Genomic DNA, 144,179 nt, shown 5'->3' on the forward strand with positions numbered 1-144,179 from the left:
ACTGGTTAAAAGACAGGAAACAGAGAATAGGATTAGTCAATTTTCTCAGTGGAAAAGGGTAAACAGTGGAGTGCCTCAGGGATCTGTACTTGGATCGGTGCTTTTCAATATATTTATAAATGATCTGGAAAGGAATATGACGAGTGAGGTTACCAAATTTGCAGATGATACAAAATTATTCAGAGTAGTTAAATCATAAGCGAATTATGATAAATTGCAGGAGGACCTTGCAAGACTGGAAAATGGGGCATCCAAATGGCAGATGAAATTTAATGTGGACAAATGCAAGGTATTGCATATAGGAAAAATTAACCCATACAGAAGTTACACGATGTTAGGTTCTATATTAGCAGCTGCCATCCAGGAAAAAGATCTAGGCATCATAGTGGATAATACATTGAAATAGTCAGTTCAGTGTGTTGCAGCAGTCAAAAAAGCAAACAGAATGCTAAGAATTATTAGGAAGGGAAAGGTGAATAAAACAGAAAATGTCATAATGCCTCTGTATCGCTCCATGAGTACTGTGTACAGTTCTGGTCACCACATCTCAAAAAAGATATAGTTGCCCTAGAGAAGGTACAGAGAAGGGCAACCAAAATAATAAAGGTGATGGAACAGCTCCCCTATAAGGAAAGACTAAAGAGGTTAGGACTAGTCAGCTTGGAGATGGCTGAGGGGGGATATGATAGAGGTCTTTAAAATCATGAGAGGTCTAGAATGGACAGATGTAAATCGATTATTTACACTTTTGGATAATAGAAGGAATAGGGGGCACTCCATGAAGTTAGCATGGGGCACATTTAAAACTAATAGGAGAAAATTCTTTTTCACTCAATTATTTTGTCTTTTTTATACTTTGAAGTTGTGAACCGTTTTGGTCGGATGTCCTCCGTGAAAATCGGTATATAAAACGTTTTAAATAAATAAAATAAATAAATGCACAATTAAACACTGGAATTTGTTGCCAGAGGATGTGGTTAGTGCAGTTAGTGTAGCTGGGTTCAAAAAAGGTTTGGATAAGTTCTTGGAGGAGAAGTCCATTAACTGCTATTAATCAAACTGACTTATAGAATGGCCTCTGCTACTACTAGCATCAGTACCATGGGATCTTCTTAGTGTTTGGGTACTTGCCAGGTTCTTGTAGCCTGGCTTGGCCACTGTTGGAAACAGGATGCTGGGCTTAATGGACCCTTGGTCTGACCCAGTATGGCAATTTCTTATGTTCTTAAAATTCTGCACTTTTAAGTAATAACATTTTTCTGTATTAAAGTGTAATTCCTTAAAGACTGTCATGTAAATTGTATTATTTTGACCAATATAAAGTTTGCAGAATTTTAAGTTTTTGTGTGCCAAATTTTAAATTTTTTGCACAGAATTCCCCCAGGAGTAATATATATCATATTGCACAGTGTGATATGATTTCATACATACTGTTGACTATCTTTTGATACCAGTTGCTGTACTCAGGCTGGTTGAAATGAATGAAATTAGCACTTTTGAAAAAGCAAACTTCTGCTCCGTGGCACTCTGAAGTTGTAGGAGACTTCCACAAGCAACACTTTTATTTATTATCTATTCATAAAGTACCTCCAATGTTTTAATAATTTCCTCGGAAAACATTTCCTCACAGTAAGCAGGTAAGGGGCTTCTCAGCCAACTGTGCTATTTGATTGGCCGATCACCTTGTTTCTTCCTTGTATGCCCAACAGTGAGTTCTCCGGTGACATCAATTGAGACAATGAAAGCTTTGGGATGGTCACAATTTGTTTCTAAAGCTACTCATAAAGCAGAACATATGCTAGACCTAATATTTGCCAATACCAATAACTCTCTAATCAATACTTCTCACACTATATTGCCCCGGTCCGATCACCAATTAATAAAGGTGGAAATAATCTTCATCAACCCAACTCATAAAAGTATAGATAATAATCATACGTTTACCTTCAGGAAAAAGACAGAGACGGAAGTACTTGCAGAATCAATAAAAAATAAAGAGCCTTGCACTAAATCAAGCCAATGCCTCCTTAACATTTGACTCCTGGGATCAGATTGTCAATGACATAGCTGAAAACCCCAGTCACACCTCTAAACATAAGAAGCCCTGGTACAATGATGACTTAAGATGCACTAAACAGAACCTTAGAAAATTAGAAAAACAGCAGTCATCTGAATCCCTAGGAAAATATAAATACCGCGTACTAACCAATAAAGCAGAAAAAAATTACTATGCTAAACAGATTCATGTGGTAATATTTAATTCTAAATTGCTCTTTGATGTTGTTAAACATTTATTTAAGTACCCGTCATCTTCCATCTCAAGAAACTATAACTTCTCAAAGGCTGCTTGCAATGAATATGCCACATCCTTCTTAGACAAAATCAAGAGGTTGAAAACTCAATTCCCTATCTGTTCTCCCACAAAAGCACCTGAAGATTCACATGGCCTGGTGAAGTGATCCACATTCAACAGAGTAACAAATTTTGAAATTAGTCAAATCATTGCTAAAATGAATCCTGCTACTCACCTACATGACTCAATTCCAGCCGGTTCCTTGAAACAAGTACACTGGGTTATCACTCTGACAATCAAATTCTTAATCAACCATTCTCTCTCAGAAGGAATTGTTCCTCATAGGTTAAAACAAGCTGTGATAAAGCAGATTCTAAAAAAAATAAGCTGGAAGAATAGACGATTGGGATAACTACTGCTCTATATCCAATCTGTTTTTTCTCTCAAAAGTACTTTAAAAAGCAGTGTTAGCCCAACTTGTAAATCATTTGGAGGAACATGACATACTCTTCCCAAATCAATTTGGATTTAGGAAACATCGCTCAACTGAGACATTACTCCTTTCATTAATGGACTCTGTTCTATGAGGGTTTGACGCTAATGGATCATATTTTATTGTGCTGATCAACTTAACAGCCACCTTTGACACTTTGGACCATACCCTGTTGTGCCATCAGCTGAGAAACATTGGGATCGATGGTAGTGTGCTCAGATGGTTCTCTTCCTTCCTATATAATAGAACATTCCAAGTCAAATTGGGCAATCACATACCTGATACCTTCCATAATTACACAGGGGTATCTCAAGGCTCAGCCCTCTCAGCAACACTATTCAATATTTATATGCTCCCACTGTGTAAATTACTGGCGGATCTAGTTTTACATTCCATTCTCCAAATCATTTGAAAATACAGTATCGACACTGTCAACCTATATGAAAGCAATACAGCTAGAACTATCGCAACTTAAACTAGCATTAAACCCTAAAAAGACTGAAATCATTTGGTTAAGTATAAAAACTCTTCGATGATTAAACCACCAGCGCTAGACCTGGGTAACTTTCAAATTACCCCTTCAAATCAAGTACAGGATTTAGGTATCCAGCTAGATGTGAACTTTACTATGAAAAAGCACATCAATTAACACAGGTTACACCAAGTTGCATATACTACATCCTTTGAAACCTTTATTAACCTTCAAGGACTTCCATACTGTATTGCAAACTCTAATTTTCTCAAACCTTGACTACTTTAACAGCATTTATCTTAAAACTATTTCAACTACTACAAAATGCCTCAGCAAGTCTTTTGTTAGGAACTAGGAAATTTGATCACATTACACCTTCACTGCACTGACTGCCAGTACAATCCCGAATATACTATAAAGTATTAACATTAATATTCAAAATCATTCATTCCAGTAACACAAGTATGATAGGCATGATATTACAATCATACACACCTCAGTGAAGACGAAGATCTCATACTGACTGTTCAGACATTATGGAGCACACATCTTATGCAAGTAAGAGATTGTGGGGTAGATTTTATAAATTTGCGCGAGGGCGTACTTTTGTTCGCGCACCAGGCGCGAACAAAAGTACGCTGGATTTTATAAGATACGCGCGTAGCCACGCGTATCTTATAAAATCCGGGGTCGGCGCGCGCTGCCTGTTCCCTCCGAGGCCGCTCCAAAATCGGAGCGGCCTCAGAGGGCACTTTCCTTTGCCCTCCCCCCACCTTTCCCTCCCTTCCCCTACCTAACCCACCCCCCTGGCCCTATCTAAAACCCCCCTACCTTTGTTGCCAGATTTACGCCTGCTGAAAGCAGGCGTAAATCTGCGCGCGCCAGCAGGCTGCTGGCGCGCCATCACCCGATCCGGGGGCTGGTCCGGAGGCCTCGACCATGCTCCCGGGCCGGCGCCACGCCCCCTGACCCCGGTTCTGCCCTGGACACGCCCCCTCCCCGTCCCTTTTACGCAGCCCCGGGACTTGCGCACGCAGGGCATTTAAAATCCGGCCCTGTGTGCTTTCCATGGCAGGTCCAAAGCTTTGGAATTCTCTAGCTGAGATATGATGTTTGATACCAGATAGAGATTTAATGCATTCTAAAAACATGGCTATTCAAAAATGCTAATAACCTAACTTTAAAAATATCATGAAATAGAAAACTACAATAACAAGGACAAGAGATACAAATTGAAGCATGAGGAATAAAATTAACGTAAGAATCCAAAAACAACGAAGAAGTGAAATTTGTTAAGACTATTTTATATTATGTCCTGAATCTTTAGTTAAAATGTTCTGGAACATGTAATTAGATAGAGGCTAATGCATGAAACGACAGAAGATAAAATGTCTTAATAATCCACGTTTTTGCTTCTGATTCTGTTGTTTCTGATGTTCCTGGATTTGCCATGAATGTTTGGGTAATTCTTCTGTATCACGGTGGCCTCATTTTGTACAAAGCACAGATTTATTTTATCCAAGACGAGAGGACGACTGTATAACGGGAAACCGCTTTTCAATGCATTGTAACAGGTATGCAAAAAAACCCAAAACTTCCAGACAAATTAGCACATTTACAGAAACTAGTGGAAAAAAAAGCCTCATATATAATGATGGACAGCCAATCTTGATGGTTTTCTAAGGCCAACTTCTCCATATAAATACATAGCAAAAAACATGTGCAAAACACATTATTTTATTTATTTATTTAAGGTTTTTATATACCGGCATTCATGATAAAATCACATCATGCTGGTTTACATTAAAACAGTGGTGCATAGAAAGAAAAAACAAACTGGAACTGTAGTGCGGAAGAAAGCAGTTACAAAAAACAGGGATGCTTAAACTGGGAGAGGAAGGAAAAAGAAAAGGTTAATAGCATTTTAAATATTTACAACGAACAGTTAAATGAGCTGGTTGTGTTATAGAACTTGAAGTTGAATTATGAAACTCCGACCTAATTCTTATATTTTGCACTTTTTCAGCAAAAGTCCCATAACATAACGTGTGACTGCAACCGTTGCTTCCTTTTCCCTTGCCTTTCAGAATCTGAACCTATCCTGCCTCACCGGCCCTTCCCTTTCCAATGTAATTTGTTGCACTCTCTCTTGCAGTTACCTTCCGGCCAAGTTTGAGCCACGCCGGCGCCTGTAGACGTGTCGTTTGCGGAGGGCTAGCTGCCTCCTGGAGGAACTACGAGGTCTGCGGAAGGTGGTAAGACCTTTGAGGAGGGGAGAATCGCTCTACCGCCCGAACCATAGTTTTTGCCAACTTCAAAATGGCAGTCACCGTGGCGCTGGGCCAGACTTTGCCCCTTCTGGGCGCTCGTGTCTGTGCAAGCTGCAGCACCAGTCGCCTTCTGCTGCTCCTGCAACTTCTTCTGATTGGCTGCTGCCGGTGAGTCATCGCACTGCGACTACTGGCAAGGCTGCCGGCTGTCTGCGATAAAGAAGAAAAGATGCCAGCAACAAAGAGGGTTGCAAGCACCCGGTCGCCCATTTACATCGCCCAAAACTAACCCACTCTACATTAAAAACAATTGCCGTGGGAAATAGCCCAACCTGGTAACCTTGCCTGAAAGGTGGCGCCGTTATTCTCTCTCTCTTCCCTAGGTCTGTGCGTGAGATTGGAGCTTTGGCGCTGTAATTGGACTCGGTGCAGTCTGCAGCTTTTCTCCTGCGGTCCACGACCTCCGTCTCTGGTCATGAGTAAACGCAAGGCCCCGCAGGAAAGCCTGAACGAGGGGATTACAGACTTCCTGACAGGTGGGTATTGGCTGGACTTGTTTATTCGAGGAACATGCAAAGAGTTTCTTTCAAATTTGCAGCAAACCGAAGAGTATTTAGTGTAGGCAGGAGCCATTGCAGACCCCATTGCAGCAAAGGTTGCTGCTTAGGGTTGCCACCTCACCGTAAATCAGCTAAATAACATGATCGAGCCAGGCTTTTGTCACACTTCGTGCATTCATTGCATACGTTTGTAGTTCTGATTTTCTTAGGGAGCTCAATAGAAAAGTCAGAGCTACAAGTCCATGTATGTAGTGGGGCAAAACCAAGACTGGCTCAGCCTGTTCAGTTGACTTGGGATGATGTGGCATTTTTAATCATGATAGTTATAATAAATGTTTTAAAAATCTTGTTTGTGTGTCTTGAATAAATGATAAGCTCCATAAAGTAGGGACTGTCTCTTATGCATATCTCTACAGGATTGCATATATCTAGTAGTAATATAGAAATGTTAAGTAGTAGTAACCTTTTGGTTATGTTTTCATTTGATGGCCCACATAGGTTGGTGAGTTAATGTTTATATTGGCTATCTACAAAGCAGAGGATATGTAAGGCTATTGTGACTGTCATTTCGGGGGGGGGGGCCAAGTCCTGTGTTCACAGACACAGGAGAGGCAAACTACCAGTGAGAGGAGGGTCTGTCAAAGCAGGAAAAGCTGAAGCTCTGTAGGTGTGTGACTGGACTCTCTAGAATAGAGGTCTTTGTATCTAGGTAGGGAAACCCATGCTGGGGGAGGGAAGGAAAATTCCCTAGAGACAGGGCCGATGCAAGGGTATTAGCCACCCTAGGCAAAACTTCAGCAATGCCGAATGCTGCCTCCCCCCCCTTATGCGCACATACAGTTAACTTACAGTTCTGGGTGTAGACATTTTAAAACAGCAATATCATAGCACAGTGTTTCCTGTCTTCATCAGACCCGGCTACCGGCTCAAGTCAAAGTTTGACTGATTGACATGCCATGCGGAGAGAAGAGACAGCCAGGTCGGGTGAGGACTGACTGGTCGCTCATCAGTCATCGCTGAAATATCCTGCTGGCAGCTGCTGAGCTGGCAGTACCGCCGCTGTGACAGTGGCTGTCTCTTCTTTCTGCACAGCATGTCAGTCAGCTGCCCATTTGCCCCGATACAATTTATTTGCACTGCCGTCACTATGCTGGCCCTTGCTGCCATGATTGGTGACCTAGGCCGCTGCCTAGTTCGCCTAGTGCTTCCGCTGGCCCAGCCTAGAGAAGAAACTGGGAAGGGAAGGCCAGTAATGGGACCAGGAAGGGCCTGTGCCTGAGAACCAGGACAAATGAATTAGTGTGATGTGGAGCAATTACTATCAGCTATGAGAGAGACAATTACTATCTGCCTGAGAGAGAGCTCAGATTATGGGTAGCAGGCTCTACCTGTAGCATTCCTGCTTGTTGTAAATTGTGTATATGAAATAAAGTTGTTTGGACCTTTCCTGCATGAACTTTCCTTTGTTACACACCACCAAAGAATCCATGGCCTCTGGAGCAGGAGTAGGAGAGGAGCCCAAACATGTAATATGGTATCCTAAAGTCATATCTTCATATTTCTATAAAGATTTGTATATATACACTTTCCCTTTAGCTGTTCACAAGTATACTGCACATCTGTTTTCCCATTTGAAGCAATAATCATGCTTGCTTTTTCAGAGTTGGCCAATTATGAAAGGAATGTAAATCGAGCCATCCACAAGTACAATGCATACAGGTGGGTTTATTCACTGCAGTGAAGAATAGGGTACCCAGGCTACTGTTATGAGAAATAGAGAGATGGAGGGTGTGTGTGTGTGTGTGTGTGTGTGTGAAAGCTAATGTTCTTATCTACATGGAATTTGCATGCGTCGGGTGCTCTCAGGTTCACGTTTTGGACGCGCTAATTTCTTTACTGCATCGGGTGCTAGTCTTGAATGCCCATCCACATGTAAATCCATGTGCTAGGCTGGGCACACCTTATTGCTTCGACCCCCTCAGTATTTTAGGAACCCTTCAGCTCCCATAGCATTGTCTGCTTTGAGTTGTGTCAGTACCTCCTCAGCAGATGTTAATGTGTTCATACCACAGTGCTTTTTTTCTGTTTTGTCTCCTGCCTTACCAGTCAGCAGACTGACCAAGGCAGCTTATGTGCTTGCCTTCTGCCTTTAATTCATCACCCCCCTCCTTCTAATGTGAATACTGCAAAAAGTATTTGAGATGTCTGCTTTCTTTTGGTCCTCTTCATGTAATGCATTCCCCACTTAATTCATGGAACTATCTACTTTCTAATAATTAAATATATTTACTTAAATACAATTTAGTAACCACCTTTTAGGAAAGAAAGATTCACACATGGCAATGTACACATAAGGCAATGTACAACGAGATTAAATCAGAAGCAGGAGAAGACAATCATAACAGATCTTAGTATGTCACGGTGACAAGTCATGCAGTTAGCACCCACAAGTGATAGTTTGCTGTCTAGTAATGGGGAGGGAAGTTTTATAACTCTGTAGGTACACACGGACATCACTTCACATTTTCAAAGTGAACTTATAAACATAAGTTTGCTTTGCACGTACTGACCCTAGTACATGCACCTGCTCTGTCGAGGGTTAACTTGCGTGCAGTACTTTTTAAAAAATAAAGTACTCGTGTGAGTTCCACCCTGCACCCCGATTCTGACCTGGGAATGCCTCTCCCCAGTGCGTGGAAAAGTGTGTGCGGAATCGGGTGAAGCCTGGACTTTTTTTTTTTATTTTGATCTTTATTATGATTTTTCATATATTTAAGTAAGATAAAACTTACAACTGAAAAGGGATACAGCCAATGAAACTTATACAATATCATTCTTCAATATTCAATAATCAATATAATTGACTGAATCCTTAAAAAGAAAATTGAGGAGATTAATTTTAAAGGTAATTTACACAGATAATCTATATCATCTTAATATGGAATTGGCTGGCATTTACAGTGCCTGATATTTATATAGATCCCACTTAGTGCTCACTAGGGGATATAACAGCCTGGACTTTTAAGCACACAGTGCCCTAGGTTATTTTAGAGCATCTGTTTATGCTCCAGAAATCAAGTTCTATGTGCTTAAATAGTTTTGGAAATCCACACCTAAATGTTTAGCTAATTTGCTCCATAAAATATAACTTTACTTACTTCCAGTGTAAAAAAATGCATTTTTTTAAAATGGTAATGCAGTCAAATGCAATTTTTGTATAAAAAAATTAGCTTTACTTTTTTAAAATGCTTTCTGAAAAGTTGTTTGTGAATGAATGAGTTTTGTTAAGTTTTTGTTTATCTCTATTTTGTAGCATATGTAAAGCAATTTAGAGGAGAAGTTTTGGTTTATTGGGCTTAATATAACCCCTTCATATAAACAAAGTGGTTAACACATAATCAAAAGTCCTAATAACTAACCAAGCCTTGAAATAAGTATAACTAAAAATAACAATATACAAGATTCATGTGATGAAAAGAAAGGAAATTAACAGGTTAATTAAAATTTCACCTTATAAAAAATGAAACTGAGCACCCATAACTCTTAAGTTATAATAAGATATAACTCAGCAAGTCAGTCATTAAAGGTTTGTTTGAATAGCCATGTTTTTATGGCTTTTATAAATTTGGGATAATTTAGCTCCAACCAAATAACTATCTAGCAGAAGGGTGTTGCACAAAAGAGGTGCTTGATGGGAAAAAGCCAATTGCCTTGCTGACTCTCAGTAGATCTCAGCCGGTGGAAGTATCTTAAGAAAACCTTGCTGAGACGAGTGGCATGTCGGTGAATGAAGACAGGTGAATGAAGACAGGGAACCAACAAGTTTTGACAAATATTCAAATTGAGTCCTATGCCTGGATTTGAAAGTTAAACATGGTAATTTTAAATTTCAATCTACAAAGGATTGGAAGCCAGTGTAGTTTCTTTAACATCAGATTCGCATGAAAATTATGTTTCAGGCCAGAAACCAACTTGGCTGCCGTATTTTTGTAAAATTTGTAGTTCTCTTAATGCGAATATAGAGGAAGGCCCAAATACAAAACATTTCAATAATCCAGCCTAGAAGTCACTAATGCATGGGCTAAAGGTTTTAAATCAAATCAGTTTAAAAAAGGTTTTAGCCAATGGATGTAACAAAATAAAGAGGCTTTCCCTGTATGAATCCGGATCAGTCCAGACGCCTGGGCTCGTACATCTCCACCAGCAGGTGGAGACAGAAAAAACTTGCCTGACCCTGCTACCTGCACCTGCAGTTCCTCAGTATTTTCTGTCTCTAGCAGATGGCACAGGGTGCTCTACCTGCAGTTCTGCGGGTTTTTTGTCTTTAACGCTTTTCTTTTGAGCCTTCCTCCCGGGGATTTTTGTTTTTTCCTTTGAATGCCTGGTGGGTCCTAACCCCGTCCGGTAGAGGCAGACGGGCCGGGGGTTGTTCTCTTCTGTGAGCCCGTCTGTGCGCCTGTGGGGTGTACATCTGGTTGTCCAGATCCCTCCCTCATGAGGCCGCCCAGGCGGCTGCAGGCTCTCCAGGGATTTTGTCGTTCCCTTATGGCTGAGACTACCTGTTTCTTTTAGTTAGGTTTTTAGCTCTCAGTGTATTTTTCCATAAAGTAAAAAAAAAAAAAAAAATCAAAGGGTGGGTTTTTTTTCTGGCAGATGGAAGCACAGCTCTGATGGCGACTCCCCCCCCCCCCCCCCCTTGTAAGATCAACTCCGGCTTGAGGGAGGCTTTCTTTTTCCCTTGGGGGGTTTTTCTCCTAACTTTTTCTTTTTTCCTCTCGACGGTATTTTTATTTCCCTTCCTCAGCATAACCCGAGGTACCGCGTGTTGAACCTGTGGCTCGGCACGATCGCGTCTAAACAGGGCCGATCTTTGTGCTTCATGTTCAGGGGGGGGGGGGAGGGCTCCTCCGGAGCTCCTCCACCGGCGTCGTTATTCCAGTGATTCGGGGTCTATTTTCAGCCCCAGCGCTGTCCGGTGTACTGATTCTTCCTCCGAGGGCACGGGAACGGCGGCCATTTGGATTTTTCGGCAGCAGTTCCCGTGCCATCGGGGAGAGTGGGGGAGGGTCCGCCTCATTTGTCTCTGGCCCATTCCGACTTCGGGTCGGCCGGGAGGGGGGGCCTTAAGGGGGTGGAAATTGTGAGTGGGCCTGGTGTTGCCGCTAGCTCTGAGGGTACTGGGGCTGTAAAGTGTTTTCCCCAGAATTTGTTTTATTACTGCACGAGGCCTTTTTGGCCAGCAAACAGCCTGGATACGGAGTTGGCCTTAATGCTGAGCAGACTCTGGGAAGTTTGTTGCTAGGCTTGGGGCCATCATTGGGGGTCAGGCCATCATTGCCCTCCGCTCAGAGGTTTCAGTCGGTCTGGCAGAGGGGGCCTTGGTGACTCTGGTGGTGCTCCTGAGGACCCGGACCCGGGGGTACCGGCAGGTCAGGGGGCGTCGGAGTCTGAGCATACTTTGCTGGGAGGTGATCCAGGGGTCCCTAGTCTCGGGACCGAGGATACTAAGGAGGGTCCGCCTGTTCCGAAGGGAGGAATTGGAGGTGTTGCTGCACTTAGCCTTTCAGGTGTTGGGTGTTAAAGGAAGAGGATCCCATCCTGGACAGGGTAAGAGGTTCCCCGGCTTCCTTTCCGTACTGTAAGGCGGTTAAAAAGTTGGTGGATGCAGAGTGGGGGACACCTGATGCTTCGCTGAAGGTGGAGAGGACCTTGGGTTAGCTCTATCGCCTTCCAGTGGAGGTCTTGGAGTGTTTTGCCCTTCCTAAGGTCGATGCGGCAGTGTCCGCAGTAACCAAGCGGACCATCGTTCCCATGATGGGTTCTGCGGCATTGAAAGATATGCAAGACCACAAATTGGAGGTTTACCTCAAACGGATCTTTGAGGTCTCTGTGCTGGGTTTGCATGTGGCGATTTGCTCAAGCTTTATGCAGCGGGCTTGTCTCCATTGGGTGCAGCAGCTGCAGGACCTGCTCCCGAAGTCAGGGGAGCAAGCGCATAGTGTCGAACGAATAGAGGCAGCAGTTGCGTTTGGGGCAGATGCCCTCTATGATTTGGTGCATACGTCCTCCAGAGCCATGGCTTCGGCTGTTGCGGCCAGACGGTTGTTGTGGTTGCATAATTGGTCAGCGGAAGTCTCCTCTAAGATGCAGTTAGGCTCTTTGCTGTTCAAGGGGCAAATGTTGTTTGGGGACGACCTTGAGCATCTGAATCAGTCGCTTGGGGAGAATGCCGCTACGGTTACTGGAGGACAGACCTAAGGCGAAGAGCTTTTTTTCAAACCTGTTCGTGTCTCCATACCGACAGGAGATCTCGGCCGATGCAGGCTCCCTCTGCTCCTCCAAGGTCGTTTTCCCTTAGGGGGCATACTTGGGGGCAGTCCTTTCGGGGTGGCCCATAGGCCATTTCGGGGTGCTGCAGGAGGAAATGCAGCCAGTGTCAAGTCCTCGCAATGAAGTGAGGCCAGTCCTCTCCGTCGTTCCTATTATAGGCGGTCACTTGACGCAGTTTTATGATGAGTGGGCCAACATCACGCAGGATCAGTGGGTTCTCAGTATAATAAGAGACGGTTACGTGTTAGGATTTGCTCAATCTGTTTGAGATCTTTTTGATTTCACCTTGCGGTCCGGGATACAAGCAAAAGGTGGTACAGGAGACCTTAGGCCACCTCCAGGAATTGGGGGCGATCATTCCAGTGCCCTCGGCGGAGCTCCGAATGGGACGCTACTCCATTTATTTTGTGGTTCCAAAGAAGGAGGGCATGTTTCAGCCCATCCTTGATTTGAAGAGAGTGAATACCGCCCTCAAAGTCCCCTGCTTCCGGATGGAAACCTTGCGTTCGGTGATAATGGCGGTGTGCAAGGGGGAGTTCTGGCTTCTCTGGATCTTAAGCCCATCTGCACATTCAGATTCACTCGGGGTCCCAGCGTTTTCTTTGCTTCATGATCCTGGGACAACATTTTCAGTTCAGGGCACTTCCTTTAGGTCTGGCCACAGTGGTAGCGGCAGCACTTCGGAAGGAAGATCTCCTGGTGCATCCTTATCTAGATGACTGGCTGATCAGAGCAAAGTCGACAGATCTATGTCGTCAGTCGATTTGCAGGGTTTGCAATGTTCTCCACTCTCTCGGCTGGGTTGTGAATGTGGCCAAGAGTCATTTGACCCTGACACAGTCCCTAATCTACCTGGGAGCGAGATTCGACACCTGGTTAGACAAAGTGTTTCTGTCGGAAGAAAGGGTGCTATCTCTTCAGAACCAAGTTCGACAGTTGTTGCAATTACGAATTCACAGAGTATGGGATTATTTGCAGGTCTTAGGGTCCATGACTTCAACCTTGGAGTTGGTTCCCTGGGCTTTTCTCCATTTGAGGCCATTGCAGAGGGCGCTTTTGGTGTGTTGGAAGCCGAGCTCAGAGGAGTTTTTCCTGCCCCTGCCCCTGGAGGGGGAGGCCAGAGAGAGTCTACCTTGGTGGCTTCAGTCAGTCAGTCTTCTCTGCGGAATGGACCTCAAGGTCCCGGAATGGGTGGTGGTGACAACTGATGCCAGCCTTTCCAGCTGGGGGGTGGTTTGTCAGTGCCATTCCGTCCAGGGCATTCGGTCTATGAAAGTTTGTATGGTCTATCAACCAGTTGGAGACCAGGGCAGTACGGCTTGCGTTGAGGGAGCTCTTGCTGCTAGTGAAAGGTCGCTCAGTCCGGATTCTGTCGGACAATGCGACGGCAGTAGCATATATCAATCGGAGGGCGGTACCAGGAGTCAGGCGGTAGATCAGGAGGCTCAGCTCTTGATGCGTTGGGCAGAGGACTATCTAGAGCAGATAGCGGCGTCACATAGCCAGCGTCAAAAATGTCCAAGCGGATTTTCTCATTCGCACTCTCCTAGCTCCAGGAGAGTGGGAGTTGGCGGAGACCGCGATGCAGCTCATCCGGAGATGGGGGTCTCCTCGTGTAGATTTGATGGTGATTCGTCACAATGCCAAAGCGGTACGCTTCTTCAGTCGAAGGAGACAGCCCGGGGCCGAAGGCATTGACGCGATAGTTCTGCTTTACGTGTTCCCTCCTTGGCCTCTGGTGGGCAGGGTGTTGCGTCGCATCGAGAGACATCACTGGGAAGTGATTCTGGTTGCGCCGGAGTGGCCTCTGCGTCCATGGTTTGCGGATCTCATCAACATGGTAGTGGACGGTTCGCTTCGTTTGGGACATCGCAAGGGCCTTCTTCGGCAGGGTCCCATATTTTCCAACAAGGTCGATCACTATTGTCTAGCGGCTTGGCTTTTGAAAGGCTGAGGCTAAGGAGTAAAGGTTATCCGGAGTCGGTCGTCACCACTTTGTTGCAGGCCAGGAGGCAATCTACTAATCTGGTTTACATTAGAGTCTGGCAGGTGTTCAAGTCCTGGTGTATTGCTCATGGGATTCATCCCTTCGGTCCTCCATCCCTGAGATTTTGTCTTTTCTGCAGGCAGGTTTTGCTAAGGGTCTATCTCAGAGTTCCCTTAGAGGTCAAGTGGCAGCCTTGGGCTATCTGTGGGGTAAAGTTTGTGATTCTGCTATTTCAGCTCATCCAGATGTGATAAGGTTTCTCGGAGGAACGAAGAATTTGAGGCCTCCAGTTTGGAAAGTATGTCCATCCTGGAACTGAATCTAGTTCTACGGGGTCTTTGTTTAGCACCGTTCGAGCCTTTGCGGAGGGCGACGCTGAAGGACTTGACTCTCAAAGTGGTTTTTCTGATAACAATTTGTTCCGCTAGGCGGATTTCGGAATTACAAGCTTTGTCCTGTCGGGATCCATTCCTCCAGATTTCAGACTCAGGGATCTCGTTGAGGACGGTGCCTTCCTTTTTACCGAAGGTTGTTTCCGCGTTTCATGTGAACCAGATGGTAGAGCTTCCCGCTTTTCCGGAGGGGGAGGCGTCTGCTTCCAATGCGAGAGAATTCAAGAGATTAGATGTTCGCCGAGCTCTTTTGCGCTATCTTGAAGTGACTAATGATTTCAGGAGGTCCAATCATCTTTTTGTCTTGTGGAGCGGGGCGAGCTGAGGTTCTAAAGCTTCCAAGGCTACTATAGCGCGCTGGTTGAAGGAAGCTATTGGTTCCACTTAACATTACTGCTGGGTGGCAGGTTCCGGAGGGCTTACGCGCTAATTCTACACGTCTCAGGTGACCTCCTGGGCGGAGGCACAATTGGTATCTCCTCAGGAGATTTGCAGAGCTGCAACTTGGAAATCCTTACATACTTTTGTGCAACACTATCGTCTGGATTTGGGGGCTTCTGGGTCTCCTCCTTTTGGCAAAAGTGTTCTGCGAGTGGGTCTCTCCTGGTCCCACCCCATTTAGGGAGCTTTGGTACATCCCAGGCATCTGGACTGATTTGGGTACGTACAGGGAAAGGAAAATTGGCTCTTACTCTGCTAATTTTCGTTCCTGTAGTATCACGGATCAGTCCAGAACCCGCCTGTTTTTCCTGGAGGTGGAGAGTCACTCGTTCAGCTGTAGCTTTGCTTTATGCGTACAGATTCATAGCAGCCTGTTTATAGTTTTTCAAGTTGACAAGAAGTTTCAGGTTTTACTTTTTTTCTATTGATTCATTGGATTGAGAGTTGCAATTTTTTGCTTGGGTACAGATCTATACTGAGGAACTGCAGGTGGCACTAGGCTTTATGTAGCAGGGTCAGGCAAGTTTTTTTTTCTCTGTCTCCACCTGCTGGCAGAGATGTAGGAACCCAGGCATCTGGACTGATCCGTGGTACTACAGGAACGAAAATTAGCAGGTAAGAACCAATTTTCCTTTAACTACAAAAGAAATCAGATTAGTCACACTGGATGCCATGTTGAATGCTATTATAGTAGTATTGCAAGGGATAGGTGGACCCGCCATTTATGGAATGATATTACATCTACTGATCCACAAAGCCTCAGATTTCATATGATCAACTTTCAACTTGTGATGTGAAAGCCATGCAGCAATTTGATCGAAACATAAATTGAATTTTTGAGCTTGTTAATCTCAACTGTGGTCAGTATAGGCCACTGCATGGATATCATTGGCAAAGAAAAAAGGGCTTTAGCCTAGGCCTTGAATCAAAGGCCGTATTTCTAAATGTACTTTTAGGATAAGACTCGGGCTGAAGTGAATTATCTTGAGAGGGTTAGAAGTAACTAAAAACTATTTGCTACTTAATTTGCCTTTTTGTTTTCTTGACATGTCAGTTACCTCCTGCTTATTTGGGGTAATTGTTATTGTCTCTGTTGGGCTACAATGCCATAAGCCCTTTATTCATAACCTTTGGGAGGGAGGATTCCCCCTATTTTATATCCCTTCTCAGCTGACTTAATCCAGTCCTCTCCTTGACAGTCTTCAGCAAGGGGCTGTGCACTATGGCTCCTTCTGGAACCTGGCTAACATGAGCCCTCTTCCAGCTGTTTCATGATGACTGTGAATGCTGCCTGTATGGCATCCTTAACCCCAGCAGCCTGGAGAATAGAAGACCTGATCCAAGAATCAAACCAAAGGCCTTTTCATGGCTGGTTTCCTTTGCTTTTAAGTGACCAGTAACTGAAACTAGATCCTTATAAATAATATCTTTTAGAGCTTCAGTACAGATAGCACATATTCAGGTATTTTATTCTTTTTCATACAGAAAAGCAGCGTCTGTAATTGCCAAGTACCCAACCAAGATTAAGAATGGAGCAGAAGCAAAGAAACTGGTAAATGTTGCTAAATGCATCAATATTATGTCCTGTTCTAAGCCCAGTGCTTCAGAATGCATGAATAGAAGCACTGATCACGTTGAAACATTTGCATTCTTGTTCATACCCGGATCAGTCTAGACTCCTGGGTTTTGCTTTCCTTGCGGCAGATGGAGACAAAGCTTCACTGACACTTCCATATAACCTGATGTGCCACCTACAGTCCCTCAGTATTTCTCTGTCTCCAACGGATGGTAGAGGTGCCAATCCTGCAGTCAAAAAAAAAAAGAGAGAGTTTTAGAATTCCTCCTAGGAGATTGGTAAGTGCTGGTGGGGCTATCCTTCCTGATACTGAGGTGGATGAGCAGGGGGTTGGGGACCCTTGCCCGGCTCATTCCTTTTGCCGCCAGGAGTGGATATCTGTTGGTGCCAGTTCCCTCCCTCCCAGGAGAACTCGTGCCATCCTGCAGCCCTTCTGCTGCTCAGGGAAGTACCCTTCTTTTTGATTCTGCTTTGATTAAAGGTAAAAAAAAAAAAAGTAAAAGCAAGCAGAGTGGCAGTTTGCAGCAGCTGAGAAGGCTGCAGGTGGTGCCGGCTTAGTTTTTGCCTTGCTGGGGCAGGAGTCCTCGGGCAGCAGGGCTTGTTAGCCATGCAGTCGGGCCTTTTTGTCTAGTGCATCTTAGGCTGATGGCACACTGCAGTGCCTATCACCCATGCAATGATGCGTAACTCTCGCACACTGGGCTCTGCTCACGATGCCTCTCTGGTGGAGAGGGTGGATCGAGACAGGTGGATGCTGCATCAGAACGGCAGGGAAAGCAGAAGACAGGCACGGGAGCACCTCTGAAGGCCGCAAGTACCCTCCCGCCAGGTACAGGCACGGTGGCCATGTTGTCCTCAGCTGAAGGAGCTTGAGTACCTTTCAGGGGGTCAGAGGATCTTCCTCCTCCATTGTCGCCGGCGGTGCAAAACTCGGCAAACAGGAAGGAGCCTAATTCTGGATGAAGACTCCGGGGGAATCCAAGGAAAGAGTTCCGCCGACAACTGCCTCTCCGCATATTAGCCCAGATAAGATGGAGCCAGATGAGAGACTGGGTCAGGTACCTGTTGCTGAAGGGGGACGATCTAAAGTGGTGTATCTCTTCAGTAAGGAGGAGCTGTGGCCTTGATTCCCCATGTTCTTGAAGAGTTGGGGATCAAGGTTCCCCAGGAGGAGTCTGATCAAGAAGGAGTGGACCCAGTCATGGTTGGCCTAAGGGGTCCAGCAAAAGCCTTCCCTTTTCACAAATTGATGAAGAGGTTGGTGGTCCGGGACAGGCCTGAAGGTAGGCCGACTGATGGCAAAGTTGTATCCATTGCCTGAAGACACGCTTGAGCTTTAAGCGCTCCTGAAAGTAGATGTCAGCAGTCACTGAGAAGACCACCATTCCTGTGGCTAGTTCAGTGGCACTGAAGGATATACAGGACAGGAAATTGGAAATTCACTTCAAAAAGATTTTTGAAGTGTCTGCTTTAGGCATACGGGGTATCAATTACAGTAGCTTCATGCAGAGGGCTAGCCTGCGCTGGGTACAGCAGTTACAGGCTAGCCATCTGAATCTGAGGCTAAACAGGCGGACTGTCTGGAAGTGACAATGGCTTATGTTACGGATGTCTTGTATGGCCTCATAAGAGTGTCTTGAAGAATCATGATGTTGGTCTCGGCCAGGCGTCTCCTTTGGTTAAGGAACTGGTTTGCAGATGTTTGGTCCAAGTTGCACATTGTCTTTCAAAGGAAAGGTTTGAAGAGATCTTGGAGGAGCTTGCCCCTACAGGGCATAGGCTGCCAGAGGATAAGCCAACAGGAAGCAAGGGTTCTTTTACAGGGTGTTCTTGTTTCCAGCTGAATAGAAGGTTTCATCAGAGTAGGCCCTTGGCGGGAGCCCAGAGACAAGAAGCTGGGAGGCAACAATCATGGAGCCAGTCCTTTCGAGGGGACAGAAAGCCAAACAGGGATAGTCTTGGCCAGGGATCTGGTGGAGCTAAGTCCTCACAATGAAGCGAGGCCAGTCCACTCCTCTAATCCTCCTGTTGGGGGCAACTGACTCGGTTTTACGAGGAGTGGGCCAAAATCACGACAGACCAGTGGTTCTAGGCATGATAAGAGGCGGTTACACATTATAATTCTCTCGACCATTTCGAGACTTGTTCATGGTCTCCCCCTGCGCGCCATTCAGCATAAGGAAGGTGGTCCAAGAAACCGTGGATCATTTACAGAGGTTGGGAACTATCTTTCCCGTACCTACAGGGGAACAAAGAACAGGAAGGTATTCCATATATTTTGTCCAATCATTCCAATCTTGGATTTAAAAAAAGGTGAATGTGGCTCTGAGTTCCTTGTTTTTGCATGGAAACCCAGCATTGTTCGGTCATTGCAGCAGTGCGCAAAGGAGAGTTTCTGGCTTCTCTAGATTTGACTGAAGCATACCTGCACATAGCAATTTGCCCAGATCACCAACGATTCCTGAGGTTCATGATCCTTGGGAGGCATTTTCAATTTTATGCCCTTCCATTCAGTTTGGCAATGGCTCCATGTACATTTGTCAAGGTGATGGTGGTTGTGGCAGCGGTACTCAGAAAGAACCGTGTTCTGGTTCACCTGTATCTGGACGACTGGCTCATTCGGGCGAAGTCAGCCATCCTCTGCAGTCAAACAGTGTCTTAAGTCTTGCAGCAGTTGAGGTCTCTAGGCTGGTGAATCTGGTGAAAAGTCAGCTCACTCTGTCTCAAGTTCTGGAGTTCTTAGGAGCACGCTTTGACACCATGTTAGGAAAGGTTTTTCTTACCCAGGGTCGCATTCTCAAGCTGCAGACCCAGGTTTGCAGGCTATTGAATGCTGCGGTGCCCAGGGTCTGGGACTGCGTTTAGGTTCTAGGGTCTGTGGCATTGATGTTGGAGCTAGTTCCTTGGGCTTTTGCGGTCATGCGGCCTCTGCAAGTCTCTTCTTTCCTGCTAGGATCCTTTGTTGGAACAGTTTCATCTTCCATTGTTGCTCGAGGAGGCTGCAAGGTCAAGTCTTTCATGGTGGCTTGGTTGAGCCCATCTGAGTCACGGAGTGGACTTGGATGTTCTGGAATAGGTGGTAGTTACCACTGATGCCAGTCTCTCTGGTTGAGGTATGGTGTGCCAGTCATTTGGCCTAGGGGCTGTGGTCCAAGGACGAGGCATCCTGGTCTATCAATCGATTGGAAACAAGGGCGGTGAGTGTCGTGTTGCTTGCCTTTCTGCCTCTATTACACGGCCGCCCAGTGCGCATCTTGTCGGACATCGCAACCACCATAGTTTATATCAGTCAGCAAGGAGGAACCAAGAGTTGGGTGGTGGCCCAGGAGTTGTTTCTCTGGGTGGAGCAGCATCTGGCGTTGCTAGTGGTGTCCCACATAGCCAGAGTGGACAGTGTTCAAGCGGATTTTCTCAGTCATCAGAAGCTGGACCCCAGGGAATGGGAGTTGTCAGAAGAGGTGATGGCTCTGCTATGTCGCAGGTGGGGTACACCCTGCCTGGACTTGATGACGTCTCAACGGAATGCCAAGATACCCCCAGTTCAGTCACAGAAGAGAACATGGGGCAGAAGGAGTCAATGCCCTAGTTCTACCTTGGCCCCAAGGGATTCTTCTTTACGTGTGTCGTCGTTCCCTCCCCCCCCCCCCCCCCAATGGCTACTGGTGGGCAAGGTCATATGACAGATAGAAAGTCATCCAGTAGAGGTGATCCTGGTAGCACCAGAGTGGCCACAGTGGTCGTGGTTTGTGGACCTGACCAGTCTGGTGGTAGAAGGTCTGTTGCGGCTCGCTCATCTGGCGAAGCTTTTTCAGCATGGTCCAATATTTTCGGGTCAGGCGGATCGCTTTTTTCTCGTGGTGTGGCTTTTGAGAGGAAGCGCTTGAGGGGAAAAAGATATCCGGAGTTTGTTATTGCCACCTTGTTGTAGGCTAGAAAGACCTCCACTTCCTTATCCTATGTGAGGACCTAGAGAGTCCTCACATAGGAGGCAAAACCCAGGAGTCTGGACTGATCTGTGGTATTTCAGCAACGAAAGTTAGCAGGTAAGAACCAATTTTCCTTTTCCGTTTATACCTGGATCAGTTACAAGGATAGTATTAATTTACTGCCTTTTTTTTTTTTTTCTTCTATTTTTAGGAAGGAGTTGGAGCCAAAATTGCTGAGAAGATCGATGAGTTTTTAACCACTGGAAAGCTACGCAAACTTGAAAAAGTAAAAGATCTTTTTACTCTCTTTAGATTTACTTTGTAGTGATCTTTTCCTGTTAATAATAATTGGAGGAAGCTCTAGAGTCCTGTAAATTGCAGTCCTCCACTTATCTACAGTGCAGAAAAACAGGACAGACAGCAGCACCATAAGCTTCCCAGCAACACAAACTGCTGAACCAAAGATCAGAACCAGCATGTGTAATTGTAATGCAGTCTTCCTGATCACATCGACTTGCTGCAGAATAGGTACAGCACAGGCAGTGCAAGATTTTCCCTCACACTGTCCTGCAGGCAGCAGTGCCCCATAAACTAACTATATGTGTGGGAATATACTTTACTGTTAATAGGCTTCTCTGCTGAGTCAGCTAGTTGGTGTTCGTTGCAGCATTTTCTTATCTGCCAGCTGTTGCTGCCTCTTGCTGTGTCAGGTGGCGGTAGCAGTCTCTTTCCTGTGCCCAGCTGTGTCAAAATATGACAGGAGCATTAATTAAGTGGCGTGGAGGATTACAGATTTTGCTAAGTCTTTTTGTTGATGTATTATTAGTGTTTTGAAGCGTGAAATAATAATTATGGCATAAAAGATCCCAATTTCACATCAAAATTACAACTACATTTTTGAAAATTTAGGCCTTCGTGTTAATTTTAGACCTGTCGTTTTATGATAGATCTGGAATAGATTCTGAGCGGAAGTGGTGGAAATTAGAACAGTAATGGAATCCAAGAAGGCCTACATGTGAATAAGTGAGGGGAAACCCAGAGATCACCTGGGGTTTATGATGTTGCACTGGGAATGGGCAGACCAGATGGACACAAGGAGGGCAGTTTCCAAAAGTCATTTCCATCGCTAAAAGCACTTTTATCTGCATTCAGCAGAGGTGTTGGTTTGGGTGGGAGGGGGGGGGGGGGCAGGGTGATATTTGGATGAGGATTAAGTACGGCATTGTTTTAGTTGGAAAAAATGCCACAGAAAAAGCTACTCCTGGAGGAATTCTGCGCAAAAAAACTTAAAATTCTGCAAAATTCATATTGCTTAAAATAACACAATTTACATGACAGTATTCAAGTAATTGCATTTTAAATTAATACAGATAAATGTTATTACTTAAAGATGCAGAATTTTAAATATTTTGAGCAGAATTTCCCTAGAAATTCACTGTAAGAGTGGAGGAGGTGAGCCCTCTTAGGGCTCACCTCCTCCACCTTCTTTTCCTGCTAGTTCAATTTTCTGGTTGTCTTTGAGGATTATTGGAGTTTGGATGATTTCAATATTTTTCCGTTCTAAGTGTAGAAATTCTGTTTTTCCAATGTTAATCACAAGTTCCATTCGGTTTAGCAGTTGTTTTATAATGTCTAGGTACATGTTAGCTAGGTTTAACGTTTTCTCTAGTGTGTCCTCGATTGATAAGATTAATTGAATATCGTCTGCATAAATGTAATGTATGATTCCTAGACCTGCTAGCAGATGACATAAGGGCAGCATGAATATATTAAAGAGGGTTGCAGACAGGGCTGATCCCTGCGGTAATCCTGTTTTGAGATTGAATTTTTCTGAAAATACGTTGTTGATCGGAACTTGAGTTTGACCCCTCATACAGGGTCCCTCTCTCTTGCATACACGCATACATCCTCACACAGGCTACCTATGTCTCTCTCTCTCATGCACTCCTTCACACAGGCGCTCTCTCACACATACCCAATCCCTTCACACAGGCTAGCACCCTCGCATACACACGATCCCTTTTTCATATACACCAGCTCCCAATCTCTCACACACATAACACACTCCTTCACAATCTCCTCATATAGGCTCCCTCTCTCTGGTACCCAAACTCAAACATCCCCCTGCTCTCTCTCTCACTCACCCCCCTGCTCTCTCACCCTTCCCCTCCCCTCCTTTCTTTCATACCCCTTCCCCCTATTCACACTCCCACTCCCTTTCCCTCCTCTCACACACAGACCTCGCTACATAATTTCATGCTCACCGGGGCCTTCATCTTTGGCAAGTGGAGTGCGTCCCAAGGCACGCGGGGGTGTTCATGTTCACTGCGAATGGTGTGCGCGCTCCATTTGCGGCACGCCAGAGCCTTCATTTTCATCGCGACCGGCGTGCTGGAGGCCTTCATCTTCACCGCGAATGGCATGCTAGGGGCCTTCATCTTCGCCGTGAATGGTGCGCTCCATTCGCGGCATGCTGGGGTCTCCTCTGCCATTTTCTGCGCAGAATTTAGCAATTCTGTGCAGGGGGGGAATTCTGCACAAATTCTGCACTCCGCAGTAGCGCAGAATTCCCCCAGGACTAAAAAGCGGCTGCAGATGTCTGCAGGTATGTTTCCCCTAAGTGATTAGTGCAAAATCTTTGCAGCGATGCGGATAGTATGAATAATGCTGCCTGTGTTCTTATTGGTCATCCCATTCTGGGTTTCCCTATTACAGATATACATTCAATTCTTAAATTTGTTTTAAAAATCCTCTGAGTGTTAAGAACTGGTGACCAGAATGGATTTTTGACTCCTGCGGCTCCTTATTCCTTAATATTTTGTTCTGTAGATTCGTCAGGATGATACGAGCTCATCTATCAATTTTCTCACCCGAGTCACAGGCATTGGGTAAGGCTTTTATTTCTTCTCCATGCGATTCAGCTGAACATTTATCTTGTACCTTTCACCAGGATGATTACAAACAAATTATGCAAAATGGTGAAATGATAGCAGCATTAGTTACTGAGTAAATTGAAGGCTTGTGTAAATATTCAATGCCTAACTGTTGTGAATACTGATTTTGGATATAATGCAGCATATAGTCTGTTATTGCTATAATTTCTCTGGTTAAGGAATAAAAAATTTAAAAAAAAACGCAAGTTCCTGTTCATACCCAGATCAGTCCAGACTCCAGGGTTTTGCCTCCCTAACAGCAGATGGAGACGGAGAAGAAAAGCTTTTACTGACACTGCTACTTAACCTAATGTGCCACCTGCAGTCTTTCAGTATTTCTCTGTCTCCAGCAGATGGTAGTGGTTTAAACTTGCAGTCCTGGAGTTTAAAAAAAAAAAAAAAAAAGAGGAAGATGGATTTCTTTCAGGATTGAGATGGTCAAGCAGGGGGTTGATGACACTTGGTGCTGACTTGTCCCTGGACACTGAAGGAGTTTCAATTTGCTGGTGGCCATCTTGAGTTCGTTGCAGCGGTACTGGAGGCTCCCGGGGAAGCAGGGGTTTCCCCTCCTCCTTTATCGCCTGCCGTGTAGAGTCACACAGAGATGCTGGAAGCCTTGGAAGATGAGAAGGCCTTAATGCCGGGAGTATTCAGAGATTCTTGAGCCTTTTCCTCTGATTTTGTGTTCCAGGACATCCCCAGATCAGTCCATACTCCTGGGTTTTCTACCCCTGCCAGCAGATGGAGACAGATAATGTTTTATTGAAACTGTTATATAACCTAGTGTGCCACCTGCAGTCCCTTGCTATTTTTCTATCTCCAGCAGAAGGCAGATAGTACCAAACCTGCAATCAGAAGGAAAAAAAAAAAAAAAGGGAAAGAGAAGATTTTAAGTGGAGCCTCCCGAGTAGATGTGTCATCCTGTTGAGGCTATCCTCCCTGATCAAGTTGGACGAGCAGGAGGTTGGTGACCCTTCTTTTAGCTCGTTCTGGAATACTGTGGGGGCAGCATCTGGTGATCCAGATCCCTCAGCTCGCACAAGACAGCGTTGTGGCCTGCTGGCAATCATCCACTCCATGAAGGATGCAGGGAAGTATTTTATTTATTTGGTTGTCTTTCTTTATTTGATCTGCACAGCTCAGGGATCCAGAGCGGGTGACCAAGGGGATTTGCAGAGCAGCAGGCAGGTCTATCAGTGAGGAAAACTCACAGCGCTGAAACTTGAGGCAGAGGGAAATTAATGGCACTAACCATGCAGTTAGTGCTTTGCCGCATGCTATGGTATGCCGGGCCTGAGGGGGGTTGTGTTCACGGCTGAACAGGCAAAATTTATGTGCCAAGTGTGCTTCTGGTGGGGAGGGGGCGTCGATAGGTTCCTCCTCTCATGGTTGCTGTGTATCTTCTGTGCACCACACCAGGTCTGCTCCTGGGGCCTCTCTTCCCAGCACGAAGGTGACGGTAGTCATCTAAGATGCTGCTATGCGGTCTCCTACAGTTTCGGAGGAGCCTGATGCTTTTCCCCTGTGTCTTGTCCCCTGCTGGGGCGGATAGGATGATTTTGGAGAGGATTTCTCTCTGGATGAGGGGCGCATGGGAGTTGGATTCTCACAGGACCAGGATTTGGATGACTCAGTTTTTTTCATCTGAGTTTGTTCTTTTGATGCACAGGACCTTTCTGACCAGGAAAGCATCGGGGGGGGCATGGTGACTCCTGGCCTTATTCTGTAAAGGAATACAAATCGCAAGAAAAGTCCAGTCCTCCTAAGCGGAAGCGCACCGACGGGGTTCAAAGTGTTTTGGGCCTGGCCTCGGGTTCCAGTGATCTGCATGGTGACATGGGTGATTCTGAAGATCTGCAAGAGGCCCCAGAGGAGGTCCCTGGGAAGGATCCACTGCGGGAGGTACAGGATTTGGTCGTGGACCTGTTGCTGAAGGGGATGATCCCAAGGTGATTCGTTTTTTTTCGCAGCGAGGAGTTCTGGTCTTTGATTCCACAGATTCTCCAGTAGCTCGGAATCAAAGTGACGCAGGAAGAGTCTGGCTTGAAGGGCGCAAATCCAGTGCTGATTGGCCTGAGAGGACCAGCGACGGCGTTCCCCTTCCTTAGTCAGGGAGTGGGATACTCCCAAATCTGAGATGAGAATTGGTAAAGCTATTGCAAAGCTCTATCCTTTGCCGGAGGGCACCTTGAAGTTGTTGGCTCTTCCCAAAGTGGATACTTTGATGTTGGCCATCGCCAAGAAACAACTATTCCTATAGTGGGCTCAGCTGCATTGAGGGTTGTGCAGGATCAGAAGTTGGAGCTTCATCTCTCCGGTTCCAGCTATTGAAGGGCATTTATCACTCTTTTTCGAGGAGTGGGCTAAGATTACCATGAACCAGTGGGTCATGAAGGTGGTAAGAAATGGCTACAAATTAGATTTTGCTCGTCCCATCAGGGATGCCTTTGTTGTTTCCCCTTGAGGTCCACTCACCAAACAGATAGCAGTGCAAGGAATAGTGGATCAGTTAAAGCATCTGGGGGCTGTAGATCCAGCTCCATTAGAATATCTCCCTGATCATTGTTCCTCTATCTATTTCATGGTGCCAAAGAAGGAAGGGTCCTTTTGGATTTAAAGAGAGTGAATGCAGCACTTAGGGTTCTGTGGTTTTACATGGAAACTTTAAGGTCAGTCATCATGGCAGTGCACGGAGGAGAGTACCTGTTATCTCTAGACTTGACAGAGATTTATTTAAACATAGCCATCAGGCAGGAACACCAGAGGTTTCTGCAGTTCATGATACTCTGGGAACATCTTCAGTTTTGAGCCCTTTCCTTTGGCCTAGCACAGTGCCGCATACGTTCACCAAGGTGATAGTAGTGGTGGCGGCAGCGGTAAGAAGGGAAGGAGTGCTAGTACATCTGTACCTGGACGATTGGCTCATCAGGGTAAAGTCAGAGGATCTCTGCAGTGGTCCGTGCAAAAGATGTGCCATTTGCATTTGCTAGGCAGGATGGTAAATGTTCCAAAGAGCCAGCTCATTCCTTCTAAGTCCCTGGAGTATTTGTGGGTGCGGATTGACACATGGGAGGGGAGAGTGTTCCTCTCTCAAGAAAGAGAGGATTCTGAAGCTTCAGGGGCTGGTTCGTCACCTGCTGATGCTTCTGGTGCCCAGGGTTTGGGACTATTTGCAGATCCTGGGTTCTATGACGTCTACCTTGGACTTGGTCCCTTGGGCATTCACGCATATTCAACCTCTTCAGAGGGCTCTTCTTTCCTAGTAGAATCCTTTGTTGAAGGAGTTTCATTTTCCTCTTCTGCTTGAGGGGGAAGGCAGGGACAGTTTTCTTAGTGGCTACTTTGGGCCCATCTGGCACATCGGGTGCTGTTGGAAGTTCTGGATTGGGTGGCTGTCACTATCAATGCCAGCCTTTTGGGTTAGGGAGCCTTGTGTCAGGATCAGACGGCGCAGGGCCGGTGGTCGAAGAAAGAGGCTTGGTCTATCAATCAGTTAGAGACAAGAGTGGTGCGATTCACTTTGCTTACCTTTCTTCCTCAATTACGAGGTCATCTGGTGAGGGTTCTTCCAGACAATGCAATAACAATGGTTTATATTAATCGACAGGGTGGAACCAGGAGTTGGGCAGTGGTTCAGGCGGTGCAAGAGTTGATCCTATAGGCGGAATAGCATTTGGAGAGATTAACGGCATCATGTATTGCTATGGAGAATGTGCAAGCAGACTTCCTGAGTCGCAAGGCATTAGGCTCGGAGAGTTGGAGCTGTAGGGAGGCAGTGATGTCTCTAATTCACAGGAGATGGGGCTCACCTCATATGGTCCTAATGGCAACCAGAAAATGCGAAAGCGCCTCATTTCTTCAGCTGAAGAAGAGAGCATGGTGAAGAGGGCATCAATGCTCTGGTTCTGTCGTGGCCTCTCAACGTGCTGCTATATGTCTTCCCCACCCCCACCCCCATAGTCTCTGGTGGGCAAGGTGATACGGTGGATAGAGAGGCATCCAGGAGACATAATTCAGGTGGCTCTAGAGTGGCTGGGCCGTCCTTGGTTCGCGGAGCTCATCAACATGGCCATAGACGGGCCCCTAAGTTTCAACTATCTAGGGAATCTTCTTCATCTGGGCCCCATATTTTTGGACCAGGCTGCTCACTTCTGTCTCTCATCCTGGCTTTTGAGAGGAGGCCGCTCCTCTCAATAATAACCTTGGGGTTATCCCGAGGCAGTTATTACTAACTTGCTGCAAGCCAGGTGGACTTCCACATCTTTATTTTATGTGCTAGTTTGGAAAGTCTTTGAATCCTGGTGTATGGGTAGAAATGTGCAGGTATTGCAAGCTACAGTATCATATATTTTGACCTTCCTGCTAGGAGGGTTTGGTCAAAGGTTTAGTCTTTAATTCTCTTAGGGAAGAGGTAGCAGCCCTCAGTTGCTGCACGGAGCGGCAGTAGCCACAATTCATGGAGCGGGATGCCAGTGGTTGGTGTTCCACCTTCACGGAGCGGAAGGATGGAGGGCTGCCATCTCCAAAAAAACAAACAAACAGGGGTGGGTAAGAGTATGGGGCAGGGGTGTGGCCTGCTTGTTGCAGCAGTTGCTACCCCTAATTGAGCTGGATGTTCACTTGGATGCAGATCCGACGCTGCTCTCTACATTGGTGGAGGGGAATTAGGGCTGGAGGGTACTGGAAGCCAATGGTAACAGGTGGGAGAGAGAAAAAGATTTAAAAAAAAAAAAAAAAAAAAAAAAGGATAAAGTGCGTAGCTTGCTGGGCAGACTGGATGGGCCGTTCGGTCTTCTTCTGCCGTCATTTCTATGTTTCTATGTAAGTTGTCTTCATGGCAAAATACTGGGTTATTTCCTGTCCTTGCAACTGGATGTCATTCAATTCTTCATGGGGTAAAGAACTTGTGGCCACCAATGAGGAAGTCATATCTGTCTTGGAATCTGAATCTGGTACTTACAGCTTTATATGTGATTCTGTTTGAACTACTGAGTAGAGCAACTTTGAAGAATTTAACTCTGAAGGTGGTTTTTCTGGTGTTCGGCAAGGAGAATTTCGGAGCTACAGGGTTTGTCATGCCAGGATCTGTTTTTGCAGATTTTGGAGGCAGGGGTGTCATTGTGCATGGTGCCCTCCTTTCTGCCAAAGGTAGTGTTGGGGTTTCTTGTTAATCAGACTGTGGAACTTTCTGGACCTGGATCCCTCTGCTCCTCATACCACAGAGCTGAGGCTTTTGGACGTCCGGGAGACGTTAAGATATTTGAAAATCACTAACGATTTTCACACTTCGGATCACTTTTTCGTTCGTTGGAACAGTCCAAGCAAGGGAGTCAAGCTTCCAAAGCTATGATTGCGAGTTGGTTCAAGCAGGCATTTGGGTTGGCATATATTTCTAAGGGTTGGCCGGTGCCTGAAGATTTGAGAGCACATTCGACTTGTTCGCAGGCAGCCTCTTGGGCCGAGGCCCAGCAGGTGTTGCTGCATGAAATTTGCAGGGTGGCGACTTGGAAGTTGCTGCACACTTTCACTAGACACTATCATTTGGATGTTGGGGCTCCGATTGTGGCCAGTTTTGGCAAGAGTGTCCTGCGAGTGGGACTGTCTGGGTCCCACCCAGTTCAGTGGGCTTAGATACATCCCATGAGTCTGGACTGATTTAGGTACTACCTGTTAATTTTCATTCCTGTAGTACTACAGGTCAGTCCAGAGAACCTCTCCATAGAGGGGTGGGGGGGGGGAGAGTCATCCGCTTGGTTTGTTAGTTTGGTTTGTAGTTTTTGCAGAGTTGTTAGCAAGTCACTATGCTGTTTCACTTTACTTGGTGGCAGTTTCTTTCCCAGAATGTTACAGCATCACCATCCTCCTGTTCAATGGAGATAGGTTCAGCTGTTAAATTTAGGTGCTTTGTTTGCTTTTTGGCTTGCATACAGGTCCATATTGAGAGACTGCAGGTGGCACACTAGGTTATATAGCAGTTTCAATAAAACTTTTACCTGTCTCCATCTGCTGGCAGAGGTACAAAACCCAGGACTTATCTGTGTTACTAGAGGAACAAAAATTAGCAGGTAAGAACCAATTTTCCTTTACTTCTCCACAGAGCCTATCTGGTTAGAAAGGCAGCAGGGGAGAAGTGCCCTTGTACCCAGGGTCAGCTTCAAGGAGACTCCAGTCCTGCAGAAAGACAACGCCCAATAATTGGAGTGTGCTCGACTTGGCTGGTCAGCGAGGTGGCCCCATGGAACAATCTGGGGCCTCCAGGACTCTGAAGGTGATGATATTCTGCTGGATGGGTCTCCGAGGGCAGAGTCACCTCAGGACTTTTCGAATCTGGATCTGGAGGAGCTACTGCTCACTGAAGGGGACAATCCTAAGTTGGTCTGGCGGTTTTGCAAGAAAGAAGTAGTGATCTTGATTCCACATGTGCTTAAGCAGCTAGTCATCAAACTTCTTCAGGTGAAGTCGGACCAAGAAGGGGTGTAACCCATCATGGTCGGCTTGAGAGGTCCAGTTAAGGCTTTTCCCTTCCACAAATCGGTAAAGCAGGTGGTCATCAAGGAGTGGGACATCCCTGAGACTGCTGTGAAGTGGAACCGGTTGCCGGAGGAGACACTCAAGCTTTTGATGCTTCCGGAGGTAGACGCTTCGGTGTCTGCAGTGACTAAGTAAACCAGGGTCCGCCGCTCTGGAAGATGTGCAGGACCGGAAGCTGGAAGTTCATCTCAAGAGGATTTTTTAGGTTTCTGCTTTGGATGTCTGGGCTGCGGTATGCAGCAGTTTTATGCAGAGAACTTGTTTGCACTGGGTTCAGCATTTCCAGGCAAAGAAGACAACGTCATTCTCTACGAAGCAGGTGGAGCGCTTGGAGGTAGCGGTGGCCTATGTGCTGGATGCCCTGTATGACTTGATTAGGATGTCCTACAGAGTTGTTTTGTCAGCACTTTTTGCTAGGCGGCTGCTATAGTTAACAAACTGGTCTGCAGATATTTGGTCAGAGTCTCAGCTAGGGGCCCTCCTGATCAAAGACATATTCGGGGAGGATTTACTGTAGCTGGGAGACTCCAAGGGACATATATTGCCGGAGGACAAGCTAAAAGGGGAAAAGAAATCCTTTCCCACCTGTTCACATTTTAGCGACTATAGATGATATTGGCAGTACAGAGGCAATTCTCAGGCAAGTGAGCAAAAGCCGACCCGAGAGACCCCTGGTCAAGGACCTGGAGGAGCTAAGTCTTCACAATAAAATGAGGCTGGTCCACTCTTTTCTTCTGGCTGACAGGGGGCAGTTGGCTCACTTTTACGAGGAGTGGACTGGAACCACAATGGACCAGTAGGTCTTGGGAGTGATAGAATGATGGCTGTGCATTAGAATTTGTGCTCCCAGTGTGGGAAGCCTTCATCGTCTCCCCTTGAGCTACGCACACCAAACAGGTAGCAGTTCGCAACATGGTGGACCATTTGTGACAGCTAAGAGTGATGTGCCAGTTCCCCTGAGAACGGTCCCGAAAAAAGAAGGGACATTCTGACCAATTTTGAATTTAAAGAAGTCAGTGCGGCCCCCAAGGTACCACGGTTTCATATGGAGATGCTGTGTTCAGTCATAGCAGAAGTTCTCATGAGAGAGTTCCTGGCATCACTAGAGCATAAGAACTCAAGATATGCCATACTGGCTCAGACCAAAGGTCCATCAAACCCAGCATCCTGTCTCCAGCAGTGGCCAATTCAAGTCACAAGTACCTGGCAAGTACCCAAACATTATATAGAACTCAAGCTACTATTGCTTATTAATTAATAGCAGTTTATGGATTTTTCCTCTTATCCAAACCTTTTTTAATCCCAGTTACTCTAACTGCCGTAACCACATCCTCTGGCAATGAATTCCAGAGCTTAACTATGCACTGAGTGAAAAAGAATTTTCTTAGATTTGTTTTAAATGAGCTACTTGCTAACTTCATGGAGTGCCCCCTAGTCCTTCTATTATCTGAGAGAGTAAATAACCAAGTAACATTAACCTGTCCTCACAGAGGCATACCTACATATCTAAATCAGGCAGGAGCACCAGAAGTTCCTGCAGTTTATGATTCTGGGAGACTATTTTCACTTTGCAAGGTGTGCTGGTACACTGGCTCATTTGGGCAAAATTGGTGGACTCTGTCAAATGGCGATACAGTGAGTCCTTGAGAGGTTGAGGACTCTGGGCTGGGTGGTGAACCTAGGGGATATTCAGGCTCGTTTGAATAAACGAGAACTACTTTGGATTTTTGGTTTAGATTCTATTGATCCTCGGGGGTTTAAATGACGTTATAAATTTGGTATTCTTTAGTTTGAGGACCTGATTGAAAACTGCTCTTTTCTCCATGGGAGACATTTACCTGAAGCCATAAGCGTATGTACCGAGTTGAAGGCTTTTGTTGCATTTGTATGATGTTTAATGAGAGGTTGCGTCCCGAATTGAGAACTATTCCTTGATTCATAGGTTATTTCCGGTTTAGTGCTTTTGGAGTCCATCCGTCCGTTCGTTCCCCCTCACCGTCATGTTTAAAGGACCTTATATAAATGAATTTGTTGAGGATAATCTGTGCTGGCTACAGTGCACTGCTCAACTCACGATTGGATGAGCGTTTTGGACGCACATCCATAACCCCTGATATAAAACAGGGGTTAGCAATTCCTTAACGCACGTCCAATCGAGCACATAGGTAACAGCATTCATCGCATGTAAATTCATGTTGGTGAGGCTATTACCTATTTCTCCCCCTGATTCAAAAAAAAAAAATGTGCGCCTGACACGCACATTTTAACCCACAAAAATGAATGCCTACCCAGAGCCCAAAAAATTGCAGAAAAACAGAAAATACTGCTTTTCTATTCCTTTTTTCGGTTACTCTGACTTAATATCATTTTTGTTTGTTTTTTTTTTTAAAGTTGCCGGCGGTCAGGTTAGAAAAAGGGGACGCCCAATTAATAATCATCCATTTTCCTAACCTGACACCACCTCTCCTGGGTGCTCACTGCCAAGGAGGTGCTAGGGGCGCACAATTTCCCTTAGCGCCTCCTTTTTACCATGGCACCTGATTTAAATTTTAAATATTTAATTGGGCGCCCGGGACAGGTGGATCGGTGCACATTAAAGGAGCGGGCGCTCATGTTTAACGCACACCAATATTACATCAGCCTGAAAGTTGGACATTGAGAGTTCTATTGGACAATCCAACGATGATGGTTTATATCATCAGACAGGGTGAGACCAAAAGTCAGATTCTCAAGAGGCTCAGTTATTGGTTCACTGGGTGGACGAGCACCTGGCAGTTCTGGCAGAGGCTCACATAGCTGGGGGGGGAGGGGAACAACGTACAGGCGGATTTTCTCAGCATGCAAAGGTTGGACCCCGGAGAATGGAAGCTGTCAGAGGGAAGCAGTGCTTCTCGTTTGGGCCAGGTGGGGTGAACACTTCACATACACTTGATGGTGCTGAGATAAGATGCCAAGGTGGTGCGCTTTTACAGTTGCAGGCGAGAACACGGAGCAGAAGGAATCGACACTCTGGTGCTACCATGGCCACCGGGGATTCTTCTTCGTCTTTTCCCCATGACCACTGCTGGGCAGGGCGCTACGGCTCATAGAGAGACATCCGGGTGAAGTAATTCTGGTGGCTCTAGAATGGCCTTGTCAGCCGAGGTTTGCAGACCTAGTAAACTTGGAGGTGGACGGTCACCTTCCGAGACGGTTGCACCAGGGTTCCATATTTGCAGATCAGGTGAATCACTTCTGTCTCGCAGCTTCGTTTTTCAGAGGAACTGCTTGAGATAGAAGGGGTATTCCAAAGTTGTCATTTTGCAACCTTACTGCAGGCCGGACAGCCGTCCACATCCTTGGCTTATGTTAGGGTGTGGAGGATTTTTGAGGCTTGGTTGTTGAACAGGGCCTGCAGCTTCCTTGGGCTTCAATTTCCCATACCTTAACCTTTTTACAGAAAGGTCTAGTGAGAGATCTAGCCTGTAATTTCCTTCAGGTACAGGTGGTGGCTTTAGGCTGTCTTCAGGGTAAGGTGTAGGGAGTTTCCCTGGCTTCGCATCTGGCTGTGATTCGTTTTCTTTGAGGGGCAAAAATCTTGCAGCCCCAAATGCGGAAGATGTGTCCCTCGTGGAATCTTAATTTGGTGATGATGTTTGTGTGAGGCTCTGAGTCATTGCAAAGGATGACTAAAGGATTTAACCCTGCAAATTTTATTTTATTTTTTTTGGTGGCAATTTGTTCAGCCAGAAGAATTTCAGAGCTTCAGGTGTAGTCTTGTAATCCCTTTAGTTTACCAGTGCCCTCATTTCTGCTGAAGTTTGTTTTGGCTTTTCATCTTAGTCAAACAGTGGATCTTCCCGCCTTTCCGAATTTGGATTTGGCTGTGCTGTATGCAAAGGAACTTTGTGTGGATATGTGGCAGGGTTGTTAAGGTATCTCCAAGTGACTAATAGTTTCTGGAGATTGGATCATAATTTTGTGTTTTGGAATGAACTAAGAAAGGGCATCCAAGGCTACTATTGCAAGATGGCTGAAGGATGCGATTAGCTCGTTGTATATTTGTAAAGGTCATCCAGTGTCGGAGGGTCTAAGGGCTCACTCGACTCGTGCACAGGCAACTTTATGGACCTGTTTTGTTCACAATAAATATGTCGGGTGCTACTTGGAAGCCATTACACACTTTCTCCAGGCATTAACGATTGGAGATCCGAGATCTGGACTCTGTGGGATTTGGAGAGATTTGTATTACGAGCAGGGCTATCACGTTCCTGCCAAGTATAGGGGAGCTTGGGTACATCCCAGGAGTCTGAACTGATCTGTGGTATGACCAGGAGAAAAAAATTGATTTTTACCTGCTAATTTTCATTCCTGGAATACCACAGATCAGTCCAGAACTCCACCCGTTCATGGAAGTTTGTTTGGTTTCATGATCTGCTTACTCTTGTTGGAATGAGTTTTCCATAGAGGCTCTGCCTCCCTTCTGCTCGTTGAGGGTCTCCGTTATTGTTATAGTTATTCCCATCTTGGCTTGGATATAGGTCATACTGAGGAACTGCAGGTGGCACACTGGGTTAAGCGGCAGTGTCAGTAAAGCTTTTCTTCTCTGTCTCCATCTGCTGGCAGAGAGGCAAAACCCAGGAGTCTGGACTGATCTGTGGTTTTCCAGGAGTGAAAATTAGCAGTTAAGAACCAATTTTCCTTTAATCAATGTAGATGACTCTCAAATGTCATGGAGAAGGGGCTAAGACAGAAAATGCTAGAAACTAGGAAGATAACATTTTGTTTATTTGATTAAAGCCTCTTAGTATACAACAGTAGGGGGCCACAGGAAGGCCTAACTCCTTCCCACCTTGTTGGGCATTAAGGAGCTGTGGAAAAGTCATCTTCTCTTCCTGCCCTAAGGAGCTGCAGGCTGGCCCACCTAAGCCACAAAAAAGGCCTGTGCTCAGCTGGCCTAGGCTTCTTTTACTTGTAATACTTGAAGTTAAAGCTATGGTGTGAATGCATTGTTTTTCCTAAGCTCACCATGATTCAAAAATGTGAATAATATTTTATTTATTTATTTGATTAAAAGGCAGTTTGCATACCCTCACTTCCCAGGGAGGATGGGGCAAACAGACTTTTTAAATTATTATTCAAATTGCCTTTCCAAAGCTCACCATGCTGTAAGTGCATTCAGAGCATAACCTACACGCCAGCTAACCAGGGATTTATCGCAAGTTTAAGATAATCACAGGTCTTTATAAGACTTTTGTTTTCATATCACATTGCAACACTTTTCTACTTGATTAGTGCCATTACTATAATAAGCTCTAGTCTTTTCACCTAATGGCTCATTTACTGCAACAGCTTATTGGCTGGTCTACCAGCTTCTGCTCTCTGCCCCCTGACATTCTCACATGTCCCTTCTTGCTGATCTGCACTGGCTTCTCTTGTATTGGTTTATAAATCTATTAATGGTTCTGTTTCTCTCTGCCTGTCTCTTTCATTCCTCCATACTCCTTTCTCACCAACTCCGCTCTTCTCAGCGAAAATGTCTCCCTGTCCTCAAGTTAAACAGGGTTCTTTCCTATAATAGGAACTTTTGAGGTGTCCTTTTAGTCAAAGAACAGGGGTTTCGCTTTGCATAGATACTAACCTGGATTTCTTTTAGATTAAAAATATTAATAAAAGCTGTAGTTTGTTCTAGGAATCCAGGTGATAGTTTCTAGATGATAGGAGTTGGCACCATACTGAGGATGAGGGGTGGCTCAATTCTGTGTGAGAACAGCTGGCACAGTGACAGGAATAGTGGCATTACATCCCTGCAGTGCGTAGTGTCTCTGCATCTGTTCATTCAGAGTTCATGATAGAAGGATTCAGTTCTGCTGCACTGACATTCCTTTTATGGATACATTCTCCTGTCTCCCCTCAGTCCTGCAGCTGCCCGAAAGCTGGTTGATGAAGGGATTCAAACACTTGAAGGTAAGTTTACACTGGAGTCTTCGACGATTTGGGAGTCATCTAGTTACAAAGCTATGTATCTCCCTGGGGTTTACTATGTAGATAAAACCTTAAGTGAAATACATAGCTTTTGTATTAATTTAGCACAGTGTTTCTCAACCTAGTCCTTCAGGTACACCTAGCCAATCAGGTTTTCAAGATATCCACAATGAATATGCATGAGATAGATTTGCATGCGCTACCATCATTGTATGCAAATCTATCCCATGCATTTTCTTTGTGGATATCCTGAAAACCTGACTGGTTAAGTATGCCCCCTAGGACTAGATTGAGAATCACCGATTTTAGCATATACTTGTTTTTATTACATTAGAAGATTAAGAACATAAGAAGTGCCATGCTGGATCTCCACCAGTAGCCAGTCTGGGTCACTTGGAAATACCCTGCAGATCCCAGCAGGGAGATCCATTCCTTGCTACTCCATCCCAAAAATAAGAGGTGGCATCCCAAGTCTTCTTAGCTAATCATTTTTACTTAATCTATCCTCCACCTAAATCCAGATAAAATAGGGGGGGGGGGGGGGGCATTATTAAAAAAAACAAAAAACTCAGAACCATTTATATAAGGGGTGACCAGCTCTGGGTCTAAAGAGCTGCAAACAGCCCACATTTTCAGGATGCTCACAATGAATATGTATGAGATAGATTTGCATAGAAAGGAGGCAGTGCTTGAGTTTTTCATGCATATTCATTGTGGATATCCCGAAAACCAGACCTGATTCTGGCACCCCAGGATCAGAATTTCCTACACCTGCCTTTATATGGAGGAGTGGAATGGAGGCATAGTATAGTCTCTAGTGTAGGTGTGACCAACTCCAGTCTTCGAGAGCCATAAACAGGCCAGGTTTCCAGGATATCCAAAATGAATATGCATGAGATAGATTTGCATGCACTAGCTCATTATATGCAAATATATCTCATAAGTATTCACTGTAGATATCTGGAAAATCTGGCCTGTTTGTGGCTCTTGAGGACTGGAGTCAGCCACATCTGATTTATGTTTGTATTGCTTTGATGCTATCGCTTGGAATGGTGAGATTGTTACTGTGTTTTACTATTCTTGGTGGTTCAATAAAAGATAAATAAAAAAAAACCAAGCTAAAATGTAAGCCTTGACCACCTCTATGGGAACAAATTCCATGGGATTTTATAAACCTCTATTATATTCACTCTGTCAGCTCTTCTGTAAACTAAAAACTAATTCTTCATAAGGAAATCATTCTACCCACGTTATCATTTTTGTTGCCCTTCTCTGTATTTTTTCTAGTTCTGCGATATCTTTTTTTCAGTTGGGGTGACCAGAACTGCACACACTCCATATCATTCACCCAGACTAGTTCAGAACAAATGGCTTGGCCTCCCTGCTAGCAGAGAGAGACAGAGAAGAATCTGATTTGCTGTTGTCACCCCTTATAGGGCACTATGAAGCTTGTAGCACCTCAGTATTTCTCTGTTTCCAGCATATATTTAAAGAAGAGGTGCTGAATCCTGCAGCCTGGAAGTCTTGGAGACAAATTGCTCCCATGAGATTTCGTCCTTAGGGCGTTCCTCCTTGCGGAATAGAGAAGAGCAAGGGGGGGGGGGGGGAGGGAAGTTGGAGGCTCTTTTCTGAATTAGTTCATGTGAGTAGGGTGAATTTGTTAACCAGGTGACTGGCTCCTGCTTTCCCTTTCTTCCTGACTGAGTATCTGGTTTTGTCTTCTCACTCCCCTTGTGGGAGCTCTGTTCCAAAGTTAGATTTGGGGAGGAAAACGGTGTATTTCCTAGCATGTAGACAGACTCGGAACCAGTGGGTTTATGCTCCCCTGCCAGCAGATGGAAATGGAGCAAGTTGACATCATAGTATATATACTCCTGCAGTAACCCCAGCCTGCCAGTATTCTCTGCTTCCAGCAGATGGTGGACATGCATCTCCCTATGGGGATTGCTAATCTAAATTAAGGAAAAGAAAGCCCCGCTCATGATCCTGCATGTCCTGGTGGATTTAGGGATAACTGTTCTACAGGAGGAGTCTGGCTAGGAGGCATGGATTCAATCATGGCTGTCTTACATGGTCCGCCCAGGACCTTCTCTTTTCATAAGTTAGTCAAACAGTTGGTGGTCAGTAAGTGGGATATTCTGGAAACTGGTCTTAAGGTTAGCTGAGCCATTGGATAAACTCTATCCTTTGCCCGAAGACACTCTGGAGTTCTTAAGGGTTCTGAAGGTGGATGCCTCCGTCTCGGCAGTTACAAAAAGGACCACCATTCTGGTGGCTAGCATGGCAGCTTTGAAGGATTTGTAGGACAGGGAGCTCGAGGTGCACCGTAAGAAGATTTTTGAGGTGTCTGTTCTTGGCATCCATGCTGCAGCGTGCAGCAGTTTTATGCTTCGGGCTGCACTAAGATGGGTGAAGGCATTACAAGGTAACTGAGCCAAGTCACCCCCAGATTCTAAGCAAGCGGAGCGCTTGGAGGCTGCAGTTGCTTATGTGACCGATGCATTGTATGAACTCATTCGCACTTCTTCCAGGATGATGATGTCTGCGGTCTTGGCTAGGAGGCTTCTTTGGTTATGAAACTGGTTGGTGGACGATTTGTAGAAGGCTCAGCATGGAGCTTTGACTTTTAAGGGCAAGCTTTTTTTTTGCTGAAGACTTGGAGCAGCTGATAAAGCATCTGGGAGATAATAAAGTGCACAAGCTACCGGAGGGCAAGCCTAAAGATCCCAAAGGGTTTTTTCGTTTGCACTCTCGTTTTCGGGGGCGAAGGCGTTTCCATCAAGGTTGGCCAAAGGCAGACCTTGGGGGTCGTAGTCCTGGAACCAGTTATTTCATGGCCATAGAGCGAACAGAGAAGGCTCCGGCAAGGTAGCGGCAGAGCCAAGCCCGCGCAATGAGGTGAGGCTGGCCCTCTCTTCATTCCCAGTCATTGGTGGGCGTTTAACTCAATTTTATGAGGAGTGAGCCAAAATCATGTCAGACCAGTGGGTTCTAAGCTTAAGATAAGGCTACACTTTAGAATTTGCCCAGCCGCTAAGAAGCCTATTCATGGTATCTCCTTGTGCCTCGGCAGAAAAGCTGGTCGTACGGCAGACCATCCGTCGACTGCGAATGCTGGGAGTCATTGTTCCTGTCCCCCAGGGGGAGCAAGGGATAGGACGTTATTCCATTTATTTTGTGGTCCCGAAAAAGGAAGGAACATTCCGTCCAGTTCTGGACTTGAAAAAGGTGAACGTAGCTCTCAAAGTTCCCCAGTTTCGGATGGAGACTCTGTGGTCTGTCATCGCAGCAGTGCAAAGCAGAGAGTTCTTGGCTTCCTTGGATCTAACGGAAGCATACCTACACATAGGGATCCATCCAGATCATCAAAGGTTTCTCCGGTTTATGATCCTCAGGAGGCATTTTCAATTTTGCGCCCTCCTGTTCGGATTGGCAACAGCTTTCAGGGCCTTCACCAAGGTGATGATGGTGATGACGGCGGCAGCCCTCAGACAGGAGGGCATGCTGATTCACCGATATCTGGACGACTGGCTCATCCGGGCGAAGTCAGAGGACTTTTGCAGACAGCCAATGGAAGTGGTGTTGCACTGCTTGAGATCCTTGGGCTGAATAGTGAATGTGTCCAAGAGCCATCTCTATCCTTCGCAGGTCCTGGAGTTTTTGGCACGCACTTTGATTCCCAAGTGGGAAAGTGTTTCTCATGGAGGAGCATATTGTCAAGTTGCAGGCTCAAGTTCTGAAGCTCTTAGAGGCCTGAGTGCCTAGGGTTTGGGATTACTTGCAGGTCCTCAGCTGCATGTCATCTACCTTGGAGCTGGTTCCATAGGCATTTGCTCATATGAGTTGCTATCCCAGTGGGATCCAATGTCAGAGCATTTTCATCTTCCCCTGCTGCTTACAGAGTCAGCCAGGTGCAGTCTGTCATGGTGGCTTGGTCGGAACCATTTGTGCTGCAAGGAGGACCTGGAGGTGCCACTGTGGATGGTGGTGACTACTGACGCTAGTCTCTCCGGTTGGGGAGCTGTGTGTCAGTCCCAGTCTGTGAAAGGCCAATGGTCGAGAGTGGTGTGGTTAGCTCTGCAGGAGTTTCTACCTGTTTTGCACAACTGTCCAGTCAGAATACTGTCAGACAATGGGACGATGGTGGCCTACATCAACCACCTGGGTGGTACCAAGAGTCGAGCGGTGGCTCAGGAAGCAGAGATGTTGGGCAGATCAGCATCTGGCCTTGGTAGCGGTTTTTCACATAGCGGGGTCTGACAATGTGCAAGCAGATTTTCTCAGCCGACAACAGTTGGATCCCGGAGAATGGGAGCTATAGGAGGAAGCAATGCTCCTCATTACTTGCAGATGGGGCATACCTCATATGGATATCATGGCAACACAGCAAATTGCCAAGGCACCACGCTTCTTCAGTCTCAGAAGAGAGCACGGAGTGGAAGGGGTCGATGCCCTGGTTCCTCCTTGGACGCACAACATCCTGATCAACATGTCTCCGGAGTGGCCACAAAGACCTTAGTTTGCAGATTTGATCAGTCTAGCAGTGGATGGCCCATTGAGACTGGGACATCTGCCAAACCTGCTACTTCAGGGCCCCATATTTTCAGATCAAGCAGCTTGATTTTGTCTAGTAGCTTGGCTTTTAAGAGGAGATGTTTAAGGAAGAAAAGATATCCTGAGGATGTTATTTCTATTCTGTTGCAGGCTCGAAAGACTTCCACATCCTTGGTGTATGTCAGGTTGGCTCCAGAAGAGGTTCTGAAAAGGATTTCAGTTGATTCAGGGACTGGGTGTATAGAGGATGTTCTGGAGGGGAACAATGATCCAAACGGGGAGCCCCCTAGAGGAGGGTGAAATTCCTCCACAGAGGGGGACAATCCCCGAATTATCTGACTGTTTAGCAGAGAAAACCCTCCCTTTGTTCTTTCTCAGTCCATGGCAGAGCTTGTCATCAAAGAAACACCAGTAGAACTAACTGTGGAAGGATTAGGCCCAATATAGGAGGGTCTTTGCAGACTGGTTAGAACATTTCCATTCCACAGAACTGTGAAAGATATAGTGACTGCTGAATGGGATTTGCCAGATCCTGGTTTACATTTCTGCAGTCATGGCAAAGCTTCATCCCTTGCCATCAGAGGAGTTGGACCCAGGGGCGGCTCAAGGCAATGTGCTGCCTGAAGATGACCATTGCCCCTTCCATGTGACAGGGACCAGCCTACGGCACCGGTAGCCCCTGTCACATGGTAAGGGCTTAAAGGCCTCGGCACCATTTTGGTTAGTAGCAGCAGATGGCCCAGGAGTGGCAGATCGAGCCTAGGCTCCCCGCTGGACCACCAGGAGTTTTCGTGAGTCTTAGGGAGGTCGGGAGAGTGGTGCGATGAAGCAGGGGCTGGGCAGAATTTTGAAGGGGCACTTTTTGCCACTTCAAAATTCTGCCACCTGAAGCGGTCGCCTCATCCTGCCTCTATAGAACCGCCCCTGATTGGACCTTTTGAGATACCTTAAGGTGGATGCCTTAGTATAGCGGTCATGAGGAAAGGCAGTGCTGCTTTAAAAGAAGTCTTGGATAGAAAAAAAATCAGGTTATTCTGAAGCAGTAATTGGGCTTTGCATGTGTTTGGGTTATTTTCAGTTTAAAGAAGTTATTTTCATTTGGGCATAGACTATGGGTTTTTTCTGATTTGTTTAGAAGCACACAAGAGAAGAAAGACATTTTTGGCTATGCATCAAAAGTTTATATCTCTCTGTACTAATTTTCTTTTGATATTTCTGTGCAAATGTTTTGTTAAGTTTAATAATAGATATATATTTGTTGAGCTCTCTCAGCTTGTAAAGTATGTATCCCGGACTCTATGGGAGCAGTAATCAACGCAGGTAAACATGCTTTGATGATTGCCCCCTTTGTGTGCGGAAACAGTACCTGTACTTTTGTCCACTCAAAACAAGAGCAGGGTTAGATCGAGAGAGGGAAAGTGTAAACATGTTCACATCTCTGCGATCTGCTTTCTAGAGATGTGCATTCGTTTTAGACGAATTAGATAATTTCAGCAAAATTGTCTAATTCGTCCTGTTTTGGGAGTGCCCAAAACAAACAATAATTTGCCGAAATTTGGGAAAAAATTTGAATTTTGTATTAGTGCGCAGTAACATGAAATTAGTGAAATACAAAAAAACCCCAAAATGTGGAAAAAACGAAGTTAACCGCAGGGAAAAATGAAGTACGAACCGATACAATATCTAAAAACGATGCACATCTCTTTCTGGCAATTCCTTTGCACCTGCTTCAATGCGGGCGCAAAGTACAAGATTTGAAAAGTACTTTCCTGCTGAAAATGAGCTTGCAGGCCTGTGGAGTTTCAAAGATGCCCTCACTATTTCTCTGTTTTTAAGTACACATTTTCTTGGTTAATACTCTTTGTCTGCACAGCTCTGGAATGTTACCTGTCTTATTCTTTCAAAGCTGCAGGCTTTGTGACTGATGAATAATAGCTTAGTGATTTGGGTATACTTCTTGTCATTGTTTTTTATTTCAGAATTCGGATATATGCGTCTCAAATGCCCGCTGTTTTTTCACTGTTGTACTAGAAGTGTGGAGGATTTGTCCTCCCCTTGCTCCCTACTTTCCCTGTTATACTGGAAATGCTGAATGATAATCCGTTCCTATGATACTTGTCTATCCTCTCGAAACCTGAACCACAAACTTTAATATTCTGGGGGGGGGGTTTGGGGTTGTTTTTTTTTCGCATTTTCTTTTTCAGATCTTAAGAAGAATGAACACAAATTAAACCATCATCAGAGAATTGGACTGAAGTAGGTGTTTAATGACAGTATTGATATAAAATAATTTGCATGCCAGCTGGGAGTGCTTGAGGTGATTTGAAAACCAAAGAATACTAACCTTTGTATTTGCTGCTTTTCCCTTTCTGAATTGTTTGTTCCTTAGAGCTGAAATGGATAAATATTCAGCATTATGCAAACTTATCCAGGGCCCCAGTCTCCAGCAATTTTGTGACCATGGCAAGAGTTGCAAAATTGGACCCTTACCATGGAATTCCCTATTACTCGCAAAATCACAGTAAGCCCAGGGGGCTAGGTCCAGGCTGAAGCAGCATAAGTGACACTAGCCTGTGCACCTCTCGCCCAGCCCACCTTGGCCAGTCTGCATTTGGCATTAGGAGGGCAGTGGCAGCCTAGTACCTTGGGCCATATGATCGTCCTCTGCTGCACAGCACTAAGTGTTGTGCTTTGAACTGTGCAGCATTGCAGCGATCCCCCATGGTTCAAACCATGGACCTTCAGCTGTAGGCAGTAGAGGAGGAGGAAGACATGGTGATTCCTAACAGCAAGTTCAGATGGGTGCGGTGGGAGGGGATTGGCATTTAGCGATGAGGGTGGCTTGTATCAGAAGACTTATGAGGAGAGGCTGAAGGATCTGAATATGTACACCCTGAAGGGAGGAGGTGCAGGGGAGATATGATACAGACCTTCAGATACCTGAAAGGTTTTAATGATGCATGAACTTCAAACATTTTTCCATTGGAAAGGAAACTGTAGAACTAGGGATCATGAAATGAAACTCTAGAGGGGGATGACTTGGAACCAACATCAGGAAATATTCCTTCACGGAGAGGGTGATGGATGCCTGGAATGCCCTTCTGGAATAGGTGGTGAGGATGAATTCAAAGGGCATGGGATAAACACTGCAGATCCCTAGAAGCTAGAGGTTGGAAACACAGAAAAGGGTGCAGGGGTAACCTGAATGGAGCAGCAGTTACTACCCTTAACAGAAGGCATGGGGGTAATCTGCACGGAGCGGCAGTTACTACCCTTAACAGAAGGCATGGGGGTAACCTACACGGTGCGGCAGTTACTACCCTTAACAGAAGGCATGGGGGTAACATGCACGGAGCGGAAGTTACTACCCTTAACAGAAGGCATGGGGGTAACATGCACGGAGCGGAAGTTACTACCCTTAACAGAAGGCATGGGGGGTAACATGCACGGAGCAGCAGTTACTACCCTTAACAGAAGGCATGGTGGGTAACCTACACAGAGCAGCAGTTACTACCCTTAACTGAAAGCCTGGGGTAACCTGCACAGAGTGGCAGTCACTGCTCTTAACAGAAGGCATGGGGGGTAACCTGCTTGGCGTGTCTGTTACAACCATAAGCAACTTGCTAAGCAGACTGAATGAACCATTTGGTCTTTATTTGCTGTCATTACTATGTTACTGTGTTAGATGGTAAAGTTTTAAAGTGTGTGTGAAGAGAGCGTAGTGAGGGAATCAGAAGAGCTGTAATGTATGTGTGTGTGTGTGAGAGAAGGGATGTTTTCCTCTTCCTCAATATCCTCTCCAGCCGACGTCCTCAGCAGCAGTAGAAACCCAAATTCAGCCTGGGGCCTGTACACCAGCACATGGTCACAGGCTCTGCATCAGCCCCTCCTCTTCTCCTATGTGGGATTCCAGTTACCATAAAAACTTGTGTGAAGGCCAGGCCCACCTTAGAGTTTGGCTCACAGGCCCCACAATGACTTTTCTTTGAGTTCCTGCTGCTGCTGTTGTCAGCATTGGCTCAAGAGAACAGGCCCAAATGGCAGCATGGTAGCAGCGCCTATCAAAATTTGGCACCGGAGGCAGTTGCCTACATTGCCTATGTTGGAGTCCAGGCCTGATTTCCCTTGACCCAGGATTATTTTAAAATGCTTTTTTTTTTTTTTTTTTTTTAGGGAACTACAGTAAAAGCACAGAGCTAACAGCATAAAGTCTTGTGTGGAAGCCGAATTGATGCATTTGAGACAATAAGCATAATGAAAATAAGGTCCAGTTTGGAATCAAGAATAAGGAAGGGGATGGGCTAGCTTATTAACTAATTAGTTTATACTGGAGCAGATTCCCATTTTGGTTTGTTATAACTTTACTAATAGTATTCCTTTGTTTCTATCAGTTGCCTCACAAATCTTGTTTTTCTGTGTACAGATATTTTGAAGATTTTGAGAAACGGATTCCACGGAAGGAGATGCTGCAGATGCAGGTGAATAGACCACGTGACCCATTTAGTGATGGGTTGGGCATTTTTCAGAAGCCTTAGTGAGTACCTGGGTAAGTTCCAATTTACCCAGGAAAAGGGACTGGCTGTCTATTGGCCAGCTACAAAATAGGTGCAATATTTCACAATGTTCATGCTTTCAACCACATTATTTGGGAGGGGGTATTTAGGTCTGGGGAGGGATGTAATACTTTTAGATTCAAACCTTACATGTGTTATTTTTCATGACACAGGTACCCACAGAAAACGCTTGTACAAATGTCCATGGGGTACTTTGTACCCTCAGCAATTTTCCAAGTGAAAATAAGCGCATATTTTCACTTTAAAAATTAGTGCATAGACCATGGATAAAAAGTGCACATGGACTTTGCAGCACTATGGGTAGTTTGAACATTGTCCGTCCTCCATGCCTCCCCAGGGCCTGCAAAGCAATGAAAACCAGGCATACATTAATAACTAGCTTGCATTAAGCAGTAAAGCCCATTGCAGCAGACTACAAGAGTCTGATAAAGATTCAACAGGCATAAGAACTCCCAAAAATTAAACTTTGTGGAACCTTCTCATCAGATCATCTGCTTTATTGTGTTAGAACTCTCCAGTTGCATTTTTAAGTTCAAATAAAATGATACAGGTGAACCAGGTTTGAATTTTGCATGGAATTGTTAGGCCTCACTTTGACCAAGACAAAGCCTGCTGTGCAGATAGGACTCGTAACCCCTTAAAGATGTCACGGGTGTGGCTTTGTAGCAGATTAGTACCAGGCTGTGGAAGAAGTACTTCTGAGTCCTTGAACAGTAGGCAGACAACATATCCGAGGAAATAGACACTTGGCATGAGTGAAGTTCTTGACGCCTATACTTACATCCTTACCGAAATCTGTTGTACTGGAGCATGTCCAGCATGCCACTATCCGCCTGTCCACATGGGGTCCCCCTTCAGTCTCTTTTTTTTCCATGGTGTTAGTTGCCTCGCAGTTTTGGAGCTCAGCTCTTTAAAGGTTTTCTCATTCAGAATTTCTTGTTTTTTCAGCTTTGGGTCCCCCTTCTACGATCAGTGCCCCTCGATGGCGTAGTAGGTTTTTTCATTTTGCCTCCTTGTGGTCGATTCCCGTGTCGCTTCTCGACGGCCGCCGACCATCGACCGCTCGCTGGTTATTTTTCATGTCAATTACTGATCCACATGAGGTCTGCATCCTCAGCCTGGGGACAACGCACGACATCCAAGGGTGTCAGCTGAGCGATCAGATGACCCCCAAAGGCTGTTGTGCTTGGCTGATAAAATGGAGAAGCTTTTTAATTCTAAAAATTCTACTCCATTCACGCTGGCATCAGGGACATCAACACCCGGGGGCCGAGGGGAGCCCTTAGATACCTTGTTCCTATCTACGCTCCCGGCAGGATCGCCTGAGAAAGAGGAGCTGGTGATAAGCCCTCCCCGTCGTTGATGCTCTCAAAGGCATCAGGATCTTCAGGGTCCTCAATGCCAGGGAAGGATCAGGCTGAACATTGGGGTAAATCCCGAAAGCACCGTCGCTGGTCGCCATTGGTGCATGGCTCCAGATCTGGTGCAGCATCGGCGGCTGCTGTGCCTCCACCGAAGCGACCCCATGGTGAGGAGGCCCCATCCTCCAATAAACCCGGGAGTCCCAGGCGTTCCCCACTGATATCGTTGACAGGCACCTAGCTTCCCAAGGGCTCTGAGGAGGGCTCCGGTGATGCCTCGTCCCTCTCCATCAGTCCTGGCTTCCATGGACTTTCAGGAGGAGTTGGACTACAGGGTACAGAATGTGGTGCTCCAAGCCCTATGGGGAATTGAACCGCCCCCGGTACCGGCCCCCATACCGGTGCCGGAGCCTGCACCTTCTCTATTGGCGCCCCTGCTGGAGCGTCTGGATGTCGTCCTCAGTGTCCTTCTGACGCAACCGGTGCCCGGGAACTCTCGGTTCCCCAGCAGCCACGGATACCCTCTTCTGGAGCGATTCCCATTGTCAGGTATTCCGAGAAGGAAGATATGCTGCAGCCACCAGCACCCTTGGGTCCTTTGGTCCCATGGCCATGGTTCCCCAAGGCCGTGCCTGGGGCTTCGGGAACCTTTCTACCATTGGTACCTTTACTGCCCTCGAAGCCACCGGTGCCCTCGATGCCCTAGCCAAGCAGCTTTGATAGGGCCCACCCGAGCGAGGAGGAGGGCCCCTATGACTCCTGGGGAGATGATACTTCGGACTCCTTTTTTGAGGACTCCGGTGATCTCCTCTTGGAGCCTTCGCCACTGGATGAGAGACGCAGGTCTCCGCCAGAGGACCTCTCCTTTGTGAGATTCGTCCAGGCCATGGCTGAAGTCATTACCTTCCAATGTCTCACAGAGGAGGACACGCGACACAAGATGCTGGAAGTTCTCCAGTTTGTTGATGTGCAAAAGGAGGTGGTGACTGTCTCAGTCCATGAAATCTTCAAGGAACATCTCCTAAAAATTTGGGAACATCAGTTTCTCCAGTTAATAGGAAGGCGAATGCCATCTATTTGGTTCAACATGCGTTGGGATTTGAGAGGCGCCACCTCCCTCAGCAATCGGTGGTGGTGGAGTCCGCTCTCAAAAAAAGCCAAGACACTCCCACACCCATGCCTCCACCCCTCCGGGACGAGATCACAGGGAACTGGATGCCCTCGGTAGGAAGGTATTTCAGGGCTCTATGCTTATCGCCCGCATCGCCTCCTACCAATTGTATATGACCCAATGCAATTGGACCCTGTGGAAACAGGTCCAGGAACAGGTGGAGGGCCTACCACAGCAGCAGCAGGAGGCATTCTCTGCTGTGGTACAACAGGGTCTGGAGGCGGGAAAACATGAGGTTTGATCCACCTATGATGTTTTTGAAACAATGGCTAGGGTGGCTACACTGGGCATTGGTGCTCATAGGATGGCCTGGCTCCAGGTTTTGGACCTTCTCCCGAGGTCCAGGAGAAACTAGCTGAACTGCCCTGTGCAGGAGACAATCTCTTCGGGGCCAAGGTCAGGGATGCAGTAGCCCAATTGAAGGATCATAATGAGACCTTTGAACAGTTATCGGCTAGTGCTTCCGATCTGTCATCCTCGTCAGGAAGGCCTCTTGACAAACTTGAGAAAATCTTTCAATCGTCAAAGGAAGTATTTACCCTTCCACGTCCCGGACTCAAAACCCCGCCCCCGAGCTGGTTCCAGGGGTCGTTCTCAACAGCCACGTACCCCCAGGTCCTAGCCAGACCCCCGCCACAGGGTTTTGACTGGAGGTGAGGGAGCTCGAGTCAATCCACCATACCCCTGGCAGCTTGCCTCCCTATGGGAGGCAGGCTGCTTCATTTCGCCCACTGCTGGCCACACATCACATCAGACCGGTGGGTTTTCACAATCATTCGCCAGGGGTATCGGCTGAATTTCAGAGACATCCCTGCGGTCTTTCCCCCATGTCCATCGTGGGGTTCATCTGCACCGCCGGAAATACTTCGGACAGAGCTCTCCGCCCTTCTAACCGCAGGAGCGGTGGAACCTGTTCCCCTCTGCTAACAGGGCCGAGGGTTCTACTCAAGATATTTCCTGATACCAAAGAGAACTGGGGATTATGCCCCATTCTCCATCTCAGAGCCTTAAACAAATTCCTTCAGAGGGAAAAGTTCAAAATGGTCTCCTCAGAAGAGGAGACTGGCTCTTCTCCCTTGATCTCAAGGATGCCTATGCCCACATTGCAATCTTCCTAAACCACAGGAAGTATCTTCACTTTGTGGTGGGGCAGGCTCATTACCAATATCGAGTACTGCTGTTTGGTTTGGCCTCAGCCCTTCGGGTCTTCACCAAGTGCTTAGCAGCAGTAGCGATGCACCTCAGACGTCAGTGGGGTACATGTATTCCCTTACTTGGACAACTGACTGGTCAAAAGTGCCCCCCACCAGGGAGCACTGCGCACCTTGAATCTGACCATGTGAATGCTGCGATCTCTGGGATTTGTCATCAGCTACTCAAAGTCGCACCTCTGCCTGTCTCCCCCTCTGGACTTTATAGGAGCCAGACTGGACACGAGTCAGACCAAAGCATTCTTGCCTCGTGATCATGCTCTTGCCCTGTCCTCGCTGGTGAGCGCAGTGCATGGCAGTCAGCAGGTTCTGCTCGCCTGCTGCTTTGTCTGTTGGGCCATATGGAGGAGGAGTAGCCTAGTGGTTAGAGCAGTGGACTATGAACCAGGAGACCAGGGTTCAAGTCCTGCTGTCGCTCCTTGTGACCTTGGGCAAGTCACTTTACCCTCCATTGCCTCAGGTGCAAAAAACTTAGATTGTAAGCCCTCTGGGGATAGAGAAATACCTACAGTACCTGAATGTAAACCGGTGTGATATCTCGATTGAGATCGAATGTCGGTATATAAAATAAAATAAATGTCACTCAGTTGGCCCATCTTTGCATGCGCAGGGCTCAATGGACATTACAGTTGCAATGGCAGCAGGTGTCCTAGGACTTCGAGGCATGTGTCTCCATCACGCCTCTTAAGCAGGACTCCCTGTCCTGGTGGGGGAACCTCTTCAGTCTGGAACAGGGGATCCCATTTCAGGCCACCCCCACCTCAGGTACTTCTTACCACCAATGCCTCCACCCACGCAGGGACAGCTCAGGAATTTCTATGTCAGATAAACTTCCTGGAGCTTCGGGCGATTTGTTACGCTCTTTGGGCATTTCGAGACCGCTTGTCCCACAAAGCAATCCTTATTCGGACAGACAATCAGGTAGCAATGTGGTACATCAACAAGCAGAGAGGAATGGGGTTGTTTCTCCTCTGTCAAGAGGCGGTGCAGATTTAGTCCTCTGCTCTGGCACAGGGAATGTCCCTGCGAGCAATGTATCTAGCCAGATCAATAAAAACATAAGAAATTGCCATACTGGGTCAGACCAAGGGTCCATCAAGCCCAGCATCCTGTTTCCAACAGTGGCCAATCCAGGCCATAAGAACCTGGCAAGTACCCAAAAACTAAGTATATCCCAAGCTACTGATGCCAGTAATACTAGTGGCTATTCCCTAAGTCAACTTGATTAATAGCAGGTAATGGACTTCTTCTCCAAGAACTTATCCAATACTTTTTTAAATCCAGCTTCACTAACTGCACTAACCACATCCCCTGGCAACAAATTCCAGAGCTTAATTGTGCATTGAGTGAAAAATAATTTTCTCTGATTTAGTTTTAAATGTGCCACATGCTAACTTCATGGAGTGTCCCCTAGTCCTTCTATTATCCAAAAGTGTAAATAACCGATTCACATCTACTCGTTCTAGACCTCTCATGATTTTAAAGACCTCTATCATATTCCCCCCTCAGCCGTCTCTTCTCCAAGCTAAACAAAGAAGTCTTACTAATTGAAGTGGAGAAGGTTTTCCGACTGCGAGGGACATGGCTTAGATACATTCACCTGCCCCATTCAGAGGTTCTTGGACTATTTGGGGCACCTATCCGAGGCTGGGCTTAAAACCACCTCAGTCAGGGTCCATCTGAGCGCCGTCTGTGCGTACCATCAAGGTGTCACTGGTATGCCCATCTCTGTTCAGCTCATAGTAGGTCACTTTATGCGGAGCCTGCTTCAATTGAAGCCCACACTCCTTCCCCACCCCCCCACCCCCTGGCCTCCTGTTATGTCCTGGGACCTCAACATTGTGTGGGCGCAGCTCACGCGCCCTCCCTTTGAGCCTATGTGCGCCTGCAATCTGAAGTTTCTCACTTGGAAACTTCTATTCCTAGTGGTGATCACCTCACCTCGCAGGGTTAGCGAGCTTCAGGCCTTGATTACGTACCCACCCTACATGAAATTCTTTCATGACTGGGTGGTCTTTCATACACATCCCAAGTTCCTGCCCAAGGTGGTGACCGATTTCCACCTCAATCAGTCCACAGTTCTTTCCACCTTCTTCCCGAGGACCCATTCATACCAGGGTGAATGGGCTCTACATACATTGAATTGTAAGAGGGCCTTAACCTTCTATTTAGGATGCACAGCAGGCCACAGGCAATCTACTCAGCTCTTCATCTCTTTTGATAAGAATAGAATGGGAGTTGCAGTGGACAAACAGACTGGGTCCAATTGGCTAGCAAATTCTATCTCCTGCTGCTGCGCCCAAGCGGGCCTTCATTTGGGAGGCCGGGTCAAAGCTCACTCTGTGAATGCTATGGCAGCGTCAATGGCCCACTTACAGGTGGTTCCCGTCATCAAAATCTGTAGCGCTGCGACGTGGACTTCTCTGCACACATTCGTGGCCCACTACTGCTTGGATAAAGATGGTCAGCAAGATGGTAGCTTTGGGCAATCTGTCCTATGCAACCTCTTCCAGGCTTAAACCCAACTCTTCCTACCTGAGGCCCTAAGTTTGGGACCACGCTGTCCACCGGTCTTCCCAACCTCACTGCAGTTGTTTTGGTGCCTGTTGGCACCTGTTTCTCGGTGAAGGTTGGTCATATATGTTTCTGGGAACAGCCTGTAGCTTGGTATTCACCTATCTGTGAAGACTAGCATCCTGCTTTTGTCCTAGGAGAAAGCAGAGTTGCTTACCTGTAAACAGGTGTTCTCCTAGGATAGCAGGATGTTAACCCTCAGGAAACCCGCCTGCCTCCCCGCGGAGTTGGGTTCTCCTGCGTTTTGTTATTGTATTTTTTCGCTCGTGAATTCTATGTTGCGAGACTGAAGGGGGAGCCCGCATGGATAGTGGTATGCTGGGCATGCTCAGTGTACTAGTCAAAGTTTCTAGAAAATCTGACAAAAGTTTTCCGTGCTGGGCTCCATCTGATGATGTCACCCATCTGTGAGGACTAACTTCCTGCCGTCCTAGGAGAACACCTGTTACAAGTAAGCAACTCTGCTTTCCCCCCTCAAAAAAATTAACTTGATGCACAAGAAATGTGAGAGAATTATTCTATTTTTATAAAGTAAACATGCTTTTACATTATTTAAAATTAAATATATACGCAGATTTATGTAAATGTGCCACGTAATTGTTGCAGAATTTTCTAACTCTTGCCGCAGAAGATGCCCTTGAACTGCTGTAGGAAGTAATACTTTGTTTTTTATTTCTACAGGAGATTATATTGAAAGAAGTGGAAAAATTAGATCAGGAATACATCGCTACAATATGTGGCAGTTTCCGACGAGGTTAATATCCCAAAACATTCTTGTTAGTTCTTCCTCAGGCTGTAAAGGTGGGATGATGAAGTATTTGCAGGTTATTGAATAACAATGCATCTTTTATATAGATTAATATTTATTTGTTTTTAATCTAGTTTACAAAAATGCTTTAATAGATTTAAAACATCACTGTATACAGTAGCAATGGGCTGATTGTGCCAGAAATAACTACACCTTTTTCCCTGGTGTTAAGCTGTGTGATATGCCCGAAATGGCCATCACACAATTTGCGATAAATTTTTGGAATTGTATTTTGGCCATTTCTGAGCCTGGGGGGAGAGAGAGACTCTGGGGAGGGGCATCACTGTGTGCACCTATTTATATCTCTATAGGAGTGCCATCTAATAGGGTAAGGTGTTGGTGGTCGTTTAGGGGCCAGTTTCGCATGTAGAGTGAGACGTACGAAGAGCACAGTCACCTTGGTGAAGATTTGACATCATTTGGAGTGAGGAAAGTCTCACAAAGAATACATTTTGTACTATGTTTTCTCACCACCACTAACACCTCACCTCGACCTATTAGGCAGCTCTCCTATAGAGATGTAAATACTTAACTACTATGAGGGCCTTGTAGATAGGCTCAGTCTCTCTCTCTCTCTCTCTCTCTCTCTCTCTCCCCCTCTCATGCAGGGTTTATTGCACAGTGCGGTAAACTTACTGCACTGTACGACAATACTGATGCGAAGCGGTAAGTTACCACGTGGTGCGGTAACTCCAAAATAACACATCCTTTGTTAGCGCAAGCATTATCCCTGCATTATTAAAACTTTTTGATGAATCTAGGGATTAGCTGGATATAACGTATCCCGCTAAGTTACATGGGATATTCAGCAGCACAGCTACGCCGCTAAATAACTGCGTAGAAGTCACTACTCAGCTCAGTGTGCTGCGGCAGTCAAAAAAGCAAACAGAATGTTAGGAATTATTAGGAAGGGAATGGTTAATAAAACGTAAAATGTCATAATGCCTCTATATCGCTCCATGGTGAGAGACCGCACCTTGAATACTGTGTACAATTCTGGTCGCCTCATCTCAAAAAAGATATAATTGCGATGGAGAAGGTACAGAGAAGGGCGACCAAAATGATAAAGGGGATGGAACAGCTCCCCTATGAGGAAAGACTGAAGAGGTTAGGGCTGTTCAGCTTGGAGAAGAGACAGTTGAGGGGGGATATGAATAGAGGTCTTTAAGATCATGAGAGGTCTTGAACGAGTAGATGTGAATCAGTTATTTACACTTTCAAATAATAGAAGGACTAGGGGGCATTCCATTAAGTTAGCAAGAAGCACATTTAAGACTAATCGAAGACAATTCTTTTTCACTCAACGCACAATTAAGCTCTGGAATTTGTTGCCAGAGGATGTGGTTAGTGCAGTTAATGTAGCTGGGTTCAAAAAAGGTTTGGATAAGTTCTTGGAGGAGAAGTCCATTAATGGCTATTAATCAATTTTACTTAGGGAATAGCCACTGCTATTAATTGCATCAGTAGCATGGGATCTTCTTAGTGTTTGGGTAATTGCCAGGTTCTTGTGGCTTGGTTTGGCCTCTGTTGGAAACAGGTTCCCTGTATGTACCCGGATCAGTCCAGACAGTGGGTTATGTCCCCCTTCCAGCAGATGGAGTCAGAGAAAAACTCGAAGGGCGCCCCCTTATAAGCAGGTGCACCCTCTGCGTCCCTTCAGTATTCCTCTGACTCCAGCAGATGAGTGTGTTAGAACTTGCGGTTCCCCTGTTATACTTTCTGTAGATAGAAAATTAGCTTTTCTACTCTCTTTTTGCACTTGTTCATTTCTGTGGATGGATCAAATTAAAAAAAAAAAAAGGGAGTTAGTTGGTGTTCTCAGGGTTTGGGCACTAAGAAACTTGCAGGCAGAACTGCCACCATTTTTACATTGTACTGTTTTGGGAGTAAGTTCTGTCTTCTCTTTTTTACAGATTTAGCTATTTACTATTTAGGGGTGAAAGTTGGTGGTCCAACTTCTCCCCTTCCACCAACGACACGCTGCCCTGAGATGCCAAGTTCCTCGGGGCAGCGCTAGCAGAGAGGCAGTATTCCTCTTCTTAAAAAAAAAAAAAAAAAAAGCCAATAAAGTCGTTGGGTTTTCTCTAAGCGGAGGTTTTTCTTCTTTCCCGCTCCTGTCAGCCTCCGGTGGTGATTTCTGCATCGGACTGCTTGGCTCCCTCCCCCATGCCACGATCCTCGCGATGTAGTGCCTGTGGAGAGCCCGGGACGCAACTCTCCAGAGAAGGCATATGCTCGAGGTGCCTCCCCGGCGGAGAGGGTCCCTCGAGGCAGACCAGTCGTTCGGCAGCGCATCTGCCTCAGGGGAGGTCGGCCCCGTTCCCGTCTAGCGCAGGAACAGCAGCCATTTTGAATTCTGAGCCGGCTGCTCCAGCGCAGCGCCTTGATGATCCAGACCCCGAATTTTCACCATCGCCGCCAATTCTGACCATGTGAACCCCTTGGACTTGTTTGCAACTTCGGGGGGTTTCCTGATACTCCTCCCTCGGCCCTACCCCCCCCCGGGCTTTTTTCAACTGACTTTGTTCTCCTCTTGCACAATGCTTATCTGGCTAGATTGGGCCAGCAACATGATCCAGCTTCTGGACCTTCTCCTGCCAAAGTGAACAGATTGTCAGATCCCCGGGATTACAAGGGCTCAGGGGTTCCTCAGGGTCCTCCAGGGTTCGGCTGGTGCCCCACCCTGTTGTTCCTGCTTCTGCACCTCAGAATCTCCTGGTCCCCACACTGCCTGATCTTGACCAGGATGATCCGGCATCTCTCATGCAGGTTGAAGGGGATGACCCTAGGGTCCTGTGTCTTTTTCAACAGGATGAATTGGATCCTCTAATCCCCCATGTCCTAAGAGAATTGGATATTGATGCTCCCCAGGATACCCCAGGCACCAGTGCAGGACCTAAGAAAGGGGATCCTGTCCTGGCAGGGCTTGCCTGCCAACTAAAACTTTCCCTTTCCACTATATGCTTCTCCAATTGTTGTCCAGGGAATGGGATATTTATTTATTTATTAGGTTTTTATATACCGTCACTAAGACAAGCCATCGTAACGGTTCACAATACAATAAAAAATAACAATCAATAATACAATCACAAATGCAGTCATAACACTCATACATAAAATAAGAAGTTACAAATAATAACTAAAAATGAACATAAAAAATAAGGCCTAAAAATTCATAAAGTAAACACTGTAGTAAATAATAAAATAAGAACTGCTGTACATAATAACTACAATTATAAAATTAAGGCCTAACAATGTACCATTAAAATACAAATGGATAAAAGAGAAATAAAAATATCCATTAGAAACAATAGAAGCAGACTAAAACAGTAAAAGGCATAAAATATGGAATAGAAATGTCATCCAATTTATAAAATGTAATTCAAATAAAATACTTATATATGATAGAGAAAAATCCACTGAGCATTTTTTTCTACACATAGTTTCACACAATACTACATTCAAGATTTACAAGTCTTTTATGCGGAGGCCACAGCTTTCCTTGCTTCACTGAATATATCATACGTTCTCAGAAACATCAAAAGCTTCATGAATACTTTCTGGAGACAGCAGATAGTGCAGAGAACCTTCATGTTCTTGGTTTCGTTTCAGGAAGACAGCGATTGTTTTCCAACGAGAAGCTTTGGTCTCATCTTCTGCCCATTTTGATTCTCTGAGGAAAGTACATTGGAGAAGAGGATATGCACAGTCATGGTACACCTGAAGGAATATAGATTTCAGGAATTCTCCATCTCTCTTTTCTGATCTCTTTAATGTACTTTCCTTTTCTGCCCATGTGCTCCTAAGTGCATCCATAATATCAGGCTGCTCCATGAGTTTTGGAAAAGTTGCTAGAAAAGGGCTACAGATTAAATCTGCATTTTGCCTGCTTACTCTCTCTTTCAGGAGTATATCGCCAAGAATTTTTCGATTAAAATACCAACAAATGCATGTTGCACAGACTTCCAATTAAGGTTTCAGGAAGCAGATTTATCAAGTCACGTCTTCTTGAGCCACTGGACCTCAGTTTCACCAAAAGTCGAGGCTGTTTCCTCAGTGTCATCATCTGATGGAAAACCCCACTATTTGCTTGTCTTAAAATTGATGGATCCACTTTAATACCTTTTTCATAAGGAGTGCCACCATTCAAAGGAAGTTCATGGGTTTTGATGGGAATAGGTACCCCATTAGAGTCAAAAGGTTTTAAGAATGCCCATTCACAGCTTAGTTCTCCTTTTTCACCAGTTGAATTGCGAATATAAGTAACTCCAAGTTCAAACAATATCCCAATTTCTGGAGATGGTGAACCAGACCTGACAAAACATTCTCCATCAAGCAAGCTGGGCAGAATACCTGCAACACGTGGAGAAAAAGACCATGTTTTGGAATTTTTGGGCTGCCATGTAGCTTGAACTGTATGAATGTTACTTAATATCTTGTTACCATCAAACAGGCAAAGGCGAACATGCCTGCTGAGCACCTGTATGCTTGTCCCTGGCAAGGGAATCATTTTACAACTCCACAAAATCAAAATCAGTGAAACACGAGTCTGTCTTGCTTGAATCCTGCCTTTTTCAGGGTCCCATACCAAATCTTTGAAAATTAGCTGAGATGGAGTAAGTTCAGGCTGCAAAAAGTAACTTGCATGATATTGCTTTCCTTCCTCTAAAAGGTGGGAGAGAGTGGATGCTCTAAATCCTGTAGGTATAGCTCCCATGGTTGTCAAAGCATCAGTGGCACTCATCTCTGCCATGGCTTTCCTTGCAGAACTCAGCTGAGAAATGGAACCAGTCATGGAGCTTTTCCTCCTAGTGGAACTACCTATGGTTTCATCCATTCCTTCTACTTCTTCTTCACTTTCCTCTTCACTTGCCTCTTGTCTTACAGTCTCCATTTTAAATACCTGAAGATAAGTTTTAGGAACAAAGCCTTTGTTTCCTTTGGAATTTTCAGCCACCCACCAGCCATCAGGTTTTTAATCAAGTATTTGCAAGATTTCACCTTTCTTAAATGTAAGATCCCCTTCTTGTTGAGAACGAAAATCACCAAGTGTAATAAATTCTCTAACAGTTCCTGTCTCTTCATCAGATTCATCCTCATCTTCATTATTAGTATCTCCCTTGTCATCTTCCTCACTACTTTCTTCTTCGTCATCATCTTCTTCATCATCACTTTCCTGTTCTCTTTGGGAAACATCTTGAACCTTCCCATCTTCATTATAATCTCTGGACACATTTTTCTCCTCCAATACCATTATTAACTTTTGCAACTGTTTTGTCAGTTTTACCAAACGTTTTTCTTCATCTTGTTTGATTGTAATTCCTCACTGGAGCAGGTTCGTCCGTTTTCTTCAACTTCTGAAGTGCCTCCTTATTTGCATCGACAGATTCCTTCAACTGGATTCATCTGTGATAGATGTCAATCTTGTTGGCAGGTTCTAGAGCTTCCTGTTGTTGATTTAAAGTATCATTTGAATTATCAAGCTTCTTTTTCAAGCCATCAGTGGCTCTCTGCATGTTTTGTAAAGGGCTTCTCTTTGTCCTCAGTGCCATGATGCTCAATTTCGCACTAGCAATATCATGCTTTCATCAATTATCCCTGTCTCTGAACAGTGTACAAACTACGCCGTCGCTAGGAGGGAAACGCCGCGACAACCTCAACAACTCTCAGAGTAGGCAGGGCTATGGACAAGCTGTACCCACTCCCGGAAGAGTACCTAGATCTCAACAAGGTCCCCAAGGTTGACGCATCAGTGTCGGCGGTCACTAAAAGGACAACCATCCCGGTCACGGGTGGAGCCACCCTCCGAGACCTACAGGACCAGAAGCTCGAGGTATACCTCAAGAGGGTCTTCAAGGTATCTGCCTTGGGGGTCAGGGCCGCTTTATGTAGCTCCCTCATGCAACGTGCAGGTCTCAGATGGATTCAACAACTACTCAGTACACAAGAGCTGCCTCCGGAGGAAGCACAACAGGCGGAGCGCCTGGAAGCCGTGATAGCTTATGGAGCAGGTGCTCTATACAACCTCCTCCGTGTACTGGCCAGGTCTATGGTTTCAGCAGTCTCTGCTAGACGACTCCTCTGGCTTGGGAATTGGTCTGCGGATTCTTCTTCCAAGACTCAGTTGGGGTCCGTACTCCAAAGGAAAATTGCTTTTTGGTGAAGATTTGGAGCAGATCATCAAATCCCTCAGAGAGAATAAGGTGCATAAGTTGCCGGAGGATCGTCTGTGGAGTTCCAGGACGTTCAGCTCCACCAGAAGCAGCTTCAGGGGTCAGCGGCATTTCAGGCAGTCCAGACCGGCTTCTCAGAGGTCACCCTCGTCTCGTTCCCAGTCCTGGTCTCATTCCTTTCAGGGTCGGCGACCAGCCCGGGATAGCCTCTCCCAGGGGGCACCTTCCAAGTCTTCCCAATGAAGGTTTGCTGGCCCACTCTTCAACCCCCAGGATAGGGGGACGTCTCTCCCTCTTCTATGAGGAGTGGGTCAAGAGTACCTCAGATCAGTGGGTCCTAGATATTCTAAAGCACGGCTATGCTTTAGAATTTTGCTCGACCCCTAAGGGACAGGTTTCTCTTCTCTCCGTGTGGCCCAGGGAAGAAGCAACTCATGGTACGTCAGACGCTCGACCGACTCCTAGCTTTAGGAGCCATCCTTCCAGTGCCTCCGGCGGAGCAAGGGTTAGGCCATTATTCAGTCTACTTCATGGTTCCCAAGAAGAAAGTCTCTTTCCGTCCGATTCTGGATCTCAAGATGGTCAACAGGGCCCTCAAGATACCCCACTTCCGGATGGAAACGTTGCGCTCCGTAATTGCGGCTGTACACCGCGGGAAATTTCTAGCTTCCTTGGATTTGATGGAGGCTTATCTGCATATCCCTATCCTCAAAGAGCATCAGCGCTTTCTTCGCTTCAAGATACTCGGGCAACATTTTCAGTTTCAGGCCCTGACCTTCGGCTTGGCGACTGCTCCCCGCACCTTCACCAAGGTAGTGGTTGTGGCGGCAGCCCTACTACGGGAGGGAATCCTTGTTTATCCCTATCTGGACGACTGGCTATTTTGTGCGAAGTCCAGGGTCATTTGTCAACAGGCAGTCGAAAGAGTTTTGCAGCTTCTTCACTCTCTCTGTCACTCGACTTCTTAGGAGCACACTTCAATAGCAATGGGGGCAAGGTCTCTCTTCGCCCAGACTGGGCCCAGTCCCTCATCTCTCAGATACAGTGCTTCCGTTGCCTCTCTCTGCCCACAGCAGAGAGAGGCAACGGAAGCCATAGAGGCAACGGAAGCCATAGAGCCCAGGTTCTGGGCTCTATGGCTTCAACTATCGATTTAGTTCCTTGGGCTTTTGCACATATGCGACCTTTATAGAGAGCCTTATTCTCCCGCTGGAAGCCAGTGTCTCAGGAGTTTCAAGCCCTCCTGCTGCTTTCGGATGTGGCCAAGGACAGACTAGTGGCTCAGTCTGGATCACTTGCTGCGGGGAGTGGACTTGGAGGTCCCACAGTGGGTGATCATCACCACGGATGCCAGCCTCTCTGGCTGGAGGGCGGTATGTCAATCGCGATTGGCTCAGGGGCAGTGGACGTCGGTGCAGGTGACATGGCCGATAAATCATCTGGAAACCAGAGCAGTTCGTCTAGCATTGAAGCGTTTCCTCCCCCTAGTTCATTATCAAGCCATAAGGATACTCTCCGACAAAGCGACCACAGTAGCGTACATCAATCGTCAAGGAGGAACAAAGAGCCATCATGTCTCTCGGGAAGCGGACAAGTTAATGGCCTGGGCGGAACTCCACCTCTCTCGTCTGGCAGCATCCCACATAGCAGGAGTGGACAATGTTCAAGCGAATTTCTTAAGCCATCAACATATAGATCCCAGGGAGTGGGAACTCTCCGAGGACGCAGTGGCCCTTCTCTTCAGCCGGTGGGGGACCCCCCACCTGGACTTGATGGCCACTCAAAGGAATGCGAAGGCTCCGCGTTTCAACAGTCGCAGAAGGGAGCACGGCGTGGAAGGCGTGGATGCCTTAGTCCTCCCATGGTCGTGACACCTCCTGCTCTGTGTTCCCACCATGGCCCCTGGTGGGAAAAGTAATACAGAGAATAGAAATCCACCAAGGGCCAGTCATTCTAGTAGTGCCAGAATGGCCATGAAGACCGTGGTTTGCGGACTTGATCAACCTCAAGGTGGACGGTCCTCTTCGCCTGGGACATCTGCTGAACCTCCTGCATCAGGGTCCATTATTTTTTGACCGGGCAGATCACTTCTGTCTTGCGGCCTGGCTTTTGAGAGGCACAGGTTGAGAAGACGAGGTTACCAAGAGGATGTGATCTCGACCCTCAAGGCCAGGAAGCCTTCCACTTCTCTCTCCTATGTCCAGGTCTGGAAAGTTTTTGAGGCCTGGTGTGTATCCATACGTATATCTCCACATCGCGCTTCAGTAGTCCAAATTCTGTCCTTCCTACAGTGAGGCTTGGAGAAAGGATTGGCCTACAATTCCCTGCGGGTTCAGGTGGCAGCCCTTGGTTCGCTCATCCGGCATCTGGATGGGGGTTCCTCTTTCATCTCATCCTGACATAGTCCGATTTTTGAAGGGGGTTAAGCATGTGAAGCCACCAGTCCTTGCCCCGCCCCTCCTGGAGCCTAAATTTGGTACTTCAGATTCTGAGCGGACCTCCTTTTGAGCCGCTGAAGAGTGCTTTCTCGTGCAGAGAGCCCTACCTCCGTTTCATGGATTCAGGGGGTATCCTTGACCACAGTTCCATCTTTCCTGCCAAAGGTGGTCTCGGCTTTTCATCTGATTAAGTGGGTGGAGCTTCCATCCTTCCCTGATGAAGACTCTGAGAACTCCGCCACCTTGATGTCAAGCGCGTCCTTCTTCGCTATTTGGAAGTGACTAATGACTTCCGCTTATCGGACCATCTCTTTGTCCTGTGCAGCAAGGCTTCTAAGACCACCATTGCTCGCTGGTTGAAGGAAGCAATGTCCTCGGCGTACATTGGAGCAGGTCGACAACCTCCAGCGGGCATCAAGGCTCATTCACTCCGGGCTCAAGCCACTTCCTGGGCCGAGAGCCAGGCGGTTTCTCAGCAGGAGATATGCCGAGCAGCTACCTGGAAATCGCTACACGCCTTTGCGTAGCACTATCGCTTAAATCTCCAATCACCGGTTTTTAGCTCCTGTGGCGCTCCCGTCATTCGAGCAGGGCTATCCGGGGCCCACCCTACGTAGGGAAGCTTTGGTACATCCCACTGTCTGGACTGATCTGGGTACGTACAGGGAAAAGAAAATTATTCCTTACCTGCTAATTTTCGTTCCTGTAGTACCACAGATCAGTCCAGACGCCCTCCCTAAGGATTAATGGGATTGGGATTGTCTCTCAGCTGTCATGTTCAACTGTTTCTGGACACTTGCGTGGCTGGTTCTTGGTTCTTTTTGCAAGTTTATTATTATCAAAGTTCATACATGTACATGTTTTCGTTGCTCGTTGTTGGTTTGCTTGATCTATCCAATGCTCTTCTTTATGCTTTGATATTCTTAATACTGAAGGGACGAAGAGGGTGCACCTGCTTATAAGGGGGTACCCTTGGAGTTTTTCTCTGACTCCATCTGCTGGAAGGGGGACATAACCCACTGTCTGGACTGATCCGTGGTACTACAGGAACGAAAATTAGCAGGTAAAGAATAATTTTCTTATGCTGGGCTTGATGGACCCTTGGTCTGACCCAGCATGGCAATTTCTTATGTTCTTACTTATCTGGATAAGTTATATCCAGCTAAGTTAAAACTGCTCTATGGTCTAACTCAGTAATTCTCCACCAGTGTATCATGACACCAATGTGTCACCATGCACCGGCAGGTGTGTCACATGCTACCCGCAGCTGATGGGGTGAAGATCAGAGCACTGGCTGCCGCTGGAGACCAGGCTGGTAGGGCCAAAAGATTAGTGCGCTGGCCACCGCCAGTGGGGCGAAGATCAGAGTGCTGACCGCCGGCAGGGGCTGAAGATCAGAGCACTGCCGCTGTCAGAGACGAGGCCGGCGGGGGCCGAAGATTGAGCTGTTCAATGTGGTGTGTATTTGAAACTGGGAGGGTGCTTGTGTGTGTGGTGTGTATGTGAGGGGTGAGAGTGCTTCTGTGTGTGTGTGGTGTGTATGGGAGGGGGGATGGGTGCTTCAGTCTGTGTGTATGAGAGAGACAGAGCATGTGTGTGATTGAAAGCCTGTGTGTAAGTAAGAGATAGAGAGCATTGTGTGATTGAGAGACTGGTCAGAGAGGTGAGGTGTGTATATGTGAGAATGACCGATCAGGGAGATGACTGATATGTATTGTGAGAGACAAAAACCTTACCTGTGGGGGGGTGTGAGTGCGAGACAGACTAGTTATGGTCCCTAAGGAAGAGGACCGTGAGGACAGCTTCAGCAGCTACTGCTGCTTCTGGTGTGGCCTCCCAGGGAAAGGGGTAGGAGAACTGCTGGAGAGGGTAAGTAAAGGTGGCTTTTTAAATTCATTTTTCTTGATTGACTTGCCATTTTAACTATTGGGTATTATATCATGTGTCTGCTATTTTGAAATATTTTATTAGTGTTTGGAGAATTTTAAATATTTTTTAAGAGTTTTTAGTTGTTAGATGTTATGTTGATCAGTTCTTTTGAATCATTCATATACCTTTACAACTATAAAACTATGTGGGGATCTATAGCAGCTTGGCTTTTTCTGTTTCCCCCATTGGAGGTGAATTCATGTTTAGGGCCTGGTTTAATATTTGCAGTATTGCCTTTTTAAGGGTAGGGTTGTTCCATTTAAGTGCATGCCATAATGAAGGTGTAATTTCGTGCGGATTAGTTTGTATGCATTATTGCAGATCCTGGGACTATGTTAGGTGCTATTTCTGTTTCCATTTCTCCAGGTTTGCTCTGCATGCAGAGTGGCTTTTTGGGGTTTTCCTTCCAGTTTCTGTCTCTATATTTGTAATTTGTGCTCTTTCTGTACTTGGTGAAGGTCGATTTTGTGTTGTGACCGAGGTGAGGTATTTAACTAGCATGTAGACTTGTAAAATACCCCCCTACCTTATTTGTTGTGTTTTTTTCAATAGGTGTATTGGTGGGGAACTGCTGCTTTTTATAAGTTAGGGCTATTGTGCCTGGCAGTAGAGGGAGTTTATGTTGCTGTTATTGAGATAACAGCAGAATATCTTTTTTTGTATGGTGAGTTGTACGGGGAATGTTCTACTTCTGCTTTATACCCATTGCTAAGGGTCAGGGGTAGGGGTGAGGTTTCTGTGGATGCAATGTGTACATTTACATTTAGCCTTGTGACTGTCATGTGTTCAGTGTGTCACACATGTGAGAACTATCTATCAGGTGTGTCCCGACAGAAAAAAGGTTGAGAACCACAGGTCTAATTTATTTGGTTAACTTAACCGGCTAAGAGCAATTATTGCTACTTATCCGGTTAAGTTAACCGGATAAGTAGCGCAGGCCCCATCTGCCCACTGTCTAACCGGCTAACCAGATAGCTGGATAAGTGACTTATCCAGCTATTTAGCGCTAAACATGCTTTGAATGTGCCGGCCCATATGTATAAAGCATTAATTGTGATTTTCAGAAAATGTAATCCGGGAGCCTGGAGGGATCCAAGATGGCGGTGTAACATACTACTCATTGCGGCGTCCATCTGCTTTACCTTTTTCCATGGGTTTTGATGCCGCATTCTAGCCACAAGAGACGTGCGAGGGAGAGGGCAACTTCTGAAGGCCCCCCCCGACTCTTTAGTATGGTCCGATGGACTCACTTGTGTGGGGGCAGGTATCGCCGGAGGTGCAATCACTGGGAGTTGAGCGAGTTAAGGAGTCACTCGTGCTCTCCTCTGATTCATCGACCATCCTTTCTCCTGGCATTCGGATTCCCCCGCTGAATCCTGCTATCGTGAGGGAGTCACCTCTTGGAGGAAAGGCGCTGCGGGCTGACGACGCCGGAAGACTTCCTTTCTGTCAGAGATGGAGGGCCCGCCTATAGCTTCTGTGGCCTCAGCACTCGATCCTTCTGGCCAGCAGCGGGGTATATCACTGGCAGGCAGTTCTGAAGTTGCTGAAGTAGAGGAAAGACTAATAGTTGAGTGCAGTGCAGAGGTTCCAGGACCTTGTCTTTCTTCTTTGCTGGTAAGACCTACTCACTTTACCTTAGAATCCATATAGGATGCCATTGAAGGCTTGAGCAAGATGATTCTTATCCAGATTAAACCTTTAGAGGCCAAAATAGTCTACTTTGAATCTAGAATTTCTGCTTTGGAAACATCTAAAAAATTGGTTGAGAAATTAACTGAAGTAAATAAGACAGAAGTGGAATCGGTGAAAGCTTTGCAATCATCTATCATTAAAGAGAGTTCTCAGTTGTCCTATAAAATAGAGAACTTAAAAAAAAGGTTGTGAGAAGAAGCAAGAATTTCAGATTTATTAATTCTCCTAAGAGCTGCATGATTACACCTAAGGACATGCTTAAAAGATATTTTCTGGAGCTATTGAAGATTTCTGAACAAGCTTTGCCACCTATTTCCAAGGCATATTATGTTCCGAATTTCAAAAGAGAGACTGTCAAACCTGAGCAACAAGATGCTTCACTTTCGTTGGATTTGGATAACTTATCAGCTATTTTGGAAAAATCAGTTACCGAGGAGGTGTCATCTGCTGCTTTGGTGGTTACAGTTGTCCTCGAGCCTGATAGGGGTTGGGTCTTACACTTGTTTTTCAGGCACAGATCTGAACTGTGCCTGAATTTTCTCTGATGTTGCAAAGCAGACCCAAAAACGACGCCATCAATTTTTGATTTTGAGAACTAGAACTTTACAAGTGGGAGCAATGTTCTTTTTGATTTTTCCCTATAAATGCTATATAAAATATAAGGGTGTTTCTTATGTTTTTTATCAACCTGCTCAATTATCTTTCCTTTATTTTGTTGGTAACCTGACTAAAATAGTGAAGAATCCTAATTAAAATTAGCTCTTGTTTGTTATTTCAACTTACTTATATTATATCATATATGATTATATTGCCTGAAATTGTGTTAAGCTCCCTCCTTTTGTGGATTTGATTTGAATTTGACAATATGATATTTGCCTTTAATTATGTCTTATGTAATATTATCTCCTTTGTCTATTCAGATTTCTATTACAAGATTTGTCTTGTTTATTTTGTTTGTAAGAGTTAATAAACAATACATTAAAAAAAAAAATGTAATACAGTGACATTAGTTCAGGAGTTTTCTCATCTGCACAGCCCTTGCAAGATGCCAGGCCACACTAATTTTGGTCTTACGATGCTATGGCTGTTTTTCCCAGTAATGGTTTCATTCTTCCTTTTACTCTGGCTACATCCTCTTTTTCCTTACTATTTGCTTTCATGTTTGTATATGAGTCGTGATCCATGGCCACAGGCTCCACGCACTTTGCCTCACATGGAGACCTTTGTTAGAGCAAATACGAAATGTATACTTGTTACTTCACATCTTGAAACTGATAGAGGGTAATTTTTCAAAAAGCTGCTTGACAGCAAAGTCCGTCTGTGCTTTTGTACCCGTGTACCTCTAGCCAACCTGGGCAGTTTTCTTTTCACATATGGCTTAAAGTACACGGGTACAAAAGCGCTAGCACACTCTGCCTCTATTTGTGCAGTTGACGTTCCAGGGGGATATTAGGGCCATGCAATTTAAAATGCAACATATACATGTAATTCTCTCCCCCGACCCACGCATGCTGCCGAGAATATCTGCTTGAGAGCGGCTGTGTAGTTATACTACTTGGCTTATATTTTGCTTCTCTGTCAAGGGAAATTCTCAAACACAGGGATCTGGGCTCCTCACTCTGGTTAGATGCCTGGATCCCTGCTGCAAGTTGTGCTCACTGTGGTTCAGGCACGTTGGGGAGCCTGATGGAAAATTTTGATTGCATATAAGAAGCACCCTCCTCCTTTGGCTTGATGCCCTTGCCACTGTCCCTCCAAACATGCTCACGTTTGAGTGTAAAATTAAGAGTGAATTGTCTAAGAGGCTTCACTGTGATCAGAATTGAAATAATGTATTTCTGTATTTTCTACTTTGCCATTTATTTTTGCCTATAATTTTGATTGGGCATAAACTTGAAAACTGTGACGCTTCAGTACAAAGTAAAGAACTCTCTTTATTATCAATAATCAAGTAACTGCCTTGATATTCCCTTGACCTGGGATGTCCAGCTATAAAATGTGTGGAATTTTCACTCTCTCACAGGTGCTGAGTCTAGCGGGGATATAGATATTCTCCTGACCCATCCAGCCTTCACATCCGAATCGGCCAAACAGGTGATTTTTTTTTTTCCCTTCATTTGTGCAACTGGATTTTTTTTAGGCTTCTGAGTCGTACGAGCTGTTCTTCAGCCTTATGGTCAGGTGTTACAAGCATTTCTTCCCTAGACATCAACTGGGAAAAAAAACAAACAACTTTAATACTTCAGCCCCTTAAGGAGTCTTTCAGATTTGTATTTATAGCTACCAAGAGTTTATTTTTCTCCCCTATTTTCCCCTTATTTTATAAAATGGCCTCCTCACAGATGCTTTGTGGCTTCCATCAGCGACCAAGAGCTGGGGGGGGGAGCAGTCTCTGCATCTTTTTCCTAAGCACTGCTCTCTCCTTTCTTCTCACGCTTGGCTCCATGTCTTCTGAGCCACAGGGCTGGCTCACCAAAACTCTTTATTTTTTTATTTCCATAGTTTAAACAGCAGTTTCCAGCAAGCAAATTTCTGAATGCGTTAAAACTTGCTCCAATGAGTGTTAGGCTCCGTAAAGTCTCTGTACAAGCCTTTCTTCTTCCTGTCCTGGAGCAATCGACCCTTAGCCTAGGTGCTTGTTTAGCCTCCGAACCGTTGACATCCATTCCCTGGACTCATACTGGGGCCTAATATTGTCCTGCCCCCCCGGAGCCATCTGTACTTGGGACCTGGTACTGTCCTGTCATGCCCTTGGGGATCCAACATGTCCCACCATCTGGAGTCCTCTACCCCTGTTGCCAGTAAGTTAATTTATTCTATCAGTGCAGTTTGTATCCTGCCCCAGAGCCAGTGATAAATGGTCCTTTTCCTTGTGGTGTTCTTAGAACCTGTCCCTCTTCACCTCAGGAATCATCCACCCAAGGGCATCTGGCACAGTAGAAAGATTTGAAGAGCAGTGACTTTTTCCACCTATCAGCTGTAATAAAAGCTTGCGTAGAAAAGCCCCTGGAAGGCAGGATTCCCAGTCATTGTGCGATCATGACACCGAATGTCAGGATTTAGGGCCCAGGATTGCATGGCCTCTGGCCAAGAACTGTCTGCAAGGACTAGGCTAAATGAGTTAGGAGGGGAAAGAAATTCCTGGGTGATTGCGCGTGAAGGCCCCTAGTGCCGGATCCCAGGCACCAGGTCTGATTGAGCTGAAGGCCAGAAGGAGCAGGAGGAAACTGCCAGGCCCTAACCAAGGAGAAAAGGAATCTTTAGAACAATGGATCATGATATGAAGCGGGGAGGCTGAAAGGAAATACGTACTGACCAAGAAGGGTGGTGGATGCCTGAGATTGCTTCCAAGCAGAGGTGGTAGCAAGCAGACCAGTGACAGAATGGCAGCACGCTGGGGACAGATACAGAGGATGGCGATGAAGACAATGGGGAGAGGTGATCACAGATCGAGTAGGGTCTACGTCAGCGGTTCTCCACCGGTGTGTCACCAAGCTCATGCAGATGTCGCCACACTTTCCTGTCCCCTGCTGGCTCAGCTGCCGTCCCTGCCCCAGCGAAATGGGAACTCTTCCTCTGCCCAGGCTTAAAATGCTGATAGCCCGGGCAGAATGTGACAGGAGAGCTGGAGTCAGCGGCACCAGCATGGGTCTCTTCTTCCCGCCCACTGCAGTCTGGAAGAGGAAGTGGAGTGCATCGGCTGCATGTGTGGGAAGAGACCATGCTAGGTAAAGTGTGTGCAGCATCGGTTTGAAGAAGAGCAGTGCTGCCTGGAGCAACATCAGCCCCTGCAGCTGATGGGACTCCTTTCTCAAGGCCGCAAGTGCTGGAAGAGGAGGGGACTATTGCGACCGCTAGTTGTTCGGTGGGGGGGGGGGGTGCAGAGAGAGAGTGAATGAGTGAGCAAGCATATGTGTTTGAGATCGCGTGTGTGTGAGAGACAACATGCATGTAAATGAGTGATTGAGAGCCTGTATGTGTATGTGAAGAATCAATTAAAAATAAGCCAATAGATTTTAATCAAGCTAATGCCTCATCAGCATTTGACACCCGGAATAAAATTGTCAGTGACATAGAAGATAACCTAAGCTCAGTCCAGACAAAAATGTTCCAAAATGAACCGAATACCTCTAAACAAAAGAAACCATGGTACAGCAAAGAACTAAAATGCACTAAACAGACACTGAGAAAATCTGAGAAACAATGGCAGAAGTGCTTGTCTACAGAATCCCTAGGAAAATACAGATCCCTCCTAACAAAATACCATACACAAATCAATAAAGCAAAAAAGACTACTATGCAAACAGATTCATGGGGTAATGTGTAATTCCAAATTTCTCTTTGAAACCATTAAACACTTAATCTTCCACCATCTTGAGTAACTACTACTTCTCAAAAAATGCTTGCAATGATTATTCCACCTCTTTGTTAAATAAAATCAACAGGTTAAAAACACAATTCTCCACTAGCTTGCCAATAAAAGAACCTGAAGAAAAACAAGGGCAGGCTAAATGGACCACAATCGACAGAGTAACTAAACTTGAATCAAACCAAATCATTATGAAAATCTAGCCTACTATCCACCCACTGGACCCAATTCCTGCAAGTTCCCCAAAAATACTACACAGCGTAATCACACAGACAATCAAAACCATAATCAACCACTCACTCTCAGAAGGATTAGTCCCTTATGGGGCAAAACAAGCTGTGATCAAACCAATCATAAAAAATAGAACTGGCAGAATTGATATTGGGACAATTATCGACCAATATCTAACTTGCCTTTTATCGCAAAAGTTCTAGAAAAGTAGTTATCTCAATTGGAAAACCACGTAGAAGACAATGATATTCTATATCCAAGCCAATTTGGATTAAAAAAAATATCACTCAACAGAAACTTTACTCATATCTTTAATGGACCCTGTACTATAGGGATTTGACGATGATGAATCTTATATCCTGGTACTAATAGATTTAACTGCAGCCTTCGCCACTGGACCATACCCTGCTGCGCCTTCAGTTGAGAAAAATTGGAATAGATAGTAGTGTTCTCAAATGGTTCTCTTCCTTTGTAGCCGATAGGACATTCCAAGTCAAATTGGGCAACCACATATCTGACACCTTCCCTATTGATACAGGTGTACCCCAGGGTTCAGCGCTCTTGGAAACACTATTCAACGTTTACATGCTTCCTCTGGGTACATTACTAGCAGTACTAGGAACCAATTTCTTCTTATATGCAGATGACATACAGTTCTACATTTCATTCACCAAATCATTTGAAAATGCATCAGACACTCTCAACATACATGAAGGCAATATAACAAGAACTATCTCAGCTGAAACTAACACTAAACACAAAAAAAACCCTGAAATTGTGTGCTTAAGGAGAAACTCCTCTATAATTAAACTGCCCCCTCTAGACCTGGATAATTTTCACATTACACTCTCAGATCAAGTATGGGTCCTAGAAATACAGATTGATGAGAGCATTACAAAGAAAAAGCACATAAGCAAATTAATTAAAACAGGATACTCCAAGCTGCAAATATTACATCGGTTGAAACCTTTACTAACATTCCAGGACTTCTGCACTGTCTTACAAACATTAATATTGTCAAACATAGATTTCCCCAACTCCCTATTACTAGGCCTACCCTCAGGACTATTAAAACCATTATAGTTATTACAAAATGCCTCAGTAAGACTTTTTTGGGGAACAAGGAAATTTGTCCACATCACACCCTTGCTGATATCACTGCACTGGCTGCCAGTACAATCTAGAATACATTATAAAGTTTAACACTAATTTTTAATATCATCAGTGACAAAAACCCCTGCCTAATAGACGTGACACTCCAACCATACACACCACAGTGAACACTAAGATTGCAAATCAAAGCACTATTGACTGTGCCTACAACATGGAGTACATATCAAACGCAAATAAGAGACCAAATGTTTTCCATAGTGGGCCTCAAGTTGTGGAATTCTCTACCAGAGACATAAAGTCTGATATCAGAAAGAAAGAGTTTCAAACGTGAACTAAACTCCTGGCTCTTCAAAAATGCATATGATCTAACTTAAAATATCAAAATGCAGAGAACTACAATATCAAAAACATAGGTAATATTAAAAAAATAAAAAGCGACAAGTAAAGAAAGATGTAAAGTATATTAAGAGAACTCTCTGACTAATATGTGAAGGTTATTGAAATGGTACTTATGTATCACAAACTACTGTCCTAGCCCTCTAATTAACATGTTTTAGATGGTGTGTTGACCTATAGTATGAATATTGCTTTTGTAAACTGTTGTGTTCTTCTTTTGGAACGATGGTATATAAAAAGCCTAAATAAATAAATAAGTGTGTGATTGAGATCCTTTGTGTTTGAGAGAGCATGTGTATAAGTAAGAGTGACAGCATGAATGTGTGTGATTGAGAACCCGCATGTGTGAGAGAGAGCATGTGTATGTAGGATAAGAGCCTGTGTGTATGAGAGAGAGAGAGCTTGTGTGTGATTGAGAGCCTATGTAAGTGAGAGAGAGAGAATGTGTATATGTAAGTGAGAGAGAGAGAATGTGTATATGTATGTGATTGACAGTCTGTGTGAGAGAAAGAACTTATGTGTGTTTGAGAGAGATGAGAAAGTTGCAAGCAACCCCCCCCCCCTCCTAATTCACAACAATCTCAGGTCACTTGGAAATCGAACATTTCCATGTATGGAGAACAAAGCATTTTTTAATCCTTATTTTTGATTGGGTCTTAGCTGTTTTGAAATATTTTATTGGTGTCTAGAAATTTTTAATATGATTTTTTTAATTGGATATTCCATTCGTCAGCTGTTTTGAAATCTGATATTAGTATGGTTTCACTGCTATTGATTTTATATGTCTTGCTTTATTTTGAGGACTGGTGATTTTTTTCCTTTGTTGCACTGCATACAGTCTCTTGCTTGTTGGGGTTTCCAGTTCAGTTTTTGTCTGCATGTTTCTAGTTATGCTTTATGGTCTCTTTATTCTTTGTTAGGTGAGGGTCTGCACGTGCGATTGAGGTATTCTGCTGCATGTAGAATTTTCCTAATAGAAGTATTGGAGTTTTGAGGCCTGGTGTAATATTTTCAATGTTGCCTTTTAGGTAAGGTGCTTACTATTTGAGTGCTGGAAGATGGTGCTGTTCTGGTATGGGAGGTTTTCTATTTATATAATTTCTGTTCAGAGAGAGTACTCTTATTTTTCCCTTGTGTCATTAATAATACGGGGCCTTTTTTTTTTTATTTTTTATTTCCGAGATAGATTATAATGAGCAGTGTGTCAGTCATGTGAGCGTTCTTAGTCAGGTGAGTCACGATGGGAAAAAGATTGAGAACCACAGGGCTACGTTGACGCAGTAGATAAGGGTAACTGGTGGATCAAGAGGTTCTTATCGTGCCTGCAACTTCTGTCTTATGTTATATGTAATGTATTACCTTCACAATGTACGTTTGTTAACTTCTCCTTCATCTGCTCCCAATTTTAGGAACTTTCGTTCCTTGTAAATAGTTTCCCAGTTTCTGTTTGCTGATGTTCTTCTATTGTATGCAAAGTTTACTGTTCTATGTAATGGCAGTGCCAAAAGTTCTGTTTAATGACACTGTCAAAAAGTTTTAGTTTTCTGGAAACCGATACGATGTGCAAACGGCTATCGGTATATAAAATCATTTAAATAAATAAATAAATATGTTACAGCTTTGAAAAGGGGATATAAAGCAACAGTTTTTTGTGTTTTTGAATCCATTCAAGAGCTAGGATAGAATAAAAAGATTCGCCATCAACAGCGTTTAAGAGTTTTCAACAGTTTCACATATTTAGGGCCTGTTTATTAAACTTCCTTTTGGGCCCCCCCCCCCCCCCCCCCGAGACAGAATGGAAGTAAAGCCTTTGCAAATCAGATTCTTAGGTCTGTAAGAGTTTTAAACCTGTAGCTTCTTTAGTTTAGTTTACAAATGATGCCCTGACTGGATCTTACAATTTGTGTTGAGTTTAAAAACTATACTATAAGAACATGCCATACTGGTCCAGACCAAAGGTCCATCAAGCCCAGAATCCTGTCTCCAACAGTGGCCAATCCAAGTCACAAGTACCTGGCAAGTACCCAAACATTAAATAATTCCCAAGCTACTATTGCTTATTAATTACCGTAATAGCAGTTTATGGATTTATCCTCTAGGAACGTATCCAAACCTTTTTTAAACCCAGTTACACTAACTGCCGTAACCACAGAGCTTAATTATGCGTTGAGCGAAAAATAATTTTCTCCGAATTGTTTTAAATGTGCTACTTGCTAACTTCATGGAGTGCCCCCTAGTACTTTTGTTGTCTGAAAGAGTAAATAACTGATTTACATTTACCTGTTCAAGTCCTTTCATGATTACTATGCAGCATGGCAACCATGGTTTTACTCCTTAATTTTCTGGGTGGGGGGTCACATTAATGTAATCTAGCTCACAGGTGAGATCCCTGGCGCATAGCAAAGATTTATAGCTTTCTTATTATCTGTTTTTGCCGATTATTGCTATTTCTTGTCTGTTTCTGCAGCCAAAGCTTTTACATCAAGTTGTGGAACGACTTGAGAAATCAGGCTTCATTACAGACACATTGTCAAAGGGAGACACAAAATTCATGGTGAGTGCATCCAGCTCAAAAGGCACAATCCTGATTGAGTTAGGTATGTTGACTCCATTTGATTTTGAAATGTTATTTTTTCTAAAATTTAGGTTAAACATTAGATAAATGCATCAAGGAATCTGGGCTTTGTAAGGTTTTAGACTTTACAGAAATGCTTGTAAACAGAAAACTCAGGTTAAATCTGGTATGTGACTGTATACAGTATTATGCAGTTTATTGCCATACATTGTTGCATGAAGACCAGATTAGACCTTTCTTTACAATCCTATGGTTTATTGGCCTTGAATATTTTTCTCTTTGGAGTTTTATTGGTTCATGTATGTTGAGTAGCAGATAGTATCCAAAATTCAGTGGATATATCTCTAGTAGTGATGGATGCGGTTTTCTGACCATTAGATCTTGTACCAATAGAAGGTTTTATCTTGTGTACAGAGCACGCATTAATTTTAATTGAAGTAGTATTTTTGTACTAAGGGGCATGCTATCAGTGTCACATGTACTATCCAAATATTTGTGCTAGCTGGGTGGTGATTTGATGACATCATGCTTACTAATGTTTACATGAAACTATAGTTTCATATTGACATTGAGGTCGATATTCAAAATGGTTTCTCCGACTAAGTAAAATAAAATAAAACAATAAGTTCAGGACTTAGTTAGATAAACTTGGGAGGGTTAAATATGTCCCTGTGATGACCAGATAACTTTCACCTGGCTAAAACTTATCAGGATAAAAAGAGGCATTTTGGATGGGCATTAAACTTAGCCGGGTAGTGCTGAATATCTGTGCTAACTGAATGAGTTTTTGGTGATGTGGAAAGCATTCTTAAAGTTATCCGGTTAAGTGGAAGAAAGCAAACAAAAAAATCCTTTTGGCCTGCAGGCCTGATTCCCTGCTCCCCAGCCCAGTAAATCACTGAAACTTATGTCAAGCATTGCACCTGAAGCTGTGTCCCCCCCGTCCCCCCCCGAAAAAGATAATTAAAACATTGCAGGCCTATTGACTCAAGGAGACTCCCCACCCCAAATTTAGAAAATGTATGTGGCTTCTGGGCCACTGCCCCACCAGACTACCTCCTCACGGCCTCCAGGAGAGTCATAGAATCGTCTGGCACTCACGGTATCCAGCATTGCTGTCAAAGCACTGGTAGTGTAAGCTATCATCATTGCTGTCAGATAATGCTCTAAAACACGCTGGTAGCATATGTTACCACCGTTTCTGTCAAAGCAACGCTGAATCCCACTAGGAGCAGTACAATTGTACCACGCACCTGGCGGCCTTGGGGATTTTGAGGGATACCAGGGACGCTTATAATTTGTGCACGTAATGTTTTTAAGTGCGAGCCGTTTGAACGCACGGTTACCGTTGCTCATGGTGCCGGTAAACAAGAAGCCTAAGTGTCTTTCACTATGTGTTGCTTGTCATATTAGGGCTTCTCGGCCTGACCTGTCTTCCAACATGTGTCAGCGCTGTTCAGATGCTCAGGGAGAGTTGTCTTCCTCGGATTTTGCTAAACCTGGATCCTCTCATTCTGATGATGGTCTGGTTACGGTTTTGGCTGGAAGTGCGCCAGATTTTGGTACTTCCTTGATTGGCTCCTCCACAGAAGATAGCAGTTCAGTTGGGCATGCTCCAGTACTTTTTGGGCTTTCTGGGATCCAGCTGCTTTTTCTTGGCTGGAATTTTTTCAAGATTTACAAACCTTTGTTCAGGCGCAGACCTCCACTTTCCCAGTCTGGTCAGCTTGGACCCTCAGCCGGTGACCCCTTCCTCTTCCAATTCTTCGGTTAAGCACCGTGGCATACCTCAGTTCGCCAAGGGTTTCCCCGGTGGACAACCAAATGGCACGGATGATAAGCCAGATCCTGATTCCTTGGAAGATGGTGAAATTCCTCCTGGTTTGGATCCATATCGAACCATGTTATGGTTTTTTGATAGAGATGAACTTCCAGCCCTTATATTGAAGAATATGGAAGTGCTTGGGGCGGATTCTCTGTTGGAGTCAAAGAAGAATCCTATTTTGGTTTCCTTGCATAAAGCTTCTTGCTTTTTTCCTGTCATGGACGCCATTCAAAAATTGATCTTGAATGGGATGCCCCGGAGGCAAATTTCAAAGGCGGTTCGGCATTGGAAGGCCTATACCCTCTGGATCCAGCTGTGAGAGAGCGTTTGCGTTTTCCCAAAGTGGATGCACTTGTCTGCACTGTATCTAAACGGGTGACTATCCCTGTGAAAGGAAGAGCGAACTTGAAGCATGTGCACGATAAGGGGCTAACTATATCTTGATAACTTGTCTGCTCGCTGCTCTTCTGAGTATTAGACCTCATTGATATATAACATCTGGAAAACCAAAAGAAAACTGGGATTTTCTAGCTTGTTCCAAAATTGAGCAATTGACTTTGGCACAGGCTAATGGAAGCTGGCGTGTGTCACTATGCTATCACAACCATGTTTGTTTAAAAATATTGATTTTCGTCTCTAGTGACACAAAGCTGTGCAATATTTAGACAACTCCCTGTGTATGTCTGTGCTTGATTGCCGCCTGCATCTGTCCTCTCCCATGTGGAATTACATCCCCCGTCATGGTCTCTTCTACTCATATCTCCCATGGGAGCTCCCAGCTTCTCTTTTGTACCCTTGGATTCTCTCTGAGCTGTTTATTTTATCTGCCAGTCCCTCATTGTCTTCCTGTTTCAGCCTATTCAGATCCTGTGTGGAATCTCTGGCTCACCCTTCCAGAAATGCTGTTCCTTGGCTGAGGCACATAAAAAGCTCTAATTACTTTAACCTTTTACTAGCTCGTGCTTTGTTCGATTTGCAGGCAGGCTTCACATTTCATACCTAGATCAAAGTAAAGAAAGGGAGCTAGTCAACCTGACCCAAACATCGAGGGCTCGCCTCTGAAGTCATGGCACTTCCTCCCGGATCTAGCTGTCATGTTTCACTAGTCGGTGATGAGAGAACCCTAACCACAGCAAAGCTCTGTCTAGGAGCAGAGGGATAGTTTTAGGTTTCAGGGTTAAATTCTTTTGCAAAATATTAGACTGCAGGGCTCCTTTGCCGAGGTTTTAGGGACATTGTGTCTTTGGTAGCAAACATTGCATAGTACCTGTGCCAAGAATATTGGGTTAAATTTTAAAAGGGCTTAGTCGGGAGTTTAGCAGTTAAAGCCACTGACATGGAAATTTACTCCTTGTATTAGCTAAAAGTATGCACAGAATTCCCTGTCTACTTTTTTGCTGCATAAAAGCTAATGTGCATTCTTGGGGGTGTTTAGATGGGGGAGAAAATGTGCATATGTTATGTTTTAAAATATATGAGCATGATTTAGAGAAACCACCCATGTGTTTCTGTGCACTGCTGGTTCCATTTTATCTGCTTGATTCTTAGCCCTAGCCAGTGCCTGTGTGTATAGCTGTGCCCAGACAATCCTCCATACAGCTATCAGTCGGTATCTGCTAATGCCTCCTTAATTTTTCCAGTTCCTTTGTAAGTGTGTCTGTGAACTTTTCTTTGTTAAAGCATTTGTCTGCTTTTTCAGGAGTCCTTTCCTTTTTAGATGATCAGAGAAATGCCTACCAGCTTCTTTTTTTTTTTTTTACTTTCAAATTTCTTTTTATTTTAAGCAGTTTCTTTGTGCTTGTGCCAGCTATTAGCAAGCAGGCTAGTTTGCAGTCTGTTGTCTGGAATCTAACCTGGTCCAATGCTGCCTAGCAGGAAAGCTTCCCAGAATGCAATGGGGTAGCACTGCTCAATGTGTTGGAGCCTTGATAGCAGTCTGCATGCAATCCTGCCACCAGGAATTGGCATGAATGCTGAGAAGATACTTAAAAACTGTTTTAAAGAGGAGGGAACATAGAAGCCATCCTATTTTTATGTTAATTCTTTGTATAACATCACAAACAAATCTTTTTTTTCCCAGTAATTTTCCCCAGTTGCTGCTATTTTGATCTTTTCGTAAATCTTGCTTAATTCCATCGTGTTATCGTCCAAGATTGTTATGAACCCTGCCCGTGGAGCTAATCCCCGCGAGCAGGCACCTTACCCCATGCTGCTTGCTGCCCAACACGGCACGGAGCCGCCGAAGTCGGGCCTTCCCACGCGGCTGGAGCCACAGACTCTGTTCCTCCTGCGGCCCGGAGGCTGCCCATCTTGTCTCCCTTGATGCGGCAGGAGCTGCGGACCGCTGCCTGCCATCTTCGCGGCTGGAGCCGCCGCCGACGTCCTGCACATCTTCGCGGCTGGAGGCCGCACGCCCCGGGCTGGATTGGCAGCTGGAGCCGCCCTTGGGGCCTCCTGCAGCGGCTGGAGCCGCTGCCATCATCGGGCCATGTCTCCAGGCCCAGCCCTGCTTCCTCGGTACTGACGTCGGTGCAGGACCGCTGTCCACGGTCCTGCACAGCTTCCTTCCTGCCTCTAGGCGCGCAGCCGCGCCTCTCCTCTGGACTTAAAGGGCCCACAGCCAGATATGCCCTGGGCTCCCCCTTTGTGACTGTTTCCTGTGCTAGCCCTATAAAAGGGCTGTGTTTGCATTTCCTCATTGCCTTGCATCGGAGTTACTTCAGCCCTGGAGGCTCCTGCCTGCCAGCTCTCCGATAGGTCCTTGTCTTCTTCGTGGAGCTCCTCGTCTTGTCTGCTTCTCGTCATGTCTTCATTGCCTGAGGTCCCCGTCCAGATGTCCTGGTGCCTCGTCGTCTGACATCCCGCTTCCTGGTGTTCCAGCCCTCCTTGGTGTTTTGTTTCTGTGCTCTGGAGTCTTCTGTTCTGCCGGCCGTGGATCTCCAGGTGACGCTGCTCTGTCTTGGGAGATGCCAGCAGTGGACTCTGTCCTGTGCTCCTGAGCCGTCCTGTGCTGCCAGCCTTTGTGGTGCTTCGGATGACATCGTCTTCGTCGTCGAAGTCCCACCTCGACTGGATCCTCTCCTGCGCTTGTCCCGCTCTCCGCGTGGTCTGTGACCAGCCTCCTCGGGCTGTGTAGGGCGTGTAGTGGGACAGGGTGGTCTGCGACCAGCCCATTGGGTCCACCCGTGAAGGTGGGCTGAGTAGGGCGCCCTGAGAGACAGTGCCAATGTCTACCTTCCCAGCTTCTTGTCTCGTCTGGACTTCTTCAAGTTCCTCGTCTCATCTCTGATGCCGTTGCATCAGCCTTGGTGTCATGTCTGCTTATCATCCTTGGTGTCATGTCTTTATACATCAACCCTAGTCTGTGATGCCGTCGCATCAACCTTGGTGTCATGTCTTTGTGTCAAGGCCTCCGTCTGCCCTCATCCTCAGGCCGGCCTGTTGCTCCATGCCGATCCAAGCGGCAGGTCCGAAAGGGCTTGGAACGGTCGGAGGACCGTTCCCCTACCAACATCATTCTGTTGTTTGGCTCTGGGAGCTTGCAGGCCCGGCAGAGGGTAAGACCGAGTTCTGCCATGCTGAGACGCGTCGCCAACCCTCTGTTTGGTCCTGGATCCATCTGGGGTCGGGCTGAGGCCCAAGGGCACACTAATACCCGTGTTACACAACAGAATGCAAGGCCTTCCAAGGCCGATCTGCACAACAAAGATATGTTGATAATTGTATATTTTCCAAATGTTATGACGTCATTTAATCCAGTCAATGATGCCAATTCAACCCTATGTTTTATTAAGACTATTATGATCAGTCCTGCTTTTCTTGAAAATGTTTTATTAAAAGCTGCTTCAGACAGACGAAGTTGTAATATGAATGTAGTGCACAACTTTTATCATCACTATAATAATTATTTTCCTAAAATTATAGAACTGACAGTACAATCTCATTATGGTCCCAGTCCTGCCTGTCTTTCAAACTAGTTTTTGGAACACATAGAAATAGATGATTCAGGTGGACTAATGCAGCAGCCACCCTGCTTTAGCCAAGATGGAAGGTATACAAACAACTTACTTTCTGAAGAATTTGTAAAGATAATCACAACGCATGAATGTAGCATTCTACAGAGGTCAGAAAAAGACAATTACATCATACTTAGAGAAGATTTTAAAAAAAAAATCCCTGTATTGTAGAGCAGATTATCAACTCCAACTAATCGTATATTTAGCATGAAATGAAGATGGGAGGTGAGTGGGAGCAATCAGATAAATTTCCTTTCAGTGGTGGATCACGTAAGAATTTGCCATACTGGGTCAGACCAAGGGTCCATCAAGTCCAGCATCCTGTTTCCAACAGTGGCCAATCCAGGCTACAAGTACCTGGCAAGTACCCAAAAACTAAGGATAAGAAGAGGATTCGGGTCCCTGAGATTTTAGGTTCCTTTGTGGGCCATCCTTCGGGTGGAGCAGGGCGAGTGGGGGGTTAGTGATCCCTGTCCGGACTCGGCCATTCTGGACAGGGCGAGTAGATAGCTAGGGGTCGTGGTTCCCTCTCCCCCTCTAGGTCCTTTACTCCCTCTGTTCCTCAGAAGCAGGGGAGTAATTTTTTCCCTTTTTCTTTTGGGCCTGTTGCTTTAAGTTAATTTAAAAAAAAAAAAGGTGAGAGTTGAAGCAGGGAGAGTTGCAGAAGCAGCGAGCAGCGGATAAGTCTTGATTTCCTGCCAGGAGGCAGGTGGAAGGGAGTAGGCAGACTTGCCTGCCTTTGGAGCCAGGTGAGTGCTGAATTTCAGCACCAGACAGCGATGGCTCAGTTTATTTTTAGGCCTAACCGTATGTGTAGGTCCAACCGCTCCACCACAGCAAATTTTGTCGCAGCGACGGTCTGAGGCAAGCTCGCCTCGATGCTGCCTCATTTTGCTGTGATTGTGCCTCAGAGGGGACTGGGACCTCGGCGGGACTCCCGGGGGGGGGGGGGGGGTGCAGGCAGCTGGGACGGCTCTGGAGGCCTGGGTGGGGGGGATGTTAGAGGAGCTGGCGGCCATTTTGGTAGCGGATGTGCAGGCTGCCATTTCTGAGCTCCAGGACTCTCCCCCCACACTTTTTCCAGTGGGAAAGGACCCTGCTGGTGGCAGGGGATGGGAAGGGCTCGAAAAGGAGTGGATCAAGACTCTTCCTCTTCGGACCCGGAGGTGTTTTCCACAGGTTGTGTACTCCTCCTTCATAAGGCTTATTTAGCCAGGAAGGAGTTAGGGCCAAGAGACCCTTGCCAAAGAAGTCCCAGACAGCCAAAAAGGCTAGAGGGCTGATGGAGTCAGGAGGGATCCTGCGTATGATGGGACTTGGACAAGGTCCAGAGGAGGACGACAAGGACCCTGTTGGTGCCCTGGGAGATCCGAGGCAGGATCCAGACCAGGATTCACTGGATATTTTGGGGGACCCGATGCAGGATCCGGACGCTCAGGATCCGGATGTGGTTTCAATCGCGGAAGGAGATGACCCACAAGTGGTCCAGCTGTGCCGGAGGGAGGAACTGGGTCCATTGATTCCCCAACTGCTGGAGGAACTCTGTATTAAGGCCACCAAGGAAGGGATGAACCCACTCCTGGAGGGATTACAGGGAACCCCCTACAGCTTTCCTGTTGCCGAAGCAGGTGAAACAGTTGGTGGATCAGGAGTGGGAGTCTCCCAAGGCGGGCCTGAAGGTTGCAAGGGCTATGGGAAGCTATATCCCTTGCCGGAACAGACCTTGGAGTCATGGAGAATTTCCAAGGTGAATGCGGCCATGCCTGTGGTTACCAAAATGACACCATCCCAATAGCAAGAGCAGCGGCCCTAAAGGAGGTCCAGGATAGTAATCTGGAGATTCTGCTCAAGCGGCTGTTTGAAGTTTCTGCTTTGACCCTTCGTGCAGCGGTGTGCGGAAGTCTGATGCAGGGAGTCGGTTTCTCGTGGGTGCGGAAGGCACATGACAAAACATTCAGGAGCAGCATCTGTCGCAGCACAGGCGGTTCATTTAGAGGCAGGAGTGGCCTACATGGCCGATACTTTGTATGATGTGGTCCAGACTTCCGCCAGGAGTATGGTCTCGGTGGTGGTGGCACGAAGGCTCCTGTGGCTGCAGAATTGGTCAGCGGACGTATGGGCTAAAGCCCAAGTGTGAAACCTCCTTTTTAGGGGAAAGTTTCTCTTCGGGGAGAACTTGGAGCAGCTCATGAAGCAGTTGGGAGAGTCGAAGGGCAATAATTTACCTGAGGACAGGAAGGTTCCTAGGAAGTCCTGAGAGACTTGAGAGACTAGGAGATTTCGGGCAGGCAGGATCCCTGCGCCGGCATTGTAGAAACAGAGTTTGAGTGAAAAAGAACTTTCTCCAATTAGTTTTAAATGTTCCACATGTTAACTTCATGGAGTGCCCCCCTAGTCTTTCTACTATCCGAAAGAGTAAATAACCGATTCACATCTACCTGTTCTAGACCTCTCATGATTTTAAACACCTCTATCATATCCCCCCTCAGCCGTCTCTTCTCCAAGCTGAACAGCCCTAACCTCTTTAGTCTTTCCTCACAGGGGAGCTGTTCCATCCCTTTTATCATTTTGGTAGCCCTTCTCTGTACCTTCTCCCTCGCAATTATATCTTTTTTGAGATGCGGCGACCAGAATTGTACACAGTATTCAAGGTGCGGTCTCACCATGGAGCGATACAGAGGCATTATGACATTTTCCGTTTTATTCACCATTCCCTTTCTAATAATTCCCAACATTCTGTTTGCTTTTTTTGATTGCCGCAGCACACTGAACCGACGATGTCAAAGTGTTATCCACTAATTTCAATGTGTTATTCACATTGAAGGGAAATAAGGCTTCCAAGGGCACTATTGCTTGATGGTTAAAAGAGACATTAGCTTCGGCTTACATCTATAAGGGCTGGCCGGTGCCAGAGGGGTTGCGAACGCATTCCACTAGGGCGCAGGTGACCTCGTGGGTGGAGTCTCAACTGCTTTCTATGCAAGAGATTCTTCTCTTCACACTTTTAGCAAACATTATCGTTTAGATGTGTGGCCCCCAGAGGAAGTGACGTTTGGGGAGAGTGTTTTGCACACAGGTCTTTCGTGTTCCCACCCAGAGTAGAGGGGCTTGGATACATCCCACTTGTCTGGACTGATCTGGGGTATAAACAGGAAAGGAAAATTGGTTCTTACCTGCTAATTTTCGTTCCTGAAGTACCATGGATCAGTCCAGAGACTCGTCCCTATCTGTCGAAAGACTTCCTCGCTTCTGGATATGGCGGAGCTGGCATATGATATACTCAGATTATTAAACAGTGTGCATAGTTTGGTATAGGTTTGTGTTCAATCAAGGGGGCCTAGTTTGCAGGGGGCTCCAACTTTAAGTCTCTATTACCCAAAGTTTATTGGAGTTTAAGGTAGACATTTTGGCTTGGGTACAGGTCAATACTGAAGGACTGCAGGTGGCACTCTCGGCTATATAGCAGTGCCTCAAAGTTTTGTTCTCTGCCTCCATCTGCTGGTAGGGATGCATAAACCCACTTGTCTGGACTGATCTGTGGTACTTTAGGTACGAAAATTAGCAGGAAAGAACCAATTTTCCTTTAGTGCAGGTGGTGGGGGATAGGATGTGTGTGGGGGGGGGGCAGCCCAAAATATTGCACAGACCTCTGAAAATTATATTTCCGTGTGCAGTTTTACTCCCTTGCCTAATCGAGCCCAATGTATGCCCCTTTTTAATGCGTGGACTTTCAGGAGAACAGTGTTCAGCTTGGCTGCTTTCTTTCTTAAAGTGAAGTGAAGTGAAATTCTTGAACAGCAATTCCGTTAACAGTGTTTCCTTTCTTCCTCAGGGGGTGTGCCGGTTACAGGAAGAAAATGGGGAGTGTTATCCGTTTAGAAGAATTGACATCAGGTACTCCTTTTGTAACATGGCGCCTGCGTTAGCCAGCAATTGTGCATATACGTTACATTCCCTTTCAGAGCGGGCTTATGCACATAAGGCCACTTTGAAAATGATCCCACCCAATCTACCCTGCACACATTTATCCCTGCTATTTGCTGTGGGGGACATTTTCAGGAAAATTTGTGCACATGGGTTTGAATTTTCAAATGTATGCGCGGAAGTGCAAAATCCGCCACCAGGAATGCTTCCGCTCAGTCCGAGTGAACTTGCACGTATACAGGGTATACCCAAATAAACTTCCTGGCATATCAGTTAGGTCATTTTATAATGGGCCTTTTCCACAGGAAAAACGCAATTTCTACCTGTGGAAATGTGTTTGAAAATTACCCTCTTAACATACCGGACATTAAACAGTCATTTCCCCAGTAGCTCATAAATGAAACTGGCAAACCTGAGATACAAAATCCAGTGCGGCTTTAGTTTCAAAGCGGCTGATCTTCTGCCCTACACATCCCTTGTTCCAGGAAGCCTGTCGAAGCCGAAATTCAGGGCAGAGCCGTTCCTGCCAGTGCAGCCTGCACTGGTAATAAGGGGATGCCTTCCTCCTTCACTACTCCAACCCCAAAGCCGACTGGAAGCATTAGGCAGACTAGGCGACTAACTAGAGCGCCATGGGTCTGGGAGTGGCAACTGCAAGGCTGCTTCTTCCCACCTGCATGGCTCTGAAGAGAAAATGGTGGGTGCCCACAGGCTGAAAGAAGGGAAAGGCTGTACTGTCGTGGCCAGAAGCAGTTAATAGAACAGTGCATCCCCCAGCACATTGAAGGAAGCGGCCGGATCGGCCTCTGCCCATGCAATGTTCGATCGCAGGAACAGCGTGCCGCCCCTCCCCCGCCTCCAGACCTGCAGGTGCAGGAAGCAGAGCAGAATCAGCCCCGCGACCTCAAGAAAGATGCAGAGTCCCATCTGCTGCAGGGGCTAAAGGAGGAGGGGAAGGCAGAGGACGTGAGTGAGTCTGTGTTTTTGTGTCAGAGAGCATGGTGTGTGTGTGTGTGTGTGTGTGTCTGTGAGAGCATGTCAGCGTTTGTGTGAGAACATGTCTGCATGTGTGTGTGAGAGAGCGCATGTTCTGAGATTGAGCATGTGTGTATGTAAGAGAGAGAGGAGAAAAGACTGTGAGCAGCACCCCTTCTCCTCTCCCTTGCTAATCCATTACAATCTCAGGGCATCTGGAAATCAAAAGTCCCAGGTATGGACAGCAGGGGATTTTTTAAAATCCTTTTTTAAGTATTGGGTGAGGTTTGTGCCAGCTGTTTTGAAATATTTTATTGGTCTTTGGAAATTTATATGAGTTTTAGATTATTGGATAATGATCTTTTTGTCAGCTGTTTTGAAATGTTCTTTTTATTAGTATGGTTTTACTTCTATTGATGATTTATATTTCCTTATTCTGTTTTATGTTTGAGGAATTGTATGTTTCTGTTTTTCCATTGTTGTACTGCAAACATAGTCTGGCTTGTGGTTTACAGTTCACTTTTTGTCTGCACATTTGTATTACTACTTTATTCTGCATTTGGTGAGAGTCTGTCTGAATTTTGCATGTGGCTAGTGTGTACAGTAGTTTCTGTGTAGGGATCTATAGCAGCTTGGCTTTTTCTGTTTTCCTAATAGTAGGTGTATTGACATTTTAGGGCCTGGTATAATAATTGTAGTGTTGCCTGTTCATAAGTAGGGTTGTTAGTGTTTGAGTGCTGGCAGTTATTGCAGTTTTGGTATGGAAGATTTACTATACTGATATTATTCATTTTACTCATGGCTTTTTGAGGGCCAAGCCCATGCTCAGGACACATTAAAATAGACGTAATACCAATTCCAAGAGTCCTTTTCACTTTTTACAGGGTTTTACAGCACTGCATGTAAATATAATCATGTTGCAAGTGATATTTTTATCTCAGAAGACTTTGCTTTAAATGTTCTTGTTCATGTAAAATCTATTATTATAAATGAATAATTTTTAATAGTTTGTGTGTGGAGGGGGGGGGGACAGCAAGCTGTAAGTTTTGCTTAGGGTGCCTAATACCCTTCCACAGGCCCTGGAGGCTGCTTTAACTGATCTATGGCTAAGGAAGGTGAGGGGAAGGGCAAGAAGGTGAGAGGGCGCACTAGAAGACAGGGTAAATGGAGACCCAAGGGTATCGGGCTAGCTATAGTAGGAAAATAGAGATAATTTGAAAAGAACAGAAAGGCAATAAAGAAAGTAGGAAATGGGCCAGACCTGTGGCTCTGCGTACAGCAGGAAACAGTCTCAAGTTTTGGGTATCCAGCAGGGATTCTGCATGCCATGGAGACAATGCACTCAATCCTAGGGAGGGAGAGAAGGTGGCTGCTGGTACCATGGCAAGCCCTGCTGTCCAAAATAAGGGTGCCTAGGGTAAAACTTCCCTTCTGAGCAGCGTGTGTACGGGTGCTGCTCGGACATGTAGGGAGCATCAGAGAGGAGGAGAAAACCTTGGTTCCCTGTACGTACCTGGATCAGTCCAGACAGTGGGTTGAGCCCCCTGTCCAGCAGATGGAAACAGAGAAAAACTGAAAGGGTATCCTATATCAGGACAGTGCTCCCCCTGCGTCCCTTCTGTATTTCTCTGTCTCCAGCAGTTGCGGATAGCAGAATGTGCGGTTCCCTTTCTCTAGACAGTTTTTGCTTTGGGAAAGTTCTTTTTCCTTTCTTCTGTCTTTGTTTAAGGATCAAGCAAGTATTTCTAATCATACAAAGTTTGAAAAAAAAAAAAGAGAGACGTGTTTGGCAACTTCACTTCTTTATTTCTCTTAAGGAGCAGCACTACTTGCTCCTTGCTCTTATCTGGGCTTAGGGGGGCGTTGCCCCTTGATAGTATCAGCCTAGGACCCTACCCGGTGACCTGCCTGGCTTCGGAGTGACACTGGTGGTCCAGTCCCTCCCCTGCTCAGACTCCAGAGATGTTACATGCCTCGGGTCTGCTGACAGAGAAGGCTAATACTTCTGTCTCTTTTTAAAAAAAAAAAAAAAGGAAAAACACTCACAAGTGGCAAAACAGCTGACAGCTTTGGGGGAAGGAGCGGGTAATTGAATTTCTCTTCACCGCTCACAGCCAGGCATAGGCAAACTTGCCGTTTCTCAGGCGGCAGTTCTGCCCCCTGTCTCTCTCCCTCCATGCCCCAATCGACGCTGTGCATCGCGTGCGGGGAGCCTGCTCCGAGGCTCTCCCGCGAGGGAGTCTGCTCTCGGTGTCTGCCCGGCGGGGAAGGTTCCTCTGCGCCTGAAAAATCAGCTGTTCACGCTCAGCCCGGCAAGCGTGCTGCACGGCCGGCCCCGTTCCTGCAAACCGCGGGAACAGCAGGCATTTTGTCTTCAGACCTCGGATCTGAATCTGTACCGGATGGGAGAAGGGACCCGATTTTTTTTTCCCCCACAAATGCCGCCTAATTTAAGCCCTGTGGACCTCACAGATGTCGGATCTGACCCTCAGCCCAGTGAACCCTCTCCCCCGATGCCAGGGAAAGCGCCTGGGCATTTTTAAACGGATTTTGTTCTGCTGTTACATAAGGCATATGTTGCCAGCTTCTTACAGCCAGATGACCCACCCATAGACCCTTCTCCTGCTAGGGTTCCTATAGGCCCTCCACCTGCAAAGGTCCCTAGGGCATTGGTAGATCAGGGACCCAAAATCCCAGTTCCTCAAGGGGCAAATCGGGTCTGGATTGTACCGGGGGTTCCAGACCCTCTTATTCTGCCACCTCAGCTGTTGGACACAGATCCAGATATGGATATTCTGGATGGTCACTCACAAGGCACCCAGAACCTGCCGGTAGATGGCGACGATCCTTGAGTGTTGCGCCTGTTCCACGGGAGGAGCTGGATCCTCTTATACCCTTTGTTTTGGCCGAGCTGGGCATCGATGCCCCTCAGGAGGACAGCACGAGTGCCTCGACTTCTAGCAACGTAGACCCTGTTCTGGCTGGCCTGAGAGCACCTCTGCGCACCTTCCCTTTTTATCTGATGCTCATGCAGTTACACGTGGGCAGAGCTATGGATAAGCTCTATCCTCTCCCCGAGCAGTGTCTAGATATGCTTAAGATCCCCAAAGTGGACACTTCGGTTTCCGCTGTCACAAAGAGAACTACCATTCCGGTAGTGGGAGCGACCGCCTTGAAAGACCTCCAGGATCGCAAGTTGGAAGTTTATCTCAAAAGAATATTTGAAGTGCTAGCGCTTGGGATCTGGGCAACAGTCTGTAGCAGTCTCATGCAGCGGGCAAGCCTCAGGCGGGTTCAACAACTACTCAGCACCCAGGACCTACCGTCTGCAGAGGCGGAATGGCTTGAAGCTGCGGTTGCATATGGAGCTGATGCCCTCTATGATCTTCTAAGGGTGCAGGCCAGAGCCATGGTTTCAGCGGTGTCAGCCAGGTGTCTCCTCTGGCTGCGAAATTGGGCGGCGGATTTCTCTTCTAAGTCACAGTTGGGCACTCTCCCATTCAAGGGTAAGTTGCTTTTCGGCGAGGACCTGGAACAGCTTATTAAATCTTTAGGGGGACAACAAGATTCATAAGCTGCCTGAGGACCACCCTAGACAGTCTAAGTCCTTTTTTCCTTCGCACTCTCGCTTTAGGGGGCAGCGCAGGTACAACAAGCCGCGGGGGGCTGCCCAAAGAACTACTTCCACTAGATCTCAATCTTGGTCTCCCTCCTTTCATGGCCGACGTCCATTCTGAGAGGGTCACCCTCATGGATCCGCCACAAAGTCCTCCCAATGAGATGCGGCCGGCCCATTCCTCCGTTCCCAACTTAGGTGGACATCTGTCCCTCTTTCACGAGGAATGGGTCAAAATTACTTCAGATCAGTGGGTCCTCGAGGTGATCGAAAATGGCTACTCTTTAGAATTTGCTCGGGTTCTCCTGGACCACTATTTAATCTCTCCTTGCGGGAGTTAGAAGTGTCCAGCGGTGTGCCAGACTCTCGACAGACTGTGGGAGCTCAGGGCCATAGTCCCGGTCCCCCTGGAGGAGCAAAGGTCTGGCCAATATTCCATCTACTTTGTCGTCCCCAAAAAGGACGGCTCCTTTTGACTGATCCTGGACCTCAAGAGAGTCAACAAAGCGCTCAGGGTTCCCCATTTTCGAATGGAGACCCTGAGGGCATTTATAGCAGCAGTTCGCTCGGGCGAATTCCTGGCTTCTCTCGAACAGACGGAGGCCTACCTTCATATCCCAATCCACCAGGAACACCAGCATTATCTTCACTTCAACATCCTGGAACGCCACTTCCAGTTTCGGGCACTCCCATTTGGTCTTGCCACCGCTCCTCGCACATTTACCAAGGTCATGGTGGTAGTGGCGGCATTCCTCCTTCGGGAGGGGTCCTTGTCCATCCTTATCTGGACGATTGGCTCATTCGGGCAAAATTGGAAAAACTCTGCAAGTTGGCAGTCCACAGAGTCTTGTCGGTCCTCACTTCCCTCGGGTGGATCGTCAATTTCCCCAAGAGCAACCTCAAGCCCTCTCAGGTCCTGGAATTCTTAGGAGCACGTTTCGACACCAGCGTGGGCAAGGTCTTGCTCCCCAAGGCCTGGGCTCTCAAGTTCATGAATCAAGTCCAACACCTGTTATCTCTCTCGATGCCCACGGCCTGGGACTATCTCCAGGTTCTGGGCTCTATGGCTTCCACTATAGATTTGGTTCCTTGGGCTTTTGCGCATATGCGTCCTTTGCAGAAAGCGTTGCTGTCCCGCTGGAAGCCGGTCTCTGAGACGTTTCAGGCATCTCTACCGCTCTCTGACTTCTACCATCACCAGCATGCAGTGGTGGCTCTCTCTCGCTCACCTGTCGAAGGGGATGCCCCTGGAGATGTCCCAGTGGATCATTGTTACGACGGATGCCAGACTCTCAGGCTGGGGAGAGGTGTGTCAGAATCAGTCTACCCAGGGACAGTGGTTCCCAGTCCAAGCCCGGTGGCACAGCAATTGTCTGGAGGCTCAAGTGGTACAAGGCCCTGCCCTTGCTCCGTTGACAAGCTGTGCGAGTCCTTTCCGACAATGCCACCACAGTAGCTTACATCAATCGCCAGGGAGGCACCAGGAGTTGTCTGGTGGCCCTGGAAGCCAGCAAGCTGTTCTCTTGGGCGGAGCGTCATCTGGATCGACTGGCAGCCTCCCACATTGCGGGGAAGGAGAATATTCAAGCCGACAACATCTGGACCCCGGAGAGTGGGAGTTGTCCAAGGAGGCGATGGATCTTGTCGTGCGCAAGTGGGGAGTCCCCCCACTTAGACCTGATGGCCACCCTGAGGAATGCGAAGGCTCCCAGATTCTTCAGTCACAGACGGGAGCACTGCTCGGAAAGGGTGGATGCCCTGGTGCTACCCTGGCCTCGCACATTCTCCTCTACATGTTCCCACCTTGGCCTCTGGTGGGAAAGGTACTCAGTCGCATAGAGCGTTCTCGTAGCACCGGAATGGCCCCGGAAACCATGGTTCGCAGATCTGGTGAACCTCGCAACGGACGGTCCTCTTCGTCTTGGTCACCTCCCAAACCTCCTGCGACAGGGTCCCATATTTTTCGATCAGGCGGATCATTTTTCTCTAGCAGCTTGGCTTTTGAAAGGCGCAGGCTAAGGAAGAAGGGTTACAAGGAGGAAGTTATCTCCACTTTGTTGCGTGCGCGTAAGACTTCAACTTCTCTCACTTATATTCGGGTATGGAGAGTGTTTGAGACGATGTGTGCTGTCTCAGGAGTACGGGCACTCAAGGCCCCGGTGTCCCAGGTTCTATCTTTCCTGCAGAATGGCCTCTCCAAAGGTTTGTCTTTCAATTCCCTGCGGGTTCAAGTGTTGTCTCTCGGTTCCCTCTTAGGGCGGGTCGATGGTTATGCCGTGGCATCCCACCCAGATGTCGTGCGGTTCCTCGAAGGGGCTAAACATTTGAATCTGCCTGTCCGGGCTACTTGTCCGTTGTGGAGTCTTAATCTGGTACTTCGCGTTCTCTGCAGGGCACCTTTCGAACCCCTCCAATGGGCCACGCTCAAAGACCTAACTCTTAAGACAGTTTTTCTAGTCTCTATTTGCTCGGCCAGGAGAGTGTCCGAGCTCCAAGCCTTGTCTTGTAGGGAACCATTTCTTCACTTTTCTGATTCCGGTGTTTCCCTTAAGACTGTGCCATCTTTTTTGCCAAAGGTCATGTCCTCCTTTCATTTAAATCAGTCGGTGGAGCTACCTGCTTTTTCTCCCGATGACATTGCAAACACACCTGACGGAGACCTAAAGTGCCTCGATGTTAAGAGTGCTACTGCAATACTTATCAGTCACAAATGAGTTTTTGGTCTCTGATCATCTCTTTGTCTTATGGAGTGGTCCCAATAAGGGAAACAAGGCTTCTAAGACTACCATCGCTCGCTGGCTAAAGGAGGCGATTGCGTCAGCTTATATCTGTCGGGGACGGCCGGTCCTGGAGGGCTTAATGGCCCATTCATTGCGCTCTCAGGCTACCTCTTGGGTGGAGAACCAATTGGTCTCCCCACAGGAAATATGCAGAGCAGCTACCTGGAAATCTCTTCATACCTTTGCTCGTCATTATCGCCTCGATGTACAGGTGCCAGTTTTTGGTTCCTTCGGCAGACAGGTGCTTCGAGCGGGACTATCTCGGTCCCATCCTATTTAGGGAAGCTTTGGTATATCCCACTGTCTGGACTGATCCAGGTACGTACAGAGAAAGGAAAATTGGTTCTTACCTGCTAATTTTCATTCCTGTAGTACCACGGATCAGTCCAGACTCCCGCCCTGTCTATATCTACTTTTGATAACTCCGCTCGAAGTTTTTTCATTCACAGATTTGAGGTATGTCTACATTTCACACTTTGAGGCACCGGAAGTAGCTACTACATATATATCATATAAGAGCGATTCTTGAATGGTTTGACTTTTAAATTACAATTTCAATGTTACAGTTTTTACTTGCTTGATCTTACTCTGGTTATGTTGTTAGTTCTTATTCTGCTTTGATAATATTTATCCTGAAGGGATACAGGGGGAGCACTGTCCTGATATAGGATATCCTTTCAGTTTTTCTCTGTCTCCATCTGCTGGACAGGAAGCTCAACCCACTGTCTGGACTGATCCGTGGTACTACAGGAATGAAAATTAGCAGGTAAGAACCAAATTTCCTATAGTTAAAGCAAAGAGAAGACCAGTCTGAAATGGACTGCAGGCAAATAAGGCAATAAGAGGAAGATTGGAGAAATGGTGAGTTTGTTTCCTGTCCATACAGATTTGAGATAATTTTCCCACTGCTGCCTAAACAGAATTGTATGTAGCAGTCAATGCTGTGCAAAAATAGTTATTACCTGTTGGGGCAGTTCCCTAGTGGCCTGTGTAAACGTAGTGGGGGTAGGCAGTTCCGTAGCACTTTGTAGGCAGTTTCAAAAGAAAACTACACAGGTCCGGGGATACTTTACACCTACTATTTCTACAGATGATGGAATGGGTCAAAACAACATTCCGACCTATCCCAGCCCTGGGAACACCTCTCTTTAATCTGGTAAAAGCTCACATGCACTCTCAGCCACTGCGAACAATGGTTTTCTCCCAGGGTAATCTCCTGAACATTCCTTGTGTATATCTGACTGGAGCCTTGGCTGGATTTCAGAACCACAGCATATGATGCTGAAATCACTCAGGCTGTGCTTTTCAGGATATGTCTGTATGTATTTGTTGTGAGAATGAGGTTACTTGAAAGCCAGGCTTGTTGGGAGGCATGAAGGAGGGGATTTAAGAACCACTGCAGTATGGAAAGGGAAAGGCAGTTTCTGCTTCTTTAGAGAAGTCTGTCAGTTTTGTTTGTTTATATGTATGTATTTATTATTTATTTTACATTTTCAGGTTGATTCCAAAGGATCAATATTTCTGTGGGGTTCTCTATTTCACAGGCAGTGATATTTTCAATAAGAACATGCGAGCTCATGCCTTAGAAATGGGCTTCACGCTGAATGAATACACCATCCGCCCATTGGGAGTCACAGGTGCGTTCAGGCTCATGGATCTGCTCCAGGTCTGGGCTTTAGGATATCCATTGTGGGGATCATTTTCTAACAGGCAGCAAATACATGTGTTAATTACACCAGTTTTCAAAGCAGACTTGCATGCATAAATCTGCTTTGAAAATTATCCCACCGAAATTTACCTGCACGCAATTACACCTGCTGTTATTTGCATGGAAAATGTCCAGTAAAATTCACCCTCCTACTTTTATGTGCAAGTCCAAACCCCTTCCCAGCTCCTTCCCCCAGGAACACCTCCACTCAGTCTGGCTAAACTTGCATGCATGCATCAGGGCTAAATTTAAGCATAGACAACATAGGCATGGAGCTAGGGAGCCAGATTCTGAAGGCACTTAAAAACTAGGACTCCCCCTACTGCTCGTGGATTTCCAGGGCTGAATACCCCATCCTTGATCTTCTATCTTAAATTTGGCCCTGGCATACATGACATGCCCACGTAAATATACCTGCATATTGGATGGGCAGCTTTATAACGAGCCATTTCTGTGGACAAAGTGCTGTTCTACCTATGGAAATGCCCTTTGAAAATTACCCTCAATGACTATTCATAAAACATTTCCATATTTTTGTTCTAAGACCCAAGCTAATTTGTGCATTTTGTCTACCCTGTAAAGCAGACCAATTGGGTTATCAGGGATTGCTAATATGTCGAGGTCCATATTTAAAAATCAATTGCACCAATGTCTTCGAGGGATTTCTACTATACAAACTAATCCAAAACTGAATCACCTCAGAATAATTTTTAGATGTATTATATTATTCAATCTACTGCCCCACTCCTGGGTTATCAACTCTGCAATGAAAATTTTTTTTAATGACTCCGGAGTCCGATCACCCCACGAGTCGACATTTCAAAACAGAAAAAAATGTTATGTGGAAAGAGGAAAGGTTTCATATATTAGAGTAATGAACCCCACATGGGTGAACTCGCTAGGTGTATAATCATCAACCCTCCTCCTCCATTCAATATTTTAATGTGTCTATGCCATGCACCAAATATAACTCCACTGTGTATGTATACACTTTTCCTTTTTTTTGTTTTTTTGTGCACAACAAAATTTTTTTTAAAAAGCATGCTTATCAAATGAATGTCCCGACTTATCTGGAGTGCAGAATATCCTGACACAACCGCGTTTCAGGTCCGACAAAGGACCTTTCTTCAGGGGATGTTTCCTTTTCAAATTAAGCGTCGGTGTGCAAAAATTACTTTCTGTAATCCATCGAAGAGGCGTGTAATTTCTCCAGGGTACAAAACAGTACTCCTCCACCATCCATATTTAGACACAGTCTGGATAACAAACTTAGCTGGTTAAACTTAATCCGGCTATCTTTGAAAGTATATTCAATTGTGCGGCCGCACTGTTGAATATAGCCGGCTAAATTTAGGACAGGTCTTTGGCTTGACCATACTTATAGGGTCATTCTTTATTATGTGATATGCCAGTATCGTGGCAGTATTATTAAAATTAGGGGAAAGGGAGGAGAGTGGGCGGATTTGGCTGGCATTATCTCCTGGCAGCACTGTAGGTAATAATGTTTTTCACGTTATCGCCGGCAGCACCATGGGAAATAACTACACCTTTTCCCGTGGCGCTATGGGGATGATAGTGTACAGTGCGGCCACACTGCGGTTGGTGAAACCACACCACTGCAATGTGGCTGGCTGCCCACTTTCGCCCCACACCTTTTTTTTTTTCGCAACACATCATTCTATAAATTATAGCAGAATGATGAATCTAGGGATAAACTAGCTAAGTTATCCAGCTAACCCAGAATATTGGAGTTAGCCTGTTAACTTAGCTGTCTAACTCAAGTCCTCCCAGTTTCACCCCTGTAAAACCCCGAACTTAGCCAGCTAAATTCTAGCTTCCTAACTTCTGTCTAAATTGTAGCCAGCTAATAAGTGCCCAAATATTCATTTAGCCAGCTAACTGCTGAATTAGCCAGCTAAAATGCTTTTGAATATGGACCTCATAATATTTATACCACGAGTTCCCTCAAAAAAAACAAAACAAGGGAATTATACCCACACTATTTTTACTGACTCAGTCTCTGAATTGTCTTTCCAGGAATACCGGGAGAGCCCCTCCCAGTACAGAGTGAACAGGACATTTTTGAATACATCCAGTGGACGTATCGGGATCCAAAAGAACGAAGCGAGTGACCTTTCTTGTTGAAGAATATGCCGGGGCGAGCGATTAAAGCTTAGTGTGGTGTACAGGAGCAGTCTCTCCTGTCTTACTCTGCACTTCACTAGAGTGTTGGGTTTTTTTTGTGCACCTCTTCACTTAGAATAGTGGGAGAAGACATTTTTGAACTGTAGTTATTAGAGGGATTGCTGTAGGGTTTTTTTGTGTTGAAAGAATTCCTGTAGGTGAATGCTTTAATTATTGCCAGATTGGGCTGTAATTTTGAAACCACAAAATATTTTTTAAAAAGTTACTTTTAAAAGGTGATGTGAGATAGTGGGAACTTGTCTTTTCAATTGTGTTGCCATTTCCAGACAGCAGTGTAATCAGCAGTTGTCCAATGTTTAAAAATGATAGCCTATGCAAGGTCATCGGCCACTGGCAGTTCTCACGCTACAATCTTGTACCAATTGGATCCCAAAAGGCAGGGCCGGATCCCTCCTGCCCCCTAATTCCTTCTCATCTTTACTTCCTTTGACATGATCCACAAAAGATGCTTAAGTCCTGTGTGACATCTTCATCCCACTCTCTAAACAGTGCCAGACCCTTCTCATACCTGTCCTGGAAGTGCGAGTGCGAACCTTCTGCTATTGTCCCTCTTCCCACAAGTGCTAAGTTCTGAATTAGCAGCCAGCCCCATCACAAACCCCAGACTTCTTTCTGGAATTATACACTTAGTGACATCTTGGTAGTCGTATTGTGTATCTCCTGACCAAAATGTCTGAGGAAAGAACAGTAGTAGTAAATGTGTGGCTGTGTGTGTCTGCATGCATACCCCTTTCCCCATATTATCTCCCTGGGATCCATCCCCTTAAGTAGTTGTTCTATGAAACTTTGAATGGATTCTGATGGGTAGCAGTGTAGTACAGTTGGGTGAATTTAAAGCTGCCTTTCATTCCTTCCTTCAAAGTTGTTATACAGCCATGGTCAGAGTCCAGCTTTGAGAGACTTCCTGTAACCTTCTAAATGCAATGCTGTAGATATCTGCCCTAATTAATCCCCCACACTCTTAGGAGTCCTCTGTTCAGCCATTTCTGTGAGAGAGGAGAGCTCATAATACCAGCCTGTAAGTAAAGAAGGGCAGAGGAGGAGCAGACTCTCTGCCAAGCACTGTGTGGTGCCAGATAAGAGGAGCTTCTGCTGCCAGCCTGGAGCTGCTGCAGAGGTAGTATTCACAGCCCCTGGTACAAAGTGTCAGCCATTGCCCTGCAGCAAGACCCCATTAGCCCGATTCTGGAGAGAGCTGTAATTTGTGTTTCTCAGCTGAAGACTGTCATTGCAATTGCTGGGCTAGGAGCAGATTGAAACTATACTTTTAAAAGACCCTGGTTATTCCAAATGAAGCCTTGGGGCCCAACAGAGAAGCTGGAAGCACCAAGAACCCAGGAGAAGACTGCTGGGCCAAAAAAAGATGAGCCTCATAATCCAAAGCATTCACAAAACTGCATTTAAGTACTAAAAAAAAAAAAAAAAAACCTCTTCCATGCCAGACTCTCAACACCTCGGATTTATCATCAATGGAATTATAAGGGACAGAAAACCCAAATCCTCCTTCCTCCATTTCTCCCTCCTTAGCAATTTGGCAGCCTCAACTCCATCGAGGCCCGCTACCTCTTATGAGCTTCACATTGCCAAGGTAAGGACCCTTCCCATCATTTTCTCCAAAAAGAGATCCTTTTCTTAAACATCCAGATAACATATGAAATGTTTATGTTTAGGGCTAGAAAAAGGATGCTAGGTACCTTAAGTTGGAAACCAGGAGAAGTAGTACAGTCTCAATGCTGACTTCATGTGTACTGCCTAAACCTGTCCCATCCAGAAAGCATGCTGTAAGTAACAACCTACTTTCATGAGTGTCCACTGGGTACTAAGTAGTGGTAGATAACATTATAATTTCTTTTGTTGGCAACCACATACACTGCCCAGGGCACACTGCTCTCACCCTTATTGCCATACTTTATGGATAATAACTCTGTCTTAGAGATTACTCTTATAACCTGAGAGGGATCCAATTTCTTCACCAAGGTTGAAATTGCACCCTAAGGATCTGAACCACATCCCAAAATTGCATCAGCCTATAGAACTGATTTCTCCTCAAGACCCCACACCTCAATACCATTTATTCCTCGAGATCATCTTCTATGGGAAGCAAGAAGCCACTACGGCAAAAAAGCAATGCAAACAAGAAATATCCGTCTTCTTCCTCTTTACAGCAAAAACTAAGGAGATCTCGCACCATTGCCTAGAACTTCCACTATGGGGTCTCCTATGCCTTGGCAGTTTCATCAGGAAATGAATTATGGTAAACTCTGTGTTCTTTCCAAAACCTTCATAATGTCCTCTATGCTGGCAAATGTGATCCATTTTCCATGTGGTAAGATCCCCCATTTTTCTGGATAAAGCTGTCTGGTTTAAAGTGTGCAGATGTTTACCAAATCTCTTCATATATATAACTTTTTACTTTTATGTTTTGAAATTGTAACCTCTTCATATATTGTAACCTCTTCATATATTGTAATCTCTTCATAAATTGTAATCTCTTCATATATATAACTTTTTACTTTTATGTTTTGAAATTGTAAATCCCACAAGCTTCAGCCCATTGAGTTCTTGCATATCTAATCACCCATTAGTTGTCCTGAAATCTGTGGATTTTTAGCAGTATCATTCTTGGAGGGTGATTTCCTGGTCCGATGGAGGTATTCAAACATATTTATCTGAATAACTCAGAAGCTATCAGGCTAAATGAAGATTTGGGCATTTATCTGGCTATTTCTAGCCAGATAAGTTGGGGATGTAACCGGGAGGAGTTGAGTTAGCCAGATAACGTAACGGGCTAAGTCTGGTAGGGCCAAAGAGCTATCCTAAATTTAAGCGGGTAAAGTTAGCCAGCTATTTTGAATATTACGACTGTACTATTGAATATATCTCCAAAGGTACCCGGATAAGTTTATCTTATCCGGGTACCTTTGGAGATCTCAAGGATTTTACTATGACTGCAGGTTTGACATTTCTGTGGTGATAATATTGCAGTAACATCAGAATTCCAATTTCAAGCACCATGCAGAAAATATGAAAAAGGGTATTTGAGTTCTTGCATGTTGTTTGTTGTGATTTTTAAGACTTTGGCTGCTGTTTGAAGATATGTTGTACTCACCTATGAGCAAATGTATGAAATAGCAGAAATAGGAATTTATTTATTTAAAACAATTTCGCTCAGTTTCCAGTTCTCAGCAGGTAACATAACTTCCAAATCATAAAAAAAAACAAATACAAAAAACGAACAGATTTAAAACACTATATAAAACCAAGCTCAAATCAACAGCTCATTGATCATCATATCACATAATACCACTCAAGTCTAAAGTTGTGCTACTCGTGATCATACTGCAGTCATCACTCTCACCACCTAACAAATAACTAGAAAAGCTTGTCTACTTGGTGAAGAATCGCCTGCTTCTAAAAGGTCCATCAGACATGGTCTGTTCACGTTAAATCACTCTTAGTTATTGAAGGGATGAGTGAATATTCTAAATAAATAATTTAAGACTGAGTGGTAAAACCAATGCTGGGAAGTGCTAAGAATGTTAATGGAAGTGTATGAAAGTCATCCTTTAAGCCACATTACATGGCCAATCCTGATAGTCATTTGTATAACTTTTCTGAAGAAGAAAAAGTTCTGTGAAACAATCTTTGACAAATGATCATTTTACAGTAAAGTTAGCCTCATTTTTCACTGAATTCTTCTGTGTTCAGAGTACTGGTAAGGAGGATAAGGTGTCCCTTTCACTAGAACTCTTGAGAGTGGATTATGGCAGAATCTCCTGGTTAATATTTAGTCATTTTGACATACCACCTAATATAAAAATCTGTGGGTGGTGTAGTCTAACAGTCCATGCAGTGTCAGAACTGAGTCTCAAGCTGTGTTACTCTGAAAATTCTCTTTGCAGAACAAAAAGAAATTCTGTTCTGGATGAACATGGATGTCAGGTCTTGTTTTTTAATCCATTTTATAATGAATTGTGCAATTGATTTATCAGACTAGCTAATGCACTTACTACCTTCCTTCTGGCCACCTTTAACAATTCTCAGTGGAGTGATCAGAGCTGGGTTTGAAGTTTCTGTTCATTTTTATCTAAACGTCGGTAAGGTACAAAATATATTTAAGCACCACCACATACTGTATATAATGGTTACAAGTACCTGGCAAGTATCCAAACATTAAGTAGATCCCATGCTACTAATGCCAGTAATAGCAGTGGCTATTCCTTAAGGGGTAGATTTTCAAACATGCACTTTCTGCGTGGCGACACATTCCGGCCTTCCCCAGTTCCCTATCCCCCTATCTAACTTTCCTTCCCCTTCCCCTCTTCTCCCCACCACTAAATCCTACCTATTCTTTTATTTTGTTTGTTTGTTTTATTACTTCAGGGCCCAACCTGAAGTAAGTTGCGCACACTGGCAGCCAAGTCTTTGGGACAGCGATCAATGGTGCTGTCCCGGCCCGCTCCCCACCCAGAACACACACCCCAGGCCTGTCCCTTTGAAGAGGCCTGGCACTTATCCGCGTAGCGGCATTTACTTGCATGGCTTTGCCCCTTTGAAGATGCGCCTGGCATACACAAGGCCCGGCCACGCACGTAAACGCCGGAATCTACGTGCGTAAGGCTTTTCAAATCCACCCTTAAGTCAACTTAATAGCAGTTAATAGACTTCTCTAAGAACTTTTTCAAACCCAGCTACACTATCTGCCCTAGCCACATCCTCTAGCAACAAATTTCAGAGCTTAATAGTGCATTGAGGATTTTCTGAGGGGAGGAGCCAAGATGGACGACTGAGGAGTAGGATCAGAACGCTCTCTATTTTTTCCTCTCTCTGTATTGTTACCTTTTCAACTTTACTGTGCCGCATATGAAATGTAAAGCCAAACTCCATGAGATCTTCTAACCAACGACGTATAGAGAGCTTCTTTTCCTCAACTCCAAACTTGCCGGGAGCGAAGGCCACAGAAGGGGGAGATGCAGAGCGAACGCCTCCTCCCATGGCCGAGGAGATCTTGCTTAGTCCCAGCACGCCAGAGACACCATCCCCACCCCATCAGCTGAGCATAATGAATGCCATTGTTATTAGAGCTTCTTCTGCTGGTTCCATCGTACGACCTGTATCGCAGGAGATTGATTTGGGGGCCATGGGAGAAGGTCCCAAGGAGAATACTGCAGCAGAAGAGGTTTTGGAGGGCCACTCCATGGCCTACCTGCTCTCTTCCTTATTGGCACAAACTGGTACTGCTGACTCAAACTTGGACCTGAACCGGGACTCTGACATTGGAATCACTGGACGTGGTGAGTATGCGGTTCTTTCAGGCCCTTTCCTATCAAAACCTTCAGTTATAACTTTAGATTCGGTCTGGGAAGCGCTAGTTTCAATAGAGTCTGCGATTGTTACATTAACTTAAACTTATCTGGACACTAATAGACGTACTATAAATACTGAAAAAAGGGTTTCAGAACAAGAAAAGAGATTAAATGCTTTTGAAAAAAGATTAACCTCATTTGAAAAGCTTCAACAGAATGGTGCATTCTGAAAATGTTCAGGTTAAAAAGATGGAAAATATAGAGAATTTCCTAAGAAGCCTTAATATTTGGGTTCTTAACTTTCCTGTGATTAAATTGTTACCTACGGTGGATACGTTTAAGAATTACTTGGTCAATAACCTCAAGATACCAGCTGATGCTGTGCCTTTAGTTACAAAGGCTTATATTTTGCCTCAGAAAATCATGGAGAGTCCACAAGGTGATGTGAATGCTCAACAATCAATGAATCTTACGGATGTTATAGAACTCTCACAGGATGATGAAGTTACTCAAAGAGGGACCTTATTAGTGAGCTTTGCATTCCTTAGTGACAAAAATATTGTTCTTAGGTTTTTCTTTCGAAATAGGAGGTCACTATTTCATGGACAGAAAATATGGATGTACCCAGACATCACACATTCCACACAGGAGAGGAGAAAGTTTCTTTCTATGAGATCTGAAGCCTTGATAATCTGTTCCAAGTTTATACTATGCTGTCCTTGTAAATGTGGTAAACTTTCAGAGTTCCAGTTATATTTTCTTCGAACCATCTCAATTGCGGCTCTTTTTGGATTCTCACCCTAAGTGACAATTGTAACCAGTGCAGTTTGGCAACTGTTTAAAGGCGATGAAACCTCTGTTTTCTTTTTTCTTTATTTCTTGGATTTTTGTTTTTGGTCTTGGGTATTTTCCTGGGCTTCCCCCCCCCCCCCCCTGGATTTCCTAAAAATTGAGGGTTATAATTATTCCTGGTAATTTTGATGAATGTTTGTATTCGATTACCTGCACCTCTATTTTCCTTCATAAGTGTAATTGTGTTAAATTTGAAATGCAATAAAAAAAAAAGTGCATTGAGTAAAAGAATTTTCTCCAATTTGTTTTAAATGTGCTACTTGCTAACTTCATGGAATGACCCCCACCCCCCCCCCCCCCCCCCAGACCTTCTATTATCCAAGTAAAAAACTGATTCACATTTACACGTTCTAGCCCTCTCATGATTCTATAGACCTCTATCATATCCCCCCTCCAGCCGTCTCTTCTCCAAGCTGAACAGCCCTAACCTCTTCAGCCTTTCCTCATAGGGAAGCTGTTTCATCCCCTTTATCATTTTGGTTGCCTTTCTCTGTACCTTCTCCAGTGCAACTATATCTTTTTTGAGATGTGGCAACCAGAATTGTATACCGTACTCAAGATGCAATCTCACCATGGAGCGATACAGAGACATTGACATTTTCCGTTTTATTCACCATTTCTTTCCTAATAATTCCTAACATTCTGTTTGCTTTTTTTAATTGCCACAGCAACCGAGTCAAAGATTTCAATGTATTATCCACTGACACCTAGATCTTTTCCCAGGTGGTAGCTCCTAATATGGAACTTACCATATGACTACCCCATGGGTTATTTTTCTCTGTATACATCATCTTGCATTTGTCCACATTAAATTTCATCTGCCATTTTGAGCAGAGATGGATTTTTCAACTTGATACAGTTGCTCCTAAAGGTCTTAATCGGGAACTCGAGTGGCATTTATTCACCTAAATACCTATAGGGCCACCATGTTATTTGCTACCTGCACTGCTAGTTGTGCCTCAGGAACGGGGGGCCTGCTGATTGGCCCCCTTAGGGCCATGTGACCTGTCTACCTGGGTTTCGCGCCAACTCCGTTAGGTTTAAATGCCTGTCTGCATCTAAGATGTACGCACTCCCTGCCAATTTTGAAATCCATTTGTATTCAGGTATATGTTGAAATTTATGAAATGAAATATTTGTACCACATGTTTTACGTTGGCATTTTGCAGCCCTATGTCCTAACCGGTATATGCTTATTTACAGTGCATTGTGAAAACCATTGCTCCCTCCCGATGCAGCCCTAGGCGAAACACGGGACCGTGTCGGGGGACGCGTTCTAAGTTGTTGCTACTGTAAGTCAGTGGAGTTGCCGTATGAAATGAATAAAAGTTCCTGCTCCTTAGAGCTGTTGATGAACCTTCGTGGTTGGGACTAAATTCTTTTCTGCACTTTTGTTTGGAGGGTAATTGAAATCTCCCATAATATTTGCACTAATTGGTTAGCTTCCCTGATTTCTCTTAGCATTTCATTGTCCATCTCATCATTCTGACAGGTGGACAATAGTATACTCCTATCACTCTACACTTACCCAACACGCATGGGAATTCTACCCATTTAGATTTTGCTGTGCATTTAGTCTCTTGTATGATACTTATCCTGTCAATATTCAAATGCATTTATCTGGATAACTCAAAATGTTATCCAGATAAATGCCAAGGTTTGAATATTGGGGCCATTTACCTACATAAATGCATGTTCTGGGGCAGAGTTGAGATAGTAAATTTAAGTTATTCAGCTAACAACAGTATTTGGAATTTGTGGAATAAGGTAGTTGGCTATCTCTAGAGAGGTGCAGGATCACTATTAACATTATACAGATAATTTTATCTGGAAAAAAAAATAAAGGTGAGCTGACCTGATACCCCAGTCTATTCATATTGACATTGGCCTGCTGGTTGATCTCTCCTTCTTCCCCCAAAATAAGGTTCATGGTGCAGGGCTGTAGGCCTGAAGTTTCTCTCCCACCTCCCCTCCCAAAGTCAATAAGCACAGTAATCTACCTCCATCTGGGGGGCACCTTCCCCCTCTTCCCCACCTCTGTCATCCCTATCCTAACTCTCCCGCTTCAGCTGAAACCCTCCAATCCCCTTAGCATGATCGGGACCTCAGAAGTGGTATTGGCCCCCGGCATGTCCAGTGTATCTTTGACAGCAATGCTCATAGCATAAGCTTACCAGTCAGCACTGGACCTGCTGGGAGACAGTCATTCCTGGATAAATTTGAAACCTTGTATAATTACAATAAAAGTTGGGAGTCTGTTTTTTGTTTATATCATCTCCAGCCCAAATGGGTAATGAGGTGTAAAGATAGCAGCCAAAAAAGGTCTGACCTATCAAAACATGAAAGACAGATAAAATGTTGTAATACAACAGTGTAACTAAAATGTGTAATAGGTGAGGGCTTCATCAACTTTATGCAGTGCATTGAAATAATTCAGGTGCCAAAATTATATTTTTCAGGCCCACCCTATAGTGTAAAAACAGAAAAGATGCCATAGGAAGGTGTGTAGTGTGGCAGCTCTTATTATGGAGCACACATGTCTGGACGAGAGAAAGTTTGCAGTCATGTCCATTTTTATTGACAGAAAATACTATAGATCTTTAGAGTAAGTCATTTCAACACACAAGTGGCTCTTGCTACCTGGCACAATTATCTTAAGACTTTTAGTCATCAGTCTTGCATTGCTCTCATCTACTGCTGTTGCCTTTACAGTGACAGGAACTCAGCTTAATGGAGAGTGATTTTTCCATATTTGGAAGAGAATAGGTTAATAATGCCTTCATTGTACAGGCATCAGCAGCTGCCAGCAACCATATGGCCAGATTGAGCCTGCAGGCAGAGCAGTGGTGCCCACTTAACGTGGATGAGGGTATGCAAAAAAAGTATTCTCGTGATGGCAGACTCCATGCAGCTCAAGAAACGTGAGACTCCTTGCTCTGACACCGTTAAGGTTAACTGTTTGCTCAGTAAAACTTGGACCTTCAAGATTTGTGAAGTTCATTGAGTATTCACTCTTGGTTAGAATACGAGTGGTTGGTGCCTTAGTACCAGCGGAGAAACTCTTCCGCTGATCTCTGGCTCTTCACAGCCTTTCTACCGTGTCTGGCAAACTCGTAGACGGGATCTTGAGGATGCTGCGCTCACCTGAGCACGGCATATTAAACCTGGCCTGCAGTCACAGCGCTGAAATATCTGCGGTCCCTGAGCAGAATCTTTGCGCCTCCGTGATGAACAGACCTGCCCTTCCATCAGGATAGGTTTGCAAATCTTGGTCCAGAAGTGACGGGTACAGCAGAGTCCTTGGGCACAGTCTGAGGTGCGGAGGCAGCCATCCCCCTCTTTTCCTATTTAGTAACAACAACAAAGGAAGATGTCTTGAAGTGGGATTAGAAGTGTCATTATTCAACCATCAGCTCCCTAGTGGTGAACCAACAGTGCAAAAGCAAAACCTTGTCACAACCAGCTGCATCTCCGAGCAAGAAGGCTCCCATTTGTGACTCAAATCGGGGCAGACTGACCCGTTGCACAATAGGGCAGTGTCCGAAGGCCCAGAGCGCTCCTCTAGCTTCGGATGGGTGGTTGGGGCTAATGAGGGCTCAGATCACTGTCAGTCCACCCCTGCTGTAAATAATTTTATATGTTTCATAGAATTTTCATATAATTTACCCAAACCACTTCAGGGTCACTGTAGGAAACAAGAGCATCTAAACCCTAAGCAGGTCATTACTTCCACTGTTTGACTTCCAGAAACTATCCCAACCTACTCAAAAACATGTCTGGAAGTAGATTTGACTCTTGGATTCTCACTCTTAAATGATAAAACCTGCCTCTAGTTTCGCAGGCCCCTTGTTATGTTGATTGGGAAGTTTTCACTTTGCTAGCGGCTGTTCTCGGGGCAAGTGTTTTGCTACTGTTTGCATCTTGCTGTTTTCTCCCCCACACTGCTCCCAAGCTCAGGCCTGTGCTTTAGCTGCAAGCCTTGTGATAATTAATCTGGGTCCATTACAAACAAACCTTCCCCTTGAGTTTTATTCCTGCCTCTCTACCCTCCTTTACTACCTTTAGTCTTACCCCATTCCCAAAATATAAACTTTCCTAGATAAAAATATTAATATATTCCTTCTTAGATGTTAGACAAGTGATTCATTTATGGGCTTTGTTTGATTTAATATAAAGCAATGTGAGGTTTGTTTTTTTAAAAGTGTGCCTTATCTATCCATCTTGATTAGACTATAAGCTTGGAAGATCAAGGTCTGCCTCTGTTCAGCGCTCTGTATGCCTAGTCACACTGTACAAATGACAAGGATAATAATAATAGTAACCCAGGGATCCCCCTCTCTCTCGTGCAGAGAGCATCAATTGTTGAAGCCTAAGACAAAGTACCAACCACTGACCCTCAGCTTTCAGCAGTAAGGGAGTGCATAGCTGGGCTTAATGCACTTTCAGGGAGCTTAGAAACAATTCTTAGGAATTTCAGATTCTTCACCATGGATCTAACCTTCCCAGGCATGACCTGCTGCAGTAACAGGGCTAAACCCACAATCAGGCCGATTCAGTAAAATTTGCGGGAGAGCCAGCGCTCCGAGGTGAGCACCCACTCTCCTGGGCGCGCGATTCTGTATTTAAATTTTTTATTTAGCATATTTATATACCGTTTTACCAGTTGATACTGACCAAAGTGGTTTACAATAATATAGTTATAAAACAAAATTATAATCAGGTTTAAATATAAAATAAACTGAATAAAATAACAAAACAGTTTCAACAGAGTAAGAATAAAGATACAATATATGGTATTATCAATAACATAAAAATAAGGTGACAAAGATAAAGAAATTGGCAATTATGTTTTAAAAACTTAAAGAACAGAAATTAAAACAAGTAAAATAAGGGTATTTAACTGGTCATTAATAAAATTATATCTAAGAACAACTCACCTAATGCTACTTACTCTGACTAAGAGGTTCAATATCCCTAAATACTTCCTGAATCAGGTGAGTTTTCAATGCTTTTTTAAACTCCTTTTGACTAGGTATTTGCCTTAAAGGATCAGGCAGAGCATTCCATAAAATAGGACAGACTACCGAAAAGGCTCTATTTCTTGTCACATTCAGTGCTGCATTCTTTACTGACGGGACTTCCAGTAGATTTTTTCCCGCTGGTCTAAGTTCTCTCTGAGGCTTATAGACTCGCAACGTGGAACACAGCCAAGTGGAATCTATGCAGTTTAGCAAGGAATATAAATAGAGGGCCTGCGGTAATAAAGAGGCGCTAGGGACACTAGCGCGTCCCTAGTGCCTCCCTATTGACAACAGCAGCGGCTGTCAGTGGGTTTGACAGCTGATGCTTAATTTTACTGGCATAGGTTGTCGAACTCGCTGACAGCCAGGGGTTCAGAAAACAGACGCCAGCAAAACTGAGCTTCCGTCTTCCAACACGCGGGCTGATTTTTAATTTTTATGTTTTATTTTTGGGGCCTCCGACTTAATATCGCCATGATATTAAGTCTGAGGGTGTACAGAAAAGCAGTTTTTTCTGCTTTTCTGTACACTTTCCTGGCGCCGGCCAAAACTAACTCCTGCCTTCGGGCAGGTGTTAAAATATGCAGCAAAGCTGCACGTTTTACTTTCAGAAATTATTTTCTGTATCGCGCGGGACTAACTAATAGGCTCATCAACATGCATTTGCCTGTTGCAGGCGCTATTAGTTTTTGGGGGGGTTGGACACGCATTTTCCTCGCGCTATTACCCCTTACTGTATAAGGGGGAATTCTCTTGCTAACCACAGCCACACATTCCTACCTAGATCCTAACAGAAAGTGAAGAAAGCAGGAGCAGCTACCCATGGTACTGCACAGTGCCTGCATCGAGATGGATCATGAAAATCCTACACGCAGTTTCTGGACCTGCTGCATGTCTTTGCTTGTTTTGGTTCCACTTACCACACTTCAGTTGTCATTGCTAAATTAAATTTTAAATTCACAGACATGATAAAAGATTCTTTATTCACTTATTTGTTCACCTCCTTTCCAACCTTGAGTGTACAGCCAGCAAACACTTTTCAGTGGCACCTAGCTGTGTTGATAATGATTAAAGCAACTACATTGCCCATTTGAAAATTGCCTTCTCTCCCACCCATGTGGCCAAATGTACGCACATTGTAGCCATGCTGGAAAGGGCAAGGATAGGGCAGAGAGGAAATTCGGCATAGGTCCCAGCTCCCAACATCATTATTCTACCAACTAGATCACCTCATTCCTAAGATTTTACTGTTTGGTGTCTAAAATTTCCTCTATTCAGATTATATTATCGTTTAAAATCTAAGTAAACCAGTCACCTCAAACAGTCATCATATAGGTTACAAATAGGAGATTAGGACAAAGACTGCAAGACCATTTTATTTGCCCTTTCCCTACCTACTGCAATACTGCAAACCCTACTTGAGCTTCTTCCTTTAGTATCTCTTCCCTCCCCATCACCACCGATTCTCTGTGCTTGTTCCATGCTTTCTTGAATTCCAAGACCATATTTACCCTTGCTACCGCCACTGGATGGCTGTTTCAGGCATCTATCACACTTTCTGTGAAGAAATATTTCCTTATGTTACTCCTAAATCTAATCACCTCCAAATCTCATATCATCACCCCTGGTTCTAGAATTTTTTATCCCTAGTATATTATGTATACCTTTTTAATATTGCACATTACTTTCATATCCTCTCATTTTGCATAGTGCCCATATGTTAGTCTTTAAGACTTTCATTATAGGACTATCATGTAGACCCTGCACTATTTTGACAGCCCCTTTTTCTGGATTGCCTCTACTCACTCTAACCTTCTGTTGTTGAGGCTTCCAGAAGAGGATACAGGACTCCAGATGGGCATGGCACCATATAAATGCAGTAAGTAAATCAAAATTAAATGTAAATACAAGTACATAACCTGTTTTATAAAATAGAATAAATATTTACAAAAATGAACATCAGATGAGAGCTCAAGAATGATTTGCACAGAGGCATTACCACCATCTTTTGCCATGGGTTATACATCTCCCACTGCCTCTTCTTATTGCCCTGTCAAACTTGGGGGTCAGACTCTCCTGCCATTGGCACTATAACTCTTTTCTCTATCATATACTGCTCTGTGCTCTCCCACATTTCTCTCCCTTAAATGCAGGGTGGCAGGTTTCTTGAATTAAATTGTAGCTGCTACACTTACTCATTCCACAAACAATTTGACATCTTCAATATTTCAACTCTCTCTAGAGTAGGAATTCTCAACCTCAGTCCTTGAGGGCCACAATAGTCTCATTTTTAGGGTAACCAAGCTATTGATTGATTGATTTGTCATCCATCCATTTATACAAGTTCAAAAGCAGAGTACAATGTTAATAGTATATCAGAAATAGAAATAAATTAAACATTTATACAAACAATACTCACAATATCAATTACAGACAGACACTAACTATTGCAAATCAAAGCCTAAAAATAAGTCATCCCACAAATGTCTTTAGTTGAAAGCTATGTTTAAAAAAACTAACAAAAAAACAAACAGGCTTTGTAATGCTTTCTGAAACTCAGATAGTTCCCCAGCAATCAAGGTTCCAGAGATGAGGGCCTACAAAAGAAAAGTCATTTTTCCTTGTTTCAGATAATCTAATAGATAGAATGCAGAGGCAAGCATCCTGGGATGATCACAGTGTGCTAGTGGCAATCTAAGCCTGCAAGTGATCGGGGAGGTACGCTGGCCGATTAAAATATAAAGTTTTTAAAACCAGAGACAGCATTTTAAATTGTATTCTAAAAGCCACTGTAACCATTCTGAAGCTGGAGTAACCCAATCCCTGGATTTTAACCCCTAAAGGATCCAGACTGCTGTGTTTTAAATAAGCCAAAATGTTACTTATTGGCATGTATCTTAATGAGCCCAGTGTACTGTCAAGGCATGCTTTTGTTTGAAACAAAAGTTTGTTTCATTTCGTGTTGTTTTGAGAGGGCAGGAGGAGAATGAAAATGTCAAAAGGAAGCAGAAGAGGCGCAAAGGAGGAGGAGAAGCATAGCACGTCCCTCCTTTTATTTGGCTTACCTTTCCTGCTTTGGGGTTTGTTGGCGTATGGTTTCTTTCTAAATTTGTTTTCCTGAATCTGGTGTTGAGTAATTGCCTTGGAGTCCTGCTCCTCTTGCTGCTTCTCCTCAATGGGTGCCAGTTCTTCAACCTGGGTGCAAATATCTTGTGCAAAACATGAAAGGCCCTTGTTAAGACCTCAACAAGAAAGGAATATGGAAACAGCTAGGAATAAACTTCATGGCTTGCTAAATATGGGGGGGGGGGGGGGGGGAGAGGGAACAGAAGACAGGGCATGGTATGGCCTAAATTTAAAAGTATTGTACTTCTGAACTGGCTTTTGTCAATTATTTATTTAAAAAAAAACTTTTATACTGTCTATCAAAGTTTCTAAGCAGTTTACAGATAAAACGTTCATAAATAATACAAGCATTAGTTCTCACTGGATGCATATCAGACTTTTTAACTTACTATGAAACATAGAATTCTAGTGCCTGTCTTCTTCTGATCACTAACACAAACATTCCTCTCCCCCCTATCATCGGAATGCATTTTATGATTCACTTATATTTTCTGTCAAATGCTCATTCCATTTTTCAGACCCAAAATCTAGTCAAGAAATGTATTATTTTCCTTTTTAAAATTGATTGCATGTCACCTAGAGCCCCAAATAAGCAATTAGTACATTTAAATATATACAAAACATACATACATAAAATGTTAGTTTAGTCCAATGAAGAGGTATCGCCTCAAAGAAAATTCTTTTTCACTCAGCGCACAGTTAAGCTCTGGAATTCATTGCCAGAGGATGTGGTTACAGCAGTTAGTGTAACTGGGTTTAAAAAAGGTTTGGTTAAGGTCCTAGAGGACAAATCCATAAACTGCTATGACGGTAATTAGTAAACAATAGTAGCTTGTGATCTATCTAATGTTTGGGTACTTGCCAGGTACTTGTGACTTGGATTGGCCACTGTTGGAAACAGGGTACTGGATAGGGATGTGAATCGTTTGATGATTTTAAAAAATCGTCCGATATTTTTTAAATCGTCAAAAATCGTTAGAGTGCGCGATACAATAGAAATTCCCCCGATTTATCGTGAAAAATCGTTAATGGGTTAGTGTCCACTAACGGGAGTTATTTGGGGGGAGGGCGGGAAAACCGGCACACCAAAACAACCCCTAAACCCACCCCGACCCTTTAAAACTAAACCCTTACCTTCCCCCACCCTCCCAAACACCCCCCCCCCAAAACTTTTTACGAGTACCTGGTGGTCCAGTGGAAGCCCCGGGACCGATCTCCTGCTCTCGGGCCATCGGCGCCATTTTGGCTGCCACTAATAAAAATGGCGCCGATGGCCCGATAAAAAAAAAAAAAAAACCCACCGACCCTTTAAAAATTACCCCCCCAAAACCGTTTTAAAATTACCTGGTGGTCCAGTGGGGGTCCCGGGAGCGATCTCCCGCTCCCGGGCCATCGGCTGCCACTAATCAAAATGGCGCCGATGGCCCTTTGCCCTTACCATGTGACAGGGTATCCGTGCCATTGGCCGGATCCTGTCACATGGTAGGAGCACTGGATGGCCGGTGCCATCTTGTGCTCCTACCATGTTACAGGGCTGACCAATGGCACCATAGCCCCTGTGACATAGTAAGGGCAAAGGCTATCGGCGCCATTTTGAATACTGGCAGCCGACGGTCCGAGTGCAGGAGGTCGCTCCCGGACCCCTGCTGGACCACCAAGGGCTTTTGGCAAGTCTTGGGGGACCCTCCTGACCCCCACAAGACTTGCCAAAAGTCCAGCGGGGGTCCTGGAGCGACCTCCTGCACTCGGACCGTCGGCTGCCAGTATTCAAAATGGCGCAGATAGCCTTTGCCCTTACTATGTCACAGGGGCTACTGGTGCCATTGGTCAGCCCCTGTCACATGGTAGGAGCACAAGATGGCGCCGGCCATCCAGTGCTCCTACCATGTGACAGGATCTGGCCAATGGCACGGATACCCTGTCACATGGTAAGGGCAAAGGGCCATCGGCGCCATTTTGATTAGTGGCAGCCGATGGCCCGGGAGCGGGAGGACGGCCCGGAGCGGGAGATCGCTCCCGGGACCCCCACTGGACCACCAGGTACCTGTAAAAAGTTTTTTTTTGGGGGGGGGGGGGGGGGGGGGGGTGGGTTTTTTGTTTATCAGCTGGGGTGCAGCCGATAAACAAAACCGCGATTGGGCCCGATGGAAAAAAACCCACATGTGAATCGGAACCGGAATCCGAACCGATTCCGGTTCCGATTCACATCTCTAGTACTGAACTTGATGGACCCTTGGTCTGACCCTCCTGTGCAGAATTTGGAGCAGGCCTGGCATGCCGTGAGTGGAGCCCATTCCACTTACGACGAAGAAGGAAGCAGCGGTCCCCGGCATGCTGCATGGTGGTGAAGAAGGAAACAGCAGGTCCCAGTCGTACCATGTCATAGTGAAGAGGGAAGCAGCATGCCCTGGCATACCATGTCATAGTGAAGCAGGAAGCAGCATGTCCTGGCGTGCCGCGCTGCAGCATAGAGGGTGCAGGTCCTGCCGGCTGTTAAGAGCCCATCCCACTTATGGGAAAAGATGAAGCAGGCCCAGAGAGTGAGTCTGTGTGTAGAGGTTGCTTGTGTTAGAGACAGAGGCTGTGTAGGGGTCTGTGTGTACAACTGCAAGCCTGAGAGACAGCGAGAGCACAAGAGAGAGAGAGAGATGGAGTCTATGTGAGGAGATTGTGAAGTAGTGAGAGAGTGTGTGTGAGAGAGAGAGAGAGATTGGGAGCTGGTGTGCATGAAAAAAGGATTGTATGTATGTGAGGGTGCTTGTTTGTGAGAGAGGGAGCCTATGAGAAGGGATGTGTGTCACAGAGAGAGAGGGAGCCTGTGTGTGTGTGAGAGAGAAAGAGAGAGCCAATGTGCAGAGGTGTGTGACAGAGAGATAGGTAGCCTCTGTGAGGGTATGTGTGTGAGAGAGAGAGGGACAGAGGGAGTCTGGTCAGGGGCAGTACTGAGAGAGGAGTCAAACTCTGGGAATGGAGATAGAGTGGAAAGGGTTAAGCACAGAGGAGAAAGGAAGAGATAGTGGAGGGTGGGGGAGTTGGGTGGGCCTGAGAAGGCAAAATGAAAGGAGACTGTCCAGGGGGGTATGGAGAGAGGGTGGAAGGGACACTCTTACAGTGAACCTCTAGGGAAATTGTGCTCAAAATATTTAAAACTCTGTGTCTTTAAGTAATTACTTCTTTCTGTATTCCATTTTAAATTAATTACTTAGACTGTCATGTATATTGTGTTATTTTGTCCAATATAAAGAATGCAGAATTTTTGTGTGCAGAATTCCCCCAGGAGTAAAATCTGTCCAGTGAAATTTACCTCTTTCTTGTTAACCCTATCTTCGACATCTCTGCCAATCAGAAGAATAAGTAGATATAGTCCAATTATCACACATACCCTGGGAGCTTGGCTCTCTGTGTAAATTTCCAAACTTCTCACCCATCTTGCCTCTCAGGAATAACTCCTCTATTTCTGTGTGCAAAACTGTCCCAGAAACATCCCCTTAACCTGTCAGATATGGCAGGCTGATCATATTAAAGCTTTTCAAGACCTGATGCTTTGGCTTTTAGATTTTTAATGCTGTGGATTATTATGTTTTTTTATTTAGGTCATGTCCGTTGTACAGTGTTGTCCATATTTTTTGATAAATGTTATTTTATTATTGTTATTGCATTTTTACTTTGTACCTTGCCTTGAGCTTCAGATAAAAAGGCAGGTGATAAATACATATGGCTTGATTTAATGAAAGAATTTGAAATCCAAAACACTCATTTTCTCATCTGAGGATCAGATCAGGTAGCCTTTCCCTCTTTTAATAGGGAAGAAGGTGAAAACCTAGGAAGCCAAAGGATACGGAATTGGGTAGACAGGATGGGTTATTTAGTCCTTGTGTGCTATCACCTGTAACATAACTGACTCTAAGCTTTATTCTAACTCAAAAGGTTCTCTTTGTTGTTATTTTGGGAAATACTAGATTTGGCTTATTAAAAAATGGAATGAAGAGCTACAATTTACTCAGTCAGAATCAAAGGCACAGTATATGGAAATCAGCATGTAAATAAGAGAACAGGAGCCATGACACCATTATTACTGCTACCTACAAACAGATAACATCTTGAGGGTCTCATTTGATAAGCATTTTTTCCCACAGACACGGAATGGGAAAAGCTTTTAGTAAATAGGTCCCTTACTTTGCTAAACTATTGATCTACTTCAGGTGCTGGAGAACCTGTAGACATGACCAAATATTCAGTATTTGTAATCTGCAGTAGAAACTGAAGTTAATTCGTTCATGGGTTTTGCTGCTTTTTCTTACAGCAGAGCTATGTACGTCGAGAATCTAGAGCAGCACAAAGCTTGCAACAACATTGCTGCTTCACTCAGCACATTTCTTTCTAGCCTTGCTTTGGAAACAAATTAAACAGAAAATTAAAAAAAAAAAAAAGAGAGAGAGAAGAAGAAGAATAGTGCAGACATTAGAGAAGATGGAACATAAATTACATCAGTTCCTCAGTTTGGTCCTCTGAATCGGCACACAGTGCAACACAAGAGACTCCCTCTTACCATTTAAACAGATGCTCCCTGGGCAGCACATGGAACTGCGCTGACACCGTCTCCGAAGGCCGCGACACGTGGCACAGAAGGGCAGCTCGTCTCCAAGATTAAAGCAGAACTTGCCAGGACTGCAGTCTCTGTCTGCCGAGCACCGGGGACCCTGTGACATGAAAAGAAGATTATTTAGTGATTATAAGCGCATTGATTGTTTCTAGTATGACTAAATAAACGTGGAACGTCCTTCATGGAACAACGCGGGTGAAGGGGGCAGTAAATGTCAGTTTTTAAAAGGCCCATCACAGAGTTATGTGAAACAGATGCAGCTGATAGAACCAGAAGGTACAGAGTAAAACACGTCTAGGAAACAGGAAGAAAGTCAGGATAGCAGGGCTCCGGAACATATCTAATTGTACCATCTTCTATCAAAGATGCCCCGGACTATAGGATATTTGGTACCAGTTTATATACCCTAGTGTGCTGCTCCTACCTTCCTGCTGTTCTGCACTTCTGCAGAACTCTTGATGGTGTTGGAGTCCAGGAGCAGGGCACTTATAGGGGCACAGATGGAAGACAGACCCAGGATCAGCAGAGCTACCATCCTGCAGATCCACAGATCAAGGCTTCTTCAACCTACTGAGGAGTTCCTGTGGAGTTTCCTTTCACGGAACTGAGATGCTCTTTCCCTTACCTAGAGCCTGTGCACTTTCAAGTCTCTGAACAATTTAGAAGATTTCAGGCACTCAACAAAAAAAAAAAAAAAATACTTTTGTTTTAAATATTTTATGAAAGACTTACAGGTGAGTCTGGGTTCCCTTCTAAGTTGAGACCAATATACCTGGGTCTAAGTTCCTCCTCGGCTATTTATAGCCTATTTTGGGCTTCTCCTCCTCCTCCTTACCTGGTGTTTCCTCCTTGTTAGCCCACACAAGCATTAACACTGCTCTTCACATCTTTTTTTTTGATCACTAGCTGGAAAGAAATGATTCCTGGAGGGAAAGTTAAGCGAGGGGTGGCTGAAGCAGTGGGAGGCTCTCTCCTATCCTGCGGCTGATTAACTCATAATTATTGTATATCAAAGCCAGTTCAAAGAGAGCAGGGGAGAGAGAGGTGCAGGATGTCGGCACTAACAGACGCCGCTAATCACCTGCACTTCCTTCTCTACTGTCAGCAAACGCTTTCAAACCCAGACTTTTATTTTTTTTTTTCCCCCCCTCCCTAAGATCTGTTGTCAACAGATAGCCGCGCTCAAAGAGAAGCAAAGTTTATTCATGTCGGGCAAGCTGCAAAAAGATGTTTTTCAAACGCAGTTAATTACTGGACAGGCTAGTGAGACGCGCAGTATTTCACAATAAAGACTAGGGGTAAACACAGGATGGGGGAAACTTGTAAGAGAAAGAGCAGTGTCATTAGTGGGCGCTGGGAACGGCGGGGAATAATTAACGCACATCACACAGCTCCAGCAGGTGAAAGGAAAGGGCGGGAAGCAATGCACATCTTTTTGTTTTAAGTCCGAGTGAACGTGCTCGCGTACTGAATGTAGTTTTTAAGGAGAGTGTTCACCTCCACATCTGAAAGCTCCAGAAGGCACCTTTGGGGGGGGGGGGGGTGAATGGGAGGCAAGCCAGAGGCAGTGGCTACCTCAGCTGTGCTGCGAGGTGAAGAAAACCGTTTTTAAAATTTAAAAAAAAAATGCGTTGATTCTTAGTGCATCGAAAACACTGAAGAAAAAAAAAAGTTTGAAACTAGAAATGTTTTCGGAACTTCATACATTTCTCAAAAAAAAAAAAAAGTTGAAAAAACTCCTTAAAACGTAACGTCACCATAATCTAGTTCCTTCTCCAGTAACATTTCAGGCCCTTCCAATTCTCCACACGGACCCGTGCAACGCTGCAGGTCTGTGCGCTGAGATGCGGTGGCTGCAGTTTCACTTCAGAAGAAGACCGAAGTGGCCCCTGATTTGAAACGCGGTCACCTTGGGCTTTTACACAGCAAGTATCTTATTCTCAGTGCAGTGGTGCAAACATACCGCTTGGTGCGGCAGTGCAAGTATTTTTCGCATTAAATATTTTTTGCATTGCCGGTTGTATGTACGTTGTTTTTGTATGTTTTTTGGCATTTTTGATAAAAATATATAATTAAAAATTTTTTGGGGGGGAGGGGAATTTAAATAAAAGATTGACTGTTTGAATTTATGGATGGTTGGCTGGGTGTTTATGATTATAATTACATGCCAAGGGTTACCTGGTTGGAACTGATGATTGACTGAATATGAAACCCCCACCTCCTGCTTTCAAAAAGTTTTTTTTCAAGCAGGTCATATTGATAATTTTATATATAAAAACATTTTCTTTGGGAATGTTGCTTTGGTTTGGGTGACCTTTTTTACATTCCTTTTTGTGCATTTTGTCTTTTTTGGTTTGTTACAGAACAACACTACACCTTATAAAAAGAGTTGAGATATAATTTGAGGTCCCTTTTGAGTTTGAGGTTCAGGATAAAAGGTCCTCCTGGCCCCCCTCTTGGTTATATGCAATGTAGCACTGTCAAACTGATAAGGAGGGAGGGTAACTTTCAATAAGGCTGTGCATTTATTTTTAACAAATATGAAAAATACAATGAATGAGGCCAACTGAAAATAGCCTCTAATGAAAATATGCAAATTTGATAGTTTTGTATTTGTTGCATTTTTTTAAATAATTAAAAGGGCCTAGCATCATGGCTTAGATCCATGCAGGGCCTGGCACTTAAGTCTAGTCCTGGCACCACATCCTAGCCCTGGGCTGTGCCTGACTAGGTCCAGCTCCAAAGTCTAGCCTTGTTCTGGGCTCAGTACTGGACAGCCTTAGAGCTGAGGGCTAGTTCTCAACCAAGCACTGAGGCTTGATCCCAGTGCCTAGGCCTAGACAAAGCCATACCAGAGCGAAGCCTCCAATACTCCTGCACATCTCCTGGCACTTGGAAAATGACTTGGATATCACAGTCCAACCAAGAGAAAAAGCAATACACATCTCAAAATATTTAAACTTAAGCTGCAGTAACAGCAGAGATAATATTCTCACTGTGAAAATGAGGCATTTCTGATTATTATAAAAGTTCATGAAGATATTGGTTTGGAATAACCCCATGATGCAGGAGTGAGCCCTCCAGGAACTGGAGACGGACTATCCAAAACACAGACCATGTTGGGGTCTGTCAACGTTGTTTAAAAGCTAAGTTATGCCATACTTCTTTTGAAGAGCGGTTTTGTTTTAAGTGCATTAAGTGCATTAAAAAATCAGTTAGATAAAAATGTGGGTCCTTTTATTATAGCTGGACACACACACAAAATCTTTTGTGACCTCTCTATAAACAGAGTGGTACAGAGCCCTGCATTCTGAAGGTCTCTGTGGCAGAGTGCATTGTAGAAACCCTCAGAATACCTTAAAAAAAAACAGTCCCAGCTGCCTGAGCCCGATCTACCTTAACACAGGGCATTCTAGAGCAGTGGTTCTCAACCTTTTTTCTGTCGGGACACACTGACCCATGATAGTCACGGGGCTAGATGTAAAAGTACAGTTTACATCCACGGGAACCCCCCTGACCCACAATAATGGATGTAAAGCAGAATTATGACATTCCCCATACAACTCACCCTACAAAAAAGATATTCTGGTTCTGGTGTCATCTCAGTAACAGCAACTCAAACTCCTACTTCCAGGCTCAATAGCCCTACTTATGAAAAGACAGCAGTTTACCACCAATGCATGTCCTCTTGAGAAAACACAACAAATAAGACTGATACAAACGATTACATGCTAGTAAAATCTCTCATCTTGGTAACAGACACAGAACCGACCTAACATACTCCCAGGATCTGTAGTAATGCACATAAACTAATCTGCAGACAGTTACACCTGTATTATGGAATACACTCAAACAGGAGTAACCCTATTTATGAAAAGGCAACACTACAAATATTAAATCAGGCCCTAAAAACCAATACACCTCTTATTAGGAAAACAGAACTAGCAAGCAGCTATAGATCCCCACACAGAAATAATTGTAAAACTATACTAATAAGCAGAATAAATGTTTCAAAACAGCTATGAACAGAATAACATCCAACAATTAAAAACGCAAAAAAAGCAGACATCACATAATATTAAATAATTAAAATGGCAATCAATCAAGAAAAATAAACTTAAAAAGCCACCTTTACTTACCCCCTCCATCAGCTCTCCTACTCCCCTTCCATGCAGGCCGTGGCACACACCAGAAGCAGTAGAAGCTAAGCTCTATACTCATGGTCCTCTTCCTTAATGCCCATGTCTCTCACCCACACACCATACCAGTCATGCCCCCATGACCAGTTTCTGTCTCTCACACACCAATCATCTCCCAAACAGTCTTTGACACACACACACCAGTCACCTTCCTGAAATTCTCTCATGCCATACACACACAGGCTTCCCACTCCCATGTTCTACTTAGTGGTACATATACTGGCTTCTCACTCTCATAATCACTTTCTCTGTCTCTCTCACACACACTCACCAGTCTCTCACTCCCATGCTTGTTCTCTCCACATGCACAGGCTTCTCATTCCCATAATCACTTTCTTTCTCTTTCTCACACACACACACACACACTCCCATGTTCTCTTTCAAATATACAGGCTTCTCACTCCCATGCTGTGTCCCCCAGTAAACACGCACAGACTTCATGGTGCAATTCTGGCCCGCCCCGAGTCATGTGTATATCTTCTGGCTTTGGCGCATATAGAGCTTTTAAAATCGACCAGTTTTATTTTATCCCTTATCCAGGCCTCTTTCTGTAGTGCCACGTACATAGTCAGAAATTCTATTATTTATTGCCTCATCAATGAGAATCCTATCCCAATCTGCATTAATGATTTTGGATGTCCACTTAGTAAAGAACTCCTCTGCATTCACCAGGGATGCTTTCTCTTGTTTGTACAAAGACCACAAGTTCACCATTGGAGACTGTGGCTTCTGAAAGAGATGAGGAGTCATTGGATTAGCTTACAGTGCTGGAGGTTAGTCCTTCAGTGAAAGAACTAGCCATGCCAATGGATCCCAAGAAAGATGAGGGAATAGACCACGATGTGATTACAGAGATGGAGTAGGATGTGAGTGAACTGTCACTTGTGAGAGTGTGCCGGGGTCTGGGCCATGAATCATTGCCGAATCTAAGCCAGTTTGGAGATATCTAGGTGTGTGAGGGAACAGTACCATGGAGGAGAATGAAGACTCCGAGCTAGACTTCCGAAGCTACAAGGAAAAGTGCAGTGGAGGCAATTTATTTATTTATTTTTAAATATTTATTGCCCGCCCTTCCTATGTTCAGCGCGAAGTACAAGAAAACACACATAATAAAATTATATAAGAATCAATCAACAATGACAAAAATCAAACATTGACAGCGCTGATAGACCCAACTATTGTCAATATAGATGACTTTATAGTGCTCAGATGTAAAATGCCTTTTGAAATAAATGGGTTTTAAGAGCTTTCCAGAAAAACTTAGGTTCTGCTATTATTCTTATTGGGAGAAAGTTCTATAAAAAAAGGGTTGTCAATGGAGGAAGCGTGTTCCCTAGTCTCTTCAAGATGGACTGTCCGAGGAGAAGAAGTATCTAGAAGGCACTGACTGGAGGAGCGTAAAGTTCTGGATGGAGTTGAATTTTTAGTGTTGCTGCAATTCACAGCGAAGGAATATTATGAATGAAGATATGAATAGTAACTGCGAGCTTATAATGTAACATTTGCAAAACTGGGGTGATGTGTTTGCATATGTGTGTTCCCATTAATAGCCTGGCAGCAGAATTTTTGATAATCTGTAAAGGGCGAATTGAATAAGCAGGTAAACCTGTGAAAAGAGCATTATAATAATCCAAACCAGAGAAAAGAAGCAATTGAACCATTTGAAAATCAGGAGGACCCAGAAGTGGTTTTAAATGGCTTAAGAATCAAAGTTTAAAAAATGAAGTTTGTGTAAGGGCCTTGATGTGAGCATGCAAAGAAAGAGATGGATCGATGAGAATGCCAAAATTATTAACTGCTTTGGATATGGGTATATTTAGAATTTTGAAGTCAATTTTTTCAGGAACATAAAGAGGGAACCAAGACAGGATCATAATTTTGGTTTTCAGTACATTTAAGGCAAGTTTGTTTAGAAACAGCTAGTCATGAATGGTTGTAAGACATGATAAGATGAATTGCTCTGTGAGATACTAAGTATCCTTGAGGGGGGGAAAAAATTGGGTAGATTTTAAAAGGTACACACGGGCATCCACGTGCTCGCGCTACCCAGCGCGCGCACATGGATGCCCAATTTTATAACATGTGCGTATGTTATAAAATCAGGGGTCGGCGCATGCAAGGGAGTGCACATTGGTGCAACTTGCATGCGCTGACGCCCACAGTCTTCCCCCGTTCCCTCCCAAACCCCTAATCTAACCTTCCTAACCCCCCCGACCTTTATATTACTTTTTGTGCCTGCCGGCAGCCTGCCAGCATGCAATCCCTCGGCACAGCTGCAAATGGCCGCTGTGCCGGGAGCCTCTGATCCCGCCCTGCCCCTTTTCCAAAGCCCCAGGACTTACTTGCATCCTGGGGCTTTACGCACATGGCTGGGCCTTTTTAAAATAGGCCCGGCGTGCATTAGACCTCCTATGTGCATAAATCCTTTAAAATCTGGGCCTGTATGTCATCACATACAATTTATAGTGTACCCCAAGGCCAGCAAGCAGCCGACATAAAGGAGTCAGGTAGAAAAGGGCTTCTGCTAAAGCTGAGCCTTGGGGTACACCAGAGGTCAAAGGGACCCAAGTTGAAATTTCTGACCCGATTTTTACTTGTTGAGAATGACATGTTAAGTATGAAGTAAACCATGAAATCATAGAACTAGCAATATCGAGAGAATGCATTCTGGAGAGAAGGATGCAAGATCAATAGTGCCAAAGGCAGATGAAATATCTAGGAGAAATTTCACAATCAAACCGAGTTGAATGGTGTCAAAACTAAAGAGGAGCATTTCAGTATTGTGAAATTGCCGGAACCCAAATTGGTACTGATCCAGAGAGGGCTGGAATCGAGAAAAGTGGTAAGTTGTTGGAGTGCTGCATTCTCTACTATTTTGGCCAAATATGATAGGGACAAGATGGGATGATAATTTGAAAGTAATGTCAGTTTGGCAGAAATCTTTTTCAAGATTGGACCTACCAATGCTCTTTTCAATAAATCAGGAAGAGAACCTGAATTCAGTGGTTGTGGTACACTATGAGCCTCCAGAGGAAGCTGGAATGCAAGTGGCATCTGCTACACAGGCTGTGGTTCCTTACTATACTCACTATTAGGGGACCGTAGAAGACTTGTGGTTGAAGCCTCGAAAACCATACACATATAGCTTGGTGTGACTCTGTAGAGTGGAGAGAGAACTGAGAAGAATGGTGGAGGACATTTGGGGCTATAAATGTCCCTATGTCCTGAAGTAATCTACAAATAGAGATCAATGAATTCATTAAAGGATTATGGAGAAAGAAAAAGACAATCCTAAATTGATTCATGTGAGTGAGGTTGCATCATTATTCCAGCAAGTGGTCTGTGAGATCAAGAATTCTTGGCATGTAAGGAGACAGATATGAATGAACCATGTGGTGTATGTCTCTCTAGAAGGTAAGGAAATATGCCATAATCACCAGGAGGCTGGGTCAATCTTGGAGATGATTGGAACAACATTGATTTATAATTTTCAGACTGTGAGGGATCACGTGATGCTAGCCGAGTGATCAGACGTGTGGCTGATTGCACCGAGGACCCCCCTCTGCTTCAGCCCACTAGTAGAGCTTAATCAGAGCTTGCTCCTCAGAGTAAGCTTTTGCAATGAGAGCCTAACTTACCAGGAACGGCTTCGGATCTCGACTGACGGCCAGACCTGCAATATGGCGACGAAATCGAGTAAGAAAGAAAAGGAGAAGGCGAAGGGGCCAGACATTAAAAAGGCCGACACCACAGAATCGAACCAGGTAATTGAGCCCCCAGACCCTGTGGCCGCAGACATCGCGGCCACGGTAATCTCCACTCTAGAAGGCAGATTCTTGCAGCTTTCCTCCCAAATCGCGGGTGCTAGCATGCAATTGAGCGCAATTCAGTCACAACTGCAGGCAGCGGAGCAAAGGATCTCCAATGTGGAGGACAAAATGGAGTCTGAGGGGAGGGAGGTGAAGGCCCTAAAAGACGCATAGGCCGCGCTTCAAAACAAACTTGATGACCTCGAAAATCGAACAATTTAAGACTAATAGGGATCCCTGAAAGCCTCCCAGAAATGGAACTTGGCCCCCGGCTCGAGACATGGCTGGCTCAGACACTTGAATTAGGTACACAGCATGGCACCTTCCATATTGAGCGAGCCCACAGGCTAGGTCCGTCCCCCCCCTCGGGGATGACCTCACAAGCTAGACCAAGAGTGGTTATTCTGAGAGCCCTCAACTTTGCCCACAAAGTCCAGATCCTCCGAGCCTATAGAAAAACAGCACATCTGACCTTTGAAGGAGCCAAAGTCCTCATATTTCAAGATTGCGTTTTGTGCTCCTTCACATTTAAGGCACTGGGTGTGGTAAACCCGGTTGATCTTTAAAGTGGCGAACCATATTAGTGGTTCATTGTTGGTAACCATGTCATTGTTGATATATTGTTTTTGAGAGGGGGGTCCTCATAGTTCTAGTGATCCCAAACTATTTACTGGATGCAATGGCAGCCAGGGGGTTATCCTTTGGTATCTCTGTTGTTGTGGCTCTCTGCATCTACAAAGGGGAATTAAAGGGGATTTGGCACTGGGGGGGTCAAGAGATTGGGAATGTTCATTTTTCTATATGCATCTATCTCAGGTTTCCTGTATTTCAATCACCATGGATGCTATTCTAAGGGGCGGGGGTCTAGGCTGGGGGACCACCGCTCACTTGTTAAATTGTACCAGTTTATTACAGGATAACTTCTTTGATTTTACATAATAATGGTTAACATACGATGTTGTACTTGGAATGTATGTGGTATAGGCTCAGTCACGAAGCGCTATAAGATTTTACAAGCTCTGCGGCGCTATAAAGCACAAATAGCTATGTTACAAGAGACCAGACTGACTGATTCAGAACATGAAAAGTTAAAAAAAAAACAATGGGTGGGGAGGGCTTTTTACGCCTCATCAACCTCAAGTAAAGCAGGAGTAGCCATTCTTTTGCATAAGATGCTCCCTTTTCAACTACATAGATCTTTAGTAGACCCAGAGGGGCGGTATCTTTTTCTGGAAATAGAAATTTATGGGAAAAAAGTGATGCTGGGTAACATATATGCTCCAAATACCTATTTGCAGTCCTTTTATAATAAGATATTTAATCTTCTTCAAGCCAATTCACACATCCCTCTTATTGTCGGGGGGGGGGGAGATTTTAATGTGGTGATGGATCCGACAATAGACAGGCAGTCACCTAAACTAACCTCCCGGTTAGAATCTAACAGGGGCTTACCCTTTTTATGCAAATATTTAGACCTGGTTGATACCTGGCGGGTCCTCCACCATCCGACCATGATTACACACACATTTCCTGAGCTCATGGGTCCCAATCCCGGTTACATTATCTTCTGGTAAGCCATAATTATTTTTCTAAAGTCACTGGCTCTGAAATCGGGCCCCTAGCTATATCTGACCATGCGCCGGTCTGGGTGGACTTATCGGGCCTGACTGAATCCAGCGGGCAAAGACGTTGGAGGTTCCCCGCCAAACTTTATTATGACGAGGGCTTCAAAACTTATATCAGGGACAAATGGAAGGAATATGCCCATTTCAATTAACAACATATGACAGACCCAGTCCTCTATTGGGACGCTGCTAAAGCTGCTAGCTTATACGGCTAGGAAGAACAAAGAATTAACGGCCTGTATTATTAGACTAGAAAGGCAACTGCAAAAAGCTAAGCAAACCCTCAACTCCAATCCCACTAGAGAAAATCACACACAATTCTATTCCCTCCAAAGTATATTACATGAGTACATTCAGCAAAAGACACAGAAGAGTCTCCTCTATTATAAACACAAGCTTTTTCACTTCGGTAATAAGGCAGGAAAGTTACTGGCGGGTCTTGTGAAATCCTGGGAAAGTCAATTTTATGTTAAAGGCCTACGAGACAAAACGGGGCAACTAAAGACTTTAACCAAGGATATTGGTGCGATATTCACTGATTATTACCGATAGCTGTGTACAGTTGACCCATGCAGCCGTCCAGACATACAAGCCTACCTTTCCAGATTGAAGCTCCCTCAGGTGCAAGAGGCAGATTTGCACTTCTTAAATGCCCCTATGGACAAACTTGAACTGGAAATGGCAATTAAAGCAACTGCATTGAGTAAATCCCCCGACCCTGATGGCCTTACGAATGAGCTTTACAAGATTCTTTCAGATCAGGTCAGCCCACCTATTCAAAGGGTTTATGACACCCTAGCATCAGATGATTTTCAATTCTGGCCAGCGAACAGAACTACAATTGTAGTGCTCCCTAAGCCAGGACGAAATCCTGAATCACTGGGATCATATAGACCCATCTCCCTCATCAATTGTGATTGAAATTAATGGCCAAGGTTATGGCGGACCGCCTGTCTTCTTTTATGCACAAACTCATTTTTTCTTCTCAGGTGGGATTTGTCCGGGGGCGTCAAGCAGTGGCCAATGTTCGACGTGTCCTAGCTTCCATAGCTTTTTCACAAAAGGAGCAACTAAATTCTTTGCTTGTAAGCTTTGACGCCGAAAAGGCATTTGATAGGGTGAATTGGAATTTTCTTTTTGAAACCCTCAATCAGTATGGATTTCGGGACCCTTTCATATCGTTTCTTAATACTATTTACTCGAAATCACAAGCCAATATATGAGTTAATGGAGAACTTTCCCAGGATTTCACTCCCTGTCTCCCCTATTATTTGTTCTCTCACTGGACCCCCTTTTACGTCTTTTGGAGGACACGCGTAGTATAACAGGGATTCCTCTTGGGGCAGTGACGTTTAAAACAATGGCTTTCATGAACGATCTCCTGATGCACTTGACAAATCCCACCTGTTCTCTTCCAGCAGCACTCAACATAATAGCAGAATATGGTTCTCATGCTGGTCTTAAGTTAAATCTTGATAAGTCAGAGGATATGCTGATAGGACCAGGTGGGACTATTCCATGGGATGGGATCTTTCCCTTGAAATGGGCAGCAGATAGGATAAAATACTTGGGGATTTGGATACCTAAAATCATTGCTGATTTGTATGCGGTTAATGTTGCTAAATTGCAGGATAACACTGAAACTTCTCTAACCAATTGGATACACCTTCCTCTTTCGCTTATTGGCCACATACAACTACTGAAAATGACTGTGTTACCTCGATGGTTGTATGTTTTGGGCGTCCTCCCTCTTACCTTAAAGCAAACCACCATTATAAAATTCCAGCGGACTGTAACCAAATTTCTTTGGCGGGGAAAAAGACCTCGGCTGGCCTTTAAATTCCTGAAGCAACCGACATCTGTGGGAGGCTTTGGATTCCTAGACCTGAGAGTTTACAATAATGCCATCAACCTGAGACATATTGGAGACTGGTTCTTGCACACCTCATTTTTTTCAGATACTGTTTTTGAGTCACAGTTACTCTATCCCATATCCCCGCGATATGCTCTTCATGTGCCTGGTACAGCAATCTCCACAGACATCAGATCAGGACTTCTACTGCAACCACTGCGACAGATGTGGACATGGCTTATGAAGAAGGTTTCCTTGCCAACCAATGTCTCTCCTTATCTTCCACTCTGTGATAACTTAAAGTTCCCAGTGGGCGTCGGCCCCTCCAAGTTTCAAGAGTGGGAGTGGCACAATCTTACATGCAAAGACCAGTTGCTACAGGAGGATAGGTCGTTGATGGATTTTTCCAGGGCATGCCACCTTTTTGGACTCCCGCCTACGGATTTTTTCCAGTACCATCAAGTGTGGCACTATGTGCGCTCGCTTGAGCATCAAAACTTTTCGGACCCTGAATGGCAATTCCTGCGACAATAGTTTGACCTTGACAATCCCAAAAAACATTCGGTTTCCTTTTATTACAAACACTTGGAAACCACTCATAAAAGCTGGTCTCTTGATGATGTGCGACTCAAATGGCAAAAAGAGCTCACCTGTTCAATATCTCTGCTGGCATTCTGATCTGCCTTTGCTACAACGCCACGAATAACCAGCAATATCCTGCTGAGGGAAATGAGATATAAAATCATATACTGGATGTTTATCTCACAAAGACAAGCATTTCTGGCGGGGTTCACGGATATGGAAGACTGTATTAAGTGCCAGGCCAAAGGGGCACACCTGGGGCATGCTTTCTGGGGCTGCCAGATGATACAAACCTTTTGGAAGAACGTTTTCCATTTTGTGAACGGACTCTTAAGACTTAGGATACCGTACTCGCTCTTAGTAGCACTTTTTTGCATATTCCCACAGTCTTTTGCTGGGAAAAAAGGGCAACTCCTCTGGATCACAAAAGTGTTCCTACTGGCTTGTAAAGCTATTCTGGTGGTGTGGTGGAAACCAGAAGGTCCCTCTATGGTACAATGGCATTTTTCTATTCTTTAGCTCTTGATGATGGAACTCGGCAAGCGCTCAATGCAATGTGGATGCCCTTTATCCTGACTTTGCCACAGGATTCCAAAAATCAAAATCTTATTCGTATGGACGTTTACTGTGACTATGGTGTATTTAATAGTTTTTTTCAGTTTTTTCAGTTTTTTTTTCCTGATCTCAGATGCTTTGAACGTTGGGCCTTCTCAGTGCCTTGGGGGGAAGGGGGAGGGAGTTTAGTGTTGTATGATATGTAACAGATCAAATTATGTATTATATGCATTCAGTGCGGTGGATTTATGCTTGTATTGATAATAAAAACAGATTTAACATAATTTGCAGACTGTTGTGCTCACTGGCTTGAATATAGAAATTGACTGGCTAGTGTGTTAACTTGATGATATTATTATTTATACAGGATTACTTTTAAAGTTTAGTACTTGTGAGAATATGCAACCATTGTATTTGTATAGAATTATATTTGAATACATGCCCTATGGCAATATGCAGCCAATGGTTTTACATTTAAGGAATGGCCATGTGATTTTTGTTCCTTGAATGTGACTGGGAAGATCTTTTTTTAAAATAAGGATGCCAACATAGTTCTTCTTTTAAATCTGCAGCCCAACCCTTACCTAAGTAAAATAATTTTCTTATTTTTTTACTTACTGCTCTGTTGGAGCAGAAGCAACTTGGGCGCACTGGCCGGCACACACTGTCCCGGCCGGCCTCCGGCACGCCCCCCCCCCCTCCCCCAGTCTACCCCTTTATGCACGTATCGACAGTTAAGTGCATGGCCGGGCCCTTTTGAAAGTGCGCGCTGGGCCCACCCATGCGCATAACTGCTGGTATATGTGCACATGGCCATTTTAAAATTTGTCCGTTTGTGAATTAACACAAATCCCTGCCAAAAAATAAACACCTAGAACCTTGCCATACCATACAATCAGAGCAATAACTCTCAGGACTCAAACAGCAATCTTATATATGAAAAGGCAGCAATACAAATATTATATCAGGCTCTGGAACATTAATAGACCACCTATTGGCCAAATAACACAACCTGGACTGTTACAATCTCTACAGTGAAATTACACCTGTTACACACAGGCAGAACACAGATCGAGCCTTACCTAATACAGAAATAAGAGACTACAAATTAGAAAGAGAAACATGCAGACAAAAATGAAACAGCCTGAGAAACCAGACTGTAAACAGTGGAACTCTAAGGAGAAAGCAAAATTAAAAAAATATAAGAAATGCACATTCCCAAAGATAGTATATTACAGTTGTAAAAATCTGAAAATATTTAAAAAAAAATCTTTTTTGTCTGAGCTTATTTTTTTAATCGATTAATCTCGGTCTCTTTATTTCCACTTTTCCTTTGTCAGTCTTTTCTTAATTAATTGTTTTAGGTGTCTTCTTTCTCTTTCTTCTCTCTCTTCCCATCTTCTCCCCCAATACACAAACTCTCACTCACATGCTCTCATACGCACACAAGCCCTAACATGTTCTCGCACACACACATGCACTTTCTCACACACGTTCTCTCATATGCTGTCCCATAGACACATACACAAGCTCTCATATGCTCTCTCATACACATACAAGCTCTCACTCTCACATGATCTCCCACACATACAAGCTTGCACTCACATGCTCTCCCCCAAACTCACACATGCTCTCCCTCCACACACAAACACTCTCTCACATGCTCTCCCATACACAAAAGCTCTCATATGCTGTGCCATAATCACACGCGCTCACATGTTCTTCCACACAAAAAAAGCTCTCACTCACATGCTCTCCCACAAGCACACACAAGCTCTCCTTCAGGCTCTCCCACAAACACACACAAGCTCTCCTTCATGCTCTCCCTCACACACACAAACTCTCATGCCTGTATGTTCTCCCACATACACAGATGTTCTCACATTCTCTCACACACACACACAAGCTCTCAATTGCTCTCCCCCACACACAAGCTGTCACATGCTTTCCCACTCATGCTCCCTCTCTTTCACACAAACACACCTCCCAGCCTCTCCAGCTGTTCTTTGATTAAAATCTATCAGCAACCTTATGCCCTTCTTTTCACTTTGGCCTGGGGTCTTCAGTTGTAAATGGGCTGGGCTCTGCTGGTGGCCCCGTGGTCTCCCCTGATCTTCAGCTGCCAGCAGGTTGGGCTTCACTGGGTGATCCCATGACCACCTCTGATCTTTCACAATGGAGAGAAGTAACCAGGTCCCTATTTCCAGCCCTGGAAATAAAGTACACTCAAAGAAGCTTACCCTCTAGAAAAAATCCTGCTGATTTTGAGAGACAGTGTGGCAGGAGGTTGTATAAGCAAACACTACTTATGGTCGCCTTTTCAATGATATACTGAGCAGTCATTTTGCAAACATATATTTCTTAATTTATATTGACCAATTACTCAGATTATATGCACTGTATATAAAATCCAGTTGTATATCCCATGTCCCGTGAAGATTTATCACTCCTTATGGTTTTGAAGGCAGAATATATGTTTCTATTTTTGTGTTATTACCTTCTTTTAAGAAATTAATTTGATTTTTCACCAACCTGGAGAAAATGGAGACTGCACAAAAAAATGTCTCCCTCACTGGTCTGTCATTTTATTATATAAGTCTCTTGGTAATATTCCCTGACTATATCAGAATGTTTATGTTCTGTGTGAATTTGCCATCTTGCAAGTTCCTCTTCTTTAATTAACCACACAAAATGATTCTGCTCCTCTCTATGTTCATCCAAATTATTTCAAGTTTAAAGAGGCATTCTTTTTGTTGCCCCAGAGTCATGTAACTCCTATTTAATTTTTTAAATTTTCATTAGATTTTCTATACTTGGAGTTCAGTGTGCTGCATATTATTTTCTGTAATTTCAATAAATAAGTTACAGGTTGATTATATTTCTCATTATATTTTGGCTGACTTTTTCAATGGTCCTTCAGAACTGGGAGTAGTTCTGGAGGACTAGATACAGGCACATGTGATTCCTCATTACAAAAGTGGAAGAATGGAGGAGTCTGGGAAATAAAGGTCAGTGAGTCTAACCTCTATGATAAGCAAATTAATATAATTGCTGCTAAAACAAAGGACAGTTCAGTTTCTGGAATCCAGTGGAGCTTGGATTTGGAAAGGCAAGTAGATAAATCCAAATCCAAATAATCTTACTAACATCAGAATATCTAGGATCAATTTCAATTGCTATTAGTCTCTTAAAGGCAAATTAAAAATATTTAAAAAAAAATGGTGTGATATAAAATATTCTGGAGCAGCTATAATTGACCATTCAGGATTTCAGTATTGTTTAACAAATAAGCGTGAATAAAAGAATAAATTTAGGTTCCATTGATTGTTCTCAGTCACTTTAAAATGTTTTATTCAGATTATCATATGCGTGTGTGGAGGGGAAGGGGTTTTGAGATTAATTGTGACATTCAAATGTCTTAAAACTACAAACAATACACACAGGAAGCAAACCTTTTTCAGTGAATAGGAAGGCCTAGGGTATGATAGGAGGATCCCAGGGGTAGATTCCAGAGTAACATCAGAAACCATTTCTCCAGAGATAGGATGATGGATAAATGAAACAGTTAAGTCTCCTAGGGGAGATGGTGGGGGCAAAAATGGTATCAGAATTCAAGAAAGCCTGGGATAAACAGAGAGGATCCTTTGTTGTAGGGAGTGCAGGTGTGCTTTGTGATATTGCAGCTGGAAGAGAAAATGGTTAGAGACTAGAAGGGCCTTAGGGGGTCTTTAGCTGATGTCATCCTCTCTTGTTTCTCTATCAATATTTAGGCCCCGGAAGAGAAAATTAATTTATCATTTCATCACTGGTGCACCACAGAAAAAAATGGTTGAATTTTTTTTTTTTTAATATCCTGCAGCATTTTGGAATTAAAAAGCATTCACTGACACAGGGCAGCAGAACCAGCACATTTGAATCCACAAGAAATGATCCAGGTCTCAATGTTCAAGTTGCTGCATTACTTCTGCTTATCTCTTCAGAGCGCTCAGTAAGGGGGCATGCTTACTGCAGGTGGGGTCCGGGTCTCAGGAATCTGGTGTGTTATGATCATACAAAGCAAAGTATGTTCCAAGATCTTCAGGAAACCGCACTCTGACAGCAGTTATCGAAAATTAGGAGTCAAACTTGTTAATAAAACATTAAAACAAGAAAGCGTTTTTGGAAGGCTTTTTTTTTTCATAGTAATGGTACTCAAACAGAACAGCTGAAGACAATTTTTTTTTTTTACTTTATATTTATTGCATTTAAATTTTTGTAACAAAGCATACACCTTGTAAAAGAAACATAATGAAATATATCAGACAATGGAAACAAAATACATAGGCATTCTTAAACTCGTCCATTAGCCCACAAGCTTGGGGGGAGGAGACTTATATTGAGGAGAAAACAAGAAAAAGAAAAACTGAAGAAAAGCATAGCATGATACTAACTTCATTTACAAAAATTAAATTGACGGTACATTAGACAAGATGGTCTGTATCAATTTTTTGGAGTCAATGAAAATTTTTAAGTGTTCTGGAACAAAAAATAGAAAACAATCCTTGTATTTTACAATGCATTTGCAAGGATATCTCAGGAAGAAGGTTGCCCCTGAGGCATAAAGCCAGGAACCCTTTCCTTCTTTCCTGCATAGCTCTAGAGAGATCTGGGGAAATCCTCACACTTAAACCCATAAACTGAACATGTAAATTCTTAAAATAATTCTTCATTACCAAACAAATCATATTCAGAAAAGAAAAGAAACCAACAAGGTTGCCCTCTCTGAAATTTCATAATTTGAGGACTCTAGAAAATTAGACAGATCTGCACCAAAAGGTGAAATCCTTATTAAAGGAGGGGGTGGATTCAGAGGATAATGCCAATACTTCTTTTCAAACTAATACGAGGAATTTTCCCCACAACCTTTGGAAAATTAAAAAAACGTAAGTTTAAGCTTCTCAGTCTGTTTTCAATGGGGTAGATTTTCAGAGGGATATGCACGTACCCCCGCAAACCTACCCCAAACCCCCCCTGCATGCGCCGAGCCTAAGTCCCGGGGCTTTGCAAAGGGGGGCGTGTTGGGTGGGCGGCACAAATTTCGGGGCGGGGTGGGGGCGTGTCGGGGGCGTGGTTGAGGCCTCCGGACCAGCCCCCGGGTCAGGTGATGGCACGATTTCGGAGCGACCTTGGAGGGAACAGGCAGCGCGCGCCGGGCTCGGCGCGCGCAGGTTGCACAAATGTGCACCCCCTTGCGCATGCCGACCCTGGATTTTATAAGATACGCGGGGCTACGCCATGTTTCCCAGCAGCCTAAGGGTGCACGTGCGGCCCCGACTCAAGTACCAGCAGTGGCGCGAACCTCAGGGGTGTCCCCCTGAGGTGACGTCATCCTCACCGGATATTTAAGGTCTCTGAAATCGCTAATGAATGGAGTTAGCAAGGGCTTTCCTCCAGGTATCAGCGGATGGGATTCGCTCTCCGCATACCTTGCTACTCTGCCTCCTCGGACTTACCAGGGGTACCCATTCCTCGGGGGCCTCGCTTTCTCTTTTGCTTTTCAGATCGCAGTCTGGAACCGGTACTCGCTCCTCGAGGGCCCACGTTCCCGGACTTGCTACTGAATACCACTTCTGCCAGGATGTCATCACTGCCTACAACACCAGTGAGTTACCATCTCTCTCTCAGAGTGTTCCCTGGAACCAGGTACTCGCTCCTCGAGGGCCTACTTCATTCCAGCTCCTGGGCTGCTTCTAAGAGACTATTGTGTGAGTGTTACCATCAAGGTTCTGTTCCTGAACTCTGCATACCCTGCCTACTCACTATATTCAGTTTCTCTACAGCTCAGTTATCCAGGATCGCTGTTCCAGTATCTGAGGGACTACAGCCCAGCCGGGCACTTCCAGCTCACTACTACCACCTCTGGTGGTTCGATATACTGTTTAATAAAAGAACTAGTGTGTGTCTGTCTCCATACTCTGAGCCTGACCAGTGGTCCCTCTCGGGATCTTCCCCCGGGGGCAGGGGCATCTGCTACCCGTCCAAGGATCCACCCACAACTACCACGAACACTAACAGACTTGACTGCTGGTTGGAGTTGGGCTGCATTCTCTCTCCATTACATTGCTTGTTTTACTGTTGCTGGGTACAAGGTTGCTGGTAAGGAGAGGCTTGGTAGTTTCTGCAAGAAATATTGCCTTCTATAAAGTTGACGTGGATTTCACTGACATAGAGGTTTGTTCTGTGGTAGAGAATGTTAGCATCTAAAATATGGAGCAATGATCTCTCCCTTTACCTTGTCGCCAAATTGATTATGACCTATGCATGGAAGATCTGTTAACGTCTCATTGACATCTTCACAAAAATCTAATGGTTGAAGCCATGTCAGTCTTCTAGCAGCATTGGCCATAGCCAAAGTTCTTGCGGAAGTATCATATACATTGTAGGCTGAACATGTAAGGTTTTCCACAGTCTTTTGCTTCATATTGGGGTAGATTTTAAAAGGGTTACGCACATAAGTTATGCGCGTAACCCTTTCAAAACCCCCCTGTGCGCGTCGAGCCTATTTTGCATAGGCTCGGCGGCGCGTGCAAGCCCCGGGATGCGCGTAAATCCCGGGGCTTTGCTAAGGGGGCGTGTTGGGGCGTGCCGGGGGGTGGCGCGAAGTTTGGGGCATTCCGGGGGGTGTGGTGCCGGCCCGGGGGCATGGCCGAGGCCTCCGAAATCGCTCCTGGGCCGGGGAATCGCGTGGCGACGCCCAATCGGTGCAGGCGTAACTTTCGCAATAAAGGTAGAGGGGTGCAGATAGGGCTGGGGGGAGTGGGTTAGGGAGGGGAAGGTGGGGGGAGGCCGAAGGAAAGTTCCCTTCAAGGCCGCTCCGATTTCGGAGCGGCCTCGGAGGGAATGGGCAGCGCGCGCAGGACTCGGCGTACACAAGGTGCACAAATATGCATCCCCTTGCGCGCGCCGACCCCGGATTTTATAAGATACGCGCGGCTATGCGTGTATCTTATAAAATCCGGCGTACTTTTGTTTGTGCCTGGTGCGCGGACAAAAGTACACGCGGGCGTACTTTTCTAAAATCTACCCGAAAATGTGCATTATGTATGCTGTTATCCTAACTGGTTGTTAACATGCTGGAAAACATACTATAAACCAACTGCAATGATGATGCTTGCCCGTAATAGGTGTTCTTCAAGGACAGCAAGATGTAAATCCTCATAGGTGGGGTGACATAATTCCATGGAGTTCAGGCCAGTGAAGTTTACTTCAAAACTTCTAGAAGCTTTGGCATACTCTACTGAGCATGTATTTGCCATCCCACATCACAGAAATTGCATGGGCCCCCCTTCAGTTCTTTATATAGCTTAGAACTCCAAGAGGAGGCAGATGGATTTTGTGAGAAATTGGAAAACATCTCTTACAGTTAAGCAACTTTTGTTTTCTCCCAGGTCAAGTAGAATGTTAAGTCCTGACAAGTGGGAAAGTCCCTAATTATAGATTGTCCCCAATGAAAAAAAGGGGTGAAGTAGAAAGAAAATTAGTGTCAATGGTAGGTGGCAACAAGTTGGTGGCTGTTTTTGGTGTTTTAGGGCATCAGCCAAAAAATGAGAGGTGAAATCAAATGATTCTATTTTTAATAGAAAACATGGTCGATGGCACCTGATGCACTGGTATCAACGCACTTAGCAGTTGCCCAAAAAAACAAAGAAGTTTGAAAATTTGATCGAAAACCTACATAGTGAACCTCAGAGTGTTGAAAGAGAGACAAACAGATGCTGCAAGAACACATGCAAAATCTTGAAGCATTCTTCTCAGAAAAAAACTACGAGATGTTGGACTCCACAGAAATCAATCACACAATAAATGCCCAAAAATACTTTTACTCCAGAACCTCCAAACTTGTACAACACACATCAAAATATACAAAGGTAACTGGTATCATCAATCATCAATCACAATGTGGAACCACATGAACAAATCACCAATTATGTTATCTCTATATCTGTAGGACCTCTGGACTACGTGAGTTTGTTAAGCATACAGACTCATTTTTGTAGTATACAGGTCCAAATTGCTTTTATTAATCAGGAGGTCAATTTTTAGAATTTTTTTAGTTTTTGTTTATCTTAAAATATTTATAGACCCAAACCGTCGTTGGTCAATGCATACATTGCACAACTGGTTGCATCGTTTCTTGAAACGGAGCCAAACTCTCTAAATATAGGCCACTTTATAACACTTAAAATGCTTTACTATTGTAGATGTCCCAAAGGTATACTCATCTATACAATGTCCCGACACGATCGTGTTTGGGACCGTCCTGGTCCTGCTTCAGGGGCAGCGGCTCTTCCAGCAAAATTTTTGGGTCTGCAAAAGTAGCTTCCTTACGGTTCCATTTCATCTCAAGTTATTGTATCTACGGTACCATCGACCGCAATTCTCTTCAGAACATGGCGAAATATCCGGTTTAAATACACAAAGTGGGTATGCGGCTGCGCCGCCCATAGTCTTCTAAGCAGGTCGTCCTTTAATTTGAATATCTCTGCTGGAAATAGAACTCTGCAAAGTTATAGGCTTCAATTATGTCATCCACCATATTTGAATGTTCACCCAGAACGAGGCAACGGTGGCCATAGTCTCCTGTTAGATCGTCCTTTAATTTAAATGTCTCTATTGGACATAGACCTATACTGAGTTGTAGACTTCGATTACGTCGTCTTCCATTTTGAATATTCATACCGGAGCGGGAGATGAAGCAAGGTTACACTATGGTCATTACTCAGATTGCGGAACAGCAACGAATAAATTCACATTACAGTCATTACCTATATGCACTTATGACGTTCCCGGAGTGCAGAACAACAGCAATTAAACACCCATCAAATCATGTCAGATCAAAGCAGTGATGCAAACAATATTTGTTGGAAGACACAAAAATCTAGTATATGTCCCGCCTGCAAATAGAATTCAGATCAATAGGATTGAATGTCAAAATATCTCAAACACACCAGCGTCTATATCCAGAAATGTCCAAAATGCTTTACAGCAAATGCAGTGCTGAAATTCATATCAGCGAATACCAATTAATTTTATCGTTGAGTCCCAATGGCTCAACCGAATTTAGACGGTGTATCCAGAAATCTTCACGGACTCCACAGAAAAACAGGAACAGAAGAGGGGTTTGCATATCATCCATGATGCGGAAAGGTAAAAACATGCCAAAGCTTCTAGAAGCTTTGGAGTAAACTTCATCAACCTGGGCTCTTTTGGATGACATTATCCCACCTGGGACAACTTATCATGCTTGCCCTGTGAGAAAAAAATGCTAGTGTGCAAGTACTGCAGAGCAATATACACACTTTACCAAGAAAAAACAGCTACTAGAACAGCAGAACACCTACAAGCAAAGATGAAACTTAATCTCAAAACCCCACAAGGGTGCTCTCCATCTGGAATCCAACTATCACTTGTTAGAAACATAACAAAGTTTAGCAATGAGGAGATGGATGTAACACATGAATTTACAAGACAATTGGCTCGATCTGGTATTTCCTTATCCCAAGCAGATGGATCATTTTTCCTAACTGAGCACCTTCAGCCAGAACTATTCAAAAAGCTGCTAGCTTTACATTAAACACCTTCCAAAGGTATTTGAAGTGGACCTTGAGCACATTAAAGACCTAATAGAGAATGTTCAGATTTCAATACCTGTTAGTAAAATGCCTGAATTTCAGCGTGACCCAGCTGTTGCAATTTTGTTTACCTTCTACAAAGACAGTGAAAAGCATGATATACATTGATAGCAGACTTAGAAGTGCTTGAAGCATGTAATGCGGTTCCTGTGCCACCATTGATACAAATAATGGTCACATTCCAGAAGCAGTGGGAAAATGTAATATATTTTGCAGTGATGCTGCAAGCTATCTGGAAAAGTTGTCAGGTGCAAAGTCAAAGATCTACCCATCCATTCTTCATGATCCCTTTGCTTGATGATGATGATGATGTAAAAGAAGGACTGAAAGTCTTAAATTTTGTAATGCATTCTGGTGAACTTTTATAAATAGGCATGTGAGCTCAAAAGAAAAAATACATTGCTGTCTATCATAAACTTGGAGTTGGACCACGATTTATTTCTAGTGTCACTCTAAGCCAGTGATGGCGAATTCCTGTCCTTGAGTGCCACAAACAGGCCAGGTTTCAGGATATCCACCATGAATATGCATGAGATAATTTGCATAAAAAGGTGGCAGAGCATGCAAATCTTTCTCATTCATATTCATGGTAGATATCCTGAAAACCTGGCCTGTTTGTGGCACTCGAGGACTGGAGTTCACCATCCCTGGTCTAAGCCCTTGTTATTCATTTAGAGGCGTAGCCGTGCGTATCTTATAAAATCCGGGGTCGGCGCGCGCAAGGGGGTGCACATTTGTGCAACCTGCGTGCGCCGAGCCCGGCGCAAGCTGCCTGTTCCCTCCAAGGCCGCTCGAAATCGGAGCGGCCTCGGAGGGAACTTTCTTTCCACGCCCCCTTCCTTCCCCTACCTAACCCACCCCTACCTAACCCACCCCTACCTTTTGTTGGCAGATTTACGCCTGCTTTCAGCAGGCGTAAATCTGCGCGCACCAGCGGGCTGCTGGCGCGCCATCACCCGACCCGGGGGCTGGTCCGGAGGCCTCGACCACGCCCCCTGGCCGGTGCCACGCCCCGGTCCCGCCCTGAACTGCCCCCTGACACGCCCCCTCCCTGCCCCTTTTATGAAGCCCCGGGACGCACGTGCGTCCCGGGGCTGTGCGCGCGCCGGCGGCCTATGCAAAATAGGCGCGCGAGGGCCCTGCGCGTGTAAATCCGGCCAGATACGCGCGCAGGGCATTTAAAATCCGGCCCTTAATGAGGCAGTACATATTGTGATCAAAGTCTGGCTTCCACTTGTTACCTCTCTCAATAGTACTGATGGCAAAGGTAAGAAATGCTAATCTCTGAAAAGTTGTAGATACAGATATTTAAAGAAAACAAGATGTTTTGGCTCCTGACATTTCTCAATGACAACTCGAAACCAGGAATATTTATCATGAAGTTCTTTGAAGATGAAAGTACTTACATACATCAAATGTTTAATTATCTAGGAGTTAAAACAAAAATTGTATTTGACAGTAAAATCACTGCACAGTTTACAGAATCTGAACCTGCAACTAATGCCTTGCTTCTGAACAGCCTGCAATTTGAAGAGCAACAAGAAAAAGAAGAGGACATCAATTTGTTTTACAAGAACATGTGTGACAAATGGCATTTGCCCACGGCCAGAAACATTTCAATCTACAGATGACCTTTAAAATCTGCACTTCACTATTGTGGTACATTATTCAATTCGAAAGCTGGAATTTGCAGCAAATTTTTAAAACATCTGGAGGTAGGTATTGAGAAAAATCTGGCTAAGTGAGGCCTGGATTTATAAAAATGCACTAAATATCGCATGCGATAGAAAAAGGGGTGTTTTATGGTAATAGGCAGTTTATCACAATTTGCACTAATACCTATGCGAACACTAAGTTATTGCAAATTGCGATAACATTTTTGAGCCAGCCTAGCTATAAGTGAGAGTGAGTGAGTGAGTGAGAGAGAGAGAGAGAGAGAGAGAGAGAGAGAGAGAGAGACTAGCCATAATGCCCTCACACTAGATAGGTATTTGTATCACTATGGGAGGCCCTCCTAGTAACTCGAGGTGAGGTTTAAGTATTAGTGTAGGGGTTAGGGGCCACTTTGACATTCAAAGTGAGATGTACGAACAGAACAGTGCTCTCTTGTGAAGATTTGATGACCTTCAGAGTGAGATTTGTGCAATGTTCTCTCAACCTAGCTTGATGTTACCCAGGTAGAGAGTCCATCAAGCTAGGTTGAGAGAACATTGCACAAATCTCATCTTTGGGTGAGTTTCCTCACTCCAAAGTTCTGCAAAATCCCCATTAAGTACACCAAATATTCCATTGGCTGGCACAAACAAATCAATAAGTCATCAGCAAATACAGCTACTTTCTTTCCACCCTTCCAAAGCAAACCCCAGGAATGCGCTGAGTTAATAATATCTTTTGTGCCACTGATCCCTTACTTAAAATAAACAAAAGAGGGGAGAGAGGACACCCTTGCCTAGTACCACGCAAAAGGGGGAAACACTCACAGATGATGCCATTACAGAAAACTGCAGCTACTACGCTCATATAGAATTTTAATCCTATCAATTATAGTGCCACTAAACCCAAATTTCCCCAAAGTAAAAAACCCAAACAAACAGTTCTGTGACAACTGATCAAATGGCTTCTCTTATCAATACTAATTAATAAGAGGTTGCTCTTCATATTGGCAAGCGAAGCTAAAACCTTATGCACATTTGTCACAACATTTCTTCCTTGAACAAACCTTACCTGCTCCTTGGAAATGACAACCTAGTGGCTAAGATCTTAGAACATAAGTACATAAGAACATGCCTTACTGTGTCAGACCATGGGTCCACATGGATCAAGCCCAGCATCCTGTTTCCAACAGTGGCCAATCCAGGCTACAAGTACCTGGCAAGTACCCAAAAACTATCCCATGCTACTAATGCTAGTAATAGCAGTGGCTATTTTCTAAGTCAACTTGATAAATAGCAGGTAATGGACTTCTCCAAGAACTTATCCAAACCTTTTTTAAACGCAGCGACACTAACTGCACTAATCACATCCCCTGGCAACAAATTCCAGAGTTTAATTGTGCGTTGAGTGAAAAAGAACTTTCTCAGATTAGTTTTAAATGTGCTACATGCTAACTTCATGGAGTGCCCCCTAGTCCTTCTATTATCCAAAAAGTAAATAACCGATTCACATTTACCCATTCTAGACCTCTCATGATTTTAAATACCTCTATCATAACCCCCCTCAGCCATCTCTTCTCCAAGCTGAACAGCCCTAACCTCTTTAGTCTTTCCTCATAGGGGAGCTGTTCCATCCCCTTTATCATTTTGGTCGCCCTTCTCTGTACCTTCTTCATCGCAACTATATCTTTCCTCAGAGGGGAGTTGTCTATCCCCTTTATCATTTTGGTCGCCCTTCTCTGTACCTTCTTCATCGCAACTATATCTTTCCTCAGAGGGGAGTTGTCCATCCCCTTTATCATTTTGGTCGCCCTTCTCTGTTCCTTCTCCATTGCAACTATATCTTTCCTCAGAGGGGAGTTGTCCATCCCCTTTATCATTTTGGTCGCCCTTCTCTGTTCCTTCTCCATCGCAACTATATCTTTCCTCATAGGGAAGTTGTCCATCCCCTTTATCATTTTGGTCGTCCTTCTCTGTACCTTCTCCATTACAACTATATCTTTTTTGAGATGTGGCGACCAGAATTGTACACAGTATTCAAGGTTCGGTCTCACCATGGAGCGATACAGAGGCATTATGACATTTTCCATTTTATTCACCATTCCCTTCCTAATAATTTCTAACATTCTGTTTGCTTTTTAGACTGCTGCAGCACACTGAGCTGACGATTTCAATGTATTATCCACTATGATATCCACATTCAATAAAAAAAAGAGGGGAATAAGAATCTGGGCTCTCCAAATTTTTCCCCTGCTTAGGTAGAACTGTTATAAATGCTTCTTTAAGGGAAGTTGGTAGTTCCCCAGTTGCCACAGAGTCATCAAACATGGCACAGAAGGGCTGGGCCACAAATTCATTCATAAGTTTAAAAAATTCTGAAATAAATCCATCAGGCTCAGGAGCCTTATGCTTATCAAGAGCATAAATATAATTGCAGACACCTTCTTTACCGTTAAACTGGATTGGCTTAATTGATTTTATTTTTATCTAGCTGAAGCAATGCCAACCCTGCAAAAACCTCCTCTTTGCCGCAGCACTGTCCCACCCTTTAGCACTTACAGATCCATAAAAAGTTATGAAAAAGATGATTAATCTTTTTGCTGGAATGAATGTGGCTCCTTATCTCATTTTGCATTGTGAAAATAAAATGAGGACCACTCACAGTTAAATATGTATTTTACTTCTTTATATGGAAATGTGTGTTTTTATAATGTATAGTATTTGTGGGGTATTACCTCTTTCTTTTATTTCATGCTTTTGTTATCTAGTATATCTGTGAACCACTTTAAACTGGTTTTTACTAGTAAAATACAGAATTGGAGAAATAACTTACCTGATAATTTTGTTTTCCTTAGTGTAGACAGATGGACTCAGGACCAGTGGGGTTTATGCTCCCTTGCCAGCAGATGGAGGCGGAGCAAGCTGACATTACAGTATATATAACCCTGCAGTGACCCCAGCTTGCCAGTATTCTCTTCAAAAGCAACTGTGGACAGACTAGCAAAAACTTGATTAAAAATATGATTACAAAGAGATAACCAGAAATGTACTCAACAAACCATATATACTGAACTCACATAAGATTCTAGGTTCCCCAAGATAGGGACTGGATGAACACTTACCAGTTATCCCTTGGGACCCAGAGCCCCACAGGAGGACTACTGAATCTGTCATGTGGCAGCCGAGGGCGGGAAGCTGAGTCCATCTGTCTACACTAAGGAAAACAAAATTATCAGGTAAGTAATTTCTCTATTTCCTAGTGTGTAGACTGATGGACTCAGGACCAGTGGGATGTACCAAAGCTACTCCCCAACAGGGTGGGAGGCTGTTCGCAGTCCAGTCAACACTGCACATCCAGACAATAAAACCTGGAAAAAGTGTGTAAGGAGGAACATATTGCTGCTCGGTAGATATTGACGGGAGACAACAGACTAACCTCCACCATGACACTGCCTGAGCCCTAGTGGAATGAGCCCTAATCTGAGTAGGCAATGGGTTTTCAGCATCCACATATGCATCTGTGACCACCTACTTAATCCAACGAGCTATGGTAACCCACGAAGCTGGAGTGCCCTACTTACTCCCACCATGGAGAACAAACAGGTGATCCATCTTTCGAAAAAAACTCAGAGATCTCCAGATACCACACAAGACACTTTACATCCAAGGAACGCAAAAGGCGAAACTCCTCCACATCCCTGACTTTATCCAGGGATGGCAAGGAGATGGACTGATTCAAATGAAAGCCCGAGACTACCTTGGGCAAGAAGGATGGAACAATATTCAGCTGTAACACCCCTTGAGTCACCCGAAAGAATAGCTCCCGGCAAGACAAGGCCTGCAGCTCAGAAATCCAACGAGCAGAACATATAGCCACCAGGAACACAATCTTCAAAGTCAACAACTGCAAGGAAAGGCTTCGCAGTTGTCGGAATGTAGGGCTCGCCAAAAAGTCCAGCACCAAATTAAGACTCCACAATGGAACTGGTAACCTCAAGGGAGGCCTAAGATGTTTCACTCCCTTCAAAAAACGTGCCACGTCAGGATGAGACGACAAGGAAACACCATTCACCAGGTCTCTGAAACAGGCAAGAGCAGCAACCTGCACCTTCAAGGAATTAAGGGCCAGGCCTTTATTCAATCCATCTTGCAAAAAATACAGAATGAGAGGGATCTTAACTGAATGAGGAAGAACACCCCTCTCCTCACACCAGGCCTCAAAAGCTCTCCAAACCCGCACATAAGCAAAGGAAGTGGAGAACTTGCGAGTGCGGAGTAAAGTGACAATCACCGCAGAGAAATAACAACACTTTAACAAGCGAGCCCTTTCAAAGGGCAAACCGTAAGACAGAATCAAGTCAGATCCTCGTTAAGAACCGGTCCCTGCTGAAGCAGATCCATGTGCGGCAGAAGACGAAGGGGGGCCTCAACCAGGAGTTGTTGCAAATCCGCATACCATGGACACCTGGGCCAGTTTGGCACCAACAGCAGTACTAGCCCCCTGTGGCCTTCGATCTTATGAATAATCCTGCCCAGCAAGGGCCATGGAGGAAAGGCATAAAGCAATCTGTTTTCCAGCCAGACCTGAACAAGAGCGTCTATTCCCAGGGACCATAGATCTCTCCTGCAACTGTAGAATCAAGGAACCTTCACATTTCGAGAAGTCGCCAGCAGGTCTAGGAACAGAAGGCCAGAGCGATCCACAATCAGCTGAAACGCCTCGGCTGACAACACCCACTCTCCTGGGTCCAGACTCTCCCTGCTGAGAAAGTCTGCTCTTACATTGTCTTTTCTTGCAATGTGAGAGGCCAAGATCATCTGCAGATGACCTTCCACCCATTCCATCAGCTAGTCTATTTCCTGCGACACTTGCTGGCTCTTGGGTCCTCCCTGGTGATTGATACAGGCTACCACCATTGCGTTGTCAGACATCACGTGAACTGCTTGATTCTGCAGCCTGTGGCTGAACTGCAAGCATGCCAACTGTAACACCTGGGCCTCTAGGTGATTGAGGTTCCAGGGGGACTCTTCGGCATTCCAGCCCCCCTGGACTGTTAAATCCAGACAGTAAGCCCCCCAACCGTGGAGACTCGCATCTCTCATGAGTACCAACCAGGCTGGATAGGATAAGGGAACTCCCTTTCTCAGATGACCCTCCTGCAAACACCACTGGAGGCGGGAGCAGATTTCTATCAGCAAGTGGAGCCAAACAGCATAATCCTGAGACTGCAGGTTCCAACAAGATAGCAGAGTGCTGAAGCGGATGCTTAGGTGCCCTTGCCCTCGGCACCACTTCCAGGATAGCTGCCATTAAGACGAGTACCTGTAGGTAGGACTACACCGTTGGGCGTATGGTATTAATCAACTGACGCAGTTGAGACTTCAATCTCTGGATCCAAACTTCTGATTGGAAAACTCTGTCCTGTCCCGTGTCAAACCGGACTCCCAGACACACCAATGACTGGGATGGTTGAAGATTGCTCTTGGTCAGGTTCACCACCCAACCAAAGTCCTGCAATAAGGAGATCACCTTGTGTGTCACCAGGCGGCTCTCTTTCTGAGACTTGGCTCAAATCAGCCAGTCGTCCAAATACGGGTGCACCAGGATTCCTTCTTTTCGCAAGGCTGCTGCTACCACCACCATAATCTTGGAAAATGCTCTGGGAGCGGTGGCTAGACCAAAAGGCAGCGCCCAAAACTGATAATGGCGCCCCAACACTGCAAAGCGTAGAAAACATTGGCATTCTAATCAGATGGGAATATGAAGGTAAGTGTAAGGATTCCATATGAAAATGAGTCACCTTCAAGTGATGGTTGACCCTCTTGAGATCAAAGATGGGATGAAAGGCCCCATACTTCTTGAGACGTGGGCACTGGAACCACAGCCCTCAGTCTGAGGAGCCTTTGGGGTTTCTTTGGGGTGTGGCAAGGGAACACCATGAATACTTCCCAAGGAATACTACAAAATTCCAGTGCATATCCTTCGTGTATCATCTCCAGGACCCACTAGTCCGACATGATTTCGACCCACGTCCAATAAAAGAGACAGACATCCCTATATTTCCTGTTCCGGAAGGTGGGTCGGCAAACCTTCATTGGGAAGCTCGAAAAGGTCCACCACCTGACCCCACTCCTCTCTGCGAGGATGAAAGGACTGAGACCTACTGAAAGGCCAAGCCTGCTGAAAAGTCATCCCCTTGTAGGGACAAAAATGTCTGGAACTCTGGAAATGACCCTCATACCAAAAGGACGCTGTAACTGTTTCTTATCCTCCAGCATTAGAGGCACTGGAGACTTGGCCCCCTTACTGGCCAATTTCTCTAACTTGCTTCCAACCAAGCGAGCCTTTAAAGGGCATCTTGGTAAGACTGGCTTTGGAAACTGGTTCAGCTGACCAATTTCGCAACCAGAGTTAACACCTGGCCGCTATCACCGAAGCCATTCCTCTAGCTGAGGTCTGGACCAAATCCCAGCCTGCGTCTGCTAAAAAAATAGCAGCAGGCTCCATAACCACTCTGGAATTCCCTCCAGACTCATCAACCTCTTGAGAGAGAAGCAGACAAGATCTCGCTACTAGGCTGCAACAAAAGGCAATCTGTAAATTCATCACCACTGCCTCAAAAGCTTGCTTAAGAATAGCTTCAATCCCTCTACGGGGATAGTTGTCCGCTTAGACATGGCACATTCCAGTGGGAACACTGAGAGGAGAGGATCACCTTGCTGGTGGCTGAAAGGAATCAGTAAGTTTTTGCTTGGGACATTGTCTTTTTTTAAAAGTATTGGGGCAAAGTTAACTATCTGGCAATATTATTTAGTGTGCTTGTGCCCTTAATAGACAGAAAGGCAGTGAATAAACAAGTTAGACTGTTTGTATTTTTAAATAGTCAATAAGGTAGCTAGTAAGCAGTAGGTAGCTAGTAAGCAGTAGGTAGTGTGT

General features: G+C 44.9%; 2 protein-coding genes and 1 pseudogene across 3 annotated transcripts; 1 reads left to right on the forward strand and 2 right to left on the reverse strand.

Annotated features, from left to right (window-relative positions):
• Positions 1–5,386: 5,386 nt before the first annotated feature.
• On the forward strand, positions 5,387–95,860 carry POLB (DNA polymerase beta). Of its 2 annotated transcripts, none has more exons than XM_029603703.1 (15): positions 5,387–5,513; positions 5,912–6,064; positions 7,750–7,807; positions 16,724–16,790; positions 20,952–21,026; positions 23,570–23,628; positions 36,101–36,150; positions 42,927–42,978; positions 45,146–45,200; positions 52,295–52,367; positions 66,680–66,750; positions 73,233–73,319; positions 83,014–83,075; positions 91,974–92,113; positions 94,222–95,860. In XM_029603703.1, the coding sequence occupies exons 2-15, from the start codon at positions 6,004–6,006 to the stop codon at positions 94,314–94,316; spliced, it is 1,005 nt and encodes a 334-aa protein (XP_029459563.1). In that variant the 5' UTR covers positions 5,387–5,513; positions 5,912–6,003; the 3' UTR covers positions 94,317–95,860. The 2 variants fall into 2 exon arrangements, with proteins under 2 accessions (XP_029459563.1, XP_029459562.1); XM_029603702.1 differs by lacking the exon at positions 5,387–5,513 and adding an exon at positions 5,576–5,696.
• On the reverse strand, positions 55,901–57,973 carry LOC115091552 (annotated as a pseudogene).
• Positions 95,861–102,548: 6,688 nt separating the features above from the next.
• Positions 102,549–114,112, reverse strand: DKK4 (dickkopf WNT signaling pathway inhibitor 4). The gene is made up of 4 exons (XM_029603704.1): positions 113,722–114,112; positions 113,244–113,394; positions 108,634–108,777; positions 102,549–103,891 (listed from the first exon to the last, which is right to left on the reverse strand). The coding sequence occupies exons 1-4, from the start codon at positions 113,830–113,832 to the stop codon at positions 103,641–103,643; spliced, it is 657 nt and encodes a 218-aa protein (XP_029459564.1). The 5' UTR covers positions 113,833–114,112; the 3' UTR covers positions 102,549–103,640.
• Positions 114,113–144,179: the final 30,067 nt, after the last annotated feature.

Source organism: Rhinatrema bivittatum, chromosome 5 (assembly GCF_901001135.1).
Source record: "Rhinatrema bivittatum chromosome 5, aRhiBiv1.1, whole genome shotgun sequence".
NCBI lineage: Eukaryota > Metazoa > Chordata > Amphibia > Gymnophiona > Rhinatrematidae > Rhinatrema > Rhinatrema bivittatum.

What these genes read in the sequence shown, in the direction of transcription:
- POLB (XM_029603703.1), top strand. Translation starts at nt 6,004, where the DNA reads ATGAGTAAACGCAAGGCCCCGCAGGAAAGCCTGAACGAGGGGATTACA. An exon ending in ACCCGAGTCACAGGCATTGG is followed by an intron (nt 23,629 to 36,100) that starts GTAAGGCTTTTA and finishes GTCTCCCCTCAG; the next exon opens with TCCTGCAGCTGCCCGAAAGC. An exon ending in CATCAGAGAATTGGACTGAA is followed by an intron (nt 42,979 to 45,145) that starts GTAGGTGTTTAA and finishes TTCTGTGTACAG; the next exon opens with ATATTTTGAAGATTTTGAGA.
- DKK4 (XM_029603704.1), bottom strand. Translation starts at nt 113,832, where the DNA reads ATGGTAGCTCTGCTGATCCTGGGTCTGTCTTCCATCTGTGCCCCTATA. An exon ending in AAGTGCAGAACAGCAGGAAG is followed by an intron (nt 113,395 to 113,721) that starts GTAGGAGCAGCA and finishes TTCATGTCACAG; the next exon opens with GGTCCCCGGTGCTCGGCAGA. An exon ending in CAAACCCCAAAGCAGGAAAG is followed by an intron (nt 103,892 to 108,633) that starts GTAAGCCAAATA and finishes GTTACTAAATAG; the next exon opens with GAAAAGAGGGGGATGGCTGC.